This window comes from Lepidochelys olivacea (assembly GCF_965140295.1).
Source record: "Lepidochelys olivacea isolate rLepOli2 genome assembly, chromosome: 2".
Lineage (NCBI taxonomy): Eukaryota > Metazoa > Chordata > Testudines > Cheloniidae > Lepidochelys > Lepidochelys olivacea.
Genome location: NC_140412.1, coordinates 62,986,683 through 63,130,861, shown reverse-complemented (window position 1 = coordinate 63,130,861; position 144,179 = coordinate 62,986,683). Strand labels below are relative to the sequence as shown.

Here is a 144,179-nt window from a genome sequence, read left to right as displayed (position 1 = left end):
TTTTAAACATGAGAAAGCCCTAACATGGCTTGAATATGAACATTTAGACTCCTGGTAAGTATGTAGCACTGATTATATTGTATTTTTTATTAAACCAAGTAGTAACCTCTGTTTTTCAAAGCATTTTGTCTACTTCCTGAAAAACCTAGTAAAAGTTTTTTTTATTAAACAATAGATTAATTGATTATTATACAATGCATCTATGGATCTTTTTATTTAACCCAGTCCAGCAGGGGAACTTTTACTATATCGATATTGAGTACATATCAAATGTATTTATAACCCTAAAATAAACCAAATATTCAGCCTCTATTCAATATATAGCATTATCCAATCAAAATTGGAGAGACCAATCATTATTTTTTCCACCAGCCTTTCCTCCAAATTTATTAGCAGTTTTAACAAAAGGGAACATAGAATCAAAATAAATTATTCATCGTTAGGTATGTTCATTTAAGCAATAAAACTGTTCCTTTGTAGCATTTAACAAAATAAATGACTGATTAAACAATGAATCTAAAGATTTAATCAATAGCAAAAACTGGGGGGGGGTTGAATTAATATAGTACAGTGTTGCCAACTCGCATAATTTTAGCACAAGTCTCATATTTGATATTTTTGATTAGGCTCCACCTTCAGGAGTTAAGTGATTATGAGAGATGGCTTTCATTTTTAGAAAATAGCTGGTTGCAAAGGGCAGCTTATAACCCTGAGTAGAATAAGAACCCCAAATTGTTTTTGTTTAAAATTTCATTATTTTAAACCAATCTAATGAGCTTTTTAGGCCTGGCTCATTATTTTTGACAATGCTGAAATTATACAAATATCCAAAACATCATGATAGTAGCTGGATAAATGGTGCCCAGGTACGCAGTGCTCATGACAGGTGCCAAATTGCACAGTAGACAAGTTTTCTGTCAACACAAGATACAAAATGGGCCGCAGCTGTACAAGCGCCTTACAATTGGGAAGGTGTTGTCACTTTAACAATGCTTTCATAGATAAATCAGCCCCAGTTTCAAGTGTAGATGAGTCCCAAATAACTGTGTTTAGATAGATTTGAATCAATGACCTACAAAGTGGAAGGCTCTAAAATCTATTACCAAGCCTCTGAGCCATTCAGTTCCTTGCAACAAAATGTTTTAATAGATTTTAAGTGATTAGTAATAGACAACAATCCATAATATCTAACTGAAAAAGCTGTTTCTCTCTTTAGGTTAGTTTGAAAGTAGTCTGGTGCTAATAATGACCCATTTCTTGCACTAATTAGGTATGTATTTGACATGCAGCTAAATTCATTTGAGAAGGAGCAGAGTTAAATAAACTGAGATTTTCAAAGCTGACATGGGGATTTCACTAAACATTTAATTTAAACAGGAATTGTGTGGTTAAATATTTGAGTCAGCTTTGAAAATCTCAGTCACAATCATCAAGAGCAGAATTTTAAAGTGAATTCCCAGACAAAAATCTTCATCAAGCTAAAAGAGAAGGTTTTATATACAGATTGATAATGTAAGCATTAAAATAACTATTTAAAAGAGCAGCTTAAGTTAACAGCTGAATGCCAAAGGTTGCGATTAAACTTTTAAAAATTCCCATGTTTGGAAGTATGGAGATGCAGGCAGCAACAACCTTCCCATTTACATACAAAAGCCAAGTATTCAGACAACCAAATACAGTATTTGAAAATATAAAAGGCTATTTGTACAAACTCTGAATATTCTATTTTGGAGGCAGTATTTGATAATTTGGGCCATAATTTATACGGCATATCATATCCTCCATTATAAGAGACAAAGGAGGTTCTCCATCAGAGGCCATTTGTAGCTCATAATTTATAAAAAGCTTTAATACTCACAGAGCTACTGCTGACATCATCGCAATCTTTACCAGAATCGCACAACCGAGAAATAAACTTCATACTGAATTCAGACCACAATAGTTTGTCACTCATCTTAGTCCTGGAGATGGGAGATCATGATGTGATACAAATCTATTAAAAATCAAGATTTTACACGTGGAAAAAAATTACTTTGTTAGACAGCTATGGCTTGTTTTATTAGTATCGTTTACTTCTAAGTAGACTGAGAAGTGGAAAAAGAATTGTTTTTTGCTTTTAACATTTCCTTCTCCAGTTAGTACCCATTGTCAATTGCTGTGATCAATAATGTTTTGACACACCGTTTTTAATCTCAGGCAGGGGTTGTTTTACTTTTTTCCATGTTACTTTCTAGTCCAATACCAGTTTTGACAACCACATGTCCAGGTTTTTAGCAAAAGTTATGACCTGACCATTCTAAGCATTGCTTACTTAATACAAAGTTGACATATGGCCGCTATTGTGCTTTTAATCGTGTAATTTTGTTTGCGCTGTGTTGTTGCTATCTCATCTCCTAAATTTTCTTCAGGCAATTACTGTCAAAAGCATTTAATTTCTTCTGTTATGTATTAGCTAGTTGCCAACATTCACTTTCTTATAGTATATGGAGACTTTTTAATGAGGCTGGAGTAATATTATCATAACATGTTTTAGGTATATGCAGCTATGTGCAAAGTTACCGAAAAATATTCTGGTCATTCACTAAAGAGAGGTAAAGAAGCTGTGGAGATAATAAAGCTGTTCTTCCCCCCACCCTAAGATGTCACGTAGCCATAGAAAGCATGCTGGGTTGCTTTTCAGCTCTAATATGTTGAATATTTGCCTGTGGTTAATTACACTGCATCGTGGAAAGTGCCACAATCAGACATAGGATTAAACCAGTTGAAAGTGATGTGAGGAAACAGGGGGAAATAACTCAGGTATCCACACAAAGTGCTAAGCCACTAACCAAATGTGGTGTAACATCATATAATTAACCACTTTGGTGCTGTACAGACAGCAAATATCCAGGCAACAGACAACCATATGAGCTAGTGAATATGCATTGTTCATTCTTCTATTTATTCACTTCAATGTAGTAAACAATAGATTTGCCTTTAGCAAGCAGGACTGTAGAAACTCAATAGCCATATTACAATATGTATTTCAGTCCATTGTAATTTAGTCCAGCTATGACAGAACTGCAAATATAGAAAGGTAATGTCACCATAACATAACATGATATTGTGCTCTCATTTCTATTGCACGGTAAACATCTATTTTACATTTTCTCCATTTATAAAATGGAAATATGCCTTCCTTACCTCACAATGCTGTGAGAGTTCAGGTAAATTTTCAGGTAGCTGGTCTATCCTTTACAGGCATAATCTGTACCCACAAAATTTGCATCCACAAAATGGATTGCAGCCCCAAATCAGCTAGCTAGAAGTATAAGTATCCAGATTTGTTCCCACTGTTCATTTTGCAAACAAAGTCCAAATTTTCAAATTGCACCCACCACAGGCAGACAGGCAGGTCCCCAAACCTACAGAAAATATATCTTTTGATTTGTTAGGTTAGATATTTGAATAGAAAGCAGGAGAGAAATGTAATATATTGCTATATTTCAAAACCTGCCAAGTTTTGTGCTGAAATTTAGGGGGCCATTACTGAACCATAGCAGGACTCTGGATATTTACAGAAAATAAATGTTACTGCTGATTTCTTTCAGAAATGCCAATATTTTTCTTCAAAAATATCCAAAGGAATATTGACGTGTGAATATAGCGAGCATGGGTGGCAGTCAGATGGACACAACAGATATTGACAATATTATAAAAGCAGCAGTTATGCTTGAGCTGGGCAGTTATATGAAACGGTATCAATGTCCGCTAATCAGACAGCTGGGTACCAATTGATAAACCAGTTTATTCATAAAGCAAAATGTATCATTAAAAACAAACAGCTGTATGACTAGGATGTGATTATATTGGTTGAAGCAAATCCTACAATAAACCTGTTCTCAACGTGTATCAGAATTCAGCTATTCAATAATGGTTCAGTCAGCAACTGTCACTATTTTGCTCAGATATCGTTTGGACAAAATGACAGCCTGAACTAACTGGGACCTGTGAAAATTCACAGCTTGTTAAATGGTGATTAGACAGCTAACTCCATTTCCTGCTTCCACTCCTCTTTTCCCTCTTCTGCTCTCTGATAGCTTCTTTCTGCAGTGGTAGGATTGACTGAGGTAAACTGGCGACAAACAACAGTCCAGGGTAATACGCGGTATACAAGTTTTATTAGCACCCATTTGTGATGGTCTGCAGAACTACACCTGGTCAAACCTTGGGAAAGGTGCAGTTCTGTAGACTAAGGGTTGTCAACCCGTTTTTGTCTGAAATCCAACCCCCACCCCCACAACATACTATAACAAATCCATGGCCCACCTGTACCACAATAACTGGTTTTCTGAATAAAAAAGCCAGGGCCAGTGTTAGGGGTGAGCAATCAGGGCAATTGCGTGGGTTCCTATGAAGCTACATTGCTCAGGCTTTGGCTTCAGCCCTGGGCAGCAGGGCTCAGGGTCCCACGCTTCAACCCCATGCGGTGGGGCTTCAGCTTTCTGTCCCAGGTCCCAGAGAGTCTAACGTTGGACCTGCTTGGTGGACCCCCTGAAACCTGCTTGCCAGGGCCGGCTCCAGGCACCAGCATTCCAAGCAGGTGCTTGGGGCGGCAGTTAGAAAGGGGCAGCAGATCCTCCGGCCGCAGCGGCAATTCGGCGGCAGCTTCTTCCTTTTGTCATCCACGGCAGCAGTTTTTTCCACTGCTTGGGGCGGCAAAAACTGTAAAGCTGGCCCTGCTGCTTGCGGCCCCCCAGGGGGCCCCAGACCCCTGGTTGAGAAACGCTGCTGTAGACCATCACAAATGGGTTCCAACAAAACTTGTAAACCATGTGCTACCTAGTTTTTTATATATATATAATAAAAATGAAAATCAGGCCCTGTTATTTTATTCCAAGAGAAGAAAGCGCTGCCTTCGGCCTGGTTTCTACATTTGGATTTCTCACTGGCTAGAATACAAGGGTGTAACTGATTTAAACATTCTGTTTATACTCTGAAACCAAGTTTAAATGTAAATTAAAAACACAACATTTACCATAAATATGACTCTCTTCTACCACTGTCATATTCTTGTCTCCTAACTGAAATACTTGGTCTCATTTTTCTTGCCTCAGTGAGCCACTTTAAGTGATACTTCATTATAAGGAAAGATACCACAAATTTGCTGAAAATAAAGATTTTTTTTCATTAAGGTAAACATTCTAATTTCAAAAAGGGTCTAGAACAGTCATTTAATCACCTTTAACATCATCTGGTTAGTTTGAAAATTAATTTTTCCTCAACTTCCATATCCTATGTCATGAATACTCTGTTGCAGATTTTCCACTAAAGCTCCAAGAGTACTACTCATAACATGGCTCTTACTAAAAAAACAAGTCTCTACATTACTATTGTTAATATAACCTCAACAGATAAAAATTATGAAAAAAAAAGTCCATTTTCACTTTTTGAACAGAATCAACCAGAACTTCACCCACGGCTCTATTTTGAGCTACTAAATACAACAATACACATTACTATGGATCTGATCCAAAGCCCACTGAAGTCAACTCGGTCTCCAATAGGCTTTAGAGCAGGTCTCATTGTTCATAGGTTTCAGAGTAGTACAAACTCTGAAAGTAAACTGAAACTGTGGGCCAGACTGGTCAATTCAGTCCTCCCCACCCCAGCAAAAAAAGAAAACTTCAGAGATCCAAGTTGCAAAGCTGACTGTGGGGGAAAGGTAAGGAGAGTTCATGATAATAAACACCCAAACTGACACACAACATGGGGGTGCATTGGACTTAATTCTTTTGCATGGCCCGGTGTAGAAGAGAGGATATTACCAGTCTCTACAACATACTCCATACTTATATATGGCGCTCATATGCCCCCATCATAAGGAGTGCTTCAAAGAGGTCCACAGCTTCATTGCTGCTGTTCCCCGGCATATGATATTCTCTTTTGGGTGTTGGATCATATTAAAGAAGTTCTGTATTAAAATCACAAATGAGTTTGATTCCCCATAGTTTAAATTCCAGGGTATTACTAATTAAGAGGTCTCTTGGTTTTTGGTACTGTTTCTCTCCCTCTATGTGTGAAACTTGCAAGCTGCTAATTGTGTTAGTACATTCTAAGACAGAGTCTGTTCTCAAAGCAATTCTTTGTAATAACAACTGCTCACACAGAGAGAGACTCAAAGCAATACTCTGTAACAACAGAAACAGCACCCCGCCCTTTTGTTGTATTCATCTTGCTTTGTTAACAATTGTGATTAAAATAGAGATAGAGGATATGTGGATGGATGCTTGGTGTGAATAATAACTGAATGATCAGGGAGGTGCCAGCCTAAGAATCCAGTGTCCATCGGCTAAAGAAAGCGTCAAGTGGAAATAACCAGAGGACCCCCGGAGGGCAGACTGGAATCCACCCAATAGCCTCAAGAATGGGAGAACCAAAGAACAAGATAACATCTAGCAGCACGGAGCCGTCAGGAATGTGCCATCTGCTGATTGATTCAGCAACAGCATGATGAAGCAATTCCCATAAACTGGCATAGGAAGAAATTCCTATAAAAATGGGACTCTAGAAAGTGAAAACTTTGCAGTCTGATTCTGCAAACCAACTTCCAGGAGCATCAGATGTGCATCTGACGAGGCCCTGCTCCCTCCTCATGTCCAGGCCACCTGGCCAGTGGCTTGGCATGAGCAACTCTAAGGCTGGTAATTATAATAACAACCTTGCAGAACCTGTGTGTGTGTGTTTGTATGAATGAATATGTGAATAAATATGAGATTGAATGGAATGTTATAGCTATAACTAACTGCTTACTATGATTCTTTCTGTATTCACAATAAATGTAGTATTTTACCTTTTCCCCTTTAATAAGATCCTGCTGGTTTTTATTTTATTGGTATAACATGGGGGTGGGGGAAAGAGGAGTTTTCAGACTGCAAAGCGTCATTTTTAATCTCCCTGGATAACTTTTTTTAAAAGAACAGAAAAAGGAACTTGGGTCAAAAGCACTCTCTCATATTCAGGTAGTCAGAAAATTGCTAAGTGGATCCCTTAACACCACTCCAAAGAGCTAATTTATAGAAATCGGGCTGGTTGGCCCTGGAAATGGGGAGACTGCAGAATGTCTGATATGTTATTCTGGGCTATTTCATTACCCTTCAGAACTTTTCAGCTGCAAAGTCCAAGAAGTACACAGATGAATTTGGGCCGGCACAATAAAGAACTAGTCTACACTAGAAGTGCTATAGCAGTGCAACTGAGCCACTGTAGCACATCTGCTGAAGACACTCTGTGCCAACGGGAGAGAGCTCTCCCGTCAGCATAACAAAACCACCTCCACAAGAGATGGCAGCTATGTCAGCCGGAGAAGCTCTCCCGCCGACATAGCACTGTCCACACTGGAGCTTAGGTCAGTGTAACTTACGCCGCTTGAGGCAGTGGGCTTATTCACACCCGAGAGTGACATAAAATATACCAAAATAACCTGTAGTGTAAACAAGTCTGGATTACTGTCAGGAAGATTTCCTGACATGATTGAAGTCATTCCTTAGCTGCTAGAGGAGATGGAAAAGGGTCAGGCCAATAGAAAGAACCGTCACTGGGTTTAGCAGGAACAGCTCAGCCATCATGTTGAACAGCGGAAACAGTCAAATGGATATTCTAGGGAAACTTAGCAAAAAGAAAGGTTAAAAAAAAGAAAGTGAGAAACTCCATTTATGGGTTTTCTATTTTTTCAGGACATAATAAATATAAAGACTTAGTTATATCAATGAATTAGGACCTGGTTTCCATCAGCGTCTAGAATCCAATTTGAAATCATCATTCCATTTTCCAAGTAATAGATATAAAAGTTTACATAGGAGACAAAGCACCTGAACTTGAATCACATCATCAGTTTTGTGCTGATGAGACATTGGATGGATTTTCTATTACATATCTAAAGAGTGAACATCTGTCTTACCAGAGAGCTTATTCAACCTCAGCCAAAACCCTTCATACTCAGGAATACATGTCATAATTTGAGACTACTGAACTGAAGATACTCTGGAGAGGAGTCATGCCAGCAGCGTATATTTTAACACAGCTGAGATTAGTCTTACATGAAAAGGATTCTTGGAGTTTCTTTCTTTTTTTCTTTTTAACGTCAATTTTTATCCCGAGTTACTTCTCTCCCTTTCCATTTTTAGCAGGTGCTTTGGTGCCCATAGTAGCACTAACAGTGGCAACACTATCCTGCAGAACATATTTACAAAAAATTAAATGTAAGATCCATAAATTGGCATGTTGCAGTTTGGTGATTTGATGAATAGCATCAGGAAGAAGGCCATAAACCACCACAGAGTACTGCTAAAGCTAGAGCTACCTGCCAGTTAGCAGCAGCGAATGCCTGAAAAATGCCTACCTATTCATGGGCTGTATTTCTGTGGCATGCCTGAGATGCAACATGTCCATAAGGCAGGGCCTTCATGGAATGACATTATATTATAAGCCAACTAGCATTTCCAGCAGGGAAATTTCAAATGCAGAGATACATCTTCCAGGGCTAACATGTCCAGGAACAAAATAAACAAATATGGTGGCATCCAAAGTTTGAAAGTAGGGTAGAACATGAAACACTTAACTACTCCCAGCACAGTGTTGGATTGCCCCCTTCTCCCTGTGTTGAAAAGCCCAGTTCTCCAAAGCAGTAGGTCTCATTTCTGGCTGTGGTATGGGCTTGAAGTGGTAATTAATTCAGCTAGGCTTTTAAAAATTATTTTCTAAAACACAATGTTTTTTAAAAAAGCATTGTAACCAGCAAGTCAGTAGCACACACACACAATATCAAGTTCCAGGCCTGCAATCCCTTCCTCACATGAGTGGTCTCATTGATTTTAATGAGGGTACTTGTATGAGTAAGCGTGTTCAGACTGGTGTCTTTATTTCATACAGTGCCTTTCAAACAAATTGTACCCTAAAACGTTTTATGGAATTAAACGACACAGAGAGTGGACAGTATATGACATTAATTACAGAAAGCAATGTCATAAAGACTGTGTGGTGAATAAATTAAGCCATTCAGTCATAAGGCCAACAACCAAGGGAGAGAGAAATTAAGAGACATAGTCAAGGGGAAAAAAAGATATTTTTTAAGATGAGATTTGAAAAGAGAGTCAATGAGGCAGAGAGATACATTCCTGCAAGAAGATTGCATACCAAGAAAAAACTTTCAGATGTCCAGATAAACCAAGCATGGACAGGTTCGAGTAGATGCATGGTACATGGAGGCTATCCCTACACAAACAGCAATTCTCACATGTCACAAATTATTTACAGGGAGAAGCCTATTGCTTGATTGGTCTACTACAGGTGTGGCCAACCTGAGCCTAAGAAGAAGTCAGAATTTACCAATGTACATTGCAAAAGAGCCATAGTAATATGTCAGCAGCCCCCCATCAGCTCCCCCACCCCGCTCCCAGCACCTCCCACCCACCAGCAGCCCCACCAATCAGCACGTCCCCCTCCCTCCCCGCACCGCCCGATCAGCTGTTTCATGGTGTGCAGGAGGCTCGCGGAGGGAGACGGGGGAGTGGGGAGGAGCGAGGGCACGGCAGGCTCAGGGAAGGGGGCAGGAAGGGGTGGAGAGGGGGCAGGGCCTGTGGCAGAGCCAGGGCTTGAGCAGCGAGCACCCCCCGGCACACTGGAAAGTTGGCGCCTGTAGCTCCAGCCCCGGAGTCGGTGCCTGTACCAGGAGCCGCGTATTAACCTCTGAAGAGCCGCATGTGGCTCCGGAGCCGCAGGTTGGCCACCCCTGGTCTACAACTTGTAGTATATCTAGTTTTTCAGTTCACTGCTCTATAAAAGTCATTTATACTAGCCCCTAACCAGCAGAGATCAGAGGAACATCCACAAGTCATAAACCAGAGCCCATCCTCACGTTTCTCCAGACAAGGAACATTTGTGTTAGATTCATTACATCCCTATACAGATATTTACACAACTGGAAATCATTACACTTTAAAAACCTGAGCTAAACAGGACTATAAGTGGACAGTATTATTGTGCACACACGCACACACACAAACACACACACACCTACCTCAAAGCGCCGGGGTTCAATTCCCAGCTCTGCAACAAACTTTGTGTGTGACCTTGAGCAATTCACTAAATGTCTCTGTGTCTCAGCTCCCCAGCTGTAAAATGGAGATGTTCGTACTTCTCTATCTTACAGGGTGATGTGACACTGAAAAATGCAGAATGATTGTGAGGCATTTAGATACAACAGTGATGGGGGCTGTCTAAAAACCTATACAGGAATATCTGTCGTAACATGCACCTAATACATTCAAGATGGTAAAAAGAGAATGAAGAGACTAATAACCAAATGCCACAATTTGAGAAAGTCCCAAGACTAGAGTCAGACGACTGCAATGATTATGAGCTGAATCATGCACTTTAAGGATTAAGGAGATTGAAAATTTCTTCTAGATTTAAAGGAATCAGCTCTACTACTATAAAGCACCTTTATACTGGTATAATTGCATCCACACTAGAGGATCACATTGGTTTAACTAGATCTGTTTCTAAACTTGAGAAAACAAAACTGGTACAAAACCTGGGTGCAGACAAGTCCTTAGAAGCGTACACACCTGAGGCAGAACTTTTTGCTGATGCCACAACCTTTTCAGACTGACTCATATTCACATGGTACTTAAGTGAGGACTGATCAGTCACATGAAGGAAAAACACTTGGAGTCTTAGCACCACTTCAACCCTCCCTAAATTTCTGCTCTCATTTTCACTGTCTATTTTATTCCCAAGCCTCATGGTTTTTGTTCTCTTTTTGTTCCCTTCTCCCACCTGTGCTTGCCACACTCTTTGATTTCAACTGAATGTGCAGGTGCTCAGATCATCTGAAAACCAGGCCCTCAGCGTCTCAAGTTGATCGCGCAGAAATGGAGGCACACCAAATCAGTGACTACTTTTGAAGATTTGGACCTTAACCTCTTTGTTACTTGAAAAAACCACGCCCCTGACCGACATAACTTTTACCAACAAAAGCACAAGTATGGACAGCGCTATGTTGGTGGGAGTCACTCTCCTGCCAACATTGCTACTGCCACTCGTTGTGGGGTGCTTTAATTATGCCAGTGGGAGAGCTCTCTCCCATCGGCATAGGGCGGCTACATGGGAGAATTTACAGCAGCACAGCTGCAGCGGTACAACTGTGACGCTGTAAGGTCTGTAGTGTAGACGTACACTCAATTTCCTCATCTTTAAAATTAAGGTAATCGCTGTCTACCTCAGAGAGGTTTTATGAGGCTGAACTCATTAATGTCTGCAATTATGTTAAGGTCCTCAGATGAAGCTGCTACAGAGGTATTTTTATATAACAAGTTCTTCCTAGATGAAGAAACATAGACAAGACACATGCTACTTCTTGTTGAGACTGACTGTTGAAATGAAATCCTGAAGCTTGCACGGCATATGGAAATGTTATGCCTTCGTAAAATTGACACATTCTTAGAGTGTTCTTTAAGTAAGTCATATGGATGCTCTCACTAATTCTTCATTAACCTGCTGCTTCCTATGCATTAAAGGATGAAAAGGGCTAAAGATTTTCCCATATAGCCTGGGAACCACAAAGTCAGCCCTACTGAACGGAGTTATCGATAGAGTTAGAGTTCTAATTTATGTTGTGTGTTTTAACTAATAAGGCTGCTCCTGCTTTAATTAGTGTTCTAGGGTTAGGAGGTTATTCTTTTAAGTGAAGGAACTGAACTCACCTGCTGAGAGACAATCTAGAGCATTCCAATAAAACAATAATGGCTTCATGCCTCCTCTGTCGCACTTAAATCTATGTTAACTGTTTCCAAAAGCTAAGCAGCCAGGCCTATGCTCTACAGTGATCAATAGCCCCATGGTTAGATATTAGAGTATTGCACTCAGTAGGATAAATGTTCGGTCTTTGGTAGATTTAGTGGTGGGTGAAAATGACAGATGGAACGCAAGTCTTTTGTTCAAAAGCTTTGTTCTCTAGACTTTTTGGTATAAAGAATTTCTCTGTGATATTTCTCTCTCTTTTTAAGAAACAGGAAGCACCAAGCATTATGCTTTGTCCTCCTTAGAAAAGCCACTCTTGTTTGCCCAGGATAATTTATTAACAAAAGGAGTAGGTCAACTTAAAATAAAACAAGGCTCCACTCACTAACATTATTCTGAACCTTCAAAGTTGCCACTGTCTGAATAAAACAACTGAAATATGTGACAAATGACCAAAATATGGATGTGACCCACAGACCTCTTGGTGCCAATAGCAGAGGGCACAGGGTTTTAGATCCTCTGTATTGGATATACACCTAATAGTTCACGAGAGGGTGGCATGTGAGGTCTCTACTGAGAACTAGGAGCCCACTGATCATCAGAATCCTTGTGAAATGCATGTATGGATAATACTGAAGAAGTTAAGTATCTCTACTGAAAATTGCATTCTTAAGGTCTTGGAGTTAAAGCAGGTCACCAGGAGGTGACATGCCTCTGACCGGTTCCTTTCAGGCAGGAGTTAACAAATGCTTATCTCCCTGTCTGATCAGGTATGTGTTTGTCTGCCTCACAACGGAGGCCTATTTGCTGGCTGAGCCAGGTACCAGTGCAAAATCTACACAGGAGAAAATCTCCATAAAGAAACAAAACAGAAGGGGTACGTCCTTTTTATGAATGAAGACAAAGGATGGGACTTGTGTATCTTGGGAGGCAAAGGAACACACTGGATCCTTCCCTGAGGAGGCAAGGTAACAGCATGTTTGTCTTACCAAAGGAGGGTCACAGCCAGCCTGGCTGTAAAATGCTGCAAGGAGGAGCAACATTCTACAAGACATGAGAGTATCTTAATTAAGTCTGGGCTCTAGAAAGCATGTTATGATTTTGTTTTACATTTAAATCATTTGTTTCCAATGCTTCTACTTGCTATTACTTGAATCTCTATGCTTTGTTAAATAAACTTAGATATATTTATAGTGAAATCAGTATAAGTGTCATGTGATAAGAAAAGCAGCAATCTAAGATGAAACTGGTAAACTGGAGTGTACTGTTTCTTTTGGATGCACCAAATCTGTGAATACTGTGAGTGTCCAGTGGATTTGTGGGTTTGGACACTTGAGGGAGATGCTTGGAGGGCCCAGAGGTTAGAATCTACCTATTGTTAATCTGTAGAAAAACAGCAGGGCATCTGTAGGCCTAGAGGGCAGTGCTTGTGTTGCCCATGGCTGGTGGAGTTGGGGGCCTCCCCCTACCCCCCAGCCCATCAGGCACAGACAGGGCTTCCTCATGCTAAGGGCAGGTGGCAGTGATGTGCCTCATAACCCTGGGGACCCCTGGAAAGCATCACAATGGAGCACCTGTGTTTTGTTGCACATCACACCGTAACACACATAATGGCTTTTAACTATTAAAAACTGTTTTTAATGGTTTGTTTTCTCACTCTGTAGATCAAATAAACCCGTTGTTTAAAAGAAAAACTGGAAAAAGCGAAAATTCCATCATGTGCAACCACCTGAAGCCATGGTCAATAGAAAGGGGTGTGAAATGCACAGAAATATGAAAAGCAGTCAATGTGGAAGAGGTGAGCTAGGGACCCATGGCCTACTGGTTCCCATTACACTGCACTGTTCCCTTTAGATCGCCTCACCTGGCAGTATTGTGGAAAAGGAAGGCTAAACAACGCAAAAGGTACAACTTAAAGCAAAATCTGGAACACTCAGAAAGTATGCACACTAATTCAAGTTCTGGCCTTAACTTTTCCTAACATTATACTCATGCAGTCCTCACTGAAGGTTTCATGGCTGTATCTCATGGTAGAATTTTACCCCCAAGGCTTTGAAGAATAGACAGGACTTCAGATTCACAGGAAGGGTTCCTACTTACTGCAATGAGAGTGACACTAGTGCTTGAATTAGGTAGGTGGGAGATATAGATGGCTATTTAACTTCCTTACTTCTCACTACTACTATTTGAACACGGGTGGGGAAATATTGGCACATGATATTTTGTAGGAAGTGGCATATATTATCACTCACTTTTCCTTTTATTGGAACAATATATTTATGATTCATTTCCAGGCCAATCTCCAGATATTTTATTTTCAAAGACTACCAATTTTATAAGGTGAACTATATTACTTTTATTGGGAGGGAGTTTTTAAATTTGTTTTTATGAAACAGTATTAATACACATAGATGTGGAGAGAGGGGATTGACACTTTATAGGTGAGCAGTTTTGCAAGCAGCTTGTATTTTGTAAGATACTCACAGAAGTGGTAGGATATCTGCAGACTGGTGGTAGGTGTCAAAGGCCTTCACAAACATTAATAAATTAACCCTCCATCCTGCTGGGAGGTAGTTGTGATTTCCATTTTATTGATGAGGACTCTGAAGCACAGTGTGGTTAAGCAACTTGCAGAAGGTCACAAGGAAATTGCTAGCAAAGGTAGGTATAGGATCCAGGACTCTTCATTTCCAGTCCTGTACCACACATCCATCCATCCTTTACTGACTGACCCTGACTAGATTATAATTGGTGTCAGGGTTCCCTCTCCACTCTGAACTCTAGGGTACAGATGTGGGGACCCACATGAAAGACCCCCAAGCTTATTTTTACCAGCTTAGGTTAAAACTTTCCCAAGGTACAAATTTCGCCTTGTCCTTGAACAGTATGCTGCCACCACCAAGTGATTTAGACAAAGAACAGGGAAAGGACCACTCCTGTCCAGATTGGAAGCTGAGGAAAAACAGAAGGAACTCCAAGTGCCCTTTCCCTGTTCTTCGTCTAAATCACTTGGTGGTGGCAGCATACTGTTCAAGGACAAGGCGAAATTTGTACCTTGGGAAAGTTTTAACCTAAGCTGGTAAAAATAAGCTTGGGGGTCTTTCATGAGGGTCCCCATATCTGTACCCTAAAGTTCAGAGTGGGGAGGAAACCCTGACATGGTGGCAGAGCAGTGGGATCATTTTGAACCAGAGATCATTTTGAACCAAAAGCACAGACCTGAAGAGGTGTGGTTTTTTTAAGCTGAGAGCAGCTAGAGGGTTTTCTGTCTCTTTATCTGGAGGCAGAGGTGTTAGTTTTTTAACAAAAGGATTTTTCTGTAGGCTGAGAACAGCTATCAGAATCAAAGGTATCAGGTTACAGCACTGCAAATTGGGAATTCACAAGCAGGTTCTTTCTTTCTTTCTTTCTTTCTTTCTTTCTTTCTTTCTTTCTTTCTTTCTTTCTAACTCTTGGGTATAACTAGGTTAAAAACAAAGGGGCTAGGATGACAGAAAGCAATGTCCAACAGAAACTGGAATTTGCCAGAAACAGATCAAGGATGCAAGCCCTCCAACTCCTGTAAAGTTAGTAAGTAATCTAGCTAGAAAATGCGTTAGGTTTTCTTTGTTTTGGCTTGTGAAATTCGCTGTGCTGGAGGAAATGTGTATTCCTGTTTGTGTGTCTTTTTGCAACTTAAGGTTTTGCCTAGAGGGATTCTCTATGTTTTGAATCTGACTGCCTGTAAGGTTATCTTCCATTCTGATCTTACAGAGTTGTTCTCTTATCTTTTTTTTTTTGTTGTTCTTCTAATAAAGCTCTCTTTTTTAAGAATCTGATTGGGTTTTTTGGGTCTTAAAAATCCAAGGCTGGTTTGTGCTCATCTTGCTTATTCTCAAGCCTCCCCAGGAAAGGGGGTGTAAGGGCTTGGGGGGGATATTTTGGGGAAATAGGAACTCCAAACGGTCCTTTCCCTGTTTTTTGTCTAAATCACTTGGTGGTGGCAGCATACTGTTCAAGGACAAGGTGAAATTTGTGCCTTGGGAAAGTTTTTAAACTAAGCTAGCAAAAATAAGCTTAGGGGGTCTTTCATGCGGGTCCCCACATCTGTACCCTAGAGTTCAGAGTGGGGAGGGAACCCTGACAGTTGGCAACTGAAGGTTTTAAGAAACAGAATATACAGATATAAGTGCTGTTAAAATTCAGACAGAGCTTTACAGGATGAACCCATCATACAATGGAAGCTTGCATTGCTTGTAACCTATTGGCCAGTTACACCATAGTATTAAACTCCAGAGCATAATGAATCCTTTAAGCCACTGTTGACATAGGTAAGGAAGGTTGGGGACCATAGCAAGCAAAACTGGTAACCTAGAGTGAATTATCTAGCAGATATCCTACCAACCTACACAGAATGTGGTGTAAGCTCTATAAATGCCACTTTGGAAATGTGAAAGCCTCCTAGGCTGGATCAATAGACATGGGAGGTGGGGAGGCACCACATGAAAACAATAAAAGAAGGGGCAATAGGTTCTTAATTCCACAAGCAAATGAGCAGTCTAGCCACAGCAGACGGTGAGTGTGCTCCCTCAGGAAAAGTGGAAGACAGGCTGCATTCCGCAAATAAACATGTTATTAGTATAGATCATGCACTTACTATGATTTATTGGTATCCTATTTGCCACGTGCATATTGTTACATTTTTCAAATTACTTCTTGGGGGGAAAAAGGTGAGAAGAGTAGTTAACAGATTCTATATACATACTTCGTGAATGGGTTTGTAAATTCTCAATCCCATCAATACCTTTTACATGTGCAGATATAAATTCAGATCTCTCACATTTGGGGGAAGAGGAATACCAACTAACCACCACTAATCCAAAATTGACCTAATAGAATTTTGCAGTTTGCCTCCTGTCAAGAAATAAAAATATAAATTATGTTTTTCACAAGCAGGGCCTCAGGAAAGTCCATGGTGTCAGCAGTTTCCTGTTCAAGGTCTGACATATCTCACCACTAGCTCCTTCACAGTGATTGAAATTAAAGAAATCTCTTATTAAATCACTAAAGAGTATGTGGCTCTAGTTTCAGTATGTCTGTCTGAAATAATGCCAGTGTTGTATCCTGCCCATGTGATCTCCACTTTATTATTGGGAGCAAAGTATCCAGTTCTCAAGTTCTGCGCTCTTAACAGTACCACAAGATTGTAACTCAAACTGTTTTTACACACTGGCCTCTCATGACTGAGTCTTAAAGAGAAAGGAATTGTGTTCCTGCCACCACAGTACTCTGGGTTGCATGCTCTAAAGTGAGCCATTAAATAGAACTTTGAATATTTATAGGCATGTGGTATACAAGTCATCAGCAGTGGGCTCTACTTTATTGGGCCATCCATTCACGCAGAGTTTTGAAAGCTTTTTCAGGTGATTCCGAGTTTCCCAATAGCAGAGAAGTAGAAAAATTTACTAATACTGTACCAAGGAAAACATGACGAATTGTGAAGACAATTTAATCAGAGAAGGGTAATGATGTAAAATACAGTTTATGAGCTTTAATTTCAGTAAATGCAAACCTGTCAAAGATCCTAGAGGTAACAGAAAACAGGTGACCAGTTTTCAATGGCAAGAGAAAAAAAAAAGACAACAAATACAGTTCCAAGGAATTACTTGAAAATCTAAGGAAATTACAAGTCCCTTTAACAAGGCCACACGTGAAGTAATTTGTTCAGTGCACTGACCCCGAAGACAGAGGTTCAGGTTTAAAAGCAAGTATACCAAAGGGCAATGAGGCTCATTTAGGGAGCAAGGATTTCAACAGTGGAATAGGTTTGGTTCTGAGATAAGGTATCGAAGTGTGTGCAGTGCATCATTACAGTATTTCAAAACCAAAAGGAGGTCAAACAAGCATCTAAGGGATGCCGCATTTGACTCATCAGGAAGAGATGTCATGAGCAACATTTTAAAAATTGCTTTCTAATTTTGGGTGCCTCAGTGGGGAATGTGATCACTCAGCATCTTTGAAAATCATTCCCAAGCTGTCTAAAAACGGGCAGCCAAAATTAGAAAGCACTTGAAAATTTTGGCATACACGTGGCCGTAATTGGAAATTGATGAGAGACAAGCTTAGGGTAAACATTAGGAGGGTTTTATAGCTCAAGCTGATGCAAAACCAATGTGCAATAAGTGAATGATAAAGACTCACTAATCACCCTATTATATAGAGCATATGGGTATATCTCCCGTAAGTCAAAAATGAGAAGACACAAAGGGAGATGGCAAACCTAAGGAAGATGAATATTCTGCGAATGTATCTCTTTTACATTCAAGGCAAATTGAAGAACAATATTGTTAAATATTTACTTATCACCTACTAGCTTATTAAACACTGTTGCACCAAATACAGCTGACAATATAGTGTGGGAAGGGATATTCTTTACTAGTAAAATGTCAGGAGTGAGCCTCATAGGTGACAAATGCTGTAAGAAAAAGTGACTCAGCTGTATTACAAGCAGTCAAATACCCAAACATGGGCTGGCATTCCAGAAAATACTTATATTCTCTTGCCTTTTTGTTAATTTCCTTCATCCGGTTCCCAGTGTTGCCTTGTACTGAATGATGCTGAAACATCCCAGAATTTGTATTTATATAGCACCAACACTGTGCAAGCTCTTGCAATGCACTAAGTTCTTGCTCCAATATGAACTAAGTGACAGCAGACCGTCAGCTGATCAGAGCTCAAGCAGGCACTTTCCAGACTGATAGTAGAAAAAAAATGCATTAACTTTTATTCACCACTAAGTGTGGATTTCTACAGACCACCTAAGGGGCAGTTCCCCCATTGTAGCACTGATCAGCTGAGCAGTGCATTGCTGCACCCAGATATTCCACTTTGGAAGGGCAGGTGCTTATGTCAAGTCCGGTGTGCGCTGCTGCTGCCCACAGCCAGATCATCAAGCAGCATCAGGATGGATTCTGACCTCTGAAGTTACCGAGACAAGTTTGAATGTCAAAACTTCATTAAAAATACAGAAGTCTGGATAATATATGGCAAAACAAATGATACGTATATAGGGAGGAAAAAGAGTTTTGTATTTATAGCACAAGACAGCAAGTCAGAAGAACTGAATCTGTTACTCATTGGCTGAAATGCAACCTTCCTGCTCTGGGCTAGTCACTTGGGTGGGAAAATTTAGACCCAATTTTGGGTACCTCAGTTTTTGGATGCCTAAACTTGAGGCATCTAGGGCATGTTTGTCGGAAAGGGTGAGTACTCGCAGCTCCCAGTGAGGTCAACTGGACTTGTGAAAAATCTTGCTTCACTTTTTCATAACACTTTTATATGTTCAAAGCACTGTTCAGATAATAGCTAAGTGATGCTCACACACCTTTGTGAGATGGGCTGGAAATATTTGTATTCCTATTTTATAGAAGGGAAATGAGACAAAAGGTGAAGGGACGTGCTCAAGACCACAGAATGAATCAGGAAAGAACCAGGGTTAGAACCCAGGACCTCCTAGGAGTCTGGGTAACAAACAGGAGGAAAATTTAATCTAGTTGGTATTACTGAAACCAATGGTTATATTGAAATCAATGGTTATAACCTATTTAGGAAAAAAGTTGACAAAAGGGGTGGGGGAGTGGCACTCTATGTCAAAAATGGCATTACCTGTTTCCGAGTCACTGAAAACTCAGAAAAACGTGATCTTGAATGCTTATAAATCAACATCCTAACAGATAAAACACAATATGGGGTATTAGTTGGTGTCTGCAACAGACCGCCAAATCACACTAGGGAACAGAATGACTGGCTCCTTACATACCTATTGTCATAAATGTAAAGGGAAGGGTAAACCCCTCTAAAATCCCTCCTGGCCAGAGGAAAAATCCTCTCACCTGTAAAGGGTTAAGAAGCTAAAGGTAACCTCGCTGGCACCTGACCAAAATGACCAATGAGGAGACAAGATACTTTCAAAAGCTGGGAGGAGGGAGAGAAACAAAGGGTCTGTGTCTGTCTGTATGCTGCTTTTGCCGGGGATAGAACAGGAATGGAGTCTTAGAACTTTTAGTAAGTTATCTAGCTAGGTATGTGTTAGATTATGATTTCTTTAAATGGCTGAGAAAAGAACTCTGCTGAATAGAATGACTATTCCTGTCTGTGTGTCTTTTTTGTAACTTAAGGTTTTGCCTAGAGGGATTCTCTATGTTTTGAATCTAATTACCCTGTAAGGTATCTACCATCCTGATTTTACAGAGGTGATTCCTTTACTTCTATTAAAAGTCTTCTTGTAAGAAAACTGAATGCTTTTTCATTGTTCTCAGATCCAAGGGTTTGGGTCTGTGGTCACCTATGCAAATTGGTGAGGATTTTTACCAAACCTTCCCCAGGAAGTGGGGTGCAAGGGTTGGGAGGATTTTGGGGGGAAAGACGTGTCCAAACTACATTTCCCAGTAAACCCAGTTAGAGTTTGGTGGTGGCAGTGGAGATCCAGGGTCAAAGGATAAAATTAATTTGTACCTTGGGGAAGTTTTAATCTAAGCTGGTTAACCTAAGTTTTCATGCAGGTCCCCACATCTGTACCCTAGAGTTCAGAGTGGAGGAGGAACCTTGACACCTATCTATAATGTGTAGGGAAAAAAGCTCTATGATCATGGGGAACTTCAATGTGAGCGACATATGCTAGAGGTCTCATGCTGCCAGTACTGAAACATCTTGGAAGTTCTAAATGTTATAGATGACAATTTCTTAACTTGCATCCAACGTGGGAGAATTCTATTTTATACCTTGTCTTGACAAATAAAGAGGAACTGATCACAGAAGTAAAAATTAATGGTAGCTTAGGTACAAGTGATCATGACTTGACATGTTTATAATGAGCAATCAGAAGGAAGTCCAGACCTGTAATATATCCACTTGGTGCTTTTAAAAGGTTACTTTCACAAAGCTGAAAACAATTATAAGCCAAATCATCTAGGAAGAATTTAATCAGAAAAATGTGAATGATAATTAGGAATTGTTTAAGAACACTTTATTAGAAGCCATAATCCCACAATCGAGGAAGAAGGCTATATTGGTTAAAAACACCCAACCTGGTTTAGAGGAAAAGTGAAGGCGACTATAAAAAATATTAACAAATGTAAGAAAGAGGTGGTGGATAGTAATGAACCTAATCAGAAGCTAGGAATTGCAGAACACTAGTAAGGGAAGCAAAGGGACACAAGGAGAAATCTATAGCCAGCAAAGTTATGGACTATAAGGAAGAGTTTTTAAGTATATTAGGAACGAAAAGAATAACAATGGTATTGGCCCATCACTACATGGATATCGTAGAATTATCAGTAATAATGCAGAAAAGGCAGAAGCGTTCAATAAATATTTCTGTTCAGTATTTGGGAAAACAGATGATGTGGTCCTATCATAGATAACACTCTTCACATTTTGTTAGTATATCAGGAGGATGTTAAATAGCAGTTACTAAAGTTAGGCATTACTAAAATCAGCAGGTCTGGATAACTCACATCCAAGAGTTTTAAAAGAACTGTCTGAGAAACACGCTGGACCGTTAATGATTATTTTTAATAAGTCTTAATACACTGGAACATTCCAGAAGACTGCAAGAAAGCTAATGTGTCAATATTTTAAAAGGGTAAATGGGATCACCTGAGTAATTATAGACCTGTCAGTCTGTCTTTGATCCGGAGAGAGTGGGTGGAGTGGCTGATACAGGACTTGATTAATAGAGAATTAAAGAAGAATGATATAATTAATGCCAATCAACATGGGTTTATGCAAAATAGAGCCTGACAAAGTAATCTGATATCTCATTTCTTAAATGAGATTAAAAATTTAGTTGATAAAAGGTAATAGTGCTGATATAATGTGCTTAGACTTGTGTAAGGCTTTTGACTTGGTACCATACCTTTTTATTTGATTGTCTTATCTTTTCCAGACTTGGGTTTTCAGGGAACTTTTTGCTCAAAATTTACCTATATTACTAAATCATTCTTCAGTTACGCCAAGAAAGCCTGGCCAGCAATTTTGCCTGCATTTCTAAAAGTGCTTATTCAGATACCAGTTATTAGGCCTTAGTTGTTTAATTGTTCCCCAATGTTCCAAACCACACTGCCTTTCAGAATGAGTCCCTAGGTATCTAAAATTGGGTGTTCAGGAACCTAAACGACTGGGCATTTCAGAAAATTTGAATCTCCATTTGTGTTTTCTCTTTATTATATTGGGGTGTTGAAAGGAGAATATGAGAGAGAATGTTTGACTGTTGCCAGAGTAAAACCCTTTTTCACATCAGGAATGGCTGTAACTCAGTATAGCAGAGGAAAGCAAAGCGACAAATGAGTTATGCATGGTCATCCCTATGGAATGAAAATAAGAAGTATATTACATTGCCTACCATTACATATTATATTTAATGATACCATGGCCAAGAGGGGATTTCTCTACAGCAAATGTAGATGTAAAGTTTTTACTAATATGGTTGTAGAGATATTATAATTTATTGCATTCTTCCCATTGGTTAGGTTTAAATATATAAGAAATAAATTAATGTACATGTTTCTGAAGGAGAGAGACCCCGGGAAAATGCTTAGAAATAATCTGAAATGTGGCCACAGTATCTTTATTTTGTATCTAAGGCATCTTCCCAGTCAATGAACCTCTGTGAAAGATTAATGTAGTTTGAACTTTTATTGAGGAATATCATTCGTGTACTGTCACATTTAGCACAAATGGTGCTTCAGTCACAGTTCAGTAATATTCCAGCATATTATTTCCAAGGCATTTGAGAGTTTAGAGAATTATTGAAGGGCACACTGTACTCATTTGGTACTAAGGCAGAGTGCAGTTGCAGTCTCCATATGATTTCAGCAAATGGAATCATTGTTAATTTCATTGTACATAGCAAAATAGTGGTGATAATAACCCAGGTGAAATATCCCACTGGAGAAAATAGATGGAATATAGTGCTCTATGAGATCTCCACTAAGAATCCTAGAGGCAATATGGGAATGAGAAGAATTAGACTTCATTCCTATGCATTCTGTGAAAAGCTAAACTATTTTGTTTTACAAACACATATGTCTCAGAATATCTTCATTTCCATTTTCTGAATGTGCTGCAGATGAAAAAATTCAAGTCCTACAAAAATCACTTGTCAGAAGGTAGGTTCAGATATTTCAATTTAGGGATCATTATTTGTATTAAATACATCTAAGGCTGATCCTGAAAATAAAGACCAAAGCCAAGATTTATAGCAGATGTTGCCTTTATACCGGTAGTTGTGAGTTTACTCTGTCCTTATACATTGTAATAGAACTAGTCTAATTTTTCATTAAAATAAAACAAATGTAGTCCCTTTTCTAAATTGTTAAATCATTCACAAATTGAGTCTGATTTCTATGAATGTGTTATTTCCAAGTATTCACTGCATAGTTTAAGCAAACATATTTTAGCCTATCAGTTGTTTCCACCGGCTATTTACTATCTGTGGTGTGTGATTGGTCATCTAAATCACATGAGATTGCTTCTGCTTTCTGATTGGATGACAATCCTTTTAAACAGGAGAATAATGACAAACAATGAGCAGTGACTAATAAATACTCTTCTTTGTGCACAAATATCCATCTTGGTACTTGTATTGCTCGCATCACTACAGCATCTGAAAGCCTTTTTCACATGTAAATAAAGGTATTCATATGACAACAATAGCCATTCCCCAAATTTTCATGCAAACTAAAGTGAGTTGGTCTCAATTTACAGGCCACAAATACTGTTGAACCAAAAATCCATTGAGAATTCAGAGGAACCAAAAAGCCACTGAGAATTCAGACTAATGTTTTCAATTGTGGACCAGACATTATCTACATGAATATCTACATAGAATCATAGAATATCAGGGTTGGAAGGGACCTCAGGAGGTCATCTAGTCCAACCCCCTGCTCAAAGCAGGACCAATCCCCAGTTAAATCATCCCAGCCAGGGCTTTGTCAAGACTGACCTTAAAAACTTCTAAGGAAGGAGATTCTACCACCTCCCTAGGTAACGCATTCCAGTGTTTCACCACCCTCCTAGTGAAAAAGTTTTTCCTAATATCCAACCTAAACCTCCCCCACTGCAACTTGAGACCATTACTCCTTGTCCTGTCCTCTTCTACCACTGAGAATAGTCTAGAACCATCCTCTCTGGAACCACCTCTCAGGTAGTTGAAAGCAGCTATCAAATCCCCCCTCATTCGTCTTTTCTGCAGACTAAACAATCCCAGTTCCCTCAGCCTCTCCTCATAAGTCATGTGTTCCAGACCCCTAATCATTTTTGTTGCCCTTCGCTGGACTCTCTCCAATTTATCCATATCCTTCTTGTAGTGTGGGGCCCAAAACTGGACACAGTACTCCAGATGAGGCCTCACCAATGTCGAATAGAGGGGGGACGATCACGTCCCTCGATCTGCTCGCTATGCCCCTACTTATACATCCCAAAATGCCATTGGCCTTCTTGGCAACAAGGGCACACTGCTGACTCATATCCAGCTTCTCGTCCACTGTCACCCCTAGGTGCTTTTCCGCAGAACTGCTGCCTAGCCATTCGGTCCCTAGTCTGTAGCTGTGCATTGGGTTCTTCCGTCCTAAGTGCAGGACCCTGCACTTATCCTTATTGAACCTCATCAGATTTCTTTTGGCCCAATCCTCCAATTTGTCTAGGTCCCTCTGTATCCTATCCCTGCCCTCCAGCATATCTACCACTCCTCCCAGTTTAGTATCATCCGCAAATTTGCTGAGAGTGCAATCCAGACCATCCTCCAGATCATTACTGAAGATATTGAACAAAACCGGCCCCAGGACCGACCCCTGGGGCACTCCACTTGACACTGGCTGCCAACTAGTCATGGAGCCATTGATCACTACCCGTTGAGCCCGACAATCTAGCCAACTTTCTACCCACCTTATAGTGCATTCATCCAGCCCATACTTCTTTAACTTGCTGACAAGAATACTGTGGGAGACATTGTGTCAAAAGCTTTGCTAAAGTCAAGAAACAATACATCCACTGCTTTCCCTTCATCCACAGAACCAGTAATCTCATCATAGAAGGCGATTAGATTAGTCAGGCATGACCTTCCCTTGGTGAATCCATGCTGACTGTTCCTGATCACTTTCCTCTCCTCTAAGTGCTTCAGGATTGATTCTTTGAGGACCTGCTCCATGATTTTTCCAGGGACTGAGGTGAGGCTGACTGGCCTGTAGTTCCCAGGATCCTCCTTCTTCCCTTTTTTAAAGATTGGCACTACATTAGCCTTTTTCCAGTCATCTGGGACTTCCCCCGTTCGCCACGAGTTTTCAAAGATAATGGCCAACCGGCTCTGCAATCACAGCCGCCAATTCCTTTAGCACTTTCGGATGCAACTCGTCCGGCCCCATGGACTTGTGCACGTCCAGCTTTTCTAAATAGTTCCTAACCACCTCTTTCTCCACAGAGGGCTGGCCATCTATTCCCCATGTTGTGATGCCCAGTGCAGCAGTCTGTGAGCTGACCTTGTTAGTAAAGACAGAGGCAAAAAAAGCATTGAGTACATTAGCTTTTTCCACATCCTCTGTCACTAGGTTGCCTCCCTGATTCATTAAGGGGCCCACACTTTCCTTGGCTTTCTTCTTGTTGCCAACATACCTGAAGAAACCCTTCTTGTTACTCTTGACATCTCTCGCTAGCTGCAGCTCCAGGTGCGATTTGGCCCTCCTGATTTCATTCCTACATGCCCGACTACATTCCTACATGTAGTCACCTACTACAGGACAGGCCTAACAAGGAAAATAACAGAACACCATCGGCCATCACGTACAGCCCCCAGCTAAAACCTCTCCAGCGCATCATCAATGATCCCCCATTCTCACAGGCCTTGGGAGGCAGGCCAATCCTCACTTACAGACAGCCCCCCAACCTGATGCAAATATTCACCAGCAACTACACACCACACTACAGAAACACTAACCCAGGAACCAATCCCTGTAACAAACTGCACTGCCTTCTCTGTCCCCATATCTAGTGACACCATCATAGGACCCAAACACACCAGCCACACCATCAGAGGCTCATTCACCTGCACATCTACTAATGCGATATGTGCCAGCAATGCCCCTCTGCCATGTATGTTGGCCAAACTGGACAGTCTCTAAGTAAAAGAATGAATGGACACAAATCAGACATCAGGAACGGTAACATACAAAAGCCAGTAGGAGAACAATTAAATTTCCCTGGACACTCAACAGATTTAAATGTAGCCATTCTTCAACCAAAAAAAATTTCAAAAACAGACTTAAATGAGAAACTGCTGAGCTACAATTCATTTGCAAACTTCCAGCCATCAATTTGGGCTTGAATAGGGACTGGGAGTGGTTGGCTCACTATAAAAGCAATTTTCCCTCTCTTGGTATTGACAACTCCTCATCAATATTGGGAGTGGACCACATCCACCTTGACTAAATTGGCCTTCAACATTGGTTCTCCACTTGTAAGGTAACTCCCTTCCCTTCATGTGTCAATATATATTTATGCCTGTTTCTGTAATTTTTCACTCCATGCATCTAAAGAAGTGGGTTTTTTACCCATGAAAGCTTATGCCAAATAAATCTGTTAGTCTTTAAGGTGCCACTGGACTCCTCGTTGTTTCTGTGGATACAGACTAACATGGCTACCCCTCTTATACTAGGTATGGGTTTGTACTTGATGCTCTTTGATTGTGTAATATTTAGAAGCTTGTGAAATGTGCAGGTCTATTTGACTATCAAAGTTGGGGAACAGCCCCGGACTGGGTCCACCCACAGAGATGAGATTGGCCATCCACATGAGAAGGGGAGAGAGATGAAAGGTGCAGGACTGGCAGTTTTGAAGGCTAGAGTCTTTATGTATCCACAGAACAGAGAGCATTGCAGCCATGCAAGAACACACAAATGTCAAAAATCACTGTGTTTGATTCAGTCCTGCTATAGCTTCCAGCAGCATATCCCAGGGTTACAGGACAACATTTAAGGGCAGTTTTCTGGGAGGGATTGAAGGAGGCTGCAATGGAGCAAGATACCTCACTTCATCATCCCCCCCCCCCCCCCCCCGGGATGAGCGTATCACAGAAATTTAGTTTTGAACATAAAAATCAGAATCTATGAATCCAATGGCCACTGTGGTGTGGTAACCAAATCCACTTATACAAACATGTAGTCCCCTCCTGTGCCTGCATTACATCTTGGACTTTTTTGTGAGCCAAGTAAAAAGTTAAGCAATAAAATAATTACACATTGCTAGCACTCTTCCAATCCCAGTTCTCTACCTTGCATAGGGTGAGCAGCCTGCCCTCTGCTATCTATGGGAATAGATGAGTGTTCTGGAGAGAATACATACAAGCTTTGTGGGGCTAAATATGACAACAGGGCCATACTGGACAGAACTCAAGTTTATTATTCCACAGATACTGAAAGAAAAATCTTCTTACTGAAGATTGCAAACTATAAAACTATGTGAACAGAAACTAAAGACAGGAAAAAATCATTTGTTTTTAAAGTATAAAACAAATGTTTCCATTTGCCAGATCAAGTCATTTGTTATGATTTTATTTTTTGGAGCTCTTTCAACCTCATTCCCAAAGATGACCAGGACAAAGTCAGTGACTAAAAGCTTCTGTAAGGTCCAAAGCAACTTGAATTAAATGTCTGATCAAGCATATTATCAATAGGTCAAATCCCAAAGACCATAGTATTTAGTCAGACAACTGCCATTGAAGTCAATGGGATTTTTGCCTGAATAAAAATTGAATAAAGACATCAGGATTTAGCCCTATGAATGGCCAGGAGACTAGTGTAATATTCCAGCTAAGAAGGACAATACTAGACCTCTGAACTAAACAGTTTCCATAATAAAGATCCATTTTGTTATATGGATGTTCACAAAAAAATAATCCTCTCAGCCATAAGTAGGGCTGATATGTAGGTTTGGAAGTTTTCTACATATCTACTATTTTAGTCTTTAAATATGCAGTACTGGTGATGGGAAAGAGTTTTTGCCTTCATGCAGGTTTCAGATGGAAACTGTGAAAGTTTAATTTTGAGGATATTCATATTGCCTGCTATCCAGGCAGCAGGCTGGATTCAACTCATGTGATAATGACATGTATATGAGACCCTCCAACCAAGGAGCCCAAAGTGCTCCACAGACTACACCATATGCATATATCACTTTGAAGAACATGACAACAATATAACAATACACAATGATTCAGGGCAGGAGAGGAACACTATATTCATTTGAAACTACAGGTGAAGTTTTAAGATATACACAATGTAATTACACAAGCTGCACTGTCAACCAGGACATTAACTCCACTATTTCTGCTCTTGCAAAAGATAATATGGAAATTTCCTTGGTTGCAGGTAGTCAGAACTTCAGTTTTATACCATACCTAAACATCTTCATCTATTCCTACACAGTACCCCATACCTAACTTCATGCTGGGGTACCACCTACTAAGTGTCCCACACGATTTCCTTCACCATCTCCAGTTTTCCTTGAAGTTTTCCCACCCACATACTGTCCAAATCCAGCACTTCTTACTTCAGGAGACCTGAGGAGATTACATCCTGAGGGTTATAGACACACCCAATGTGATCAGTAGCTTTATTTGGACTCACAAAGGAGAAAGAATTGAAAGGAAGAGATTTCAAGCCCAATCTTGAAAGAGAAACTTTGAGAAAGTAACATAAATTGGTAAGGGTCAAAGTGAGGCACATTTCTTTGGTTCTCAACTAGTTTCTAAAGGTTTTCTTTGTGTTTTGTTGGGTGAAATAGGTGATAAGGTAATTGTGCATGGAGCGACCAGCACAGATTTTGTTTACATAGCCCTATTGTACTACACATCAAGTTTAAACTTCTTGTCCTTGGCTTTGGTAACATTTTGACACACTGTCAGGTTGTTTTGCTTGAAGAACCTATAGGCAATAGCTTTTTACCTAAGAAGTCATTTCAGGCAGAGAGAGATTTGAGGCAAAGAATCAGTGCTACTGGTGATATTATCAGCATCTAAACAGAACTGCATCAACAAAACAAATTTCTTGAAGATCTAAATGCCTCTTTATTTGTTACCCTGGATATGAGGGGTGTGTGTGCCCCCAAGCTAATTGCAACCATATTATGTGCTTCACCCACCATGAATAAATAAAAATAGAATACCACATAGTACATGAGTAATTTGAAAGTAGGCTTTTGAAAGTTAGGTCAAAAATAGCTGGGAATTTCTGCTAATCAGAATGGGAGGAGGGGAAAGAAAAGTCAACAATTGAGATTTCATCCACCAAGGTTTTCAAACCTTGGATTTAAGCACTTATGCTATAGAAGATTGTTAGGAATGTTTGTTGATAAATAGTTTATTGAACATTAGAAAAAGTGATGATTTAGTAGGGGTCACTATGACTTATGTGTTTTGTAGAAGTTATAAAAGACTAGCTAATATACTGTACTTTGAAGCAGTCCTCTGAAGCCATCTTGGGAGATGTTTTTCCTGACCCTTTTCTCCCTGGCGGGTGAGCAACTGGCCACTGCAAACCTGTTAATTACTCAATACCATTCCAGATTTTTGGTAAATATTTGGGATGTTTTAAACCTATTGCTTATGCCTGTGTGTGCTTAAATCTAACAAATTGCAGTTTTAGATAGAGCACGCTTACTTGCATTAATCTTTTATCAGACAGAATTGCTGTGTTCCCATTGATTTATTCCTGACACTTTCTGGAGTGAAACAGGTAAGTTACCACTGCTGTGGGTTCTGAAAACCCTGGGTAACACATTCAAAAACAAGTTTAAGCAAAAATTTGTTAGGACAATCTGGCAAATCCCAATATTATTATATTCAAGGCCCTACATCACGCAGCCCCGTCAACATCTCTGATCTGGTCTTCTTTGGCATTCCCTGGCCTTTTCTGTTCCACTAATTATGTCAGTCTTAATACCCTATTTATCATCTGTCAAGCATCTATATACCTTCTCCCAGGCTCACTTACGCTGAACTCATCAAAATCCCTCCTATAAACTCACTTATGTCATTGCATCTTGAAGCATAGGGATGAAAAAACAAGAAATGCAATGATGTGCACATGCCTCACTGAACTGAGTGATTATGTGATCTTACTGGTGTCATCCTGATCTCCCCTCTTTTTGCCTGTTCATTACTCTCCTCTGTTGTGTCCTGTCAATTGAGTCTGTCTGCTGCAGGAATTGCATTTTTATTTGCTCTTCTGAGGTATTAAACATTTTTGGGTGCTCAAAAAAATAAATGAAATAGTGTCTGATATAGAATGATCCTCAAATTCTAAAAAATGGAAAAGTAGATTAAGCTGGGCCTGATCCAATTATAAGGACTTTAGGAGAAAGGAAAGGCTACCTAACTCTAAACTAGCTAGCTAAGGTACTTATACGCCACTATTACTGTAGTGCTGAACTTCTTTAAATGTATTTACCCCTCCCCCCCAAACCTCTGCGACAGAGCAACATATTGTTATTCCCCTTTTACGGATGGACAACTGAGGCACAGAGGGACTTCAGCCCAGATCCTCAAACGTATTTAGTTACCTAACTCCCATTGACTTGCCTGAAGTCACACTGTATGAGCTGCTTCTATCATCTCTTCCTTTGCTTCTGGATGTAGTGAATGCCTGTGTTTCTGGAGACAAAGTGGATTGTGCTTGTACTCAGTTCTCATTGCTTCTTCTTGATCTTGCTATATTAACACAGAAAGGGTATGTTTTACATAGACACTCAGGATTTGCCAACCTTATATATTGTGCTTTGATTGCTGTCTAGTGTTGGGAGAGGGACTGTTATAGCTGGTGTGCGTACCACTTCTTTCCCTCCAATTCTGTATATGTGAAGTCATACACACAAAATCCAGTGGAACATATGGGGGGAGATTTTCCAAGTCATACACGGCATTGACTTTCAGTGGGATTTAGTAGCCTAATTGCCACTTGTGCCTTGGAAAATCTCCACCAGAGTGTATTTGACCCATATATTTCTGAAAGGACTGTTGGGAACAAGGCAATTTTCACTTTACTAATATATTCCTGTTCTAGTTAAATAAAGAAAATTGAACAAAAGCATAAACATTGGGCTGTATAACTTCACTTAAGTCTCTGGATCAGAGACTTCTCGACCTTTTGGTAACCACTTCTTGCCATTTGGGGCATTTTTTGAAGTTACGGTTTAATTCTCTTTTCACTCCGCCTCTTGGGAGAAGATGATTATCTCTTTTCGGTGATCCCTCAACTCAAAACGTGAGACCTGAATTTCCAACTTCTACATAATGTATAATGCTGTACCCAGCCTTCCTGGATCATGTTCTGCTATACATGCTGCTTTTCTGTTCTGCATCTGTTGTGGCACAAGCTCTTATCCTGACTTTCATTCTCTGACTCAATATTTGTACTTCTGTCTCATATGGTGATGAAAACATCTTTAGCTGCACTACACTGTAATTGGTATCAAAATATTTGGTAGTACAGTCAATAACAGCCACAACTTTCATTTATTGCTTCTGTTAGTATAGAATGATGGTGTCTTCAGACACTTTTTGGTGGTTTTAGCTTATTTTCTTCTAGGAAACAGGTACATCTTCCTCATTTTAATGGTGGAAATGCTATTTCTGAGTAAGGGAATCTTCTTTCTCTTAAGTTTCTTTTCCAAAGAAGTGCTTTGGAGGACCATGAAGAGCTCTGGATCCCAGTAAAAGCAACAGCAGCAGCAAGCGTACCTGCACGTTCATTGGTAATCTCGAACAGAGTCAATAGGTATGACATCAGTACCGAGTGGGAAAAGAGAGATCATGGTACAAAGACACTGTGGGTTCTAATATTGAATATTAAAGCCTTTGCAAGTGTGGCAATCTGATGACATACAAGAACCCTAAAATACCACATAAGATTGGAGTAGAATGTTGGACTTAATATTTTGGAGACAAAACAGGTACATAGTACTTTGCCAATCATGAAGAGCTCTCTGAAATCTCTCTCACACACGTCTGCACATGCACCCTGAGTAAAAGTTGCAGAACTGATCTTTCTGAAGCTCATTGTAAACGGGACCTGTACAGCCCTAATAGGTAAATGCATATAAATAAGGTGGGTTAATTTCTCTGTGCTGGAGAATTCATTGTTTGGCATAGAATTTGTATATTATATTTGTCATGCTGTCTGGAATGGCTCATGATTAAGTTCTTACCTCAGGGCAGACTGTCAAAAACAGGACAAGTTGGTGGGGTATGTTCTACTATTAGATTTCACCAAACCAGTAACAAATGTGAACTCCTGGATCACTATAACAGTCTTACCATTCACAGACAGTCCACTTAGACTCTCCAGTCTATCTTGCCACCCGGACAAACTGGACTTTAGTGACAAATGGTCATTTACACTAAAAAAAAAATAAATAAATCACACCACATTCAGGTTGCTTCCAGTCCCAAGAGACTGGTCACTTACCTAAGCTCAACTGGTGCCCTAGATCTTACGACAGAGACAACGCCTGCAGCCAATCCTGCAATAAACTATCTAAAGGTTTATTAACTAGGAAAAGGAAATCAGAGTTACATACAGGTTAAAGCTAGCAAACATATGCACACCAATGAGTTACAATCTACAAAGCTGTAGTGATCTGTACATTCAAATTGTCTTTCAGGGCAGATCCAGGAGGCAGTCCCTGGGGATCTCTGGCTACAGTCTAGTGTCTCTGGTCCTTCAGAGTTCAAACAGCCAAAAAGATGCAGTTTCTGCTTGTCAGGGATTTTTATTCCCTTCCCCCAGAATTCAAGATTATGGGACAAGTTCACATGCACACCTCCTCTTCACAAGTGGTGGGGAGCAATCAACAACGTCTTTTGTCCTCTGATGTTCCACAATGGTATGTCTGGTGTCAATTGGGCATTCTTTTGTTGGGCAGGCGAGAACACCTCCTGTTGCAAACTAGTATTTCACACTTGGTAATGTTTCTCTCCTGACTGTGGGGTTTATAGTTTCAGAGCAAACACTTAAATATTACCTTATGACATGAATATAGATATTACAGGTGAGATTAATACACACAGCAACACAGAAACATTTCACAGAATCTAAACATTAAATATAATTCTTTCAAGAATTATACCAATTTTGAGCAAAACTAACATAACAGGTGACCTGGTCTGGTCTCCATCTATGAGGTTGTCAGTTCTTAGCTAATGTCTGCAGCCTCGTTAAGAGCTGGCATCTGGCCTTCCAGCATCAAAATATTGACGAGCAGAAATCAGTTAATCTACTCTGGGTCTAGCTGATGCACTGCCAAAGCTAATTAAAATACCTTACTGACTGCTGCAACATGCACTGCCAAAGAAAAAGAAGAATTTGGTTTGTTCTGATTTCATAATTGAGGAACCCACTTTTCTTGAGTGCTGACGCAAAAGTGGTCAGAGAGAAGTAATCTTTTAACACCACATACACAGAAGTGCAATTTCGATCTTAGGGCTTGTCTATACAAAAACGTTGTATCACTTTAAATTATACTGGTGTAGCTAAAGCAGTAAGATTCTTCCTAGTGTGGACGCAGTTACACTGGTATAAAAGGTGCTTGTACTGCTACAGTTATCGCCACATAGGGAGGGGAGCAAGGTATACTAGTAGAAGCACGATTATACTGGTATAACTGCATCCACAGTAGGATACTTATATATAGCCAGGATACAAACCAGTATATAGGCAAGACCTCGGTTTGTTGTGTATTTTCACATGGCTTCATTTCCAGGTTCCTATCTGTACCGCACGAAGCGACAGAAAAAGAGAGAGAGAGATTCTTCTCATGGTATAATGTTTCCAGTCAACCAGAAGCAGGAAATTCCAGAAATAACATGAGATGGGCTATTACAAAAGACTTACAGCTCAATTTTGCACACCCAAGAGATATGGATAGGACAACCAGACTTGTGGATACTTACTTATATGAACAGAAACACCCTTGCAATCTTACTGGGCTTCACCAATCAAAGCTGTGATCTCAACACAAAGCATCACTCTAGGGCTCAAAAGATAAGGTACCATTGTCTTCATAATATCAAGATAATCCAGAACTTCAGTGTTTATTTACAAAGATCCTGGGCTAAATTCTGCTCTCAGTTACACCTATGTGAATCCAGAGGCACTCCATAATATCAGCTGAGTTACTCTACATTTAGTTTGGTGTAAATAAGATCAGATCAGATCTTCTGCCACTAAAAGTAGATGGAATTTACAGCATGGGGGGAAAACACACACACACACACACACACACAAGCTTCTTACATTTACAAGATGATTCAAAACTCAGGTTAAAGAAAGTTAGTTTGCTTATAACTACAAATACTACCTCTGTAATGAAAAACAGACACTCAAGTTAGATGAGGTTTGCCTCTGGCCCATGCAAGTTATCCATGTAAAAAGTAAAAAATAAGACTGAGATCTAACAGTGAAAAACAAAGGAATTGAATATTCAATCACAATCGCACCAAAATTTAGTAGCCAAGCAAATGCATCTATCAAAGAGAGTTAAAGATGGAAAGTAATCCACTACCTTATGTTAAAGATGAGAAAAATGGTCTAACAGTTCATAAAAACAACCCCTTCGCCACCCACACTTTTTTGGCATAACAAAATGCAAGGGAAAATTATACCGTTCTAGAGTCAAATTCCATATCCTCTAGTATTGTAACAGGGCTTGCAATAATATTTCTATGCTGCCATCTAGTGCACTGCTCAAAGAATACAGGCTTCTTGTCTCAGTGGCTAAAACTAATAGGGAGAAAAGCTCTCTCTATCCTCTTTTCCACATATAAATGACTTATTTTCAGTGCCCACCAAACAACACAACTTTACAAGTTCCCTGCTATAGCAATTATTATGAATACATTTCATCTGGCCAATAGTTATATTGAAGCCCATATTTTGCTACAACATTCATTAGGATTTCTTCATGCCCAGTTTGCAGAACAATTTAAAAAGATGCTGAAATTCTTTTCTGTAAGCGTGCATGATTATTAATTGATTAATACGAGGAACTGACTATATGTAATGATATTGTAAAGGTCCAGTCCTGCATCCCCTACTGAGTTCAACAGAACTATGCAAACAAGAAACAGCTATAGGATTGAACCAATACGTAGAGAAATACAAATCTGGAGAAGTAGAAAAACCTGAAACATGGTAGGCCCAATTAGAAATTAGAGTGTGTTTATACCCCATAGGAGATCAGCATAATCAGTCAGTCAATAAAAAGTCACCTTGAAATAAAGGCATTATATTAAACAGTTCAGAGCACAGAGGTCTCCATTATCACTGAGTGAAAGTACAACACTACAGTCAAACTACATTTAAGCTTTGCTAATTGGGAAACAAAGAACAAAAATGTCAGAAGGAATGGATGCGTGTAATATAACTTGAGGAATTTGAAGCTATACCTAGCTCCAGTTCACCTGCATCCTTTCACATAGGCTGCAGAACTATGGCATGGAAAGTAGCTGAGACACACAGATGTGGCCTCATGTTCACTCAATGCCACAATATCCAGAGGCACAACATAAGAGGAAATGATCCTTCTCCAACGTACAATCTGAAAACAGTCTCATCCTTTGGTAGAACCCCAGAATTAGCCTGTTCTTAAGAACTTTTTATATAGAAGTGGAAACATTTAAGTAACCTCTAAGAGTTTAGGGAACTAGGCAAATTCCACAGGATTTTTCAATAGTCAAAAGAATATAGCTACATCAACAGTAATACCAGTCACAGCTCTTCCCATCAAAACTAACAGTAATGTCTTTCTGAAAGGTCATGGTGCTAATACTTCCTTCCAAATATAGTTGAAAGAAACAAAGCAAGTCAGTCGTTCTCTCATATTAGACTCTCCAAGTTCTCGCCTTCAAAGAGTCCTGGCTCAATCAGGATGCCTAGTAAAGAACTGCAACCTCCACACAAAGTAACATAAAATTTTCAGTCTTACAAACCCTCTATAAGGGCCACATTCCACTCTTGTTGGGCATGCAGAACTCCCACTGATTTGGCACCCATGATCCCGGTCCTTTTTCTAATGGTCTCAAAGTAATCAAAAGTCTGTGTACCACAGCTAATTTTGGGGCTGGGAGCTCATAGTACTGGGATGAAAAAAAAAAAAAAGTATCTCCTGAAACTCTAGAGACCTCCACAATTTAGTTGCCCAATAAACACCTATGCCCACTCTCTAATATCCACATTTCAGAAATATTCTTCCAGTTTTGTAAGACTGTGTAGTGCAGGACTCTACACTGGACCCAAAAGAACATAAGAATGGCCCTACTGGGTCAGGTCAAAGGTCCATGTAACCCAGTGTCCTGTCTTCCAACAGTGGCCAGTGCTGGGTGCCCCAGAGGGAATGAACAGAACAGGTAATCATCAAGTGATCCTTCCCCTGTTGCTCATTCCCAGCTTCTGGCAAACAGAGGCTAGGGACACCATCCCTGCCGTTCCTGGCTAATTGCCATTGGTGGACCCCCACTCATGCAGGTCCTACAGAATTGGCCTGCTCATTCAGCATCTCTGATTTGATACAGGCACCCAGATGTGAACATACACAAATTGGAGAGAACAGGGAAGACTTTCTCTAATTGGTATCCTGCTCTGCTTGGAGCAAAAGACACACAGGGCCATATAAAGGAAAGGAGAGTGCCACATAGTAAAGAACTTCCCTCTCTGGCTCTTATATGCCCAACTGGGCAAGGAAGAGCACCACTGAGCAGGGAAGCAGAAAGGAGAGCTAAGATCAAAGCATGGAGCAGAAAACTAAACAGTGGAGGGTAGGAGGTGAACAAAATGGTGTTGGCAACTCTCACTATTTTATCACTGCTTTTGTGCTATTTGCTTGTTTTTCTTACAGTCCCCACTCTTAAGAAGTAATTTTATGGGAAACTCAACTTTCATTAGAATTTCTAACCCTCACCGTTGCAGAGAAAAGCTTGAAAACATGCCAAGTGCATCTCAATGGTTAAAAAATAACCCAAAATCCAACAAAAAAAATGGCAAATAAAAAGAACCCACATTTATTTATTAATGATCCCAGAATTTTAAACCATTCTTTTGAAGGGGGGCCAGGCTTGACTCATGATTTTTAATATTTGAGGTTGGAAATACTGAGTACTGGGAAAGAGGAAAGTAGAAGAGAGAGCAAGAGGGAGGAGTACAAAAAGCTAAAGACAGAGTATGCCTTGGAGGAAGCAAGTATTTACTTTACAGTAACTGATTTTTCTGAATGTTTTGTCTGGGTGGATCCCATTTGTAGTGTGTGTGCACCTCACACAAGACTGGAATCTCTGACCAGCCCAGCCTGTTGGGGCTGCACCTGCACTGTGTCTCTCCGCACGTGTCCCCACTCCAGAATACATAGGGCAGAATGGACCTGATGGACTCTCTGTTCCCAGCAGAATCCCAGCAGAGGTGGACTGTGAAGTAGCAGGGATGGTTGACTGGGCATAGGATCCACATAGGCTAAACATCTCAAAGAAGCACAGTTACCTCAAGGAAAGAAACTGTTCTCTTCTTCTTCACATCTTTGTAGATCCCGTATGTGGTGGCTGGCTGTCAGGGTCCCTAGCAATAGAAGTGGAGGAGACCTCTCTGTGGTTAACTAAATAAAGATTGCAGAACTGCAATGCTAAATTTGGCCAGATCCAGGATATAATGGTTTAAAAAGTATGAGCTGAGCTCCATGGAGCTGCTCTGAGAGAGCCAAGAGGCAGTGCTAATTTGTAATGAAAGAGGTGCTGGGGATCAAGCAATTTTTTACTTTCATAACTGACATGGCAAGCCCAGAGGTGCTGGGGCTATGAACTACCAAGCCTTGAGGACCCAGGGCTCAGCCCTGGCAAGCCTTGGCACAAGAGAGCACTGGAGTTGCCTTTGCTTCAGTCAGTGCTGAAGGATGCAAAGGGCCTGGCTCACTAACCAATGTGGATTGATCAGGTTTTTGGGGCTGAGATTTAAAACAGTCAGAAGATTCATGACTTTATTCCTCCTCTTTGGTTTCTCATGCTCTGGGAAAGAGGATCAATACTGACAGTCACCCATGATACAACCTACTGATCGGCTCAGTCTCAGTGAAGTGGAGGTGATACCAAGCTTCAGAGCTGAGATCCCAACTAGCGTAGAGCTTGATTTGGGAAAACAAACGCAGCTTGTTGAAGGGTTAGAGAGTCCCTTCTCAGCACTGACCAAAGGAGTTTTAGGGATAGAGTCCCTACTTACTGGGGTCCTGAAGGAATGGGATTTTTGAGAGGATAGTCCCTTTGGGGAATCAGAGGGACATCTTTCTGAATCTCCCCTTAGGAACTGCTCCAACAGAAAAACATTTTAGCCAGGTATCTCTGGAGTGAGGGGTTCTGTTGGAGGAAGACTGGCACAGGGAACAATGATCTGGAACATGTCCCTCACCCAAACACAAAAGGCAACAATTATGACCATCCAGTGAAGGAACAATATCATTGCAGGATGGGCAGGGCTTGATGCCCAAAGATTTGAGCTCATCCAGTTGGTGGGATGGCAGCTCAGTGCTAAAGTGAACCAGACTGTTTACATTTAAAACAAAACCAAATAAGAAGCTGCTGAGAGAAAGGAAAAAAAATTCTATCTGAAGCTACAAAGACAAGTTGTTTTGAGGTAGCGGTAGACGCTGCGGAGTTCTCTCTCTGCACCATGGGCAGGAAGACAGCACTGAGCCAAGGCTTCTCTGTCCTAGATGTTCTCAGGTGGGGAGATGAAGGCATGAAAGGCACAGGTGCAGCCCTAGAAACACAGATGGTCAAGAGAGTCGATCTCACAAGCATACATACCACACACAGAATCCCCATGGAGAAAGATTCCTAGAACTACAGAGACAGAAAGGCAAAATTAGAGGGGGACAGAAAGGAGGAGAAGGTGATAGCAGGAAAAACAGGGAGAGGGGGAAAAAAGAGGCAAAAGGAGAGGACAGAGCAAAAGGGAAATGCAGGGGGTGGGAACAAAGAGTAAACAGAAAGCAGGAGATGGAAATGGAATAAGAAAAGAGACCCTGAAGAATTCATTTTAACCCTACAATATTATATAGTACTATAGGAATCCTACAGTAGTTAGAACCTTTAATGTAGGATTCTGTAGTATTATTAGATAAGTGCAGGTAGGAGATAAGGGTAAAGACTAGAGGAAAGGAGAAAGTTAGAGAGACAAGAGAGGTTAACCAGGAGAAAAACTTGCCTGTTAAACTAAAAGTACAGAGCTCAATCTTCAGTAACTTGTTACTAAGGGGATAACAGGACCACTATAGTTATTTCAACACCAGTCATTCTGGTACACATATTTTCTATACTAGGCGTTGAGGGATGTGCCATGGTAAAAGAAAAGACAAAACTAGAGAAAAACATAAGAGGAGTTAAAAATATTTACTGTCTTGGAAGAATATGGTCTAGGAATTATTTTGGGGAAGTTCTATGGGTTGTATTATACAGGAGATCAGATTAGATGATCAAAATGGTTCCTTCTGGTCTTGCAATCTAGGACTCCATGAAAAGGCAATGCACCAAGCAGCCACTAATTACAAAATGGCGACTGAAGGGCTACAGCTGCTTTCCTCTGCAGGATTTAAAAGGCTAGTCCCAGAAAGGTATGTTGGGAAGAAGTTCCTACCAAAGAGCACTTCTGTGCTAGGGAGGGTTGATTACAGAAGGAGTGGCAATAAATGGTTGCTTTTATATGCTACTACATACTACTACTGCATTGCAAGGTGCTATTTTATTAACAATTAACATAAGAATGGATTATTGGAGTAAACTCTAAAAAGTGAAAAGGAACATTTATCAAGATGATCATGTTTATATTTTCTTATCTGTGTTACTGTTCAATTTTACATCATTAACATGAAAAGCATTTTTAAAACATAACTTGATATTCATCATGTACATTGCATTTGTTTGAGTATTTTACTCATATCAGATGGTGGAACTAGACCAGTCCGTTTTGCTTTCTGATTTTTATCAATTTGTAAGATGATGTTTCAGGTTTCCAGCAGTGCAAGCTAATTTTGTCTGTTTTCCCATCACTGTTTTTATTTCTTTCATAAGTATTTGTATTATATCATATGCCTAGTTACAGTCCCACATATTTAAATAGGAGTCACACCGGGCCCATTCTGAATAAAGCAATGGTCATTAAAACCAAATATGAAAAAATATAAAATTACTTAAATATCTCAGTTGAGACTTTGACACTTGAATATATGTAAGCTACCAAAGGATCACAGCAACTAATGTGCTGTATTTGAAACCTACTTCATAAATTAGCGTACAGGTCTAAATACCACAACATAATTCGCATGATCTATTAACCAAATACATACATCATTTTTACTAGTAGAACATCATTTATTTCTACAGCAGAAAGTGTTTCAGTGGCAATGGCCTTTTGTTTATATTACAGTGGAGCATACTGATAAATTAGCATACTTCTATTTCAACAATTATGCTAAGGGACAACACTGCTATTTCAACAGCATTATATGTGGACATTTTCATCGGCACTGACAATTTTTACACCATGCAAGTGTTAGTGTTTAATAAGGACATGCATTCTATACAGATGGAGGACTTATTTTGTAATAATGATGTAAAGGAAAAGTGGACTGGGTCTGTAGTTGATATCCAAACTGATGCTCGCTACCACTTCTATCTAGAAGTAGGTAGGTACTAGCAATGGACTCCAGTCACAATGCCTGGATTCAGATACAAATTAAATAAAGTTCACTGATGTTTAAACCCAGGGTTTTAGTTTGACTCTTTGTAGAAATAGGCTCAAACCATGAAGTTCAAAACCAGATCTTCATTTTCCCAAAGCTTTGGGCTGTTCATCTGTAGGACTTTGGCTGAGACACACCTCTCATACTTCACCTGGCAGCATATATATTTTTACATCAGCCATTGACAAGAGACTTTGACTCAGTCTGACTGGCCATGGTATGATATTGTTCTTTCACTAGAAATACAGTTATTGGTGCTTTGATATTGATTGCCCATATGGTGACTCATAAATGCTTATTTTCTGGACTATGGACTGTATATACCACCATGTTGACAACTAGAATATTAAAGTACAAATAGTTGCATTCCTAGTGGAAGTAACATCTGCAATGATCTGTCTAGCTTCCACCAATGCATTTTTCTTCATTCAATGGGAGTTGCATGTGAGTAAAGTCTACAGGATTAGGCCCATCCCCTCCTGTTTATGTTTTCTCCTCTCCAGTCACCCTGTGACAATTCTCTATCCCTTTGTATATATGACTCTGCAGCTTCTGGCAATGCACCTGTATGGGCCAGGAAATTAGGAGTAGAACTAAAGTACTGCTTTCCAAAAAAGAAATGCAGTTAGGGCCTCATTCTATGCCATGCTCATCTGATATCAGGGTTAGATAGGACTTTGGTCAGAAAATTGAGACAGCCACTCCAGCTTGCATCGGGAGGTTGTGTGTGAGAGACGGGGTCCCTAGAAGAGCAGGATCTGATGTAGTTACATCCATCATACAGACCTAAGGCAGTTCCTGTTGAATTATTTTCTTTGCTAATTTGATTTACTTAAATAATGCAGTTAACATTGCTTTGCACGTAAGATCTCTGTTCCTCTCCAATGATAATACTACCTAGTTCTTATATAACACTTTTCATCAGTAGACCTCAAAGTGCCTCACAGAAGTCCCAATCATTAGAATGTATGATTTCCCCAGTGTAGGTTTGTCGAAATAGCTCAATAAAACATATTTTAACATATTTATAGTCACATTTACCATTTTAAAAAATCTTAAGCTACTCGGTGTTCTCTCTGAGAACCACAGCTCACTTTTCATAGTTTATGAATGTCAAATTATATATATGATAATGGCTGTCTGATTTTCATCATTCGATTATACATAGGAATTGTTGCTCAATTCCTTATTGCCTATGAAATTACAGTACTGCAGCACTGATATCAGATTCAAAATTCATTTTACTCTATAGGTTGAGGGCGGCATTATTAACTACTCATTTTATCAACTGTATGTGTTGATGAAATGCAAAACTGCAATAAAAGAAGCACTCAGATCCCTATCCCCTCGCGCGCACACACGATAAGTTGAAAAAGATTAGAATAGCACAATATACTAGAATCTTGTTTGACTGACATTGGACACACCAATCTAAACTACAAACAATCGACTAAGGTCAGTACGTTTCCAGGAAATCCAGATTGGTGAACAGCCTGTGCCAGGTTTAAGCTACAATGCATGCACATCAGAACGGATAAAATGTACCATTCTGTATTTTGTAATAAATAATGCAAGGTCTCATCTTAAGAAAGAAGTTATTTGAAAATAACCTGTTATCTCACTGAAGATTTCTATGTACAAGCACCATTTAATCTATTGTTTTTTCTTAGAACAGAATTTTGCAGTAAGGCATGAGCCTTCATTATTGAAAGGCTACTAATAAAAGCGGTTTCAAATATATAGTCTTTATTAACTTTATCTTTGTTTACTAAATTGAAGGGTTTGGATAAACCTTCATTTCAATCAGCCAAAATAGCCCTGCAGCTCATGTAATTTACTGTTACAAACAGCAATGCATATTATGTACCAATACATCTAAACATATGCAGAAACAAAACTGATTACATTCACTTTAATAATGAGATTGCTTCTGTAGCATAAATGATAGTAAATGCTCAGCTATGTTAAATGACTGCTATTTTTCCCTCTTATAGTCAGTGATATGTCTTCATTGTTTCAGTAATGTAGCCAACAATTGAGAGTTAAGTAGTAGCCCCTATTCACTATCAGTAAGCTTTACAGTTACTTTATACACCAAGAAATAGACTTTTAAAAAAAGTCATTTTACTATGTCTCACTGAATTACAGTATATAAACAATAATGGTTATTTGCTAAAACATAATAGCATATATTTATTGTAATAAAAGAGATAACACCATGAAAATGTATATTTTTTTATTTTATAAGCATTGTAGAGAATTTTAAAGGGATTACTATGTCACTATTAATCATGGCATTTTCACATTTGCAGTACAAATTCGTAATCACTACAGTTCATGGAGGCTTTTATAAGCCAGTGTTTTGAGGTAGTTCATATTTTATTCGCAAAAATGAATCTTGTAATAATACCAATTAAACATCATCTCTATTCCATTCTTATGTAAGATTAAACTACCTCTGCTCCTGTGGCACAAAGCGTACTAAAAGGGTAAAGCTCATGTGGACAGGCAATGGAGCTTACTCTTAAATGCTGGTTCAAGAGTATACAACTTGCTCCTGCAAAAGCCAAGGACCATCACAAACGTTGGCGCTTTTCATTCCAAGATTTCAAGCTGACCTTAGTAAATAAAAATTCACATACAATTTTCCCCCTAGGAAGAATGAAGAAAGAACCACATTACATATGCTAGTCACATTGCCTAATGTATCACTGGAAAGTGTTTAGATACCATGGTGATGGGCACAGAATAAAAACCTTAATAGAAGAGAACAAAAGCCCTTTGAAATTTATATTTACTGCTGGAAAGGTAAATGTTGGTGTCCGTAGTGTCTGAAATACCCTAATTAGAGTATACAGAAAGGTACTGAGGGATCAGAATCACCATTTAGGGGAAATCATGGAGAGTGGAGTGGCTGTTGCCACAGATTCTTGCCTCCATAGAACTTTAACAGCACAAGTGTCTAATTTGAGAAGAAAACTAGCTTTCCAGCATGTCTGTTTTGAAATGCAGCATGCAGCATTCAGTAGTAAACATGTAGTCAGGCATACTAGTAAATGAATTTTTCTACCCTTGGCTTGAGTCTTCTGGGGAAAGTGAAGAAACCTAGGCCCTTTACATGGGAGACTGCCCAGTCTAGTAATTAAAGCACAGAATTGGGAGTCAGACTGGCTTAATCTTTGATAATATTTAAGATTCCTGTGTGATTGTGCGTGGACCCCTTCCCTATCCCAGATAATTATTGTATGTTTATGACTATGCTATCTGAGCACCTGGTTACGAGATCAGTCAAGATTGAGGTGACAGCTGAAGAAGGCAGTGACCCCATAGAAGTATTATGGAAGGTTTTTGCGGTATTGACTTCCGCTTTGTTTCATGTCCTGCATTTAAAAGAGCCTTTTGGGTAGCACGTGCACATTTTCACCATTTATTGCTCACATTAAAAATGCTTTCTATGTATTAAAATTGGTGCTAGACCCATTTTCACTATCACTTCCTGGAAATCCATAAGTATTGTATGTCATCCTAGCACAAGCACTGAGAGTTGGCTAGAGCCATGAGCATTAGCCCACTATTAAAATTAGGATAATGTTGTAAATTATTTAGATGTGGAGGCATTTATAACTCTCTAACAATTTGAAAACTATTCTGGGCAGGGACCATGTCCCTCCTTCTGTTCGTACACTGCTCTGCTCCAAACTGTATGTTTGGGAACTACCCCAATAAAACAACCTGTACCATTGCATTTTACAAAAAGAAATGTGGTACAAGTTGGATATCCATTCACAGCTGTTTTCAAGGTATATCTTCAACCATCCCCACTGACTAATTCAGCTGATCTCAGATTTATTTGGCAGAGAGGCTCAGCCCCACTTCTGCTCACTAAGGGCTTGTCTACACACAGAGAATTGCACTTGTTAACTTAAATCTGTTTAAAAATGGATTTAGTTTGTGAAACACAAACCCTTGTGTGGACACCTATATCAGTTTAAACGTGGCTTTTATAGGTATAACTTGCACCTTAAATGGATCTAAGGCAGATATAAACTGATACAAGTGTCAGCACACGAAGTTATACTTGTTTAAAATCACTCTTTTAATTAGATTGCTGCAAGTTTATGTTTAAATTAGACGTAACAATATCAATGGTGTTTGCTCTATGTAAACTGTAAGAAATAAGGACAGATATATTTGATTTTTGTTTTAACTTAATGGAAGGCTATTCCACTAAGTTTTAGAACATAGATTTAAACAGCAAGTTTCACCTCTCATCCTAGTCAGATGCTGAACCTCACTGAGACAGTGACCCTCCAACTAAATAATGTGTACTTAACTATTCCTGGAGAGTCACAGTCTTCATCTATGTGAAAGGGGTTGGGTGTATTTTCTTCTCCCTCATTTGTTTTCAATGCTTAGGTTTTAATAAATTGTTGCATTTGCATTTTTGGGCACTAAAAGGTAGTTAGAAATAGGGGAGGATGCACGATTCAGGCCTAAACAAGGGGAATACAGCAAAGGCTGCTGCTGCTGCTAATTTTTATTAAATGTATTTGTAAACTCCACTAGTTGACAGCTGGAGAGTTGTTCAGAGGCAAAAAGGAGAACCCACATTTTATTTTCCTGTGTACACAGTTATAGGAATACTTCACACCTGCCAGTTTATATCTGCCCAGGTATTCAATGTTCACTTTCGAGTTAGCCCCACACTCTACTCTCCTCCTCAGCTTACATACCCTATGGCAAAACTAAGCAACATCAGCTATTTTCGTATGAAACAAACCATAGGTGTTTGGAGAGTGGGGAAGGAACAGCGTATATTGTACTTCGTTGTGCTGTAAACATTCTACAGTATTTGACAGCTATTTACATGGAGTCACATTTAGGGGTCTTGATTTTGCCTCTACCTACCCTATCAGCACTTATTCTCATTATGAAAGAATATGGTAGCGATAAAGACACTACACTCTACACCTTGAGACAACCCAGGCTCTTTAACTAGTACAGAAGGTAGCAGCCTGCTTGGTAAGCAGTGCTTTCCAAGGGGAGTACATGACACGTGTTCTCCTTAATACTTCTTTCCCAAGTTGAATTCTTTTCTGAGGCCCCTGATTTTGCAAGCTTTTTATTTTTATTTTAACTCCTTAAACCAGCTTTGAAGGACTTTTTTATCCCTGATTTCGGTCCCAGGCAGTACAGACACCAACTCATGACTTCTAAAATTGTCAACCTTTACTAATTTCTTGCATTTTACCAAAACTAGGGATTGGTGAAGACTATCCAAACCTTCTATGAATTAAATGTGTTCTTTTCTGAATTCCTGTGTGCTCCTGAGCTTCCCCTCATTATCAAAATCCTGGTTTAAAACCAAAAATGAGTTCCTTGAGCCCATGTCCTTACACTAGCATGTGCCCGATTACTTTTTACAAAAATGAAGGTTACTTGTTATTGGAATCCTTCAAGATGACTCTACATATTCACACTTATGCATTTTGCACCACCTTGTGCAGCTCACAGAATGAACCTACTTCAAGTAGTACCCGTTAGAGCACATGTGCACCTACTCCTGTCCCCTCACATCTCCAAATGTTCTGAGGGCATGGCTACATTATGGGCACTGCATACTCTACTACCTCAGCTCCTTCCACTGCCAACCGAGAAAAAACACAATAGGACTTTGAGAAAGAGGGGAAGGTTGGTGGGAAGTGTGAATATGCAGTCATCTCGGAGAACTCTTGGTACTAGTAATGGTCATTTCTTCTTTGAGTGGCTCTGCACAGTCACACTTATGGGTAGTCCAGCAAGCAGTGCTGAAAACTCAGGAGGAGGGAGAGTCCTAATTAAATGACTGATGTCCCAGTTGACCAAATCTAGCAACCGCTCTTGAAGCTAAATCCAAAGCATAATGTTTAGTAAAGATATGTATTGACTTCCATGGTAGCAGCCTTACAGATTTCTCCAGTAGGAACATGCTGCTATTTGCTGAGACCGTACAAGAGTAGGCACAGGGACAGCTACTAAGTTGTTATATTCAGTGACATTGTTTAACCCATCTGGAAATAATCTCACCAGATACAGTATAGAGACAAAAAGAAAAGGAGTACTTGTGGCACCTTAGAGACTAACCAATTTATTTGAGCATGAGCTTTCGTGAGCTACAGCTCACTTCATCGGATGCATACTGTGGAAACTGCAGAAGACATTATATACACAGAGACCATAAAACAATACCTCCTCTCACCCCACTCTCCTGCTGGTAATAGCTTATCTAAAGTGATCATCAAGTTGGGCCATTTCCAGCACAAATCCAGGTTTTCTCACCCCTCCCCCCCCCCCAAACAAACTCACTCTCCTGCTGGTAATAGCCCATCCAAAGTGACCACTCTCTTTAAAATGTGTATGATAATCAAGGTGGGCCATTTCCAGCACAAATCCAGGTTTTCTCACCCCCCCCCACCCCCATACACACAAAAACTCACTCTCCTGCTGGTAATAGCTCATCCAAACTGACCACTCTCCTTACAATGTGCATGATAATCAAGGTGGGCCATTTCCAGCATAAATCCAAGTTTAACCAGAACGTCGGAAGGGGGGGGGGTAGGGGCGGGGGGGGTAGGGGCGGGAGGGGGGGGTAGAAAAAAGCAAGGGGAAATAGGCTACCTTGCATAATGACTTAGCCACTCCCAGTCTCTATTTAAGCCTAAATTAATAGTATCCAATTTGCAAATGAATTCCAATTCAGCAGTTTCTCGCTGGAGTCTGGATTTGAAGTTTTTTTGTTGTAAGATAGCGACCTTCATGTCTGTGATTGCGTGACCAGAGAGATTGAAGTGTTCTCTGACTGGTTTATGAAAGTTATAATTCTTGACATCTGTGTCCATTTATTCTTTTACGTAGAGACTGTCCAGTTTGACCAATGTACATGGCAGAGGGGCATTGCTGGCACATGATGGCATATATCACATTGGTGGATGTGCAGGTGAACGAGCCTCTGATAGTGTGGCTGATGTTATTAGGCCCTTTGATGGTGTCCCCTGAATAGATATGTGGGCACAGTTGGCAACGGGCTTTGTTGCAAGGATAGGTTCCTGGGTTAGTGGTTCTGTTGTGTGGTATGTGGTTGTTGGTGAGTATTTGCTTCAGGTTGGGGGGCTGTCTGTAGGCAAGGACTGGCCTGTCTCCCAAGATTTGTGAGAGTGCTGGATCATCCTTCAGGATAGGTTGTAGATCCTTAATAATGCGTTGGAGGGGTTTTAGTTGGGGGCTGAAGGTGACGGCTAGTAGCGTTCTGTTATTTTCTTTGTTAGGCCTGTCCTGTAGTAGGTGACTTCTGGGAACTCTTCTGGCTCTATCAATCTGTTTCTTCACTTCCGCAGGTGGGTATTGTAGTTGTAAGAATGCTTGATAGAGATCTTGTAGGTGTTTGTCTCTGTCTGAGGGGTTGGAGCAAATGCGGTTGTATCGCAGAGCTTGGCTGTAGACGATGGATCGTGTGGTGTGGTCAGGGTGAAAGCTGGAGGCATGTAGGTAGGAATAGCGGTCAGTAGGTTTCCGGTATAGGGTGGTGTTTATGTGACCATTGTTTATTAGCACTGTAGTGTCCAGGGAGTGGATCTCTTGTGTGGACTGGACCAGGCTGAGGTTGATGGTGGGATGGAAGTTGTTGAAATCATGGTGGAATTCCTCAAGGGCTTCTTTTCCATGGGTCCAGATGATGAAGATGTCATCAATATAGCGCAAGTAGAGTAGGGGCGTTAGGGGACGAGAGCTGAGGAAGCATTGTTCTAAGTCAGCCACAAAAATGTTGGCATACTGTGGGGCCATGCGGGTACCCATAGCAGTGCGCTGATCTGAAGGTATACATTGTCCCCAAATGTAAAATAGTTATGGGTAAGGACAAAGTCACAAAGTTCAGCCACCAGGTTAGCTGTGACATTATCGGGGATAGTGTTCTTGACGGCTTGTAGTCCATCTTTGCGTGGAATGTTGGTGGAGAGGGCTTCTACATCCATAGTGGCCAAGATGGTGTTATCAGGAAGATCACCGATGGATTGTAGTTTCCGCAGGAAGTCAGTGGTGTCTCGAAGGTAGCTGGGAGTGCTGGTAGCGTAGGGCCTGAGGAGGGTGTCTACATAGCCAGACAGTCCTGCTGTCAGGGTGCCAATGCCTGAGATGATGGGGCGCCCAGGATTTCCAGGTTTATGGATCTTGGGTAGTAGATAGAATATCCCAGGTCGCGGTTCCAGGGGTGTGTCTGTGCGGATTTGATCTTGTGCTTTTTCAGGAAGTTTCTTGAGCAAATGCTGTAGTTGCTTTTGGTAACTCTCAGTGGGATCATAGGGTAATGGCTTGTAGAAAGTGGTGTTGGAGAGCTGCTGAGCAGCCTCTTGTTCATATTCCGACCTATTCATGATGACAACAGCACCTCCTTTGTCAGCCTTTTTGATTATGATGTCAGAGTTGTTTCTGAGGCTGTGGATCGCATTGTGTTCTGCACGGCTGAGGTTATGGGGCAAGTGATGCTGCTTTTCCACAATTTCAGCCCGTGCACGTATAGAGACAAAGTGAGGGAGGCAATATCTTTTATTGGACCAATTTCTATTGGTGAAAGAGAAGCTTTCGAGCTCTTCTTCAGGTCAGGGAAAAGTACGCAGTGTCACAGCTAAATATCAGGTGGAACAAATTGGTTAGCATAACTAGTTAATACATATTCTAAGAGACCATTCAAAGTGAACTGGCCCTCTGCAGTTAACTCCTCTCCAGTCATATGACAAAAAAAAAAGGGGGGTTAGTGGATTACAGATTGTTGCAATAAACTATAAATCCATTGTCTTTGTTAAGATCATGATGTTTCGTGTCTAGCAAAATTATTAATTTAAGCTCCCAGGCTTGTCTTTTGATGGTGTTGTGCAGGTTTCCTTTGAGGAAGACAACTGAGAGGCTGGATATGGAGTGATCACTTTTCTGTGTGAGTTCATTCAAGAGCATAGTGATTGTCTAGTTTCATCCACATTGTTGTTACGGGGGCATTTAATGCACTGGATGAGGTACATCACATGTTGTGACAGGCATGTGTAGGACCCTCTTCAAAAGACAAGCCTGGGAGTTTAAATTCATAACTTTGCTAGACATTAAAAATCATGGTCTTAATAAAGACACTGGATTTATGGCTTATTATAACCATCTAACTCACTAACGCTCCAGAGGTGTTAACTGCAGAGGGCCACTTCACCTTGAATGGTCTCTTAAAATATATGTTAACTACTTATACTAAACAATCTGTTCTAACTTTTACTTGGCTGTGACAGTGAGTACCCTTCTCAGACCTGAAGAAGAGCTCTTTGTAGCTCAAAAGCATGTCTCTTTCACCAACTGAAGTTGGTCCCATAAAAGATATTACCTCACCCACCCTGTGTCTCTAATATCCTGGGACCAACACAGCTACAACAAGACTGCACCTGGATATACTATGATGCATATAATTCTTAGCATAAGAAACAACTTAGATGATTCCTTAGAATTCTAGCTTTATTTAGACAACATGCTAGAATCTTTCTAGCATCTAAAGTAAAAAAGATTCTCATTTATTAGTATGCAACTTTGGGAAAAATACCAGTAAATTAATAGTCTGATATGAAACTTGCACTATTTGTGATAAAAAAACCTGGGATCAGGTCTAAGAACCCCCTTGTTTATATGGAAAGTAGTAAATGGTAAATTAACCATCAAAGAATGCAATTTGCTCACCCTTCTGGCTGATGTTATAGCAGTAACAGTTTTAATAGGTAAGTTTAATAAAGAATGTTGCCTAGGGTTCAAAAAGTGGTTTCATAAGTATAGATAAAACCAAATTAAGATTCCACGTGGAACTGGATCCCTTAAAGGGGATCATGTTAGACAACCCCTTCATTAACCTTTGAACTATGTCGCATAAACAAAGATTAAAACATGAAAAACTAAAAGAGCAGCCCAATGAACTCGTAAGAAGAATTAGATCATCCTTCAGACTTTAAAAACATTAAATACTATAAAACATAGGAAGAGAAGCTGTAACTGGTTAATCAGATTTTCCTCGCATCCAAGAAACAAATTTAGTCCATTTCAAATAATACATCCTTACAGACTATTTTCTAGAACTGAGCAATAAATTTTGAACTAGCAAGGAACAGGCTTGTTCAAGATCAGGCAAAGTCTGATAGATCAAGCTGTCAGATGGAAAGACTATGGATCTGGATGAAGGATCCTGCTCACTGCTGGAATATCAGGTGTGGAGACAAAGGGAGACACTTGCAGACTCTGACATCTGAAGCAGGTCCACATACTCCTACTGTCAGACAACCTGGAGCAATCAGGATAATCCCTTCTCTGTCATGACTCATCTTCTTCACTGCTTTCTGAATTAATGGAAAAGGAGGGAAAAGATGCAGAAGGTCCCTTCCCCAATGCAGCAAGAAAGCACCTGAGATGGATTGATTGTCCCTTTCTGCTCTTGAACAGCACAGATGACACTTTGTATTGAACATGGTTGCAACTAAGTTTTCATTGGGCTGATCCCAGCTGGAAAAAACTTAATCCTTCAGGAACCACTCATGCATCTGAGAACTGTCCCTGCTGAAATGACGGCTAACACATTGCTGTCCTCTGCTAAATGCCGGGCTACCAGATAAAGACATTGTGAAGAATGCACCAGTGCCATAAATTGATTACCTCTGCACATAACAGGAAAGAATGAACTTGTTTACATAATACATAGCAGTTGTATTGTTCATTGCTATCTGAACACCCTTCCCCCTTTAAGAGAGGAAGAAAAGATCTGAGAGCCAAATAAATGGCTCCTAATTAAAAAAAATTATTATATGTAAGTACTTTCCTTGAGAAATCCAGTGGCCTCGAACTGTAAAATGATGTGGCTGCGTTCCCCCATCCCTTGCTGGATACATTGGAAGTTATTGTGACAGATGGCAAAGAGGGATTGAAAAGACACTTCTGAGAACATTTGATCTGTCTGTCCACCATATCAACAAATTTAGAACATCTGAGACATGGGCGATAAACATCCGAAGCCTGTTCATATGGGGTCTGGAAAAGTGTGACATCCAAATGCTGCATTAATCTCATTCTGAGGCATGCAAATGGAGTAATGTAAGTGGTCGCTGGCATAAGATCTATTAGACCTAAAAAGAAAATAATCTTCTGGGTGCAACACACTGAATCTTTGAAACAGGCTGTTTTATCTTCCAAAAAATCTTTGTTCCCAAAGGAAAACTCTTCCAGCTAGTGAGTCCAGCATACAGCCTTTTCACTGAATTCTCTCAGTCAAGTAGAGATTTGACTTTTGACATTCAGAAACAGTTCCAAAGCCATAAGACGGGATGTTGTAGATTTGATGTGAAATAGGAGATCCTCCTGTGAAGATGACGTTAGCAGCCAATCATCCAAATATGGGTAAACAAAGATACTCTGTTTTCTTAAATGTGCTGCTGCTACTACAGAAAGGCACTATGTAAAGACTCAGTGCTGTAGAAAGGTAAAATAGTAGGTCTTTATACTGAAAATATCTTTGCGTCATTACAAAACACAAAGTACTTCTGACAATTTGGTTGGACAGAAATATGCATCCTTTAAATTGAGAGTTATAAACCAATCCATAACTGGACAGCGAGGGAATTATGGAGGCTAGAGTTAGCATTCAAAACCAGAACTTCTGAACAAACCTGTTCAATTTTTTTAAATCTAAAATTGGATGGAACCCACCCCATCTTTCTTCTCTACCAGGCAGTTGACTAAAACCGTTGACTCAACAGATGTTTGAGTACCTCTCAACAGCACCTATCAGGAGCAATTTCTGAAATTCTGATAGAAGAATAACCTCATGAGAAGGTTCCCTGAAAAGGGAAGGATAGGGGAAATTGAAAGGGGGTAACTTTTCAAATTGTATTGCATTGCCCTTTTCTATAACTTCTAGGATCCTTGTGTCTGATGCAGTAAGCATGTATCAATAAAATGAGCTGACATGTCTCCAAATGAAGAAAGGGATGCATTCTCACCAATTGGTTAACAACTGTTGATCCTCACATCAAATTTGAGGCCTTGTATTCAGTAAAGATGAAGAGGAAGGAACAGATTGTTTTGATTTAGGTCTGGTTTGGATTTATTTCTTTTTATGCTGAGACTGTGATGAAGATGTTGTGTGTAGATGTTGTCCCTCCATCAATAATGCATTTGCCAAGCTTCTCTTATCATCTGAGAGTTCCTGTGCAAATAGAGCTAGCTTCTCCCACAGATGGACTTGGTAATGGGCTATCACCCTTCTGGTAATAAGGCACACTAATTCGAGGAGATGAGGAAGAACAAAAATCTCTCTCCCTGCCCCAGGGCATCAATATTCTTTTCTTCCCTTCTGTGTCCACAGTTGAATGGGCCTCACCAGACTGAAGCCTATTATTGGCAGCAGCAACCACTAGAGAGTCCGGCACAGGGTGAGAGTGAAAATACAACAACCCTTATAAGGTGTCTGATAAAACTTTTCAGCTTTCTTAGATACAGGCTGACAAGAAGCATGGGTAGCCCAAATAGTCTCAGCAGGCTACAAGAGACCATCCAGCACAGATGGTAACACTAATCACCTGAAAATAGCACCAAAAACATTGAATACCAGATGTAATGTCTTCGCACAACAATGAAGGTAAGTTCAAAGTGGATGCCATAGAATCCACCAGGTCACAGAATTGCAAAATGTTCTCAAAAGGAGATGACACAGAAGCAATACCCATATGTTCATCAGGTGCCAAATCAGGATCAAAGTCTCTATCTATCTGATAGCTCCTCTTGTTGAACAGTATCTCCTCATCCCCCTCTTCAGGCAGAGAATCAGGCACTATTGCTGAGCTGCACGTGCACTCTAATGGGCACTGCTGGGAGAAGGTCCTACCATTTGGCTGCACCAGATAGCACAAAACCTATGTTAATATGCACAGTCACTCGAAGAATACTGTTTAAATAAAAGCACATTCTAAAAATATTTGCAGCATGCAGGACATAACACACTAAAGAAATGGTTGAGCATGGGTCATTTGATATTATGATGAGGTATTTGTGTTTCTCTCTCTTGAAATCCAAAAATAAAGAGCATGAGCTTTTAGAAGTAGAAAACCCAAGAACATAACAGAAGTCAATTGTCATTACTATACCCCAAAAACCACAGGATGCAGGAGTATGTTTAGTTTAGTTATATTACCCTTTATTATTTTACAATATATTTCAAAAACTTGTACAGATGCCTTAACTGTTTTACAAGACCTGCAATACTGTCAAAAAATAGCATACCTAAAGACTGAATGCACAAACTGTAATACCTACTTGTATTGAACCATTAATATCCAAAGGGGTATAGTAATTTAGTAAGTAGATGTGCAGTAATACAAAATGCAAACAAATGTTAACAGAGAAAAGTAAACTTTGCATTCATGGCTATAGAACAGAGGGCTTTTCAAACACATTTGGTACTGTAACATTCTAGACCGCAAAATGAGTAATATTACATATTTAAAGCAATACATGCCCTGGAAAGCTTGTATTTTCAATCTGTGCGTATAAACCTGAATCAAAATGAGCTAGCTACATTAAAAAACAGAGACATCTAGTCTGAAAGTAACCTTTTTCGTCCCCGAATGACACTGAATTTGAGTGGGTCAACTCTGACTTTTGTTACTGTTGTTATTTTACACTATTCTTTCCTGTACACTGTTGCATTAATATGAAAGCCTGTGAATGATTTTACTCCCTGCCCATAACACTGGGGAGTAACTTTTATGGAGCAAACATTTGTCTCAGTCTCCAAATTGAAAATGTAGCCAATGTTATAGCATGGATGTCATCACAAAAAACATTTTTTTTGGTCAGTTTTATAATAGCATTACAGTTTTTTAGCTGTATTCCTGTGAAGCAACAAAGCAGTACTGTAGTTTTCAGAACACTGAAAATGCTTACTAATATTTCAATATCTACTTTCATAGATTCTACCTACTTTTGTTATCTTTTCTGGTCACAAAACAGAGAGAAGATGTTAATCACCAAGACATCTTTAAACTTACACTGTCTGCAAACAACAAGACAAAACCAATTGTTCAGGTATGGTTTTTGTCTTATCCACGTTGATGTGCTTTCATGGGAAAATAATGAAGGCAATAAGAGGAAACAACTACAGTACTACCGATCAGATTTCTGCCAAGCAATAAAAGTTTAAAGTCAAAATTTATGAGAGTGGCACTGTGGCGGAACAGGCATTCAATTTGTTTTATTTTTCAAGTTTATGAAGTTTCAGTTACCATTATAGTCACTTATAGTGGGCACTATCTGATAACGGAGTAAGGCCAACAACCCACCTTCTATCTCAGAAGAAACTGCAATAAGCAGTTGAGCAGATCACAGCTGGATCTTGGAGTATGATCTTCTTAACCAGCCTACATGGCAGTCAGTAGTATCTGGTACTATATACACAAAGTCACTCACACCCATCATTGAAATGATTTTCCTACAGCAGTTTATTTACTGTATAACATATACATACATACATACATACTTCTTTCTGCTCATTTAATCCCTTATATGTTAATCTCATAGCTCACCAGTGGTTTAAGGGCTGAAAAATATTTCAACAAACATAAGGGGTTATAAAGTTCAAGTGTGTAGCAATTTTATTTTCATACAGAAATTTAATATGAAATGCTGGTTCTGAACATGGTTGGCAAAAATAAAAGGCAAAACAAAGGCAGGGTATATTTTCATCTGGAGTCAATGTCTAGAAAACCAAAAGAAATAAATCTGAAATAAGGCAAAACAAAAAAGGCATTTTGATTCATGCACAACTAGAACTAATAAGAATTTCCTTTCAGAGGTCCTGAGACTTGAGTTGAATGGGTTCTCCCTATCGCTTGCTTCGTGTGAAGTCAAACTTAAAGCTCCATAAGCATAAATGTTTGGTTTTTAATAATGGACCCATTTAAAAAAGGAGACAATAAAATGTACGTGAAAACAAACAAAAGCGACTTGATCTGAGGCCTCTGTCCTTTGACCTGCCTAACAGGCTAAATGGCCAATAAAATGTAAAATGCAGCATACATTTGTGTAATCTAAAATCTTTTCGTGATAATTTATTGCAAATTGCACTTGGCAGTTCACCACACCAATGGAAAACTGGCCACCCTGTTGGTTGTTCATGCAGTCCTTTAACCACAACGCAAGTCACCAGTAGAAAGACCTGGACAGAAAGTTTGCCGCTGTGCTGAGCCAGCTGGCTGCACCTTCTGGGTGTGACCCAACCCGGGATACTGCTTTGTCTTGTTCCTTTGTAGGGCTTTCATCCTCTGGCAAATAGTCAGGTAGATCTGTATTTTGCTCTACTTCTACAGGAGTATCTTGGAATGGAACCAGCACCTAATGAATAGAAGAGTTCAAGAAATTGTCAAATGCTGTGAATCAAAATGAATACAAAAAAAGACAAGGGCCTCATCCTGAGAGGCAATGAACACTTCCCTAAATAACTGCCATGGTAGATATTAGGCACTGTCAATCCATTTTATTTAGACCATATGCAAGAAAAGTACAGGTTTAAGGTAAAAACATACCACCAAAAAGTCAGACTATCTTTCTCTACAGCTGTGAAATAAAACCACATCATTGAGATTTGCCTTCTTGACAGAAACCAAATCTCAGTTTCCAGACTCATCTCTCCAGGTCAGGAGAGTCTAGTGTCAGGAGATGGCTGTCCTGTACGGTTACACCTCTTGCTAACAGTTCAACAGTAATTTCTAGGAATACTATTATATGGATTCACATCTTTGGACAGTATACACTTTATCCTCTTTATGTTGTGTATGAATCTCTGACAAGTACAACAATGTACAGTTCCTTAAGAATAGAAGTGATGGGCATTGTAGTACAGGTACCAAAGATCCAAGCCAGATCCACCTCTAGTTAGAATGAACTGTATCTCACCTCCTCTCCACTTTCACTTTTCACAACTTGCTGTGCTTTCATAACTTTGGTTGATGCTATTGCTGTTGCCAAAGCCTACAAGAGGGAGAAAACACAAGGAAAATAAAGGAAAATAGTGTTATAGAACTGCAACAGATGCACAGGCCTTAAAGCAAGCACAGTTGCAAGTACTTACTTCTGCTTTTAAGTCTGAGCGAATTCGGACCACACATCTTTGAACCGCCATTTGAAATGTAAAGCTAATAACTCCTTTAATTTTCAACAAGGCTTCTTCACAAAGATTCCTTCGAGACTAAAAAAAAATAAAGTATTAACATGCAAAGGCCATACAAAAGTATTAACCGTGGATGTTATGACAAACTCCTGCATCTTTTAAGACAGTTGGTAAATAAGGTAATTTTGCAGAAGAAAATAAATAGTGCTGGTTACAATTATTTTTAATACACATACACTGACATTTCATATTGCTACAAACCTTGTCATAACAAAATTTACAACATTTTTGCTTATATTTTAAAAGTCAGACAAGGATGGAATCAACTGTAAATAATCAGGAAAAAGTGCTGAAAAGCAAAGAATGTTTTTCTCCGTATGATCAGCTAAACAGTCCCCTGAGGTTAAGTCCGGATTGAGTGGAGCGCTCATTGATGTGTAGTTAGTGTTTAAGTTGCTATTTATCAGACACCTTGTATCCATACTGACTGAATGCATCAAAGCAGCTGTTGTATCCTTCAGCTACCTCATCTGTGGCAGCTCATGGACATCAAAGCACAGCATAATCTTAACTCTGATTTCAAGGGAAAAAATGTTTGGTTAAAAAACCAACTGCATGTTATGTTTAAAGCAAGTGACAATGCCTACTGTGCAATAACATTACATTGACCTATACTGGTTGCATCTAGTCTACATTACCTTAAAATGTTTTCTTACTTTTTCAGTATTTAGAAAACAAGATGGTTACTACAAAGAGAGTAAAATATCTATTTGGGAGACTGTTACCACAAACAAAAAAGCTACATTGTAGTGGGTTACCAGAGATAGATACATATATACACACCTTGACAGTCTTATAGACTCAAGTGTTAGTCAAGTTTCATCCATCTGCTAACTAACTGGTTCAGCTAAACTATACAGAGGCAAAACTCAGCTTACTTCCATGCACATATGAATGTCATTTTGGACTGTATTAAAGAACATTAATAATTAGAATTGTGGCAATATAGTAGGCCTGGGCTAAATATCTTTACACAAAAGTGTGGGGGGGGGAGGGGGCAAACTGCATTGTACAAGTGAAAGACAAATAAAACCACTTCTGGCCACGAGGAGGGAAGGCACAAAAGGGTGAGAGGCAACATGGTTTAGTAGACTAAACAAGGGGTGATTGCATGGATACATATATCAACTGACAGAGTCTCTCCTTCTGAGAGCTTGGTCAAATCATATAATCTGTGCCTCTGTTTCCCTAAATGGAGTAATACCTATTCCACAGAAAGTTTACTACTTTAAGTTGTAAAACACTACATGAATGCTAAGCCTCAGCAGAGTGTGTACAAATCCCTTCACTAGCTGGAGACTTGGCAACCTCCAGCTATTTGGACAACTGTCCTTTCCATTGATAACTATGAACAAATCCCAGCTGGGCAATCCTTCTACCAAAGCATGGAATTTAGGGTTGGGGAAAACAAAACCTAAAGGTAACTCAGGTATCCATGTTTTATATAATGAGTCAGTTAAGTCTGAGATGCATATCAAAGACTCATCTTGCCAACTGTTCCCAAAACCATCAGGCCAACTCTGTGTACTGTGAAGTATCATAGAATATCAGGGTTGGAAGGGACCTCAGGAAGTCATCTAGTCCAACCTCCTGCTCAAAGCCGGACCAATCCCCAATTTTTGCCCCATATCCCTAAAGGCCCCCTCAAGGATTGAACTCACAACTCTGGGTTTAGCAGGCCAAAGCTCAAACCACTGAGCTATCCCTCCCCCCCTACCAATAATTATGGTAGACAAGTCATTTGCAGTTCATGGGGGAGTGGGAAGGATAACAAAAAGTGGGCCCAAAAGTGCTAAGGCTGCCTCTCGTGTAGTGTTCTTAAAAATTAATAAAAGATTCTGATTATTTGGGGCTGACAAAAAATCCTGCCAACTCCGGCTAAAATTATACAGACTACCCATTTGTTACCACTATGAAGTCTTATTGGGAAGATTAGACGGCAGTAGATCAATCAACAGACTTCTGTTGTACTACATTTTTTGTTTTTTGACTGAGATCATTATCAAACTCTACAGAATGTAGCTTTATTTTGAATGAACTGATCAAGAACTATTTGAGGTCTCCAACAAGTCAAGATAGATTTACAGGATTTCCAATCACTCTTACAAAACATGAACTGGTAAAAAGCCTTAAGTAGGTCAACTCTGACATATGAATTTCCAGGCCCAAAAAATCAGACAAGTCTATTCAAAACTTCGAATTCCTGCAGATGTGTTTGATACATTGAAATAGTTCTTAAGTTTAAAAAGAAAAATAATTTAATAAAAACAGACTCTGCTCTTTATTCACATGAATACACAGAGGAAGGTAATGGGTCATCGCTGGAGCCAAGAGTCAATTATGGGGGCAGGGAAGAAGCATTGCAGACAGAAACTGGTTTTTTTGCTTTAATTTTGGCAGGGATGAAGTTAGTTATTTGACAGTAAGAATGTTTCACAGACCTGGCAAAAAATGCTAAGGCCAGCCATGCATATGCATACACATAGATGAAGTTACACACATACCTCAGACCGAATCTTCTTTGTCAAGTGCTATATAAAGCTAAATTATTGTTATTGTTCACATCCTCTACCATTGTATAGTTCCCAACTTATTCTAACACTTAAAACTGCTTTGTAGGGATGTTTTACTGCTGCTGTGTTATTCCAGGCACCTCGAATATCAGTAGGGTTTCTTTGATAGGCTCATGAAACTCAGAACTATGTACATTAGCTAATCCAGCCAGCACACAGCCAGATTCTTCTTTTCCTTTAATAATGAGCTGAGAAAACATGCTGGTGTATTCCAGGCAACCGGAGAAGCCCGAAGTTCTGCTCTCTGGATCCAAACATCTAAATACCTTGTTATACACTTTTTACTAGGATAGCAATGAATATCTTTGCCACAACGCTTAAAAAGTGAAATTGCAAAGAGCTGCATTAGCTCCATTTGTCAGGGAACACAAATAAGAGGTCTTCAGACCTGCTGGCCTCAGTCCATTTACGGGATTATATGTACTTGAATTGGCAGACAAAGGAGAAGTGGATAGAGTTTATCTGTGTTTTAGAGAAGCTTTAGAGACTCTGATGCACAAATGATCTACAATGTTAGTAAACATAATAGGAGCATACTATTGGAATGTATTAAAAACTGGTTTGAAGATACAAAAGCAAGTGATGCTGATAAACGAACAAGTGAAGGGTTCCAAGGTAAGTACTTATTTCTTTACTACGCATACAAATGACTTGGAGTACAATCTAATTTCAAAAGGAGCTAAATGTACTCACAAGAAAATATGAGGAAGGGAATGTTATTGATAAACTGGGTTCCCAGACATGCTTACTTGGAAAAACGTAAAGTAACAAAACAAAGGATCAGGTCTGATCATTTAAAATGGGTACAAAGCTGAAGATACAGAGACCTGAGGGCATTTGTGAAGAACATGCTTAAAAAATCTACATGCTATTTGGCAGCCGTAAAAAAGCAAACATAGCTCTGGGGTGTTGTACACAGGGTATGGTGGATAAATCTGTAGAAGTTATTTTGACATTACATAAAGACTCAGTGAGATCTCACTATCTCAAGTGCCAGTCTGGTCACTATAGTAGAAAACATCTCACAGACTACAAGATGATGTAGCAAAAGGACGCTAACAAAATTCAACGTTCCTTAGAGTTATAATAGAAGATTAGTCAGTGGCTAGAATCTCTCATGCTGTACAGGCAATTGTGAAAAACAAGGAATGGTTTTGATTCCAGTGCTCTGACCACAGAGAAATATCATGAATCGAGATTGATAAAAGGCAGTACCTCAATTATTCTAAAGGTGACTGAAACAGGAAACAAAATTGGCAAAGATGGAAATGGAATTATTTAAAAATACAAAGTTACAAAGCAACTAGCCATAAATATTTCTTGCATTAAATGTCTTTAAATTATATATCAGTATTTCAAAATATGACTCACAGGAGTTGCTGGCATACATGAAAATAATAAAAGCATTCTTTGAATGCCCTTCTTTTTTGGTGCAAAGTATGTTTGAATATAACATGCATGTACATTATCACAGTATTTCCCTATCATTTCCAGTCTGATTCCTAATGATAAGTACTTAGGATTTACTTACTGAATCATCAAGGCCATCTATATGTAAAACCACTGTTTTAGCACGTTTATTTGTACTGCCCAGGAAAAACTGAGCTTTCCGCCGGCAAGAATTCATTTCATTCACACCATCCATGTCTGACATGTTGGAAGCTTGAAGGATGTCATAGACTTCAGAGGCTAAAAGTTTAGTCTCCCCTGGTGTAGTAGTCCTTAAAGAAAAAATAATACATTGAGATTTATAAGGATCTATTTTCACAGTTTTATTTCAATTAGCTGCCCCATTTATGACTCAGTATCTTGAATGATCAGCACACTACGGAAGCATTTTATATAGCTAATATGCAGTTAGAAGAAAATATTCCTTAATTTAAAAAAAATAAAATAAAAGAGAGGGTCTACCCAACCCACTTCCATCATCCATATGCCAGTGCTATTACCAGCCTGAAACTGAAGCCAGAATGTTTATGTTAATTTTATACCTGTGAGCTTCTTTTGCACCATTATTTTTAATGATATATCAAGAACACTTTTAGTTTTTATTTCTCTCTCTGCTATGTGTCATATCTATTTAGAAACTTGCAAACACAATAATTAAACTGATTGACAAACTTTGATAACCCCCCCTCCCCACAACATGTTGATTAGGATACACAATGCAACCATGTTGTGTTCTATTTGCTTAATAGCATCTTTGATTAATCTCAGTTCCCAGAACTATGTTGACATAGCTGGTGCTACAAAAAGAAAGCAAATGCAGCTGTAGATATAACATAAATAGTTGCCTCTGTACGAGAGGATATCAAACTGCCTTAGAGATAAGTATTCCATCTCTTACCTACCTTGTGGGGTACCATTCCCATTTTACCTGGAATTTTACATTTTAAATAGAGTCACAGAGATTAAGTAACAAGTCAAAAGTTCTGCAGAAAGTCAACAGCAGAGCAGGGTCTAAAACCCACAAGTTCAGACTCCCAGGTCCCTGCTCTAACCACCATTCCACACCCTTCTCGACTGTGGATCTTTAAAAATAGCATTGTGGAGATATTCCGTATTAAATAAGTTAAAAGTAGGTTAAAATTGGTGGCATAAGCTATATGGGAAGCTTTAAAGGAAATGAATTTAGATATTAGACTGGACATCTTTCATTATTTTCTTATGCTTAATCACAACTGAATTTAATGGGCCAAATTCATCACTGAATTAATTTCACTGATTTCAATGGAGGGCAGGATTTGACCCATCATTAATAAACTATAATATTTTGAATGAATAAAAACAACACTACAGCAACATCGTACAATGCATCTTACTGTGGCCAATCATAGGCATAAATATATTGTAGTAAATAGCTAAGTTTTTCCTTTGAAGCTTTCTTCCTTACTATTTCATCCCAATAACTAGCCCGGGTCAAACATTACCTCCATCCCAATTTCATATCACAGAAGAATAATGTTGGAGCAAAATCTTAGTCAATTCCCTCCCTCTAGGTCTCCTACTGAGTCTTGTCTTCTCTTCCCTGTGACTGTCTTTTAGATTGTAAACTCTTTAGGGAAGAACTATCTTATTTGAGTATCAGTACAATGTTCACCATGCCTGCACTTAAATTAAAGTGATACTGTGAGGTTTGTCCTAAAGATGATAAAAAACAAGACACTGGGGCCTGAACCAGTACAGCATTTAAACAGTCACTTAAAATTAGGCACATGCTTAAGTTCATCCCTCTACAAGGAAAAACATACTTAAGTAAATCGAGGTCAGATAAAAAATGCATGCTTTTTTTTCATGATACTCAGATTCACTGGACAAAATGCGTACATGTCGTCCACGGCTTGAAGTTGAAGGATGGCGTCTATATTTAGGTGCTAAAATTTGACAGCAGTGCCATGTGAGCTGATGCCTCAAGGAACGATAAGTTAACTTTCAAGAAAATGACAGCTTAACAGGGCACCATAACACTAAACAGCCGTTTGTTATGTTAAATTGTGTCCAACAAAATTAAAAGACACAGAAGCAAAGTCTTCTGTAATATCTATTCCCTTTCAAATATAATTTGTTTTTCCATTAAACTTAACTGGCCAGTTCACAATCAGTATAACTTTTTCCCAAAAGCTTTTTTCTAAATACAGTAACTCCTCACTTAACGTCATCCTAGTTAATGTTGTTTTGTTGTTATGTCATTGATCTATTAGAGAACATACTCATTTAATGTTGCACAATGTTTGCTTATAACATTGTTTGGCTGTGGGGGCTTGGACCCAGGATGGGCTGACAGCTCCCCTCCACCCTCCCAGTGCCTCCTGCCTGCTGGTGGCCCCGTAGATCAGCAACTCCCCCCTCTCTCCCTGCACCTCCTGCCTGCAGCAATCAGATGTTTCGCAGCATTTAGGAGGCTCTGGGGGGGACGCGGTGCGCAGCCTTCCTCCTCCCCCCTAGAGCCTCCTGAACACCCCGAAACAGCTGATAGCTGCAGGCGGGAGGCACAGGGAGGAGCGAGGACATGGGGCACTCGGGAGGAGGAGGTGGAGCAGGGGTAGGAAAAGGCAGGGTGGGAGGGCAGCGAGGGCTGGAAGAGCCAGGGGTTGAGCACCCCCCAGCACTTTGGAAAGAACAGCAAGAGGAGCAGCTGGATGATCCACCCTCTTTCAACCTCTGACTCCACCACCTCAACCAAGCTTCACTATCATTGTTGCTGAGTACAGTATTAAATTGTTGGTTTAAAATTTATACCTATATTACATTGTTTGTTTAAAACTGTTTAAAATGTATCCTGTATATCTATATAATGTCTTTTGTCTGGCTGAAAAAATTTCCCTGGAATCTTACCCCCACAATTTACATTAATTCTTATGTGGAAATTGGATTAGCTTAACATCGTTTCGCTTAAAATTGCATTTTTCAAGAACATAACTACAATGTTAAGCGAGGAGTTACTGAACAAGTTTCTTATCTTAGCCTTAGAGTACATCATGGAACACAAAATAATCAGTTCAGAAAAGACAGAGACTACGATAATAAAAGTTCCTTAAAAAAAAATCGCACTAAAAACATTAGCCATAAAAAGGCACAGAAACTTAAAATTCGAAGTTGAATGGTATGCTATCTAATAATGAAATGGGACTTAATGTATAATGTAACAGTAAGCTGCATATATTTAGTGCTCCAATATCACAGCTGGCAGGAATTCTTATATAATTCCAGCTATCTTCATATAACTTAATTATTAAAATAACCTGCTAATTTGACAGCACAAAAAGCAAAATCTGCTATTTTTTACAGACACATTAAAAAAGTATTCTCTAGGTTGTCCCCAAAACAATCCTTTTTTTTTAAAAGTAAGGAAACTGCTATGGAAAAATCACTGAACAAATGTATTATCATTAACAACTTCTACTCATCAGTCTGCAGGGGAACACAAACTATCTTCCCATTCAAGTTAATGGGAGTTGGGATTGGGTACCAGAATCTCTGTTCACACAAAGATGATAAAACGTAAGAGTTACTATTTTTCAGAAAAGGTTTAGACACTATTTGAATACTGAACTGTAAATCAATGCATTAAGAAAGCTTAACAGTATAAATTGCAGATAACTAATTTTCTAAAAATGTAAAGGGTTTGTAGCAGGTTGCCCACAAACATAAGTATTACTTGACGGAGTGAGTTACTCAACAAGATTCAGCTCACATCGCATACGTACTATAACAATAGCAGTAAAATGAAACTAAATAAATGAACAGTCAGAGAGAGGCAAGCTGAAGTGATACCACCACAGTATAAAATCAGAGATACAAACCAGAAATAGGAATATCAGTCAAAGTAAAGTTATATGAAGTATCCATCTACATAATGCAATACTGCCTATAATTCCAATAACTAAGTTACAAACAAAAAAATAGCATTATGCCAAATACATTACAGTTTCTAATGTGCTGGTAAAATAGAGTAAAATCTAAGTCTTGCACCAACCTGTTCCTGTTTCAGTTAAAGGGACTAACAATATAACATCACCACATGATTAATTAAGGATGAAATTATGAAAAACTAATACAATCATTACAAAATTGAACACTTTTTGGCAGAAAAATAAGTTGATCATGACCAGGGAAATACACTATGTATTGTAAAACCAATACCATATTTAAAACTTCTATGTTCTTTTGTGTTTGTATGGCACCTGAAACACTATGGGTGCTACTGGAAAAATAAAAATAAAAAACAAAAATGTAAACCACTAATGCACAGTATAAATACAGTAAAATGTGAACAGGCAAGACAGTCTAGCAAAGACTAAAATACAATGAAGTTAAATCAAAGCTCTAGCAGTACTGTCAACACTGGATCAAAGTAGTATGTGATATGTCAGGAGAGGATGTGTGAGATAGATCCTGTTTAAAAAAATAAAATAACTTAATTGCAAACACAGTAAACTCTGAAGCAATGGTGTGTGCGCTCAACTAAATGTGTACAGTTCATCACAGGGTTCTTATCTTTCACATTGTGATGGGGTGTATCTATTTCACCCAGATTTTTCGAAGCCATTCATCCTACAGACGGATGCCTCAGAAGTGGGGTTTGGGGCCGTACTGTCACGGGAGCTGGATGGGGAGGAACGCCCCATGCTCTACCTGAGCCGGAAGCTACACCCCAGGGAGACTAAATATTCCACCATCAAGGAGGGCTCAGCAGTGAAGTGGGCGATTGAGGCCCGAAGGTATTACCTATGAGGGGGCCCCTTCCGCCTCATCACGGACCATGCACCTTTCCGTTGGATCAACACCATGAAGGACTCGAATGCCCAGATTATGTGGTGGTACCTCTCCCTCCAAGACTACAAGTTCAGTGTGCTACACCATATAGGTAGGGATCATGCTAATGCGGACTTCTTTTCCTCAATGGGAGGGGAGGACAAAGGAGAAGGACCCTCGCTGGGTCCTTGCTTGAGGGATAGAGTGTGTGGCAGGGTGTAACTACCCTGCACTGACCCCGCTCAAGTTAACCGCACACTGTGGGCCAAAGAGGCCACCCCCCTTGCCTCTGCCGGGCATGCTCAACCAGGAGACAGGATATAAAAGGGAGTGGTCTAGCTCAGTCTGGGCTGGCTGAGGAGGAGAGCAGATGCATACTAGAGGCTCCTGCCAGGGAGCTGCAGGGGCTACAGACCATGGAGGTCAACCCACTGGGATCAACGGCAGAACCACCAGACCTTGGAGGAAGAGTGAATTGGAATGCTGACGCCCCCAGGAAAACTCACAGAGCAGGAACCAAGGGTAGGAAGCAACCCAGGGAACACAACTCTCAAAATAGGAAACTGAGCCAAACTGCAGACTCCTGATTTTACAGAGGCCTGGGTCAGGACCTGGTGGAGAAGGGTTGGCCAGGGTCCCCCTGCCCTGCCCCATACCTACCTCAGGGTGCAGGCACTACTCAAGGGCTCCAGCTCCGTGGCCCAGGGCAGCCCCACGGGGCCCTGTGGGGCTCCGGCCACGGTGCCCTGCTTTATAGGCTAGGGCATTAGTATCTATTCTAGCCACTTGAGCTGTAACCCATTATTTGTTGCATGCGACCTGACACCTTGTGTTGGGGTGTATCTACCCCATGACACAAATATTTAAGAGGTCAAAAATAGTGAGTAAATTTTATAAAGAGCAAATAACTGATCCTACTAATACTGTTGTCAATGGGATAACTTATGGTAATCAAAGCTATTCCAAATGGAAAGTGTCTGGAGAATTGGATCCTAACATTTTAAAGTTAAGTTTCATTTAATGTAATTTATATATTCATGGAAAACAGCACCTGTTATGAGTCCCAGGGAAGCTGTTTATGTTCATAGTACTGAACCGAGTGAATTTCTGTCTTAACCCTAAAATGAGAGCTAACCAGTGTGGTTTCTGCACAGGTCGATTTACATTCTGTGTTACATATGGTCTGAGGAATCTTACTGAAAAGTCTGAAGCACTGATATAAAAACCTCACATTTAAACTGCCCTTTTATCATTGAATGTTTCCACTGAAATCAGTAAAGAAATATATAATATGAAAGGACTCAGTAAAGTATTCTCTCTAAAGACATCTATTTGGAGAAACCCATTCTTACAATGAACCTCAATTGTCTTTCCAAACAACGTTTGGGAAAGTGTATGTTTTGTTAGAAGTCAGCATTTCCAGAGGGCCACAATGCATATTTTTAATACTGAAATACAGTAATTAGAGACCTCAGGAATGGAGGTTGTTCATAATTCAGAAAAAGTTATGGTTCTTTCAGAAGCTTACAACTGAATATTGACATAATACAGCTTTCAAACTTTACTACGCAGAAGAATGCTGCTGCTTTCCTTTTTTTTTAATAGTGTACATTTTAACACAGTACTGTATTTGCTTCCTGGCCTCCTGCAGAGGCCCCTGACTGCGTACTTCTGGTTCCAAATGAGGTGTGTGGTTGGTCAGTTCGTAAATCTAGTGCTCATAACTCTGAGGTTCTACTGTATAAATGTGCTTGACAGAGGCACTCTCCAGTTAAATATAGGTTCACGAAAAATCAGCTGATTTTTTGCCATAACTGATAAATTATTGCATTTCCAATCACCATAGTGCACCAATTAAATGTCAGAGAGACTTTATCCTACACGATATTGAAAGTACATGGAAGGAAGCTCTAAGTTATCCATTACAAATTTAACACACTGTGGGCAGGTGTTAAGAATTTTTCAAGAGTTAAATGTATAAACTAACGCTTCAAATAAGGGTTATAATTTTGTTTTATTAAAATTATAATAGGATAACAAATCTTTCTATATACACTTTAACTATATGCTTTTATCAAATATACCAAACTGTCCCTCAATCTATTCATTTTCAATGGCCAATTTCTCATAAGCTTCACTATTCTTATGTTCAAGATAGTTTCAGTCAGTTGGGATAGTTTTGATCGGCACTAAGGTGCACAAGATTGGATACTCAACGGCATGTTGATGGCAATCAGCTAAATAGGGAAAAGTTGCCAACACTTGTTTCCAGAAATGGATCTGTCACTAACACTAGCTTGCTGAAAATTTACAGCACAGATGAAAATCCAAAAGGCAGAGCACAATATTGAAGAAGACTTGCAAGACAAAACCATAGGGATTACTTCTGCTTGGGGATTATGTAAAAAGTAGACAAGCATTTTGGAGGCTAAAATATTATTTGGTATAATTGCTAAGGACATTGAGTTGGTGCTCTAAGATAGGATAATCGTTTTGAGATCTCTTTTCGATCAACAAAATTGATCAGGATTCTGAGAGTTGCTCAACATTGCCTCTATTGCTGAACAGGTATTGAATAATCTCTTTAATACCCTAGATTTCTTCTCCAGACTACAAGAAGCAGGACAGCAAGGAAAGAAGCAGGAAGTAACTGCTTTTGACAAATGATCCAACTCTTCTGTCTTAAGTGTTGAAAGCAAAGAAGCCCCTCTAGTCAAAAGGATGTTGTGAAGGCCAAGACCATAACAGGGTTCAAAAAGAACTAAATAAATTCATGGAGGATAGGTCCATCAATGGTTATTAGCCAGGATGGGCAGGGATGGTGTCCCTAGCCTCTGTCTGGCAGAAGCTCGCAATGGGCGACAGAGAATGGATTACTTGATGTTCATTCCCTCTGGGGCACCTGGCATTGGCCATTGTTGGAAGACCGGATACTGGGCTAAATGGACCTTTGGTCTGATCCACTATGGCTGTTTTCATGTTCTTATGACTTTTGATAGAACTGGAGATGGACACTGCCACCACAAGCAGTACCACAGACCTGACAAGAACAGGAGCTTCTTATTCTTTCTGGTATATCAAATGAAGAGGTATACCTGAAGTCTGGCTGGGCATAAAAATTAGAACTGGAAATGAAAGCTTCCAACTTTTCCTGTGTGATAGGCACATTATTCACCTTTTTATTTTCTTCGAGTCCTAGTCTAAAGGTTCCCTGAACATCTGGCTGTCAGTATACGGCAGGGCCACGATGTCAAATTTAGCACAACTGATGAATGACCCGTTATAACTTCAGTAACGATGGTGGGCTATCATGTGCCCAGCAATAAATCAGGTGAATAAATGGATGCAATCCTGCAAGCCATCAGGGTCCTCTACAAAGGGAAAGAACCTCTTAGGACTGTAAAGAGCAGCTCTTCAAGAGGGTTGATCTCAGCAATGTGGTCAATTAGAGTCTAAGAAGTGTAGAGGGAGTAAATCAAAAGGAGTAAGTTATGAGGGGAAAATGAAAATAAAAAAAGCTTATACAATTCTTGTCCTAAGACTAAGATTTCAGTGGGTAAAGAATTGGTCAGCCTTTTCATCAGGAAGCCTGTTTAGAGAATTAGCAAGTGGAATAGGTATGCTGGGCTGCACAGAATTTATTTATTTCTGGACCACTTGTTGAAGACAAATTACATAACTCAAAAGTTAATAATGTTTGAGATTCCCTATAGGAGACAATCAATATTATTCTTGCACAGAATCAGTAGGCTCGCCAAGAAAATAAAATTGTGATTTGTCTGGAACCGCTGCCATGAGACAGTTATCACTTGAGAAATCTGGTCATTCAAATCCAGCCAGGGCCTGGCGACAAATCTGGAGTAGCGGACAGTTGAATCTAATGCTCTTGTACCCTTCTGAACCCAGTTCCTCAAAAGGTAAGTAACTTCTTAGAAGATATGTATCAGTAGGAATTTTTGAGTATTAACTAACTTGAAATTGACTAGCATGTCAGAGGGAGATTTTACAATAGCTTATTTCCCAGCTGGCTCTCTGGATTTTCACCACAGTGGGTAAAGGATCCTCCAATTAGTACTGGGAAGAAGAGAGGTCTGAATTAAAGGATGGAAATGGAAGATAATATCCCATATGGTAACCAGACCCCCTTTGTATCTCACATTACGTGCTAGGTTGACCCTTGGCCTTTTGAACATGCTGTTACTGATGTGAAAGCTCCAGCCTCTTCCAAAGTCATGACTAGCAGCAGATGATCTAGAGAGGTTTGACACATTAGGCAGAGAGATCTGGAGGGCCCAGATTGCATTGCTTCAGCAAGAGAAGAGCATTTGTTTTCCTCTTCACCTTCATCCGTCTGTCAGTAACTGCACAGCTGCCTAGGTTTGTTCAGCTCCATATGCTCATTAGATAGCTTTAACAAAATGAGATATCTGCATATAACCAAAAACTCCAGCTTTAACAATATGAGTGCCCATACAGCCCTACTGAAAAAAGCCCTCTGCTTATCTATTGGGCAGCAGCAGAGCAACACACTGCCCAGCCATCATACCTCAACCTTTAGCTGGAGGAATTACCTTTAGAAGTAACAGGTGGGACTTATTCCATGGCCCATGAAATTCTTGGCCTCTCTGCTGAGTCTGCCAATCAAAGCAAAGTGTGGTAGTTACTTTGTGACCATATGGGAGCTGGAACTGAGACCGAAACTCATCTCATAAAGAGGGCTACCACGCATCCATTAGAAAAGAACAACTGTTAATCCCTAACTGAATTGGGCTGGTGTAAGGAAGGAAGGAAAATATATATTTTGTAGTTTAACTAAAACAAAGGAGTTTTTAGCAGCCATGAAAATGCTTTGAAAACAGAGGGGTTGGAGGTGAATGTAACAGGGCCTTGAAAATAATACGTTTAAAAGACAAGTTTTGGGAAGAATGCGGACATTAAAAGGTAACTGGTAAGATAGGAGGAAAAGTCCTTGAAAAACACTCTAAATTATAGAAGATGGTCATAAATTGATTAAAAGTGTTCAGTAATGTACTGGTAGTGTCCTTTAACATATCAATATTATCTTGAAGAAAGCAACCCAGTTATAATTCTTGTCTAGTCCAGGTCTAAGAAAAGAGTCCAACCCCAGAGTGCCCAAATCTGTTTCTTAGCTAAAGTCAGCAATTGCAATGACATCACTTGTTTGTTAAAGAATGAACTCTTGAAGGGTTTAAGCACCCAGGTCTTGCCCTTTCGTGAGTATCTTGATCAAATGCTTATGAATGATTTCTACTGAACAGAGGTAGGAATTGCTTATTGTGTAGGATTTTTAGACATGTTTAGAGCAATTGTACAGATATCATTTAGCCTTTGGATTTAATAAAGCAATTTATGGTTGAACTAGTGTTTGATATTGATTGTTTGACGGTATTGGTAATATTAATTCCAGTGTCTGGTTTCATATTGGTGACCTATAGGCAAAAGTCTCTGAAGCTCATTAGCAATGCCCAGAGGCATCCAGTGCCCTAATAAGTGCTACTATTACACCTTCAAGGGTGAAGTTTTCTGGAAAGAATATTTATTAAATCAAGATCTGACCTTTCCAGAGCTTACACGGGCAGGGTCTTCCCACTTTCTGCACACACAACCACCATCTCACATATACTGCTCTCAGTCTTCTTCAAACATACCCTAATACGTGCCCCCCACCCTGTTCTTAAAAGCACTGCACTCATTAACCAAAATACACTAAACTATTAACTCAACATTCAAATATGTTCTGCAATGCAAAATCCTCTCAAACTATACCAAAATCCTAATACTAACATATACATTTTTCCCGACATGATTCATTATCCAAATTTGAACTTACAACCTTCAGATGCACAGCTCAGAGCTCTTCACTTCAGTTATAGGAGTAAGTGGTAGTGGAGGCATGTTGTTATTCTCTATGAGGAGCATCCCAAAGACGATGACAACTATTTGTGAATTAGCACTAGAATGTTGGCTATAAGTATTCCAGGTTTCTATTCCTGACTCTGGGGGCAGAGTATGGACCAGTGGTTTAAACACAGACAAGTGCAGTCAGCTGCTGAACCTGGGATCTCTACAGCTAAAACATGTACTCCTATCACTTCAGCAAAAGGACCATTTTCACTAGCATGGGGGCAGTAATAGACTCAAACATCTCTAATTTTGAGGGCTACTAGAGACGGAAGAGAGCCACATTGTGTTATCTCCTTGAGGAACCTAGCCTAATTTAGCCTATTTCACCTAAAAGGAAGCATGGCAACATGAATGAGACTTGGGTCTGTCACAGAGATCTGAGTTCTATTCCCAGCTCTGCCTAACGATTAACCTGCATCTTAAACACATATGGTCTGAAGAACTTCAGCCTTGCAATCTGAAATCAGTTTAAGCCCTAACCCATTTTCCTCTGCCTCTTCACACGCCACACTCATTTTGTGTTGGCGCGGAACGTATAGCCTTAAGCTGATGCTAAATAATTTGTTTGTGCATGGGATGTGGGGGTGGTCTTTTGAAATTAAAAGCTTGCTAGTGTGAAATTTTAGATTTGAACCTGCGGCCCTCATCTGTGTATGGCAGTGTGATGTTCGAGCTGGCCTCACACCAAAATTATCGCTGCTCTGTCTGCTTAGGTGAAAAACTTGGGTAATCTGGTGGTGGACATGTTACAGATCTTATGCAAAGATAAGCCAAACTTGTATTGGTCAGTCTAGCAGGTGTGCTACTGCTGCTTAAACTGGCAGTTTTAAAGTAAATCCTAAACATATCTCGGGGTCTTTTAAGACCCATGGATCCTTCTTCTAATCCAGCCATGCTGTGCTCATGGTATTGAGAGAATTTGCACTGCAAATTTGGAAGATTTGTCTTTCCAGTAGCTCCACAACGTAAGAGTTATAACAAGGTCCCAGCACAACCTACCTGTAGGCAGTCCTCGCCAGGGATGGGGACAGCATTGAGTGCTACCAGGGCCTGAGTGCAACATGTGTTGCCAAGCCTTTTGGGGTGAGCAGTAGTAGAGCTTTCAAGAACAACTCTTGGCTATAGCATTTCTTACTATAAATGCCAATCAATACAATTGCCAGTTAAAGCAATAAATCCGTGTGTGCAAGTTTGTTAAATATTTTTGGACAATCTATATGAATCTGTTTTACACATTAAAAGGAGAGTAACACTTTGTACGGTTCTTATTTGTACATAATGACGTTCTGTCTTAAATATATCTTAAAAAAAATAAATAACCTTGCCAAACTTCTGTTACATTAGCTGTACAATGTGGGACTGGTAGTTATACCTCCCCTAAGTTAGAGGCATGAAGTCTTGGCTAGTAAGGGTTGCAAAGTATAAAGACAGGTTTCAGAGTAACAGCCGTGTTAGTCTGTATTCGCAAAAAGAAAAGGAGTACTTGTGGCACCTTAGAGACTAACCAATTTATTTGAGCATAAGCTTTCGTGAGCTACAGCTCACTTCATCGGATGCAGTGAGCTGTAGCTCACGAAAGCTTATGCAAATAAATTGGTTAGTCTCTAAGGTGCAACAAGTACTCCTTTTCTTTTTTAAAGTATAAAGAAATATTAAAAGCAGTCAGTAGAAGAGCTAGAATTAATGTGCCTTCCCCAAGGCTACAGGGTATTGAAAAAGAGAATTTTACTGGTCATGAAGGAAAGGTATGACAGACCTGCAAGATGAATTACAAGCAGCAGATCTGTTATCTCCTTAGCATACTAACTTTACAAATTACCTGTGATATACTAAGCTAGGGAAAGTTTCAATAAGAGTGAGCTCTGCATTTAGACTGTCCATTTTATGCAAGACAAAGACAGTGTGCTCAAATATTTTATGACATTTACATAATCACTCTAAATTTCTCCAGTTTCCTTGATCATCTGTTCCCATTCTATTATGACATGAATATTAAATTGTGGGATGAACCTGTACTCTCGAAGAACCAAATGTAGGTTTTTGTATGCTATATCTATAGTCTCACAAATGCTCTTGAAAGCAATAAAATAATTCCCCTTCGTGTATAGTGTTAATAGTGCAAAACCACTAATCTCTTGTTATTGCAATGTAATTATTTTATTATTTAATAAAAATACACAATGCTAACTAGGCATCGAGTGTTCACTAGTTCAGCCTATTATCCGTTTATCACCAGAAAAGAATACAAACTTTAAACCATAGTGTAACAATAGATTTAAACAGATGTCATATGTTTATCCCAGCTATTTGTCCAATTTCATTTAACTCTTGCTATATACACACAAACACTAAAAGGGAGGTCAGTATTTAAACTTCCACAGCTTGGTATCTACCAGATGGACACATTCCATCAAAATCAGGCCCTATTACTCAATGAAATTTCAGGCTTTTAGCATTTGCTAGATAAAATTGGGCCTAATAGACATAGAACTTCAGTGTTGTAGCTATGTCAGTCCCAGGATATTGAAGGGAGGTGGGTGAGATAATATCTTTTATTGGACCAACTTCTGTTGGTGAGAGAGACAAGCTTTCAAAAAATATTACTTCACCTACCTTGTCTCTCTAATAGAACTTCATGCTGAGTTTCACAGTATTTAGTTGAAACAGCTTGTCCCAGTAGTGAACAGCGATCACTTAATCTAATATATTTTTATGGCAAGAATCATTTTCATGGTACTTCTGCTATAATGATTTAATGGTAACATGAGGAGCACCTCCTCTACCTATCCCTCCCCACTGTATGACATTAATGATGTATATAAAGTCATTCCTGCCCTTCCTCAGTGACCATCCTGAAAGAGCAAGATTAACAGTAGTGCTGATAGCATTGAGGGAGAACTCTACTTCTGGCTAACATTTTTTAATAAAAATAAAATAAGTACCTTTCCAGGAAAATTTTACGGGATTACTTATTCTTGGTTTTCAATGGTAAATTTCAGATGGTTTTACTTTTCTGAAACCTACCAATAAAAAGCAAAACCATGCCTTGGAAAGGTTAAGAATTAACCTAATCCCAGTCATAACATGAATGAACAGGAAAAGCCTGATACCAACATGCAGTCATAATAGCAAAGAGCTGTTGGCTTTCAAAATCCTGAAGAGTCAAGTTGTGGTACTACTACCAAGCATCAGTATGATGAACTATTTCTATTCATTCATGATGAAAGTGTCCAGTTGGCTAGCTGTCACTGAAAAGAAAGGGCTTGTTATCTGCAGAAATATATTTTAAAAAAAAACAACACTGAATTCAATTACTTCATTTCATACATGTATGTTGTAACTTTTGCTTATGTTGGGAGTTATGAGGCTAAATACTGTAGCTAGGATTTATTCAAAAGACTTTCAGTGTAGAAAACTCTGGAAAGAGTTAAATGCAGAAACAGATTCCGCATTAAAGTTTTCATGCTCCTGGAACGCTGAATTGGAGCTCAGTTCCCATAAAATAAAGTCTTGCTCTCATAGAATTTAAAATTACCAGAAGAAGAAACTTGTGGTAAGGCAAGAGAGACAAATAGCTTTACAATCTAGAAAATTTTCAAAGGGGTAGACGATTAACACGGCTAATGCTAATCAATGCAATATAGATAATGTACTTGAAAATGAAGATTGTTTAGGTAATAATATTATTTCCTGTTTCAGTGCTCCTAAAACTACTTCCACGTTGATATCACAATGTGTACTTTTATGAGAAACCTCACATTACTGAGGCCAGGAGCGAAGTACCCAGCACAGGCCAGCAGCCAGGACCCAGGAAGGGGGGCTAGGAGCAGAGCCCCACTGAAAATCTAGGGGTGCTGCAGCACCCCCGAAAACCCTTAGGTCCCAGCGCCCCCTCAAACCCTCCCACAGACCCACTCTCCCACTCCCCATGGCACTCATCAGCCCCTGATGGCAGGAGCACTGGTGCAGGCTGCAAGACGGTGTCTTGCCCCCTAAGCTAGCACCGCTCCCTGCCAGACCAGAGAGGCAAATTTTGAATTTTTTTTAAGCACATAGCTGTGAGCTAAATAAGCTGCATGTGACCCATGGGTTGAGAACCAGTGATATAGAGAATGGAACATATGTCAAAACTTCAAAAACCTTCTGTACCCCTCTCGGTGGACTGGAATGAATGGTAATGGAACAATTTACCAAAAGTTATGGAGGAATCTCCATCACTGGCAATTTTAAACTTCAGATTGGATGTTTTTCTAAAAGCTAGGCTGTAGGAATTATTTTCAGGAAGTTCCATGGCCTGTGCTATACAGGAGGTTAGACTAAATCAGAATGTTCCCTTTTGGCCCTAACGCATGAAAATAGGTCACCATTGTAATTTGTCCAAAGTTGTTACTTAGGACTTCTCTACATGGGGAAATTGATTGGAATAAGTATTGCAGAATATTTCACTGTGAGTACTCATTATTCAGGAATAAAAGTGTGTTCTTTCTGGAATAATTACTTCACTATAAACGCTCTATTCCAGCATAAAAATCATTATATTCTGGAATAATTTGAGTGTCCACATAGGGAGCTATTCGAGAATAACCCAAGAGCTATGCTAGTTTGTTTCCTCACGTAGACAAGCCCTTACACAACATTTCTATCATTTGCTGGGTTGTGTACAATAAATTAGTGATCTCAGTCCACTTCCTAGTAGACCCGCACCTGCTTCATAAAAACCAACATGACAACTGGCATTTTTGTTGACACTCAACAAAAGGGGCCAAGGACTAATGGGGCATGTAGATTGGCATCACATGTGGAGATGCTCCCCACAAGCTCAGGTTGGAGGCCCTATACTGGCAAGGAAGGGTGGGGAAATTTGTACTGCCAACTGCCTGTGTTGTTCCTTTTTCACAGATAAGTGACTTTGGTCTCCAACACTATCAATCTGGCACCTTTCCTGGGTACTAAATTCACTAAAAAAGAATCTGCAGCCCCTTTTAAAAAAAGTATTTTGGCAATTTTTGCTCTTTATTCCAGAGAGCTGTCAGAGTCAGCATATCACAGAAGCAGTGTCGTCCACTCATGATTCTGTCATGAGTCTCATGATAATTATTTCAGAGTGATAGCCGTGTTAGTCTGTATCAGCAAAAACAACGAGGAGTCCTTGTGGCACCTTAGAGACTAACAAATTTATCCGGGCACAAGCTTTCGTGGGCTAAAACCCACTTTATCAGATGCATGGAGTGAAAAATACAGTAAGCAGAATATATATTATAGCACATGAAAAGATGGGAGTTGCCTTACCAAGTGGGGGGTCAGTTCTAATGAGCCAATTCAATTAAGGTGGAAGTGGCCTATTCTCAACAGTTGACAGGAAGGGGTAAATACTAAGGGAAGGAAAATTACTTTTGTAGTGCTAACGAGGCCAATGTAATCAAGGTGGTCCATTTCCAACAGCTGCCAAGAAGGTGTGAGTATCAGCAGAGGGAAAATTACTTTTTGTAGTGACCCATCCGCTCTCAGTCTTGATTAAGGCCTAATTTGACGGTGTCAAGTTTACAAATTAATTCCAGTTCTGCAGTTTCTCGTTAGTCTGTTTTTGAAGCTTTTTTGTTGAAGAATTGCCACTTTTAAGTCTGTTATTGAGTGTCCAGGGAGACTGAAGTGTTCTCCTAATGGTTTTTGAATGTTACAGTTCTTGATGTCTGATTTGTGTCCATTTATTCTTTTGCATAGAGACTGTTTGGCCAATGTATATGGCAGAGGGGCATTGCTGGCACACATATATCTATATATTCTGCTTACTGTATTTTTCACTCCATGCATTTAATGAAGTGGTTTTAGCTCATGAAAGATTATGCCCAAATAAATATGTTAGTCTCTAAGGTGCCACAAGGACTCCTTGTTGTTTTTGATGATAATTATTGTTTTTCTTAAAGCCCTAGCTCCTTGAGTCAAGTGGATATGTGATGATTTCAGCCTTCATTCTTAAAGAAAAAGTAAGTTTCTATCCCTTGCGACTGTGAAAAAAGTTTCAAAATGTGATCCTATTACACCCTAAAGGCTCAGAAAGCTGAAGGCAAATAAAAAGAACTAAAAAATCATGAGATTATGTAAAAATAATAGATTTTGTGAACATTTCGGGTTGGCAATTCTGCAGAAGAACCTGCCTCAGCATTTTGTCTTGTAAACTGAACAGCTACCAAGGAAGGACACCGTATTTCTAGAATGTATTTGACATTGGCTGACTGCAAGGTTTAATTAGTGTTAAAGACACTCTGTGTTCCTGTTATTAAACCTTCCTCTCTGCTAATTTACATGAGTCCTCCTTTCTCTTCCACATTCCAATCTTGAGTGTGCAACCCTTCATTCCCCCATACAGACAGACAGAATGGTTGCAGGTTTTAGAGATGCAAATAGGTCTTTCCCCTGGAATGCCTTTTAAAGTTAATCTTGAAACATTAAATTCAGCAAATTAGCAAGATGTTTTTTATACGATCAGCAATTAAAACAGTTGATATTTAAATTGTTCGGTATCAGCTTTTACACTATAGAGATGAAATTTAGGGATTAATAACAAGAATTTTAGTTATAAGCTAGGGACGCATCAACTAGAAGTAACGGAGGAGGAAAAGGACCTTGGAGTATTGGTTGATCATAGGATGACTATGAGCTGCCAATGTGATATGGCTGTGAAAAAAGCTAATGTCATCTTGGGATGCATCAGGAGAGGTATTTCCAGTAGGGATAAGGAGGTTTTAGTACCGTTATATAAGGCACTGGTGAGACCTCACCTGGAATACTGTGTGCAGTTCTGGTCTCCCATGTTTAAGAAGGATGAATTCAAACTGGAACAGGTACAGAGAAGGGCTACTAGGATGATCCGAGGAATGGAAAACTTGTCTTATGAAAGGAGACTCAGGGAGCTTGGCTTGTTTAGCCTAACTAAAAGAAGGTTGAGGGGAGATATGATTGCTCTCTATAAATATATCAGAGGGATAAATACCAGAGAGGGAGAGGAATTATTTAAACTCAGTACCAATGTGGACACAAGAACAAATGGATATAAACTGGCCACTAGGAAATTTAGATTAGAAATTAGACGAAGGTTTCTAACCATCAGAGGAGTGAAGTTTTGGAATAGCCTTCCGAGGGAAGTAGTGGGGGCAAAAGATCTATCTTGCTTTAAGATTAAACTCGATAAGTTTATGGAGGAGATGGTATGATAGGATAACATGGTTTTGGTAATTAAATATTCATGGTAAATAGGCCCAATGGCCTGTGATGGGTTTTTAGATGGGGTAAGATACAAGTTACCGGGAAAGAATTTTCTGTAGTATCTGGCTGATGAATCTTGCCCATATGCTCAGGGTTTAGCTGATCGCCATATTTGGGGTCGGGAAGGAATTTTCCTCCAGGGCAGATTGGAAGGCCCTGGAGATTTTTCGCCTTCCTCTGTAGCATGGGGCACGGGTCACTTGCTGGAGGATTCTCTGCTCCTTGAGGTCTTCAAACTACAATTTGAGGACTTCAATAGCACAGATATAGGTGTGAGGTCTTTTTTAGGAGTGGTGGGTGAAATTCTGTGGCCTGCATTGTGCAGGAGGTCAGACTAGATGATCATAATGGTCCCTTCTGGCCTAAATATCTATGAATCTATGAATGGATTGTTCATATACATCAAAACTATTGCTTCAGTCTGTCCCTGAAGACCAGGGGAAACAGTATTGCACTGATTACATGTAGAAAGAAAACTTCACAGATAGAAGGGGCAGACACTTGTTGTGATGTAAAATGAAACATTAAATGCTGAAGAACACATTGAAAATTCCAAATTACATGGAGATCCCCCAAAACTAATGCTATTGGTTGACCCTTGTCATCAGAGTTTCTAAAACAGCAGACTGAAAACATCTGTATTCAATGTGCTTGCCAAACAAGTTTATTTCTCAAAAAGAAAAGGAGTACTTGTGGCACCTTAGAGACTAACAAGTTTATTTCTATTATACCAGTTCACACGTAGTATGTTCTCGCAATAAGTTTCAAATCTCACTTTTCTATTTTGAGATTACATTTAACCGCTTCACAAAATTCCTCGGTTGTGACCAAGGATTATGTTTAAATTGCTAGTGCATTTTGCAGTTTTATAGTCCTCTTCGCATTTAACCATGAAGGCACAGAGCTCAAACTAAACAATGATTATGAGCCTCTCTCTGCCAATAAGATAATACAAGAATAACGTCCACTTTCTTCAGTAACCAGCACAGAAAAAGTCTTTATCCATTTAGCATCATACAGTTTGATAAAATAGTTGAGCAACATCTGTTTTGAACATAGGCAGCGGATCCTTACAAACTGTTCCATTTTCAGATTTTGCCCAGCGATCACCTCTCATTTTCAAACCTTGCTAATTTTTCGTTTATTTTGAGATGCATAAGGACAATAATGAAGGCAACTCAGATCTGTCATAATAATCCTTGCAAATACAAATAAACCTTATTTTAATCTTTATAAAGTTTGGACTGAAATTTCAAGTCTATCATTTTAATGGGATTGCTCTTGCAGTCTACTTTTATGCATCCATCTTTTTCTTTTTCAAATCCCTCCTCAAAAACCACACTCCCGTCATGAAACCTACTAGAGTTGGCTATCAAACCCTGAACTGTTAGGTTTCAGAGTTGTAGCCATGTTAGTCTGCATCAGCAAAAACAACGAGGAATACTTCGTTAGTCTCTAAGGTGCCACAAGGATTCCTTGTTGTTTCTGAACGGTTAGGATTAACATAACACCTGTTGCACTACCAGGAATCTCCACTGCTTGGCTATTTAGTGCTTTACATATATAATTTTAGTTCTGGCATGTGTCTGCTTGAATTGTAAATGTCCTAGGGCAGAGTGATTTTTTGTATGTTTTGCAGGAGCACTGAACGCACAGACATAGCACACTGACAAGAAATATTACACAAACAACACTCCCTATATCTCCAAGGAGAGATACTGAACAAACTGATGCCACATATACTGCATGATATTTCACTGAGCTTTGATCACAGAGAACGTGTGATTTTGCAAATGAACTTTAGCTTTGCAAAACTGTTATTATTTACCAGCCCAGCTATAAAATCTACTCTACAATGCTGACAAAAACAAAAGTATTTGATTCACTCTTCAAAACAGTCGTTCACTTCAAGTCTTATGAGGTTGCTCTGCTTATGGTCAGACTCAGACTAGTAATAGGAGCAGCCTAGGAATACTTGATCAGACATTAAGTAAATGCATCTTAGGTATACCCCTGGATGACAAGAGCCTTACCCACATTGATTTTGCCAATGATGTAGTGCTAGTTGTTGAATCAATGGACAAGCTGGTTGTGGCACTTTGCCATGTGAAAAATCCATGGGCAAAAGTCAGCCTGAAAATTAATTAGGGCAAAACCACAATTCTTTTGGTCAGCGATTCTGAACATGCGATCACACAGTTGAGTGTGCCGGTAATTTCACCTATCTCAGCTCTGTTAATTGGATAATCTGGGTGGCACTGAGAAAATTGAAACCTGCACTGCAGAAGCCTTGTTAATAGGACACTTCATCAACAGCATCTTTGAAAACTAAAGATCTTGATAAGCAGAGCACAAAACTGAGGATAATACAAGGCTTTGGTGGTCAAGATTGAAAAGAAGTTGGACACTATTCAGTTGAAGCATCTCTGAGTGATTTAAAATATTCAGTGGTTCAAATTTAAGCCACATGAAGAGATCTATCTTCTAACTAAACAGGTCCAGCTCTCAGTCGCCCAAGGCTCTCTAACGTGGTAAGGTCATTTGCTCGGAAAGTCTACCAACTTCCCTGCAAGAATCATCTTTGAATTTGACCCAATGAAAGCATGATGGAAAAGACATGCCGGAAGACCTAAAACATCATGGTTGGATGACATCACCACACACCTGTTCCCTGCAAACAATCTATAAGTACAATCTCGTAATGAGCCAGTTTATAAGATAGATCATCATAGAAATACATAACGTTTGCTGTCCTCTACGCTGTCCAGAAAGCCTGAGAGCCAACTATCTTGGAACACCACTAAATTTTAAGTCTTGAAAAACACTCTTTTTAATCTAATACCTGCTGTAACCAGTAGACCTAAAATTTGACTTACTAGAGCAGGTTCCAAACAGAGACCAAACGAGTATACAGAGTGTCTTTCCAGCTCCTTGCTGTGACCATCTATTAACAGTTATGTTGCGACAATACCTAAAGGCCTACTCGACAGGGTCTCCCATTGTGGAAAATGATAATCTCTGGTCCAAAGAGTTTACCATCTAGAAAACAAAACCGTGGATGAGACAAACAAACAGGTTAGGGTGTGGGCCAAGAAAGTCCGAGTAATACAAATAGGGTTTGCACATCTACATTATGCTTGTACAAGATGATATGTTGTAATTACCAAACTTCAGCTTCAAGCATTTCAGAGAGCAGTTGCTCCATCAGTTTCTATGTTAACAAGAATACTGAAGATGGAGATTTACAAACATGCAAGCTCCCACACAGAAAATGCAACAATTTGTTAGTATATGCCCACAACCACTGCATAGTTTATCCTCCCCTCACAGAAGATATCACACAACAGCATAAGGTTTTTCATCACTCCCACCCTCCTTTTCTTGCGGGTATACATAACACAGAGAACAAATTGTTGCAACTTTTAAGGACCCTATTGACCCTCCTTTAGACATGCAAGTTTAAATATTTAAACTAACATATTTAAAGTATACAGCAGATATGTGACAAGTACATGAAATATTTGTACACTGATTTGCATGAAATTAAAAGGACAATTCTCCAACCAACATTTTCCCCTCCTATTACCCCTCTAATATTCAGATTTGCTTTATTTGGACTTTACTCTTTTTTCCCCCCAAGTGTTCTCCCCGTTTCACAAAATCAAAAGGAAGACATTATACAATGAACATAAATAAAACCAATGTGATTCTGCATCTCTTACTGTATCAGTTTCTCAGTTTCAGCAAATATTACTTGAATTACTTTGATTTTTTTTAAGCTAAACATAATACATCTGAGCTTTGCCAGTTCCAGGGAGTAATTAAATTTTCAAAAACTATAGGTAATTAAGACTACCCAAAATTAAAATTGAATAAGAAGTCAGGAATTACAGAAGTGCATGCATTTCACCATATCTGCAAAGGACTCTGTGTAATTAAACACATATTAATTGCCCTAATCTTCTTAGGCAAGTAATAAATTGGAAGAGCTGATTAATACGCTGGCTTTAGTTCAGCTTGTTAAACATGACACCCTGACAAAGGAAGACTATCTTGAAAAGCTCTTTTAGCTAAGTAATTGGAATTTTACTCTCAGCAATTTGCCATTCTGCAATAAGAGCTATTTGGTATATTGATTACTCATCAGTATTTTTTTTAATACGTCAGTTATATTGAAAGAGTACCATTATGATGCTCAAAGATTATGAAATGATTGTGAGCTTTAATCTTTACTGTCCATCAAGAGTCACTTTCATTCTGAACACAACATGAGTATTTTCTTGTAGGCTACAAATCCTAATTAATTCTAGAAGTTGCTAATAATATTTTATAAAGTCCAAGCAGACACATTAAGTTCCCCACACCAGGAAACCAATGACTACATCAGTATGTAACATTAAAGAGCTGCTGATGCCTCCTGGAAAACTCTGAAACACTTAGTTTTGAGAGAATTCTCCATTCCCTCCCTTTTTAATTATTATTATTTTAAACACAAACACATACACACACACTCACACTCTCTCTCTCACTGGTAAAGTTTACCAGGACAGGAATCATGTCTTCCTAATGCACTACAGAAGGGGGCCCTGGTCCTCATGAGGACACTACCACAACAAAGAATAAACTGAATGGAAACAAGATTTTCATTTAAAAGTGTTTACTCCAGCTGCTTATTCATCACCTGAAAATACCTCAATTTCCAATTATAACACAACTGGTTGCTGAGGAAAGAATAACATTACAAAGAATTAGGGCTACAAGGGCTGGACTCTCATCTCACTATGATAATTTAAGTCCATTAAAATGAAGTTACTCTTGATTTAGTAAGCATAAGGGAGAGGAAAATCAAGCCACAGTGAAGAACAATCGGCAGGAATAGAAGAACTACTGAGAAGCTAAAATATTGTTTTCATACAAATCTTACTAATACAGAAGAATGTAGAAAATATGGGATATGTAGATAGAAGTGTTTCTAAATAAAATGGCTCTTCAAAGTTTTCTATGAAAACATGCAGTTTTAACCTGGATTTCCCATATGCTATTGCAACAAGCAGCATTTTATAACAACCTTCTTATGAAATATCCACAAAGCTTTATAAAACATATTCCAAATCAAAGTAAGTCTGAAAGAACCTAGAAAACCCCAAAACATGTCTTTAAACTCAACTTTACCATTTCACTGAGTTGACATTTTGTGTTTCTCCTGACACAGGACTCGAGAGCTGAATGACTCTGGCCCCCAATATTTACTATTATTTCTATGCTAGCAAGAGACTAGCAATTATGTACAGGGCAAAACAAAATAGTGAACCTAGAACTGCTTTTCGGTTCCTTAATTGTGATGTAATATTAATGGTGAATCAGTACACTAGCCAGTTTAAGTAGTGGAATAACCTCAACAATTGAGATATAACGCCAATTAAAAAAAAAACCAAAACCTTCAAAATCTGAACAGAGAATTCTACAGGCCCAGTAATTTGTGAAGTGAGGCATAAAACAGACCTATAAGCAGAGAATGACAGTAAGCAAACTTGGATGTGTCACAAGCACACATGGGTGCACACATGCAAAAATATTTTCTACCCATTTTCTGTGATCCACTGATACTAATGTAGACTGTACAATCCTAATTAAGATTTCTCTTGCCGTCTGGGGGTTCCTAGGAGTTAGATTTCCTGTTTCTCTTCATATGAGCACTTCTCTAGCTTCAAACGAATCATTATGTAGATTGTCAATTCTTTAGGACAAATGATCATCTTTTTTGTTCCATGTTTGCACCTAGCACAAGGTGGCTCCTAGGCGCTACCACTATACAAATAAATAACCAACCACGAACTCAGAAATGTTTAACCATTGAAATTAATGATTTAGAAGTTTGCAGAACACACTAATTTGCTGAGTTGCGGAGGGATCGCAGAACGGAAGGTGATGAGAAAATGTGTTTCTGTGGTCTGGATGTCTCTGATGCTAATTTCAGAGTAGTAGTCACTCAGACAACCAAAAAACCCATATGCACCTGAGTGTCAATTCGTCTGAACGCAGAAGAGAGCAGCAAGTCTGATTACATCCTTGTATTGGTCAGAGTAATAGATTGGACACGGGTCACTGAACAAACATCACATCCAACAAGACCTGGATATAATTTATCATTGTAGAATGAGTGTGCAGCCTCCTGGCTGCTTTTAAATAAACAACAAAACAAAAGAAAACACAAACCTGGCTCCCTTGCTCTGCCAATGATGCAATCTGGTAGAAAGGGAAATTGAAAGTGGAGGGTTGGGAGTTATTTAGGGGAAAGGAAAAAGTACAAAGGCAGTAGGTGAGAAATTACAAATCTTTTTTTAGATGAAAAAAGAATTAGGTTTAGGCTTCCAAGACTGAGGGTCTAACCTTATGTCAGTGGTGAGAAGCCAGAGGGGCACTGCCCACAAATGCCTGAACCTGAAGGATATTGATATCAAAGCTTTCATTCAGTCCTACCTGCAGGAATTCCAGAATAGTTGGGATAGCACCATTATTGTTCTCAGTTGCTGTAACATGACATGAATTCTGTCAAAATTGTATTGCAAGATACAAAAGTCTGAGAACAGGACTTTGAAAGCTTAACTTGTTAGCTGATTTTTTCCATCCTTTACAGAAAAGTCCTTCTTGAAATTCACACACATATAACACACACACACACACATATACACACATATTTAATTAATTCTAGAGCTGAAGATCATCCAATTTTGGAAATGGTATGAGCCTTATACAGCATCTACCCCATGCTGTGAAACTACCAAAAACACTACCACTACAAGAACATGGAAGTTGTCATAATGGATCAGACCTGTAATTCATCCAGTCCAGTATCCTGTGTCCAGCGCCAGATACTTCAGAGAAAGGTGCAAATACCCCACCGTAGGCAGATGTGACATAATCTGCCCCGCTAAAAGGTCTATCTCATCCTAATCCCTAACAGCTCAAGTCTGGTTTAAACCCTAAATAATTCCTTTCACTATTTTACCAGTTGAGTATTAATGACAGACTTCCAATGATTTATATGGAAGAAACTGGGTGGTTTCAGCTAACCATTATCCAACCTTGCGAGTCGCTCATTTTACTGAAATTTAGATTTAGAATATTCTCAAACAAATGCAACCAGTTGGCTCAAATATTCTTCTCCAAGAGTTTCTGGAAATGTTTCACTAGCTCTTTCTGAATGATCCCTGTTGACAACTTCAACATTTATATTAATATTTCTAGCTTTGATATTACACAAAAGTATCACATTAAGGTGTCCTGCTCAACTATGTCATTCTGACCAACTAAGACAGCACCATGTTTTCCGAGGCAAATAAAAATGGTATGTGTCAATATGAGGGACTACTCGCTTACTACACTGATCACTAATGTAGTCCTGAAATAGGTGGATGACTACTATGAGATTTAGTAACTAGATAGCAGTATTCTTGTTAGTAATAAAAGAATCCTCCTTCCCCCCGCAAAAAAGAGATTTGACACCTGGTACAATTTAAAGGTTATTCTGATTTCTTTTCTTTTTAAATAAGGACTGTTCAAATTCTGCAGCACATATTAACTTTCCATGGGTCCAGCATATCTAACAGATTCTCTAAAGTTCCAGGATGAATAGTGTGGTCAACAACTCTTCTCCTGAGGCACAATGGAACTTTCTGCCATAAAGGTAAAGCTTAATCTGTGCAGGAGACACAGCAATCCCACAGGTTGATCCAAGACCACAAACTAACTCCCACAGAAACTAAGGACGATCACAAATCTCACCATCTTCCGCTTCAAGTGCAAGGCACATTTCAACCTTGCTTTCTCAAGGACACAGCAGCAGGTACACAAAAACCCACTCAAACAAAACATGATACTGCACACACTAGTCTCCCTCTGGGGAGATTACGAGCGAAAGAATGAACCACAAGTGACATGTTAGTCAAGTCACTTAATTCATTACTGGAAGGCACTTGGATACTACAGTGATGAAGGCGATATAAGAACCTATAGTATATGGAACAGAACTCTGAGCAGCTGAAACCTCCCTCAGTAGGCAAGCTCCTTTCAACTGGGCACTTGTAGTGTAATAACATTTAATTGATCTGTTATACTGAATAAAATTCAAACTAGTAATAGCTTTAAACCATAAGATCCAAAGAGGAACAAATGCATGCTATACGGTCATGAAATTCATTACATAAATTCAGGCGGTAGAGTTTTATTTGATACTAACTTGTTATTACACAAAACAACGTGGCCTGTCTGTTTTCAGATCTGGCAGCCCCTATGGACTTACCTTTGTATTACAGTTTGTAAGCTCAGCATCATACCCAGTTCACTTTTCATCTTTTCTCTGTTGGCCCGGCATTCTGCCAAATACCGGAGAGCCTAAAAGAAAAGAAGGATAATAACCATCAGAAGCTGCTTCTGTTATTTCATCATTATTTTCTATTTCTGATATTTCAAATAATGAACTATTTAACAATTCATAGTTTCTAAAATAAAAAAAGGTGTTGGATAGTTAGAATATGCAATTTCAGTGCACCAGCTCCACCTCAGAGACATTTGCCACATCGTGCTAGGTGCAAAAAAGAAGCAGCAATTACAGGCATAAGATGCCTCTTTAGAATATTCAGACAGAACCTGGAACAGAAGACTGCCACCGCTACCCCCCTCTTTTGTGAATATTAGGGAAAGTCTGAACATTGTTAATAGATACAAAGAAATAGTTGAAATGTACCCTTTCTGAGATTCACAAATGCAATACAATACACATTCTGGAGGCAGGGTCCCAAGAAAAGAAAATCTTTCTGAAACACTCAAAGTTTGCATTCAAGAGTTCTTATACTGATGATTTCCATGGGTCTCCTCTTCCATGGAATACAGAAACAGTTGGCTGAACTCATGAAAACCTTACGCATAACTCAATGGCAGCTCTCTGTTTGTATGTATTTTTGAACACCAGATCCAATCAATTCCAAACATGATCATCTGTTTAGCACAGCTACAGCTTTAAAGCACCTCTGAAATTGTCTACAGATCTATCAACTAGTTGACAGCAGCCATTAAAACCTTCAGGTATAACAATACCCCATCTCATTTCTGCCTACCCCCAATAGAGTTTAACACGCTGATGTCCTGAATGATTTCTCTCTCAGACAAATAATAATAGCAGGGAGAGGAAGGGGAATGTGAACGTGTGCACAGACTCTAGCATGGGGGAGAGGAAGAATGGGGTGGGCGGGCACACAGAACCCCTGGCAGTGGGAGGGGAAGTTAGGGTACCCTGGTATGTGGGGAGGGTGGCACACAGAGTCCCTAGCATACAGGTGAATAGGGAAATGGGGGGGCACACAGAGATCCTGCCATGTAGAGAGACGTAGGAATGGGGGGCACAGAGACCCTCCCATTGGGGCAGAATGGAAAACCATAATATGGAAGGAGAGAGGAAGCGGGGGAAGGGATGCACATAGAAACCCTGGTTTGACAGGGAAAATGGGAGACCCAGGGTGCTCCTCATGCTTTGGAAAAGCTCCCCATATACATTTTCAAAATTAACTCATTATTCTCCTTCAAAACCCTCCTATAAACTCCAGTTTGCTCAGAGGCCTACATAAACTTTGACCACCAGTGATCACACTGACCAATACTGTCTCATTGCTTTGTCGTATTCTCCAATCTGGCTGTACCCAGCTGTTATCTCTTTTTAAGCTCTCTGGGGTAGAGACTGTCTTTTTGTTCTGTATTTGTATAGCGTCGGTATTATGGGGTTGTCATAAATATAAAGGGAAGGGTAAACCCCTTTGAAATCCCTCCTGGCCAGGGGAAAGCTCCTCTCACCTGTAAAGGGTTAAGAAGCTAAAGGTAACCTCGCTGGCATCTGACCAAAATGACCAATGAGGAGACAAGATACTTTCAAAAGCTGGGAGGAGGGAGAGAAACAAAGGGTCTGTGTGTCTGTCTATAGTCTGTCTTTGTCGGGGATAGACCAGGAATGGAGTCTTAGAACTTTTAGTAAATAATCTAGCTAGGTACGTGTTAGATTATGATTTCTTTAAATGGCTGAGAAAAGAATTGTGCTGAATAGAATAACTATTTCTGTCTGTGTATCTTTTTTGTAACTTAAGGTTTTGCCTAGAGGGGTTCTCTATGTTTTGAATCTAATTACCCTGTAAGGTATCTACCATCCTGATTTTACAGGGGAGATTTCTTTATTTCTATTTACTTCTATTTTTATTAAAAGTCTTCTTGTAAGAAAACTGAATGCTTTTTCATTGTTCTCAGATCCAAGGGTTTGGGTCTGTGGTCACCTATGCAAATTGGTGAGGCTTTTTATCCAACATTTCCCAGGAAAGGGGGGGTGCAAGTGTTGGGAGGATTGTTCATTGTTCTTAAGATCCAAGGGTCTGGGTCTGTAGTCACCTAGGCAAATTGGTGAGGCTTTTTTACCAAACCTTGTCCAGGGAGTGGGGTGCAAGGTTTTGGGAAGTATTTGGGGGGGGGGGGAAGACACGTCCAAACAGCTCTTCCCCAGTAACCAGTATTAGTTTGGGGGCGGTAGCGGCCAATCCAAGGACAACGGGTGGAATATTTTGTACCTTGGGGAAGTTTTGACCTAAGCTGGTAAAGATAAGCTTAGGAGGTTTTTCATGCAGGTCCCAACATCTGTACCCTAGAGTTCAGAGTGGGGGAGGAACCTTGACAGGGGTCCTAGTCCATGCCTGGGACTCCTGGCTGCTATGATAATACAAATGATAAATAACTGTAATAACGGCAGAGTGGTGAAATGATGGACACAGACTCCATGGTGGGAGGAAATTGGGGGACCTTGGTACAGGTGGAAGGGAGGAATGGGGGCACACAGAACCCCTACTACTAGAGAGATATGGAGAAGTTTCAGGGAACCCCTGAAATGAAGGGGGATGGAAGGGTGGCACACAAGGAGCTTATGGGGGCACGGAGGAATACAATGAGCCCCTGGTGTATGCTATAAGCTCCCCGCTCAAGAAGTGTGTGACCCTCTTAGTAGATCTATTGGAAAAATGTGCCTGTTGATGCAGGGGACTAGGAATCAAGGCACCCAGGTTCTATGGAAGAAACACTGGTAAAGTCACTTGCTTTCTCTGTCCTTATTTCCATTTTATAAATGACAACACAGCTTAAGTATTATTTCACAGGGGTGCTGAACAGCTTGTTGTAAGACTGCATGTGCAACACCTTCTTAACGCAGGCAAACTTACCCACAGAACCGTATTTTGATTAAAATCTGTTAGGGATATGCTACAGTATTTATGGCATTCCTTAGATTTGTTATTTTCTCTTTAAAAAAAAAAAGGATAATCTGGAATTGTTTGGCAAGGGGGATCCCCACCTTGTTTAATGTGTCCCTTGAACAGCAAGATACAGGTGCCTGTGGAACCCTTCTTGGGAACCTACATCTCGTGCCATTGCAAATGTCATGTAAAAAACAAAATTTTCAGTGTTGTAGAAATATGGATGAGACACACCACCTCCAGTTTTCAGCTGTGCAAGTCAAAACACTTTGAACAAGGCAGGGCACCAGAGGATCTCTGCCTTATTCGACGTGAAAGGTTCAACTAACTTGAACTTTTAGTAGACAACCAAATTAACTACAATATATGCACAAGGCATCCTATCTTCCACACTGGAGAACTGCTGTAAGAAATATTACTAGCATGTTAATTTACTGCCCAAGTGCAATGTGCAATTTTTAAAGGCTCAAAACTCAATGAAAACAAAACCAATTTTCACCAGAACACTCAAAGGGGCTTCTTCTAAGACGCTTCTGCCCTCAGTCACTTCACCATTACAGCCATAAAAAAGCCATATTTAATAAAAAATTCTTAATGAGAGAAAGTAGTTTATGTATCTACTTTCTGAATACTCAACAGCAGCTCTACTGTTTATACTCATACTTCAAAAATAGAACCAACATTTCAGATAATAGTCTGACTCTAAACATAGATTTATAAAGGAAACCCTTGAGTAGCCTTAATCATTGCTATTGCTAGGGCTCCACTTCTAATAAAGAGTGATTTTTTAAGATTTTGGGCATGCCACAAAGAGGATGTTGTAGCCTCAAACCGAAGAAATAAATAAAAAGAAGAGCAGTAGAATGTGCCACAATGTACAGAATAGATACTGCTCTTTTATCAAAAAGCTGTTGAAACAAAAAGAGGAGTACTGAAGTGGGACAGAAATACCAGGCGAAAGAACTCAAAGATTTTTCAGCCTCAAAGTCTCAATTTATTTGTATTACATAGTTTCTCCATTTTTTTGATCAACAGCTAGAAAGTGAAAAATGTATCTCGTTCATGGGATTCCTGGATATTATATGTAACGTTCATCTGATGTGTTTGGAATCATTGTTCACGATGCCATAACTTTAACAGAAATTTCATTTTATTAAACTACCTCAAGGGCAGACTGCTAATTACTCTCCTATGACAAGAAAAAAAGAAAAATCTGAAAAAGGTTTTTATGACGACGACTGTGGCAAAGCTTCAGAGGCACCTTACAGCTAATGATTTGATAGCTTTAATCTATTTCGTATCCAGGTAGAACTTTGATTGCTCCTCCCCAAGCCTGTGATATGGACTTATTTGCTGCCCAAGGTTTTGTTTTCTTGTCTTTACAGATGAACTTTTCTGCAAAATTTGATACTGCTGACTAGAGGTTTCCAGCAATTGATTATTGGCACTGCTTTGTTTGCAACACCACTTTCTTGGTTAAAATCTCAAATTTCTCAGCTGATGAGATGTATTGTATTTCCAGTGTTACCTTTTTGTGGGGGGAAAGGGAGGTGGCTCCCAAGGTCAATATAGTATTGTGCTTGAAGGGTTTCCTCGAAACACTAGCTTATCTACCTGCATTCCAGGACCACACATGACAGACTCATACCTGAGATATACCCAGATAGCTGAGGACTTTGCACAAGTACTCAGTGTGTTACATAATTGCTTTTGTGATAATAAATTGTGAAAGTTGACTCATTCCCTAAATGGAATCATACAGCAGGTCTGTTGCTCAATGAACACCTCACAACAGTGTGCCTAGTCCCTTACTTATTTTATGGTAGCTATATATTGTTCTTTCCAAAGATGTATTTCTAACATTTATTCTCAAATCCTACCTCTATTTTTGGCATGTTTTATAGTTAGAATGCAAGGCCATTTTATTTCCATCTGAGTAATCTGAAGTCCTTTAAAGTCTCTGGTTCTACATTTATGACAGTTTAATTACAACCTTTGCTATCCTGCCAAGATGTGGAGACTCATATACTTCTATCAAACTCTACTAATCATTTCCACTTATAGTCTGAGTTTCCCTGCACCGCTATTCAAACACTTCTAGAAGTCTGTCTAAACAGTCATCGGAATTAAAGACCTGAGCACAGTATTTCCATGTTGAGACAAACAGCTGTCTATTCGCAAAGCAATAGATTAATTGTTTTGCTTATATTAACTTCTCCTTTGGCTCACTATTCAATATCAAAGATTTTTAGCTCAAATCACACCTTCTGTAACACTACATAATTTGATACAAATGGGAGCTGCTAGATGCTCAGTCAGCATTTTCAAAAATGAGGTCATTTAGGGCCTGATCCAAAGCCTACTCAAGTCAGATGAAAGACTCAGGCTGAATTTCACAGATCAGGCCCAATTCAGCATACTTAAGGATCTGACAAACATTAAGCACATCAGTAGCCTCACTGATGATAAGCATAGGTTTAAGTAACCTTCCTGATTTAGGACTTTGCTTAGTCACCTCAATGTGGATTTAATTTTTGAAAATCTTAGTTCAAGTTTTAAAAAAAGGATTAGATACACCTAGTTAACCATAAAGTTTCTGATTTTTTTAATGTAGAATCAAGTAGGGACTCAAGATAATCGCTCATTTTAAGCTCTTCACTCTTGGGTTGCTGGATTTCAATGACATCCACATTTATACAGGTTCTTCCATCTGAGGATATCAAGTCACTTTACAGATATTAACACATTAATAGGCACAATGCTCCTATGAAGTAACTATAATCCTCTCCTTTTGGCAGTGTTTGCAATATCAGGCACTAAGATGGTATTTGTATTAAAAACTTAGTGGCATAAAATCTTTGTAACTTCAAATAGAAATTGCTTCAGTGTTAAAAGTCTAAAGAACTTCTCATTGTTAATACATACAGTTAGAGTGATTTTTTTAAATACATGCAGGCCAAATTTTTGACGAAACAGGAACCCAAACTTATTCTCCAAAGACAATATTATGGCACCTGCAGGTGGAATTTTCAAAAGCACTCAATGGGACTTGTGGTCCTAAGTCACCTGACTTCAAATTGCAAACCTTGATGGAGAAGCATAGCAGGTGGAAGCATTTCAGGTTTCTTGATTTGTGGAAATTCACTGTATTTGAGGGTGAAGTTTGTTGCAAATATAGCACAGGCTATATTTATCTCTGTTTATCAATTTTGTGTTTAAGTTTGTGTCATTTTTACAATAAGGATGTTAATGAGGCCATGGACTTCTCCTTATCAGAACAGATGAGCTTTTAAAGTGTGGAACTTCTTAGTAGGAAAAGAAATCTATGTAAAATCTGAAACTCTACTAACAATTAGGAAAACTAAAGAAACAAGTAAAACAAACCCATCCATTTTAGGAATTTAAAACTATGAAATGGGAAGACAGGAAAACACTAGCACTATATACATAATACAACATGAAGTAAAATTTAAAAATCTATTTAAATAAAAAAATTATGATTTTTTTAAAAAAATTGATTTTTATTCACCCACTTCCAATCAAGAGAAAAGGCATTATGTCAGTGCAGTACTTAGATTTTAAGAGTCACACTATTCACATTCATCAGGTACAAGCAAAGTCTGAAGAGAAGCATGCATACAGTTACATGTGACAAGCTACATTATAGCTTTTCCCTCTGCATACCCAAAGTTAGAGGGTTACCTTCTAAAACACACACACACACACACACACACAGTAAATTAATCTATAACAACTTGTTCTCCAATTTCAGAATGATTTTGTCACTCATTAATTGTTGAAATGGGGGTGGCAGAAAATTAAGCACGACAATGACAATAATTTGACACAAGGTACAAGCAGCAAACAAAGCAAATAAAAAGCCCACTGATCTAAAAAAAAAAAAAAATCGATTACTTACTAGTAACGCTGAGTGAACAACTGGAGGGCTAGGGTGATCCAAAAACAAAATAAGGCCTGGCAGACATCCCTGATCCTGAACGATGGCTCGTCTATTTAAAGGGTCAGCTGCTAGGTCTCGCAGCTGGTTAACTACTGCTAGCGCATCAGGCTCCTCACTCATAGTGGAGTTCATTTTCCTGTGCCAACACCTGTTGAATAAATTCTGTATTAGTAACAGTTTATTATTAATGAATCTCTGATTAAACTGTAGTCAATATAGAATGCAACACTCTGTCTTGTTCTTAGGGGCATACAGACAAATGGAACTCACAATATGCAGACTCTATACCACGGAAACTGGAAATTTAAGAGTTCATATACAGAGAACGACAATTTTTGTTAATTGTCTACTAGTTCAATCTTCATGTATAATTTTTAGGCCTGACAATCTTTACAGAAGATACATAGGCAATAATTGATAAAAGTATTGTCAAATACTGCTTAGACCAATTATGGTCATGGATGAAGAACCAACAGTTTATTAACGATGACACTGTCTATGGAAACCTAAAACATATCATCCCAATTCTGTATTATATCTAAAGTAAATCTGTAAAGAAACATACAATCCATGTTTCCCTAATAAATGTTTAAACTGCAAGTTTCAGCTTTCATATTAATCTCTTACACATAACAAACGTGTACCAAAAAGGCAAATCAAAATTTGTATCCATGTCATCAGGCACTTCTAACGTTTTACTTCATTCTGGAATTACATATCAAATATGTATAACCCAGCACAAATTCAAGCCCCTTACAAAGTACCTTTGGTATTCTCTCTCTACTGAATACTTTTGGTATTCTCCGTCTTAAAATAAATAAATAAGGCATGGCCTTCATCTTGCTCCTACCAAAGACAAGGGGAACCAGTTTGATTTTGAATGAAGGAGATGTTGGGTGGACAGCACTGGACTCTAAAGCTGCCTAAACAGAGAACAGTTACATCCTGGATAGCAACAGCACAAATTTTCCTATGGGATGCCCCTCAGTAGTGGAGGAACCATATCTTGAGTTGAAAAGTTAGTTAAGATCAAAGGACGGATCCTCAGTTGTTCTGAGACTGACAAGTAGAGTACAGACTACGGACCTGTTCTTGACAGCACTAACTCAAGTACTTAACTTTAATACTCATGAGTATGATTAAAGCAACATTGTCAGCTTGACTTTTCTTTTTAAATGGATTGATTTTTTATTAAAAAAAAAATCCAAGTTTCTAACAGATCACTCTTTAAACAGTATGCCCTGTTTTTTTTAAAAAATGTTGAAGAAAAATTGTATACAGTTTCTTCTGCTCTCATCTTGAAGTTTATAAAGACCTTTTCAGAAAAAAAGAAACACTCTGTGGAGGAAACAGTGACACTCATCAGGGTGGATTTAAATCACAAGTCAAGATGACTCAATTTAATCATGGATTTCTACATAAAAGTGCATTCTTGTGGGTTGTTATAACCTTAATACATATTCTTCACAACTCAGGGACAAATGTAGGTTTCATTTTTGGAAGGTACATACTATACATTTTTAAAGTAATTTATTTTGAAAACTTTTCAGATTAGTTTTATAACTATATCAGAAAATGAATGATTGTTTGGTTATTTCATTTACCAAAGGTAACTGAAGCAAATATTTATGAAGTCACTGGGAGATGAACTATCTCCAGTTCAACAGGATAATCACTAATATTTGGAGGATTTTCTTGCCATGCTGTATTAGGAGGAGAACATCACCAGACAGACATTTAAATGGTTTTAATTAAAACAACATTATGTATTCTATGTATTTGAATTTAGTTAAACATTCAAGCTTTTTAAAATCAGGTTTGTTTTTGTTAAAATTTTTTTTAACTAAAATAGTTAAATGAAATATTTTAGATCTATTCCATCCCCAACAATCTTCTATTCATTGAACTTTTTGAAACTTTGCACTTTTAGAGAAAGGTAAGGGTTTGACTCTGTGTACACAAATTTGCAGAGGGGCAATAGGGTTGAGGTCTGTTATTTCTCACCTCTATACATTATTTATTTAAAAACATTTTTTGCTGTTAACAAGCATGATATCTCTGGAGACACAAATCCACAGTTTGAGAATAGCAAAACTAGGCATCTCTGATGGTATCTTCTCGACTGAGCACTGAGTCCCATTGGGTAGATGGAAAGATTAACTTAAATAATCTATACAGAAGCCCCTGGAGCCCCATAAGATTGAGTCCCTAATCCATTCAATACAAAATGGAATTCAATATAAAACTTTCTTAAATATTACATGAATATATTGTCTCATACTGTAGAATTAGAATTTCTAATCCCTATTCCATGATGAGATATCTTTGAGCTATAATGTATCTATCTTTAGATGGATTTTTTTTGATAAAATGCTTTTTGAGGAAAAAACCTGATTTAAATAAAAAAATCAGATTTTTTTTAAAATCATTGATTTTTATCCACCTGGAAAGTCATTAAATACTCAAAATAAACACACACACAAAAAGAAAGAAAAAAAATCTTAGGCTTTACTTGTAACTATAGTAGGTTCAAAAGTTAAGAACATAAGAACAGTCATACTGGGTCAGAGCAAAGGTCCATCTAGCCCAATATCCTGTCTTCTGACAGTGGCCAATGCCAGGTGCCCCAGAGGGAATGAACAGAACACATAATCATCAAGTAATCCATCCCCTGTCACTCAATCCCAGCTTCAGGCAAACACAGGCTAGGGCAGGGGAGGCCAACCTGAGCCTGAGAAGGAACCAGAATTTACCAATGTACATTGCCAAAGAGCCACAGCCATACGTCAGCAGCCCCCCCATCAGCTCCCCGTACCTCCCGCCCACCAGCAGCCCCTCCCCCCTTCCTCACACCTCCTAATCAGCTGTTTTGTGGCGTGCAGGAGGCTCGGGGGGAGCGACAGCATTCCAGGCTCACGGGAAGGGGTGGGAATGGGTGGAGTGGGGGCAGGGCCTGTGGCAGAGCAGTGAGCAACCCCCTCCCCCCCGACACATTGAAAAGTTGACACCTGTAGCTCCAGCCCCGGAGTCTGTGCCTATATAAGGATCCGCATATTAACTTCTGAAGAGCCGCATGTGGCAACTCCTGGGCTAGGTACACCATCCCAGCCCATCCTAGCTAATAACCATTGATGGACCTATCCTCCATGAATTTACCTAGTTCTTTTTTGAACTCCGTTATAGACTTGGCCTTCACAACATCCTCTGCCAAAGAGTTCCACAGGTTGACTGTGTGTTGTGTGAAGCAATACTTCCTTTTATATGTTTTAACCTTCCCTTTTATCCAATGACTGCTTACTTTGGTTAAGACAGTGTTTCTCAACCAGGGCTCCCTGGGGGGCTGCAAGCTGGTTTCGGGGGGTCCACCAAACAGGGCCGGACTTAGACTTGCTGGAGCTCAGGGCAGAAAGCCGAAGCCCCACTGCCTGGGAAACATAGCTTCATGGGGCGCCAGGCAACTGCTGTGCTTGCTACCCCCTAACGCTGGCCCTGGCTTTTATATGCAGAAAAGCCGCTGTTGTGGCACAGATGGGCCGTGGAGTTTTTGTAAATGTTGGGGAGGCCTCAGAAAGAAAAAGGTTGAGAACCTTTAGTGAGGGACCTTGTCAAAGGCTTTCTGAAAATCTAAGTACACTATGTCTACTGGATCCCCCTTGTCCACATGTTTGTTGACCCCCTCAAAGAATTCTAGTAGATTGGTGAAGCATGATTTCCCTTTACAAAAAGCATGTTGACTCTTCCCCAACAAATCATGTTCACCTATGTGTATGAGAATTCTGTTCTTTCCTATAGTTTCAACTAGTTTGCCTGGTACTAAAGTTTTCAGACCAATGTGAGGTTCAGGTGTGATGGTGTCCGTTTATGTTACTAGTATTTCCTTCACACAGAATGTTGAAGTGAAGAACTGGTGCAAATGACCAGCTTCAAGGTTAATTTTTAAGGAGTTAACACCATAAGATCTGTACAGATCAAATAAGAAGCTACCATTTCACATAATAATTAGCATTTTACATTTGCAAAGCATTCTGCACACAATTTTCACAAAATCCCTGTAAACCAGGTAACTATTATCATTCCCACTTTATAGATGGCAAAACAGGCACAGATACTTTAAGTAATTTACTTAAAACCAGACATCAAGTCAATTACAGAGCTAAGATTGTAACCAGAGTGCTTTATTTCCAGTCCCATGCTCAATGCATCAGATCATTCATACCCTTTTATTATATACTACAAACAATTATTTTATTGGACCAACTTCTGTTGATGAGAGAGACAAGGTTTTGAGCTTACACAGAGCTCTTCTTTCAGGTCTAAGAAATTAACTCAGGCCTGAAGAAGAGCTTTGTGTAAGCTGAAAAGTTTGTTTCTCTCACCAACAGAAGCTAGTCCAATAAAAGACATTACCTCACCCACCTTGTCTTTCTAACTTACTGGGACCAACAAGGCTACAACAACACTGCATACAAATAATTCTGCTATTTTTATACAATATTTTTAATTTAAAAAAGGCAAAGCCATGTTTCTAATCCCCCCCTCCCTCCAAAAAAAATAGCAAGAATTTTTGTCTGGACATCATAACTCCTAAATTATTTTCACATCTTTTACACGGATTTTCTATGTGATCTCAGAAAATAACAATCTCACTCTGCTTTAGTTTCCTTATCATCTGTACACTGGAGATATTTACTGACCTCACATGAGTTTTGTGAGAATACATTAGTATTTGTAAGTGTTTTGAAATCCTTGGTTAGGGCGTCGCAGAATGTAGCGTTATTACTCATACTCATGGAAAAACATCAGTTTCAGGAACCCATCCCCTACACTTTTTAAAAAATAATCCAAACCTTCCTAACTGCAGTAATATGGAAACTAGTAAGGTTGTTGCATATAAGCACTCAATTTGCAAAAGCAGCAACAGATGGTTGAGTCCAGAATAACCCAGTTACTTTCTTCCCTCTTCGCTAGTGGGAAAAACTGTTGCTCCAAGGAGCAAAAAACCGCTAGGACTTGTTTAGATCTTGCCACTGGACCTAGTCCGCTAACGCAGCTGCCCGCACCCAAACCTTAGCAACTACAGATTCCGCGCCCCCGACCGTACCACGCTGCACAGAGGCCAACCCAACCCCTGTGGCCATCACTCTCCTCACACCCCTTCCAGCCTGAAAAGTGTGTGCCCGGGGTCGCAGCCTTTAAACCCCACTGCTCCCGCCTCACCGTCTCCAGCTGCCTCCTCAGCCGACCCGCTCCTTGGGCAAGTCCATTTCCCCTTACTCCTGCCCCCCGTCCCCTCCAGCGGCTTCACCCTCTTCTCAGGACCCGACCCAAGGTCCTGCCTTGCACCGCCGGGACAAGGCGCCTTCCCCAGCCCACTTACCGCTGCAGGAAGGTTTCACAGGCCCGGGCGCCTCAGCATCGTGCCCGGGCCGGGCTTTGCGTCGCTGAGGCCTGGTAACGGGCGTCAGTGGGGGACAATAGCGGGGGAAGGGAATTCAGATCCTCTACACACAGGGCACCCACCGGGACCACCTACCGCACCCCGATTGGCTGAAGCGAACAGCGCCCCTCCGCCATTCACAGCAAACGTTGTTACACCACAGTCTGATTGGCTGCTCCTAGGGCATTGTGGGTACAGTAGGGTCAGCCCAGGGAAACTACACGTTCCAGTGCCTGTGCCTGGCGCGCCCGGGCTCCCGCTGGAGAAATGCATGCTGGGATATGTACTCTCGGTGGGGCTATGGCTCTACCAGGAGCACTGCATGCTCCACAGTGTAGTTTGTTGCCCATTCTGGTCCAGCGGTGCCTTGCGTTTTGCTACCTGTTGTCTACTGATGTGCCGCTGGAACATTGCATGCTGGGATCCGCAGTCTCTGTGAACCCTCAGGAACATTGCATGCTGGTACCTGTAGTCTCCGCATGCGCAAACGCCTGAAGTTTGGCAGCGTTGTATAAATTGATTTAATCTAGGCAGTAGTGGGCTACTGTGGATAACCCTGATATGCACGGGAGGTTACTACTTTTACTGAAAATATAATGCAAGGCAATCTGTGGTACAAAAGGCTTCAATACAGTCAACCTTTCCATATATGGCAGGGGATATTCTCCCATTAAAGTGCCTTAATTGTGATCACAGCACAGCTTCCAAGTAGGGGAAAGTATTCAGTGTTCCCTTATTCAGTTCTACAGAAGGTGAAACGAAATCCCTGGTTTCATAGAACCAGTCCTGACACAAAGAGTGCACTGCAAAACTAGAACAGATCCGGTCATCTAGAATCCTGTCACTTTACGGATCTAAGGCAAAATAATTTGATTGAAATGCCTCTTTAAAGACCACTGTCAACTAAACAAACAAAACTTTGCAGACGAATATCTTTACCTGTGTTTCTATTATCAATTTAGATTAGATTTTAAAGTTAAATAATATTACAAATCCCGTTTACACTATTTATGCATTTTGTTTACTTCTGCACTTCTCTCAGCTTGTACAATGAAAAGTTGCAAATTTGAAACTGACAAACAATCAGCCCCTTTTTCTGCTATAACCATTGCAGGTGAATGTTAATTTTTTTAAACAAAAGTTTTCATTTTTGTTTGATTTTTTTTTTATTTGTGGAAACATTTGTAATTTTTTTAGGTTTTATAAAAGCTTCTTTTATCAGCATTTAAATTTGAAGCTAAATTTAAATTGACTGTTTAATCCAATGTTACTGTGTTCCAAAATTTGGAAAGCTGAACCTCTCTACCCTTTTCGGAAAATGAAACCAATTATGCCCCTCTTGCAACCTTGGTTTGTGATGATAGAGGCCTACCCATCTTAATGTATACATCTTCTGCACCCTCACAGCTAGCTAGTCCTTCATGGAAAAACTTATGTAGATTTTCATAATAATATACTTCTTTCCTTTCTTACGTGCTTTCTTGAGCAGTGAAATTGTTAGCAATATTGACATATAAAGTATCACTGGCATTTCAGTTAGCACCCATTGAAAAGAATGGAGCAGTGCACACCTTAAGACTCTCTGCAAGATTATATGGATATCCACTTAAAATTTTGAAAATTTTCCTTCCAAACCCCGATAGCTAGAGACCATTCTTTTTAATGAAAGTTGAGACTCTGAACAAGTAAGGGATCTGCGTGTGCACCTCCTGCACCTACTAGTCCTCTCTCCCTCTCTCTAGTGGTAAGTCTTACACTTTGAAAAACATTGCTTTACTCACAGCTCAGTGTGTTGGGTTTAAGAATTCCAGCAATACTATTAAATTGCCGTATGAGTGGTGTCTGAACAGAGTAACATACACAATAATCTATGAAAAGGCCAATTTGAAGAGACGAATAGGGATGCATTTTTCAATTCAATTAAAATAAAGCAGACCAAGAGAGCTGTCACAGTTTCACGGTGAACTGCACCTTTGATTCCTACCCCTGCTCCCCTCCAGGGCGCCTACTTAAGGTTTCAGGCTCCAGCCATCACCTCTCTCAGGCAGAGACCCATATCTCTCTCCCTTGGACCAGGGCTTTAGGCTTGTAGTGCCTCTGTACCTCACTGTGATTTCCCCAGCAGTTCTGACCAAGTCCCAGCACCTGTAGTTAACCTTTCTTCAGGGCCTACAACAGTGTATGTACACCATTACCAGCCAACCTTCACAAAGCACAATACATTTATTCTTATGGTCAAACCATTACAGAGAAAACATACAAAAAAACCAGTAAACTGATTTAAACACACTAAATGTACCAGGAGTTATCAACCAGTCTTATGGGACTCAGTAGACCACAGTCTTTCCAATCCTTCCCCTGTTCCCCTAGAGTTGCTCCCCTCCCTTGGAAAGAACATTCTGTCTATGCTGGGTCAAGCTCACCTTTTCATGCCAAAAAAGCCCTTTGTCTGCTGGAAAACCCAGTCTGAAACACTATATGGTGGTATCTCTCTGGAGGCATTTACAACCTGAGTGACTCAAGCACTTGAGTGAAGCACTTGGAGGAGAGGAAGGTGATCAGGAACAGTCAACATGGATTCACCAAGGGCAAGTCATACCTGACCAACCTGATTGCCTTCTATGATGACATAACTGGCTCTGTGGATATGGGGTAAGCGGTAGATGTGATATATCTTGACTTTAGCAAAGCTTTTTATACGGTCTCCCACAGTATTCTTGCCAGCAAGTTAAAGAAGTATGGATTGGATGAATGGTCTATAAAGTGGATAGAAAGCTGGCTAGATTGTCGGGCTCAATGGGTAGTGATCAACGGCTTGATGTCTAGTTGGCAGCCAGTATCAAGCGGAGTGCCCCAGGGGTCAGTCCTGGGGCCAGTTCTGTTCAACATCTTTATTAATGATCTGGATGATGGGATGAATTGCACCCTCAGCAAGTTTGCAGATGACACTAAGCTGGGGGAGAGGTAGATACGCTGGAGGGTAGGGATTGGGTCCAGAGTGACCTAGACAAATTGGAGGATTGGGCCAAAAGAAATCTGATGAGGTTCAACAAGGACAAGTGCAGAGTCCTGCACTTAGGAAGGAAGAATCACAGACACCACTACAGGCTGGGGACCGACTGGCTAAGTGGCAATTCTGCAGAAAAGGACTTGAGGATTACAGTGGATGAGAAGCTGGATATGAGTCAGCAGTGTGCCCTTGTTGCCAAGAAGGCCAATGGCATATTGGGCTAGTATTAGTAGGAGCACTGCCGGCAGATAGAGGGAAGTAATTACTCCCCTCCATTCGGCACTGGTGAGGCCACACCTGGAGTACTGTATCCACTTTTGATCCCCCCCACTACAGAAGGGATGTGGACAAATTGGAGAGAGTCCAGTGGAGGGAAATGAAAATGATTAGAGGGCTGGGGCACATGACTTATGAGGAGAGGCTGAGGGAACTGGGGTTATTTAGTCTGCAGAAGAAAAGAGTGAGAGGAGATTTGATAGCAGCCTTCAACTACCTGATGGGGGGTTCCAAAGAGGGTGGAGCTAGGCTGTTCTCAGTGATGGCAGATGACAGAACAAGAAGCAATGGTCTCAAGTTGCGGTGGGGGAGGTCGAGGTTGGATATTAGGAAATACTATTTCTCTAGAAAGAATAGGAGTACTTGTGGCACCTTAGAGACTAACAAATTTATTTGAGCATAAGCTTTCGTGAGCTACAGCTCACTTCATCGGATGCTCACGAAAGCTTATGCTCAAATAAATTTGTTAGTCTCTAAGGTGCCACAAGTACTCCTGTTCTTTTTGTGAATACAGACTAACACAGCTGCTACTCTGAAAACTATTTCTCTAGGAGGGTGGTGAAGCACTGGAATGGGTTACCTAGGGAGGTGGTGGAGTCTCCATCCTTAGAGGTTTTTAAGGCCCGGCTTGACAAAGCCCTGGCTGGGATGATTTTGTTGGTATTGGTCCTGCTTTGAGGAGGGGCTTGGACTAGATGACCTCCTGAGGTCTCTTCCAACCCCTAATATTCTATGATTCTATGACTCGATTTAATCGCTCCCCCCTGTTTTTATTTCTTAGAGGAGCTGTGGTCACCCTCCTGCCCTGCAGTTGCATATAATGTCCACAGTGATACATACATAAAAAACATGGTCCCTAAAGATATTACATGCAGTTAAATATCTGTCACAAGAGCTTTTAGAAGGGTCAAGAATAGATTTTTTTTTGATACACATATAGATGCTATTAGCCGCCTTTATAACAAACATGCATGCCCTTTCTCACCAACTAAAAGTAAGAACTTCATTCTTCAGGAATGCTTTAATGGATATATAAATCATCTCCAGCAGGGATGTATTCAATAGTATTCAGAAAAAAGGATGAGCTCAGCCAGGCTTCCTGTGGTACAAACCCAGTGTCACATCATGCCAATGAGCCAGACAAGTGCAGAGCGGACAAAGTGCTTTGCTTTTCTGTGCACCGAAACCATGAATAGTAAAAGCGAGGGATTAATTTTAGCCCCACATTAGTCTTTTGTTAAAATAATAGTAACACAAAGAGAAATATTTTATGGGTTTAAAATAAACCATTCACTAACTTTTTAAAAAATAATAATTCTTGTGCCGTGCTGGAAACCCAAACACAACAGCACCCAGCGCTGGAGGAGACCAAACCGCAGCACCATCCAGGGAAGGGAGAACCAGTCCCAGAGCGCAGCTGATCGGACAGGCGGAGACAGGATCACGCAGGGAACAAGGTCCGGGTGCCCGCAGGGAGCTGGGGCGTGGTGTCACCCCCCTATCGGGTTTTGTCCTTGACTCTTCCACCGGGGCCAGCAGCATGCCACCACTGCGCGCAGGATCCCGGGCCCGCGCGCGCACGCTGAACGGCCAATCAGGGCTTGCTGGGCCGCCCAGGAGGCGACGTCACGGGATTGACTCTCGGCAGGCGCCCTTCAATCACGGGCGTGGGCGGGTGGCCCGGCCCCTGGGCGGGGAAAGCGGCAACTTGTCACTCCCAGACCGGAGCCCGGCGGCTGCCATTGCGGTCGCGGCGCTCTGGCCCGCGAATGAGCTGTAGGTTAGGTCCCGCCTCTCGCAGGCGCGGCGGCGATTGGTCAGTCCCGTGCAGCTCGCGATTGGCTGCGCGGGGAGGGCTGAGCTCCAAGCGGAGCCCGAGCCTCCGGAGCCGAAGAGCCGGTGACCGGCGAGTGAGCGCGGAGGCCCTGGCGGGGCAGCGGGTGAGTCTGGGCGGGGTTGCGTTGGGCGCTGCCAGGCGGCCGGCAGTGCCGGGACCTCTCGGGGCCCGTGTGGGGCTCCCTCTGCCGTGAGTCCGCGCACGCTGTTGGGGCCGGGAGCCTGATGGGGTCCGGGGGGCGCGGCGCCTTCGCTGGAAACCGCCGCGGGGCATCGTGGCCCGGAGCCACGGAGGTGGTGGGGACGCGGTAGAGCCGCGTCCTGGGGCGAGGGCGGGCAGCTCGGTTCAGAGCTCAGTCTGACGTGCCGATCCCCTCCCCACAGACTCTCCCTCCTGCTGGGCAGCGGGGGGGGGGCCGGGGTCCCTACCTCCTGCCCCGCTCCCCTACCACACGCTCCTTGGCCTGCCTGGGTCCGAGCAGGCCTTCCGCCCCAAGCCCCTCTCCCTGCCCCCGGGCGGGCGGGTCCTTCAGGGCGGGCGAAACACGGGAAGGGTAAACTGCGAGTCGAGGGGCCCTCGGAGGATGTGCGCGGGGGTCCCCCACTTCCGTTGGCCGAGGCGCGCTCCCTGGGTGACGGCACTTACAGGGGACCCCGCCCTTACCGGTGACTATTAGCTCTGGGAGCGTCTGTGGTTTCCGCCCTCCCGTAGTGCGACCCTGTGTGAGCCGTAGCAGAGCCATCGGTGCTAGTAACAGCCACGTGTAGCCTCCGTCAGCTCACTGGAGGGAGCCTGCCTGATGATTGGTTTCAGAGTAGCAGCCCTGTTAGTCTGTATTCGCAAAAAGAACAGGAGGACTTGTGGCACCTTAGCGACTAACTAATTTATTTGAGCATAAGCTTTAGTGAGCTACAGCTCGCTTCATCGGATGCATTCAGTGGAATGCCTTTCTGAACAGCTTTCTGATGGCCTTTCTGATCAGCTGGTCCCGACGGCACAGTAGAAACCAACTTTATATGCAGCTCCAGGGAGCCCCTGCTTCAAGCATGGCTGTTGCTGTTACAGCTCCAGCCTTAGGATGAATGGGACCTAAAGGTGATCCTGGATGAACAGTGTTTAGTACAGGCATACACACCAATTGGCTTACTAAATTCCTATTGCTTCTTCACTTACTAGCGTTACAGATCTTTTCCTTCCCACTTTGCTGATCTCCTGAGTGTTGACAGAGAGATCTGTGTCACTGTGTAGGCAGAGCGGGGTGATGTGGTCGCTGCCAGAGACTTTGCAATCTAAATCAGATACAAGTCCAAGATTGTAGGTAACTGTTAATATTAAAAAAAATCAAACAAACCTTGAGTTAACATCCACAAGTTCTAAGGAGGGCTTTGAAGGGAGGAAGGGAGATATGTGAAAGAAAGCATAGAATCAAATGAACTAAAAATCGTAAATGAATCAAACTGTACCATAGAATCTCTAGGGATAGACATTCCATGCTCTAATAATAAGAATATAGCAGTAGGGATGATGATAGTGACTGCGAAATGCTCAGGGAGATTAGAGACGCTATTAAAAATAAAAAAAACTCAATAATAATAATTAATAATGTGGGATTTCAGTTATCCGCATGGTGACTGGATACATGTCACCTCAGGACAGGATGCAGAGATAAAGTTTCTTGACACCTTAAATGACTGTTTCTTGGAGCAGCTGGTCCTGGAACCCACCAGAGGAGAGGCAATTCTTGATTTAGTCCTAAGTGGAGCACAGGAGCTGGTCCAAGAGGTGAATATAGCTGGACCACTTGGTAATAGTGACCATAATATTAAGTTATATATTATATCCCTGTGACAGGAAAAACACCACAGTGGCCCAACACTGTAGTATTTAATTTCAGAAAGGAGAACTACACTAGTTAAACAGAAATTAAAGGGTACAGTGCCAAAAGTGAAATCTCTGCAAGCTGCATGGAAACTTTTTAAAGACACCATAATAGAGGATTAACTTAAATGTATACCCCAAATTAAAAAAACATAGTAAGAGAACCAAAAAAGAGCCACCGTGGCTAAACAATAAAGTAAAAGAAGCAGTGAGAGGCAAAAAGGCATCCTTAAAAAGTGAAGCTAAATCCTAGTGAGGAAACTAGAAAGGAGCATAAACACTGGCAAATGAAGTGTAAAAATGCAGTTAGGAAGGCCAAAAAAGAATTTGAGGAAGAGTTAGCCAAAGACTCAGAAAGTAAGTTCATCAGAGGCAGGAAGCCTACTAAACGTCCATTGACCCCACTGGACAATTGAGGTGCTAAAGGATCACTCAAGGACAATAAGGCCATTGCGGAGAAACTAAATGAATTCTTTGCATTGGTCTTCACAGGCTGAGGATGTGAGGGAGATTCCCAAACCTGAGTCATTCTTTTTAGGTGACAGATCTGAGGAACTGTTCCAGATTGAGGTATCATTAGAAGAGGTTTTGGAACAAATTGATAAATTAAACAGCAATAAGTCACCAGGACCAGATGGTATTCACCCCAGAGTTCTGAAAGAACTCAAATGTAAAATTGCGAAACTACTAACTGTAGCCTGTAACCTATCATTTAAATCAGCTTCTGTACCAGATGACTGGACAATAGCTAATGGGACGCCAATTTTTAAAAATGGCTCCAGAGGTGATCACTGCAATTACAGGCCTGTAAACCTGACTTCAGTATCGGGCAAACTGGCTGAAACTATAATAAAGAACAATATTGTCAGACAGATAGATAAACATAATTTGTTGAGGAAGAGTCAACATGGTTTTTGTAAAGGGAAATGATGCCTCACTACTAGAATTCTTCGAGGGGGTCAACAAGCAAGTGGACCAAGGGGATCCAGTGGATATAGTGTACTTAAATTTTTAGAAAGCCTTTGACAAGGTCCCTCACCAAAGGCTCTTATGCAGAGTAAACTGCCATGGGGTAAGAGGGAAGGTGCTCTCATGGATTGGTAAAAGATAGAAAACAAAGGGGAGGTATAAATGGTCAGTTTTCAGAACGGAGAGAGGTAAATAGTGGTGTCCCCTAGGGGTCTGCTCTGGGACCAGTCCTATTCAACATATTCATAAATGATCTGGAAAAAGGGGTAAACAGTGAGGTGGCAAAATTTGCATATGATACAAAATTACTAAAGATAATTAAGACCCAGGCAGACTGCAAAGAGCCTCAAAAGGATCTCTCAAAACTGGGTGACTGGGCAACAAAATGGCAGATGAAATTTAATGTTGATAAGTGCAAAGTGATGCACATTGGAAGGCATAATCCCACCTATACATATAAAATGATGGGGTCTAAATTAGCTTTTACCACTCAAAAAGATCTTGGAATAATTGTGGATAGTTCTCTGAAAATATCCACTCAGTATGCAGCGGCAGTCAAAAAAGCAAACAGATAATAGGACAGAAAATATCATGTTGCCTCTATAAATCCATGGTACGCCCATATCTTGAATACGGTGTGCAGATGTGGTCGCCCCATCGCAAAAAAATATATTGGAATTGGAAAGGGTTCAGAAAAGGGCAACAGAAATGATTAGGGGTATAGAATGGCTTCTGTATGAGGAGAGATTAATAAAACTGGGACTTTTCAGCTTGGAAAAGAGATAGCTAAGGGGAGATAGGATTGAGGTCTATAAAATCATGACTGGTGTAGAGAAAATAAATAAGGAAGCGTTGTTTACTTCTTCTCATAACACAAGAACTAGGGGTTACCAAATGAAATTAGTAGACAGCAGATTTAAAACAAATAAGAGGATGTATTTCTTCACACAACACACAGTCAACTCCTTGTGCAACTCCTTGCCAGAGGATGTTGTGAAGGCTAATACCATAACAGGTTTCAAAAAAGAACTAGGTAAATTTATGGAGGATAGGTCCATCAATGGCTATTAGCTAGGATAGGCTAGGGACATCATTCCTGTCCCTGTTTGCCAGAAGCTGGGAATGAGCGACGGGATGGATCACTTGATGATTACCTGTTCTGTTCATTCCCTCAGGGGCACCTGGCACTGGGCACTGTCGGAAGACAGGATACTGGGGTAGATGGACCTTTGGTCTGACCCATTAGGGCTGTTCTTGTGTTATAAGAGCATTTCAAAGTGGGAGGTTGCAGGCTCAGTCATTTTTCCTGTCTGAGGACATCTGGTACCGTGTATGGAGATAGCAGTGTTTTATTTCAGTTTGCCATATGTAGGCACTACATGTGACTGCATCTAGCACAATTCAGATATGGAAGCTAGGTGACTTGAGATTCGTAACAGGATATGATGGCTTACAGTAGCTTGATTCCAGTCCAGTTCATTTCGACGTCAAAGTAATTACTAAAGTCATTCCAAGTGGAAAATGATCGTGGAATGTTTTTTATGATCTCACAACATGGTGTGATGGTAATTTATAAATTAGTAGTTAACTGCAGAAATTGAATTGTAGTTCTGTTGTCTCTGAAAAAACAGATGCACTTGAGTGCAAAAGCAAGAGGAGGAGCCTCTGTTTATGAACATCAGATAGCGAAGTTTAGATCTGTGATGAACAGATACTTCTGAAGACAAGTAGTCAAACCTCCAAATTCATGTGGGTTTTTCTTTAAATTACTCTTTAGTAGCTGGCAAGATATGACACTGTCATTCTTCTATACTATGACTTTGTTATGCTTCTGTTTTATAAAACTTAAATATAAATCTTACTGTTTAGAATATATTGTAGCACTTGTTTTTATTTGTTGGAATCTCTGGAAACTGGAGCATAGACAAGCACTAAGACTGTTACTCTGGTGCTCAGAAATAAGTAGCTCCTAGTAGTGACTGTGCAATCTTTGCTTACTAGTCATGTCACCCTTTATAAATATCTAGTCTGCACTAGTTTGGGAAATGGATAGTCTTCAAGCTGGTCCTACATTAAAAGATTCTTGATGGCTCTTCAGTATACTGCTGCAGTGGTTTTTTGTCTGAAATCTTGTTCTTTCTTTGACACTCAGGCCTGGTTTATGCTTAAAATTTAGGTAAATGTAGCTATGGTGCTATGAGTGTGGAAAAATCCATACCCCCTGAGCGCCGTAGCTATGCAGACCTAACTCCTAGTGTAGACACGGCTAAGTGCGTGGAAGCATTCTTCTGTTGACCCAGCTATTGTCTCTCGCGGAGGTGATGTTTCTACAGCAGCAGAAAAACATCATCTGGTGCTGTAGTCAGTGTCTACACTATGGGGTTATGGTGGCATAGCTACAGAGCTTAGGTAAGCTGCTACAGTTCCCGAGGTAGACATGACCTCGGTATACTCGCTTTTATAGGTGCCATTTCATCAGATGATGTTGGGGCATGTGCCAGCATTAACAACTGCAGACATGCATCCCTGATAAAGTGGGTAAACCTGATTTTAAGGTGTCTGCTTTAAAGGGAAACTACCTACTTCAAGATTATATTTCTCTTAATCTTGTACCTGCAAGTAACACCTCCGTTCTCTGTAAGGGATTAGAGAGGTTTTCCTTTATATTTTTTCTTTTTGTTTAGTTTGTGCATTTTACAACACTTCATACAAATACAGTAAATTGATTATATGCAGTCAGTTTCTTCTTTTGCCTGCATAGGTTTCACATAAATGGGTGGGAAGGGGAGATTTTTAGGAAGGAAAATGTGACTATTTCACTTTAAAAGGTGGAAAATGACAACTGTGGACAGAGATTCAGACAGATAAAGGACTTGAAGCTACGTTTTTCATAAATGTGTCTACGTCGAGGTGGTGTCTGTTTTAATTTTTTTTCTTCTCTCCATTTCTGTGTAGCGCTATAAGCCTTGGTTGAGTGTTTCATTATAACTTTTCTCCACAGTACATTGTTTTCTGTTTTGAATCTGAAAAGTGCTTTTAGATTTACTCTGCTAACTCATTATTAAATAATCAGTATTATTTCCTTAATTTATAAATCAATGTCTGATATAAAAATGTTGGGTAATGTATACAAGACAGGCAAATGTGAAAAATGGGGGAAGCAGAGCATAGCAAGGCTCATGTTAGAAATACAGCACTCTCTGGGGAGAAGAAGTGTGTCTGGAATTCCTTCCAGATTAGGGTCACTGAACATTGTGTCAGTTTTTGGGTAAGCAGGTGTCTATAAAGGAGGACTTCTTGCTGTTGGGGGGAAGAGGGGGAGAGTTTTCCTCTCTTTCCTTCCAAATTTACCTAGTTGGAGTGGGATATTAATCTTCACTGCTTTTCTCCCAGATTCTGTTGGGAGTCTTCCTTCTCTGAGACAAGCTGCTTATAGCCTTCACAACCTGAATTAATAACTACCAATGAAGTGCTGCATCTTACAGCAGGGGCATTGCAGTATTCTGAATTACTGTAAATATAAAGACAGGTTTCAGAGTAGTAGCAGTGTTAGTCTGTATGCACAAAAGGAACAGGAGTACTTGTGGCACCTTAGAGACTAACAAATTTATTAGAGCATAAGCTTTCGTGAGCTACAGCTCACTTCATTGGATGTATAGAATGGAACATATAGATATAGATGAAGTGAGCTGTAGCTCACAAAAGCTTATGCTCTAATAAATTTGTTAGTCTCTAAGATGCCACAAGTACTCCTGTTCTTTTTGTAAATATAAAGGAGAAATTGACATGACTCTTGTCAGTTTATCTGCAGTCCCCAAGGTTGCGAGTGCCCTTTGTCAGACTGACCAGTCTCTCTTCACTTGTTTGAGAAAGCTATGAGCAGCAGCAATTACTGAATCATTTTGTTTGTTAACTTAATACTTAGAGGGTTATTTTGCAAACATAAAAGCTAGAAACTTTTTAAATGAACACCCAAAGTCTGCAAAAACGGGTCAATTGAGTTTCTCCTCTCAGGAAGGGTAAGTTGAATAGACTATTTTGGGCATTACTTTTATTTCTTAAGTTTCAGAGTGGTAGCTGTGTTAGTCTGTATCAGCAAAAAGAATGAGGAGTACTTGTGGCACCTTAGAGACTAACAAACTGATTTGAGCATAAGCTTTCGTGGGCTAAAACCTACTTCGTCGGATTCATGCAGTGGCCACAAAAGCTTATGCTCAAATCAGTTTGTTAGTCTCTAAGGTGCCACAAGTACTCCTCGTTCTTTTTATTTCTTAGGCACTTGGCAGCAGGAATTTCCAAACTATAACCTACATTTAGGAGGCGACCGTCACTTGGTCATGCTGATGAGTATGCCAACATTAAATATTATCCATGTCTGTAGTTTCAAGAGAAAAGATAAAAAACTGTGCCAAGTAACTTTTGTTCTTTAGGATAACATCTTGCTGCTACTTAAAGTAGTTCAAATGAAGGTTTTTGCTAGGGATGGTAAAATGAATAAATGTTGAATTTCTCCTTCTCAAATTTGGCAGCTACGTAAAGTACAGGCGAGACACGTTCTAGAAATTGCTGTTATTGCTGTCTAGCAATTTCATTGAGTATGAAATCTTTGCATTCTTGGGGATATAAGTAGATTGTGGAAGAGTTGTAATTTATGAAGAAAGGTAGAGTGCAGTAGAATATAGGTAAAACAAATGTCTAGGGTGGTTGTGATAACTCTAGAAAATGAATGGATCTCATAAAAACATCAAGGTGAAATATTGTTTGAGTATTTTGTTTTCTTTTAGATGACATCTTAATTGGAGATTATAAAAACATTAAGACTATTTGTTCTGGGTTAATGTAGCGTTCTAGAGGGTTACTCAGTGTTAGCATGCAGTAGATCTGAAACAGATTTTCATGCTTTAATGGTTCTGATTCTATTGATGTAAATGGTACAACTTGCATTAACTTCTGTGAGAGCCAGATCAAGACCACCTTCAGCAAGGAATCAAATGATGTAAAATTGGTGCCCTGAACCCTAGAATGCCTTAAGTATCTAAACCAGTGATACTCAGACTGAGGCTTGAGAGCTGCAAGTGGCTCTTTAATGTGTCTCCTGTGGTTATTTGTAACATGTCATATTAAAACATTGTGTGATTTTAATTATTAATCAGCATGCGTTTACTATGTTATTAACCAATTGCAGTTGATAAAATAAAACTTGATCAGTCATTTTGCTGTGAGAATTATGAATGTTAAAATAGTAAATAAAACAATGAATTCACACTACTGTGGTTCTTTTGAGTAACATTGAGTGCTAATTTGATTCCTGAACCACTGAGGTCTGAGTATCGCTGGTCTAAACATTGCTTAAAATTGAAGTGGTTTACACCCTGAATTATAAATAGTCAACTTCTCTAAATACCTCTGCTGTAGAATAGTTGTTCTATCAAACTTAATCTCTTGCCAAGTGCAAAAAAATCTTAAACATCTACACTACTTGTGGTAGTGGTGAGGAACTCAGTCAAACCAGCTTTTTTAACCTCACCTTAAAAAAAAAAAAAAAAAAAACCTTTAGAGCTGAGTTCTTGGTAATAACTACATATGGAAACTTGGCATAGGAGTTGTAAACAGTTGGGGAAAAACATGTTTGTAATGGAAACACTGGCAGTCCTAACTATTACGCTTGCAGGCATTCTCATGTCTCTTCTAATCCTCTGGCTTGAGAATATTTCCTGCATATCATTTCTTTCCCAGTACTTTAGCATTTTTTGTTTTAATGGTGACTAAGGGTATGTCTACACTACAAAATTAAGTCGACTTTATAGAAGTTGATTTTTAGAAATGGACTTTATACAGTCAATTGTGTATGTCCCCACTAAGCGCATTAAGTCGGAGTGTGTCGTCAATACCGTGTCTAGGATCGATTTACGGAGTGGTGCACTGTAGGTAGCTATCCCACAGTTCCCGCAGTCTCTGCCGCCCATTGGAATTCTGTGTTAAGCTCCCAATGCCTGAGGGGGCAAAAAACATTGTTGCGGGTGGTTTTGGGTACATGTCGTCAGTTGCCCCTCCCTCCCTCTGTGAAAGCCAGGGCAGACAATCGCTTTGCACCTTTTTTCCTGGGCTACCCGTGCAGATGCCATACTATGGCAAGCATGGAGCCTGGTGCTCACCAGCTCACCGGTGCTTTTGTGAGCATTGTAAACACCTTGCACGTTATCCTGTAGTATGTGCAGAACCTGGCTAAGAGACACCAGCACGAGGATGATTGTGAGGAGGACATGGACACAGACATTCCTGAAAGCACAGGCTGTGGCAATTGGGACGACATGGTGGCAGTGGGGCTGGTTGATACAGTGGAATGCCGATTCTGGGCCCGGAGAACAAGCACAGACTGGTGGGACTGCATAGCGTTGCAGGTATGGGATGATTCACAGTGGCTGCGAAACTTTTGCATGCATAAGGCCACTTTCCTTGAACTTCGTGAGTTGCTTTCCCCTGCCCTGAAGGGCAGGCATACCAAGGTGAGAGCTGCCCTGACAGTTGAGAAGTGAGTGGCAATAGCCCTGTGGAAGCTTTCAACGCCTGATTGCTACAGGTCAGTTGGCAATCAATTTGGAGTGGGCAAATCTATTGTGGGAAAGCAGGCAGTGCAGTCATTGACATTCTGTTATCAAGGGTAGTGACTCTGGGAAATGTGTAGGCCATACTGAATGGCTTTGTTGCAATGGGGTTCCCTAACTGTGGTGGGGTGATAGGTGGAACACACATCCCTATCTTGGCACCGGACCACCTTGCCAACCAGTATGTAAACCATAAGGGGTACTTCTCAATGGTGCTGCAAGCACTGGTGGATCACAAGGGACGTTTCATCGACATCAACGTGGGATGGCCAGGAAAGGTGCATGACGCTCACATCTTTAGGAACTCAAGGCTGTTTGAGCAGTTGCAAGCAGGGACTTACTTCCCAGACCAGAAAATTACTGTTGGGGATGTTGAAATGCCAGTAGTTATCCTTGGGGACCCAGCCTCCCCCTTGCTCCCATGGCTCATGAATCTGTACACAGATAGCCTGGACAGTAGTAAGGAGCAGTTCAGCTATAGGCTGAGCAAGTACAGAATGGTGGTAGAAAGTGCCTTTGGACATTTAAAAGGTCACTGACACTGTTTCCTGACCAAGTTAGACCTCAGCACAACCAACATTCCCATTGTTATTGCTGCTTGCTGTGTGCTCCATAATATCCGTGAGAGTAAGGGGGAGACGTTTATGGCGGGGTGGGAGGTTGAGGCAAATCGCCTGGTGGCCAGTTTTGAGCAGCCAGACACCAGGGCGATTAGAAGAGCACAGCTAGGTGCGCTGCGCATCAGAGAGGTTTTGAAAACCAGTTTCATGACTGGCAGTGTGACAGTTGTGTGTTTTTCCTTGATGCAAACCCACCCACTTCGTTGATTTTAATTTCCTGTAAGCCAACCACCCTCCCCCCTTCAATCACAGCTGGCAAAGGAAATAAAGTCACTATTGTTTTGAAACCATGCATTCTTTCTTTCTTAATTAAAAAAAAAAAAAAAGTGAGATAACTGACAAGGTAGCCCAGGTGGGGTGGGGAAGGACAAGGCCACATTGTTTATTGTAGCCACACTACAAATCAAAACTGTTCGAATGACAGGCTTCTGTTGCTTGGGCCATCCTCTGGAGTGGCTGGGTGCCCGGAGCCTCCCCAGCCCGCGTTCTTGGATGTCTGGCTGAGGAGGATATGGAACTTGGGGAGGAGGTCAGGCGGTTATACAATGGATGTGGGGGGGGGAAGGGGTGTCTGTGCTCTTGTGGGCTTTCCTGTAGCTCCAACAGATGCTTCATTGTGTCTGTTTGCTCCTCCATTAGCCTTAGCATTGCCTCCTGCCTTTACTCTTCGCGCTCACTTAATGCTTTCCTGGCCTCTGCAACTGAATGCCTCCGTATATTAAGTTGTGCCCTATCAGTGCGGGAGGACTGCATGAGCTCAGAAAACATGTCATCGCGAGTACGTTTTTTTCGCCTTCTAATCTGTGATAACCTCAGGGATGGAGATGATAGGGGGAGCATAGAAATATTTACACCTGGGGGAAGATAAAAAGGGAGAGTAAAATTAAGATGATACATTTCTGAGAACAAAAGGGAGACTCTTTCGCAGTGAATCAAGCAATTCACAGTAGACAGCAAATGTGCTTTAGGTACAAGGTCGCATTTTGCCTTTTATATTGAGCACCTGCCGGTATGGTGACACATCACAAACGGCTGGGCAACAGATTTGGTTTCCAGGCAGCCATGGTAAGCCTTTTGGTATGTGGGGTTGGCTTCTTACGCCTTCATAATATGTGGGAAATGTTTCAAACTGCAGCGCCCTCCTTTCCCATAGCAAGCAAAGCTGGTTGGGTTTCACATTTTAAAAGGAGGGGCTGAAGTTTTCAGGTGGATGTGCAGCACACACCTCCCCCCACCCCACTGCGTGGCTATTCCCTGAGATGATGCCTTTTAGCCAAGTGCAAACAACCCAGCATGAATGGGGTCCTTTTACTGTTCCCTTACAAAAATTCCCCTATTTCAACCAGGTGACCTTGAATGATATCCCTCTCCTGAGGCTAACACAGAAAGATATAGACCGAATGTTGCTTGAATGTGACCAAAACCCAGGACCATTCGCTGCCATGCTTTGTGCTGCAATGATTCCAGACTACTTGCTACTGGCTTGGCATGGTAAAGTGTCCTACCATGGAGGACGAAATAAGGCAGCCCTCCCCAGAAACCTTCTGCAAAGGCTTTCAGAGTACCTCCAGGAGATGTCCCTGGAGGATTCCCGCTTCATCCCCAGACACATTAACAGACTTTTCCAGTAGCTGTACTGGCCACGAATCATCCTAATTCTTCAGGGCAAATCAAACATTAAACACTATTGCTTTTAAGCCCTGTACTGTAGTTACAAATGTGCACTCACCAGAGCTGCCTTCTCTGGCTTCAGGATCAGGGATCCTGCCTTGAGAGGGTATTGGCTCCAGGGTGATGAAAAGGTCCTGGCTTCTGGGGAAAACTGATTCACCGCTTGCCTGCTGCGCATTCTCCTCCTCCTCCTCCTCTTCCACAAAATCCTCCTCCCTGTTGCGTGAGACTCCCCCATTGCAGGTGTCCGCAGACAGTGGTGGGGTAGTGGTAGGGTCCCCCCACCCCCAGAATGCCATGCAGCTGATCATAGAAGCGGTATGTATGGGGCTCTGACCCAAAGCAACTGTTTACCTCCTTTGTCTTTTGGTAGGCTTGCCTGAGCTCCTTAACTTTCACACGGCACTGCTGTGTGTCCCCATTGTAGCCTCTCTCCACCATGCCCTGTGCGATTTTGGCATATATATTAGCATTTCTTCTTTTTGATCGGAGTTCGGCCTGCACAGATTCTTCTCCCCATATGGCAATCAGATCCAATGTCTCCCATGCTGGAGCTCATTTGCGATTCTGGGGGGACTGCATGGTCACCTGTGCGGCTGAGCTTGCCACACTGACCAAACAGGAAGTGAAATTCAAAATTTCCTGGGGCTCTTCCTGTGTACCTGGCTAATGCATCGGAGTTCAAAGTGCTGTCCAGAGCAGTCACATTGGAGCACTCTGGGATAGCTCTCAGAGGCCAATACCGTCAAATTGTCTGCACTACCCCAACTTCAATCCAGCAAGGTTGATTTTAGCACTACTCCCCTCGCTGGGGAGAAGTACAGAAGTCAAATTTAAGAGCCCCTTAGGTCGACGGAACGGGATTGGTTGTGTAGACGCATTCATTTTAAAATCTACCTAACATGGCTAAATTCGACTGAACCCCGCAGTGTAGACCAGGGCTAAGGAATTTTACTAGCTTCCAACAAATCAATATATATAGTTCATACTACAATATTCCTGTTGTTCAGAATGATTCAGTGACTTAGACTCTGCATATAAACTGTCAGATGAAGCCAAAAATGATCCAGAATCTATAGTAGTAACTAATTGTTATTGAGTGGCAGCACAAACACTTTTGTGATAAAAGAATGAGGCTTGGGTTGGACTTTTATTCATCTGCTGCTCTGGCATTTGAAGCCAACTTAAAACAACACAGAGTAACACAGTAAACAAGATTGTGAGGAGAACTCCTTGTTTCTCTAATCTATTTACAGTAATCTTAGTTGTAACAATTACTAGGGAAGGGATTTGACAGAAGCTACTTGTAAGCTGATGGTGTCCAAAATGCCATTCGCTGTTTACAGATGTTCCAAGTGACCCTTGCTCACTTACTATCAGATAATTATGTTTAGGACCTTCTCCTGCTTATTGCTGAAGTAAAGCCATTATGCCATGGAAACCATTACTGACTGCATTCTGCAACAGCAGTTTTAGTGCCTTAAATGTGACATATTTTTGTTTTAAAATCTAGAGCCTATTTAGAATACGTGGCTATTGTGAAAGTACTGGGAAGAGCTGTTGCTGAAAAATTCTGCATTCAGAGTCCGTTTCTACTGATCATTGTTGGAATGTGTGTAATTTTGTCGGACTTCAAGAAAGCCTTTTTACAATGTTTGCCTTTTATTTCAGAGGGACTATGGAACCTCAGCAGCCCTGTAGGTTTGGAAGGTTTAAATACCAGTTTGTGAAGACTTTTTGCCACTCCAGATGATCTGCTGGATTAAACGTGTAATTAGGATGGTTTTTGCACAAGTTGGACTAAACATGGAATCAGTAAGTGTTCCAGTTTCATTGAAATTCTATTGAGTGCAAATATTTCAAATGTAATCCACTTAAATATATAGTTCACAGTGAGAGCACATGGGACTGCATTTTAAATTTTATGCAGTGTTGGTATAATTCTTACATTAATTAATTTAACTTGATTGACATAAGGTTATGAAACCTAGTGCTTCGGTATATGATCGTAGTTGCTATATTAAAAGCTAAAACAGGCTGTTGTGTTCCTGCTGGCTTTAATGACAAAACATATAACTTATAGTGGAACGCTGCCATTCAGGGTGCACAAAGAAGGGGTTTTCTAAACACTTTGAAATTGAAAGGACACTTACTTGTTTTTTCTCAAAGGGGGAATTAATTTCCATATAAACTAGTATGATGCAATAGGTTCACCTCCCATACAGTCTCTTGGCTATTCTAGTACCAGTTCAGGTTCCTGAAATGCTTGTAAAACACAGTGGTACTTCGCAAGTCTTTGCGGGTATGTCTACATGGCAAAAAAAAATACCTGCAGTGATGAGTCTGAGCTCTGGACTACAAACTCGGGCTCTTACTAAGGTCATGTCTTCACTGGCAACATTAAAGTGCTGCCGTGGCAGCGCTTTAACGTGGCTTGTGTAGTCGCAGCGTACTGCTGGGAGAGCTCTCAGCACTCTTAAAAAAACCCACCCCCATGAGGGGAATAGCTGGTGCACTGTCTACAGGGGCACTTTACAGCACTGAAACTTTCAGTGCTCAGCAGGATGTTTTTCACACCCCTGAGCGGGAAAGTTGAAGCGCTGTAAAGTGCCAGTGTAGACAAGCCCCAAGAAGCTAAAAATAGCCATGAAGATGTTCAGGCTCTGAAGCCCAGGAAAGTGGATGCGTTTCAGAGTGCAAGCCTGAGCCAGAATGTCTGCATGATTATGGTTGTTGTTGTTGTTTTAGTGCTGTAGCATGAGCCTGAGTCTGTATACCTGAGCTCAGACTCACTATTGCTGTGTAGACATACCTTGTAGTCTGTTCAGTAACACCCCTTTCTCCCATTCTAGTAGGTCTGAGAGCTGCAGAAGTGGTACTCTTCTGGCTTCACCTATCCCAAAACCTTTCCCCACCTCAAGGGAGGGGCAATGGTGATAGAGACCATTCTTGACCTTGTTTTGCACATGTTGTCAATCAGCCAGCCAACCACACCATGTTCTTTCCCCTTTGCCTCTTCTCCACACCCCATAAAATTTCCTGTTTCACTGTAATCTTTCTCTTCTTTCCCTCCTTCCCAGGAGCCCATAACATATTCTTATTCCTGCCATAATTTCCAAGCCCCCAGCAAAGTACCACAAAACTAATTGTGATCCTAATTGTGTTGTCTGTGCTTCTCTCTTTGAAGGCTGTGCTATGTGCAAGAGCAGAAGAGCTGCATTCTCTGAGGGGAAGCAGAAAGGAGTGTGTACACTTCTTGACTCCCTGCCTCATGCAGCACTGTAGCCCTTTCTTTCACTGCTCAGCAGAAGCAGCAGATCAAAACTAAAACAGTTGCACAGCAACCATTTTCCTGCTGACACGGTTGGGAGCCACTCTGAACAGAAGAAGTAGCTTAGGTGCAGTCCTCTGCTGTGAGACCTCCTACATATTCTTCCTCTTAAATGCGCAGGGAGGGTGGGAAAGGAAGATTTACAATTGTGTTATATTTAAATTTATATTTTGCCAGATTATTGTAGATTGATGACCTTTTTGTCAGGAGAGCTGGCAAGCTGAAATTATAAAACTCAGTTTACATAAGACCTAATTAGTGCCTTATGATGATCTAAAATAGAGGTTAGAGAATAGGAACACAAATTCATACCAGACACCAGTTCTTTGAACACAAAACTGAGATCTACAACCGTAGAAATCCTGAGCAACCTCGCTGGATCCTCTTCACAACCAATTCAGATCATCCAAACAATCTGTATTGACATAGTCATTGTCCTATATCTTTGGGTCCAGTTTTTAAAAAATATTCTTAATATGGGAAAGAACAGCTCCAGTTTCTTCTTTCTTTCTTTTTTTTTCTTCTTTTTTTCCCCCTCCTCCTGCCCTTTCTCTTCCATAGCAGGCTTGTGGTAACAATTAAATTTCCAAACACCAAGTGGTGTAGATTTTTATAACATTTCTCATTTGTGGGATTGAGGCAGTTAAGAGGAAGCAAGTAAGCTAGGTGATTTATCAGCTGCTGATTCTCCTCCTCTCCCCACTATACACTATGTTCAGGTACATTCTCAAATCCAGTTTTGAGTGATTTCCACTGGTTATGTAGCCTGTAGTCTAGATTTCACTGTTAGGGGAAAAAATGATAAACTTCCTCTCATTATTCAGTACTGTACTGCCTAAACAATTCCTCTCTCTGATACTGAGGTCAGATTTCTTATTTTCAGAATCCTGAATTTGTGCTGATATGCTATTTGCCAGAGCCCCAGTCTCAGTGTGCTAGAGACCTTTCTGATTTGAGTTGATACCCTTAGTCATTATTAGTGTGGTATTGACATAAGAATAGCTATACTATGTTACCTCGATGATCCCTGGCCTAAATTTAACAAAGACTGGACAGGTCTGCATATCAATTCTAAGACAATATTAACGTTTCATCTTAAGCAGGTAGACAGTGTAATTATTGAGTCCATAAGAGTATGTAGTGTTTGCAGGGGCACAGTTCAAGTGTTAAGATGCATAGCATACATTACAGTATGTTTAATAGAACATGCAAACTTTCACAATAAACTATCAAGGAATCCCATAACTGCTTGGCCAGCCTGCGCTAGTTGGTAGCGATACTAGCAGCATCAGTGTGCCTTGTGCTGTGTGATACATAAGTAAAGGCAGTCCCTGACCCAAAGAGCTTTCATTCTAAGGTGAGAAAGAGAATGTGCTGGGAAACAGAGCTAGGGATAACTTATTAGGGTTTTTTATAATTATTAAACTCTGCTTTTGTCCATGTCTTGGAAGGAGGTATTTGACCTACTTCAAATTCCTTTTCCTCCCCCAACTTAACATGCTTCATCTATTTAAAGAAAAAAAAAAAAGTTAGCTCTGTGCTGAGTGTCTCAATGTGTTGTGACTTGAGGTCTGTCACATAGAATGTGAATTCCTTAGGGCAGAAGACTGTCTTTGAATAGCATTGAACATGCTGCAAATACTTAAATTATTTGTGCTGATGCAAGCAAGTTAAAGTATGACTGTCAAAATAGTGTGGGTCACCAGTATGAATTTGAGTCCATTGTCTTCCATGCTGCAGGGGAATATGTAGTTTTGGTATGTGTACATTTAAACATTAGACAGTACAAATATTGCTGGATGGAGCAAATAACTTTATTGTATCTTAATTGTATATTGGGTAAATGATCTAACAAGTACTGTAACGGTTCACCAAATTTTTTCCCTCAGGTGCTCTGGTCAGGAAAGCCTTATGGTTCATCTCGAAGTATTGTAAGGAAAATTGGTACTAATCTCTCTCTTATCCAGTGCCCAAGAGTTCAGTTTCAGGTAGGAATTCTCCACAGTTTAAAAACCTTCTTAAAATACTTTTCCATTTTTCTCTATGGTGTTTGTTTTGTGTTAGAGAACTTTAAAGTTGATCTGCAGGTGCATTTAAAAGAAAATGTGTAGGTTAAGTCTTGGATGCTTCAAATAAGCAGAGTAGAAGAGGCCCCTTGTTCATACCAAAGTTAGTTTTCCTCCCTCCTCCTCCCTGTCCACCACCATGTCTTGCCAAAGTCTAGTCTCTTCAGTTTCTACTCTGATACCCCCAGCAAATGTGACATTGGTGTTTATACCATGACACTTCCAACACGCTTCATTGAACCTCTAAGAATGTTAATTTGTAAAATAGCACTGTGTGGCTCTAGTAGAGCTTTGTCTGTAAAATAGTCCCTGCTTTTAAAAATAAGCAGTATTTCAAAGAGCTCTACTTCAATTGGCCTGCTCCAATCTGTAGTGGAGCTGTGGTAAACGTTGCTACTGCAGCGTATGCTAGCTCCTCACAAAAGTGAGAGTCCTCTGGGTTGACTTCTAAGGATGTAAGAGGCAAGTTTATAATCTCCTGAATGCCTTTATTGTCTGGGGGCATTCACCACAGAATTTATTGTATGTTTCTCTTTTAAAAAAAAAACAAAACAAAAAAACCTCTTCAGGAAAACTTAGCAGCTTGCCGTTCTTGACTGCTTTCTTCCAAGGCAAGAGACTTTTTTGGCTACAAAAGTAAAAAAGCAATCTCCGTTGTGGCCAAAAAATAAGTATCATCAGACATCACTTCCAAAGCTGTATTTAACTGATAAATTGGGTTTATAAACCTGGGTAATGGAAAGGCAAACAATGTTACTTAAGAATGAGTGAAAAGTAAATACATGTTGCTTATGCACATGATATAAATTCTCTGAAGGTGAACATGGTAAACAAGATAGTGTGAGCTCACTATTTGTTCAGTCTTTAAATGTAGACTTGAACTGTGTAGGTGAAAGAATGTCAAATTCTGTGCTGCACTCTGAATTGTGCACTCCTAATGTGAACAGACTAGGAAGTTGGGTGGGGGGGATGGTAATGATATAAACAAGAGGTGGTTATTTTGTCCTCCTTGTGTTGCAACAAGAAGTCTTTCTGGAACAGATGGCAAATACAGAAACTGCAACACGTGCTTTCTAAAACTCTGTTTTGGATAGCAAAGAAAAGTTTCCAAATAGGATAATTTGGAGGGGCTGAAATTCTTGAGCTGAGAAAGAAACCGCATCAGTCTTTTTGAGATGTGGGGAGAGGAGAAGGCGGCTTTGTGTAGAAAGTTTCGTGGTTGGGAAATGTCCATTTTAAGGCTTAGTAATTCAAACAAATGTAGGCTTTTCACTGCTTAAAATATATTTGTTTCTCTTAATTTTCTTTAATAGCATAGGTGATGTTGATAGGAAGACCTCCCTCTGCTATTAAAGAGAAATTAAGTTCCTTACCATTTTATTAGCCAGATAACTTCATTTCTTGTAGAATAAGAGGAAACCCTGTGTCTTGTATTGTCTTCTTACAAGAACACTGTGCCTGTAGGAGCCCTAACTTGACTTTCCTGCTTCTTATATGAATCAAATATTAATATTTCAATCTAAACTTTGCATTATTATTAATGAAGTATTTGGCATTTCCCAGACATTTTGAAGAATAAACTGCTTCAGGAATAAAGTCACTTTAAGTTTAAAATTTGTTTAAAATTTGCCTTTAGTATATAAATCTGATTGTGATAATACAGTGGATGAAAGATGATGATCTGAAGAAGTAGAAGCACAGCTGTTCTAGTGAACTGACTTTGAAATCTTGTAAATATCTGAGCTTTAGTCAACAAATTAAACCTTCAAATCCCATTAAAGTTGTTTGTTTAAAGCACTGTATACAAGTCTTTTGGTCTTGTCCAACATGTTAGAGATACATAAGCCTGGTTTCTGTGTGTTTGACTCAGAAGATGTAATTCTGAGTGTTCTTTTCAGCACCTGTCTTGACTGTTCTCCTTTTAGACTGTTGCTATGCTGAAACTTTCCTATAGATATCTCTTTTCCTTTTTTCTTTCCTGCTAGCTTTAGCTATAGTATGAAAGGACCATGCACTGAACCTGCTGTAAGTTAATTTCTTTTAAATTACTTGCTTCAGCCATTAGTGCATGCCTATAATCAGTGTGTCTTAACTCCAGCTAAGAACCATAACCCATATTCTCTACAAGTCTTCATTTCACCATGAACTTCTGATAAACGGGTTGGAGATATGTATCTGTTACTACCATGTTCATATGTGCTTTACAACATGGCAAGCCTTCATTCCACCAATCTTAAAACAATAGAGACTGACATAGCCTAAAGTTTTATTTGAGGGTTTAATGTCTTAGGGGCTAGCTATTGCAGTAGCTTTCCTTTCTATTGGTCTCTGAGGATTTCATTGGAATTAAAAACAAACAAACAAACATGTAATGGCAGATGCAGTTGACTTTCCATATTGTATGCGAGGCTCTTAGTATTCAGTAACCTATAATGTAGCAGCTTAATGCATGTACTATATAAACTACACCTGACACTGTAAATCACTTGCTGTAAGGGGAAATATGGAAGAGTAAAAGTGAGAGTGTCTAGCTCACTCAGTCTATCCTGATTCATGAGTGTAGTTGAGGAACTAGTACAAGTTAGGGCCAGGCTTAATACAGAGGAGCTGCACAAGCTACCTCATCCAGCTCAGCCAATACCCTTAAATCCACTATTGTTCAATTGTAACATTCTAGTCCTATGTCTCTTTTCTGTGCACTAATGATTCCCAGTTGTATTGTATTGTCTGCCTTTGTCAGACAAGCATCCGCTAGGGAAATAAGTTGAATTTGTCAAACTTTTTTGACCTTAGTATTCATCTGAGGCTTTCCAAGTGAAAGGCTAATGCACTAACCCAACAAACGTGGCCGTGGATGTAGTTAACTTGCTCAAAGAGAAGTTATTCCCAGTGTTTGTTTAAAATATCCCAAGGTGTTGATTCCAGACTAGTAAGTCTTTATTCAGAACTTTCTAAGCTTCAGAAGCTTTAGATGGTATTTCTCCAGTGCCTTCAGCCATACCTTGAGTGAAGGCAAAAAGTGGTTGGGAGTGTGCTGTGACAACACCCAGAGCAGAACAGTTGTACTTAATTTCTATGGGGAGGGAGGGGAGGTAGCTTTGAGAGGTGTCTGTGAGCAGGGGGGTGGGAACTCAAGTAATTCCAGTAGATATGTTCACATATTATGCACTTAGGCTACGTCTACACTTGGCACGAGGGGTATGATTCCCAGCTGGCGTAGACATACTCATGCTAGCTCTCGTTGAGCTAGTGTGCTAAAAAAATAGCAGTGTAACATGGGCTAGTCACCCCAAGTAGTAGCATGGGCAGCAGTGACATGGGCTAGCCATCCCCAAGTACATACTCGGGGTCCAGGAGAGTCTGTACTCCGGGCAGCTAGCCTGTGCTGCCACGGCCTGTGCTACTGCAGCTACACGACTATATTTAGCTCACTAGCTTGAGGAGAACTCACGTGAGTATGTGTACGCAAGCTGGGAATCCCACCCTAACTCCAAGTGTAGACCTAGCCTTGGATGGGCTGAGAGCTGGGGAGAAAAACCTGAGACCGCTGGTCAAAGCTGGGTGCTTTCTCTCTGGCACTAGCAGCATGCTGCCCTCCCTGGCTCAACTCCTGCTACCTAGTGTGTCCTGTAGAAGAGATCAGTTGGCATGGGCCTCTTGCTGTCTCTCCTAGCTGGATCATACATCATAGCACCTGCAGGGAGATGCCTGTCAGCTCCCTGGTTCCCCACTGCTCATGATGTTAAAGCAGTGATCCAGACGCTGTCTTTAGTCAGGAAGCCACAGAGGGGAGGGGGCTGGTGAAGTAGTATATGACTTGAAAATGTATTGAAATCTGATGTAATAGAGGATAAAATAAAGATTCTTGGAGGTGGATTATGCATTATTTTAAATCTTTCATTTAAAGACTTGCTCACGCTTCATACAAAGCTTTTTGGAAAACTTCAATTATAGAGAGCAAGCTCATGTTGCAGTTTTTTTTTTTCTTTTCTAGACATCCAAATCATCTATGATGTTGCAGTTAGCTATTATGGAGATCTTAAGGTGGTCAGAAATAAGATATATATATATATATATATATATATATATGAATGAGAGAGAGAGAGAGAGAGAGAGCACACAAGCAGCAAAGATTCTGTTTTCATACAAACCTCCTTAGAGTTTAAAAAAATAAAGGTGGGGGGCAAGTACAAAAAACTCTCAGTATACCAGCAAAACTTGTTTCTAAATATGTGGGATTCAGCTTTCAATCACCACTGATGTTTAGGTAACTTGACTACGTAAATGTGATTTGTAGAATTTAATCTCTTTTGTAAAGCACAGTTCCTGAGGTAAGAGTAAATTGTCTCTGTTATTTGAATCTTAACTATTAATCCTGTCATGGTGATAGCTCCTGGTGTGTCCAATATCACAAGAAAAATCCGTGTTGACAACACGGATTAAATGGCTAGAAGTATTTTAATTGTGATATTCTATTTATCACCCTTAATGTGAATACAGGTGTCATATCTGGTCATAACTTCTTTTGGTTCTTTTAATCAAAAGACACCTCCAATGGAGCAGTGAGAGTTGTAATGCAGTACTCTATGCTAGTGTTTCCCAATCGTTAAATCCCGACCCTCTGATGGGTTGTGGGGCCCTAGGCAAGCACACTGCTCCTGGCCGGGTGCAGAAAAGAAGCCCCAGGGGAGGGGTTGGAGAGCGAGTTCTCCCAACGCTTACCCCTCAGCGGTGGTTCTTGTGCCATGGGGCTGGGCCTGGGTCCAGGTCCTTGCTCCACCCATTGCAACCAGGTACATACGGTTGTGGCAACACGTATTCAAATTTGGCCTGTTCACCCTGTCTGCTACCTACAAAGCAGACGAAGCAATGTTAATAGAGTTGTAAGTAGGATTACTAGCCTTGTCTACTGAACTCCATCATCATCAGCTACAGGTGCAGCGTCTCCAGTACTACTGATAACGTAAGTGGTAGTTTGTATGCAGAGTTGTAGCTGTGTCGGTTTCAGGATATTAGGGCTTGTCTACACTTGCGAGTTACAGCGCAGTAATGGAGCCCCGGGCGCCCTAGCTCACTCCACGTCCACACTGGCAAGGCATGTAGAGCACGCTGACTCTGCGGCTATGGCGCTGCCGGTACTCCTCCTCAGCGAGTGGAATAACGATTGCTGCGCCCTCGCTGGAGCGCCACAGTGCTAGTGTGAACGAGGTGCTGCATTACTGCGCTCTGATCAGCCTCCGGAAACGTCCCATAATCCCCTTAAGTCAAGTGGCCACTCTTGTCATTGTTGTGAAATCGGCTGTAGGAATGCAGAAATGCCCTTTCAAAGCTCCGTTTCAGAGAAGCTGGCTGCTTACAGCTCGGAGAAAAAGCAAACATTTACTGTTTGCTTGAGTGAGTGAGAGAGAGGCGGGGGAGTCTGAACTTACAAGATAGCATGCTGACACACACTCAGCACCCCCAAAACCCACTCTCTTCCCCCACATACACACAACACGCTCCCTGTCACACTCCATCCCACCCCACTCCCCATTTGAAAAGCATGTTGCAGTCACTTGCATGCTGGGATAGCTGCCCATAATGCACCACTTCCAATGCCGCTGCAAGTGCTGCAAATGTAACCACGCCAGTGCGTTATCAGCTGTCGGTATGGACAGACTGCAGCACTTTCCATACTGTGCTCTGCGAAGCACTCTACATCTGCAAGTGTAGCCATGCCCCTAGAGAGACAAGGTGGGTGAGGTGATGTCTTTTATTGGACCAACTTCTGTTAGCGAGGGAGACAAGCTTTCCAGAATATATAGAGCTGCTCTATATAGTCTGGGAAATGTACCCAGTGTCACAGCTAAATACAAGATGAGACAGATTGATCCCCTGAGATGTGTTTACTTATGCTAAACATTCAAGGTGAAGTGGCCTGTTAACACTCCTCCAGTCATAGGGAGGAAAGGGATGTACCCCTGGGGGAATTCTGCGCCAAAAAATTTCAAAAACTGCAAAATTCTGCAGATTTTATTTGTCAACATACCTGTTCATAAGTATGTCTGTAACAATACAGATAACAAAAAAGATTCCCCCAGTAGTAGAGAGTTAAAGTAACCTCTACAACAACCCAGTTCCTGTTTCTCTGTTATGCTTTGTTTGGGCACCTCAGTCTGGGTTTGTCATACGTGTCAGCTTGGCACATCTTGGGGGGGAAAACTCTACCCTTCGGGTCTCAGACACCAGCACACCCTCGTCCCAGAGCCCAGCCACAGGGTGTGTCCCCCCACCCCCAAGCTCAGACACCCACACTCCCTTGTCCCAGAGCCCAGGGCTCCAGAGAAAGAAACAGTCTTATGCTGGATCCTGGGCTTGTATAGAGTTTCCTGAACTCTACCTCCTTCCTTCAGGATATGTTGGTAACCACAGCTGCCCAGAACCCTCCAGCTCCCCCTCCTCTGCCCCTCCAGTAGTGTCCTGTATTTTATTTACTGGGCCCAGTGGTCTCAAGTGGGGGCCAGCAGCTCTGCAGCACCAATTCTGTGGGGGGGCAATGAAATTTGTGCAGAACATTAATTCAGCGCAAATTCTGCATTGAGCAGTGGCACAGAAGTCTCCCAGAAGTAAGGAAGGAGGGGGAAGGCAGCTGTGGTGGTTAGTGTAGTATAGATTGTTGTAATAAGCCATAAATCTCCTGTCTCTATTGAGTCCATGAGTTTTAGTATATAGCAAACTTATGAGCTCCCAGGCTCATGTCTTGAAAGTGTTGTGCAGGTTTCCTTGGAGGATGAGGACTGAAGTCAGATACAGAGTGATTGCTTTGTGAAAAGTGTTCACCCACAGCTGATACGGTGTGCTACTTCGGCAGGTAGTAAAAGCACCCCATCTATGCTGCAGCTTCTCCTGGTGTTAGCAATGGTAGAGCTGCAGTGGGGTGAGTTACAGGTATGAAGTTCAGAAGTATAGACACAGCCAGCCCGCTTTCTGAAATATGAACAGGTTTTACCTGGCCTAGATAACACTGAAACCATTTTTCATTGTTGGTTCGGTCAGGATGAACTGTTGCTGAAAACCACTTTCAACTTTATTTCAGTTTGCTAGTGTACTGAGGGTAATAGTAATCACCTGGGGTGGGTATACAGGTTCAAACTACGTGGCTGTGCTTTCACTGGGGAAACTCTTCCAGCCTTTCAAACTGGTCTTAAAGCCAGTCTGAACTGCTGCTGTAGACTGTTTTGGTGGCCAAAATAATTCTCATCTATTAGTTAAACCCTGTGAAAGCAGGTTTAAATCAGTTGTACAAACAGTTCCAGTCTCTGGAGCTTTGTCTGCCCCATGACTGCAAAGTTTTTAAACAAATACAACAGATCCCATTTTAAAAGCAGTTTGAGTTTGTTTGGTACGGGGCTCACAGGGACAGACAATTTGTTAAAACCTTAGTGTCGTGTCCCCATTCCCTCCCATCTCTTCCCTCCCTCTTGCACATGAAAAGACTTGTAATGGTTGGACGGGGAAGTTTCAATAACTCACTTGTGTCAGTTTTTTTCAGTTTTCTAATTTCTGCAGTGGTCATGTAAATACTAACTTCTTTCAAGCCCTGACATTTGCAGAGAGCACATCAGTTTTGAAGGAGGGAAGGGTCAAGTACCACCTAAAATATTTCACTTTCAAAATAAATGACATTAAATAAATCTGATCAAAATAGGAAGTTCTAGTGACCCTATTAAATTGACTATTAAAACGTTTGATTTAATATAATATAATTGAGTGGTGACTGTTTGTAGACTTGGAATACTTTGCCTGCCTGTGCCAGTGAAGTACTTTGTGGCTTATCTCCTATATAACAAATAACTTGCATTGGCTTTATAGTGCTAAATAAGCTGGTATAGCCTAGGAAACTTGTCATGACCTTTTTAAATAGCAAAAATAATCTCAGTAAAAACAAGGGGCCCGATCCAATGCTTATGGAAGTCCTTAACTTTAGTGGGCTTTGGATACTATCTTAGTGCCAAGTATGCTAAGATCCCTGGTGTCTTGTGTGTATCTTGATAGCTACATACAGTATCAAGCTCTTGTACTCCTTCAAATGCAACTATAAAATGGTTTGGAGAGTGCTTTCAAAAGGAACAATCCCTTATTAACTTTAAAAAAATAACTTTTGTCTTGAAAATTCTAGGTTACCTCTCACTCTACAGAAATAAACCACTCTAAACAGCTCAGAGAAGACACGGTAGCCTCTTTTGCAGATGTGGGATGGATTGTGCAAGAAGAAGGTGAAGTCTCCACAAGGCTCAGGTATGTTTGTTAAATCTCCTCAATTTCATCATAGGTTCCCTTCAAATCGTAGCACTTGCTGTCTAGTGTACTTAACACTATAGGTGTGCAAGCATTTCAGTATTGTGGGGAGCAAGGAGGGAAGAAACTGAAGTCAGGTTTATGAATGGAAGAACCACAACTTGAGCGGACATGGGGCTTTGATCCAGGAAAGACAGGCTATGCACTAGATAATTCTAGCATTGAAGGCACCCATATCACTATTGTGTCCCCACACAAATGCTCTCTATGATATGAGACCATCGTCAACGCTCTCTTGTTTTTGTTGTTGCTGCACTTGCTTTGAGCAGGGGTTATTGCTGCTGGTCCTGAATCTTGCTTCTGTGGGATTGCAGTGCTAAACAAGCAATGGGGATTCAGCTACACTTGTGCAATTGGTCTTTCTGGTAGTGTCCCACAATATCTGACCTGCCTCTACTGACCTCTCTGGTTAAGTCTCTGCAGTGCAGAGCAGAGACACTTGTGCTTGTAAAAACACACACACACTTGCATTTTGTACTTAATTTTTATAAGCATGAAAATGGGCAGGCAGTGACTAGGGAGCCTCGCCCATAGCTGTAGGACAGGTACTACTGCAATGGGCAGGGAGTGTTTTTATGGGTATAGTGCTCTGTATACACATGGAATGAGATGGCTCTTGTGGACACTGTATTATTACAGGTTTCACTGGTTCAGTCATGCTGGTGCAGGCTTCAGTGGCATAGGCTTTCTAGAATAGACCAGGTTTCTGTTTACTTTAAATAAGAAGCATCTGAGGGCCCTGATTGATGGCTTTGGTATTCACAGATGTAGTAGCTTCCTCCAAAGGACACCTGTTTTAAAAGCATGCATTTAGTGATGACCTCAGTGCCCTCCAACACAACGTGCTATAGTGAAATATTGCATAATAGGAATATGGCTGCAAGCCACTGTTAATGTCAATAACTCCAAAGGGAATAGCAGAAATCCATCAACTTGACTTTTCAGAGATAAATCCCTTTGATAGGTACATTTCAGCACAAGGAATGGCTGTTCAACTCCTGGGCTCTTGTGTAAGAGCTGAGTTGTACAGTCATTCAGCTTTATAGTATCAATGGGAAGAGCAGCTCTTTGCTTCAAGGAAGCACCTACAGATTGTTGTGGAACTTGGGTATTGTTAGTTGAAATTGCTATTTGGGGAGAACTCACTAAGGAACATTGTGTAAAGTGATCTCATCCTTGAACTCAAAAGTTGACAGCTGGACGGCAAATGGTGAGTTACAGGGTAGCTCTAAAAATTACTTCGTTAGGCAGGGTCTTAAATTTGGCTTGTTACTTGTACATGTGAAATATTTAACATTAATTACAGTAATGTTCAGTAGGTTGCTTTCAAACACTCTCTAGAAGGGCAATCCCTGGTCCAAGAAGCCCACATAAATATAAAGATATTTATTTGCAATATCTACTTCCCATAAAATGCTTAACAAGTAGTTCACTATGCATGCTTATGTCCCTATGTCAATATATATACCTGCTTACAGAGGATGAGATCCACTTTCTCTACACTGTCAAAAACAGATCTATTAACAGCCTTGCTGAACTAAACTGCACATCATTTTGTCCCCCTGTACACTGAATGCTATAGTCACATTTCAGACATGTATTTTTCAAGTGGTAAATTCCAAATGTTCTACTGAAACAAATATATTTCAATAAACTTACTGTGCATCAAAGTACCTTATTATATAAAGTCCCTTTACTACAGTATTTAAATAAGCTTTTTAAAAAATCAAATCAATTTGAAGTATTATTGAATGTCTTTCATTTAATCTGTGTGAATAAAGTGCTGTTAATTCAAAAATTCAGTGGCATGATTTAAGTCAGCACTGAAGGAAGTAAAAATAACTTGGCAATAATAGCCCCAGGCCAGACAATGAAATTCATCACCTACGCACACTGAAATGTTGACTCTTAAGCAGATATTTTATCGGTATGGATTAATTATGTTGAATAAATACTTCACATTCCAGTTGTACATAGCTAGTGTTCAGCTGTTCTTTTTCAATACAAAATGAAGCTTTAAAAGCTGTCGGGGGAACCAAGGGGACAAGGTCCTCTGGAGTAAATCCAAGATGCTACCTAGGATTTATGGTTCCAGGAACCCTATGAAAACCCTGAATTCTGTCCTGGGAGGATACAACATTTATTTTATTTTAATTTTGCATTACCTTAAAAATAAGGACAGTCCTAAAACTATTAGAGATAAATGTGCAATCTATGAAGTAGTGGTCCCCAGTTCAAAAGTCAAAGTAATAATATTAAATAGGCAGGACCTGGGTGTTGCAGATAGCTGGTAATAGGATTTGAAACCTCCCACCTCTAGGTCACCAGTTCAGATGTTGAGTGAAAGGAGGAGTGTTTTGTCTTAGTACAGCTCTGGGTGGACAGACATCCAAGAATCCAAAAAAACTATACCTGCTCCTGTCTAGGCAGTATGTATTCTGTGGATATTGTTTCCATTGCTGTCAATTCAGCACTTCTCAACAGTGATAAACATACAAATAGAGTATGAATTACAGATACTGCAATAAACAGCAATTGGGAATTCTTTTGTCTGCAGTTAATTTACTTTTCTATGAAGGATGGACTAGCTGCAAAGCCTGCAACGTCCACCTTACTTGTTTGTCTGTTATCCCTGGGTTAAGTTCTATGGCACGTGTTAGGCAGGAAGTAAGATCCTAATGGGTCCCTTTTAGCCTTAAAAGACCCTATGAATCTCATGTATGGGCTCTCTCCATTTAAATAGGAACAAGCGCTACAAATATATTGGCCGGGCAGCCAATACTACTATAAGAGTACAACTGAAACTCTGATTAAACCAGGGCCATGAACTGTGTAACTTAAAGCACATTCTGCAGATGAGCACTTGTGGCACCTTAGAGACTAACACATTTATTTGAGCATAAGCTGTCACTTCATCGGATGCATCCAATGAAGTGAGCTGTAGCTCACACAAGCTTATGCTCAAATAAATGTGTTAGTCTCTAGGGTGCCACAAGTCCTCCTTTTCTTATTGCGAATACAGACTAACATGGCTGCTACTCTGAAATCTGCAGATGAGGTATTTCAAAAAGTCCTATTTCTATTCAGAATTCTTTCCCCAGTGTTTGACCAAGCAGTGCCACTGAAACCCAAGATCCTGATATGCTTGAGGAATTGTAAGAATTCAAGTGGGAGTTAATTAAATATATGGGCTTTTCTTCTGCAGCTACAGTATCTTAGTTCATTCTTGTAATCCTCTATCTCAGTAATGAGCATTAGTTGTACTATTGCCTTGAACAGTATTTCTGGTACCTTGGTATCTAGCTTTCAAGATCTGAAGTTATCAAATAAGCAGGAAACTTCCTATATTTTAATATCATAGTGTTAAAATATTCTGGGGTTTTTTTTGACAGGTATAAGAAGGGAAGTAGCAAACACAGCCTGTGTTTTCATTCCTTTACTGGTTACATACCATGAAGGCAGGGGCTCGTAAAAAGAATTTTTTAGTGCATGAGGCTTCTCTTCTCCCCTGTTCTTCTTACGATGCATTATTCTCCTACTAAACAGCTTTTGTAACATTAAACTTTGCCACAAAGCTTCATGCCCCTTGACAATTCTGAGAACAAGAATCTGAAGAATCCTATCAAACTAGGGTTGTCTATGCAGTGGGACAGTATAGGTGGAAAGTGGACTTTGTAGAACATGGAAAGCTATTCCATCTCAAAAGGAACAAATTGCATACAAAAAAATTCTCAGAGGTGGAAAAAATCTAAAATTGTCAGTGATGGGCAAGTTTTTAAAGAAGCTTCATTCCAACAGCAAAGCAAACAAATGTGAAAACTTAGAAGTAACTGTTCGCACAAGGCATTCAGAGGAAAAACAGATTGGAGCTAGAAAAAATAGTATTTATACTTAGAGTTTGATTGCCCTGCCAAGAGCTGAGTAATAGACTAGATGAGACTATTTTATTCACTGAATGTCAAAAACCCTATTATCTCTAACTTTTTAGTGTAACCCATGGGGCTGCTAAAATTTATTGTCTTGCTTTTAATTTAACACTTCAAATTTAACTGAAAGTATTCCAAGTATGCTTTTTCATCTTGGGCAATGAAATGACACTTAAGTTATTGTGCAGTACATTAGTGCTGCAATATCAGGTTGTGAACACTGCAGGGGAACGTGTAAATTCCACTGGAAAGCTTTTTAATCACAAAAAGCTTTTATAAACAGGTCTCTTCATTTATTAATAAAGTTTACTTTTACCAAACCTTAATTTTGGGCCTAACTTAACTTGATAGTGTCCCTTTTATTAGTAGTATTTACTATTTTGTTAGGCCGATTCATATACTAATTACTTTTGATTATAAGCCCTTCCTGATATCTAGCCTGAATCTTGCCTTAGCTTAAATTTGTGTTCTCTTATTCACACTATTAGAACAAAGGTGGAATGTGTTCATATCAAGATCTTTGTTGCTTATATAACTTGTATATCATAATTACTAGTAAATGTCTGTAGCACTACCAGGCTCTCAGTGTTTCTGAGGCAGCATTCCATCCTCTCTTCCCCCCCCGTTCCGCCCCCCCAAAAAAACACACACAAACAAACAACAAAAACTTAAAACCAATGCCACTTCAACTTTAGTTTTTAGGGATCTATGAGTCAGATTCTGCCAGACGTTACTTGCAAATATTTCATTGTAGAAAGAGGGATATAAAAACTTCTGAAGCAGGTGAGAAGATGTTTACCTGAGGGTTTTTTGGTTCCTCCTTAAAAGGCCAAAAGTAAGTAGTTTGGTTTGAAGGTCCAATCTTAATGTTTGGCTCAGTGCTTACACTTAACTGTTTTGCTCTCTCCTCTTAGCAGCTTGGTAGAAGCACTTACTACAGACCAGCCCCGTGTGACAATTGTTGCTTTGTTACAGATCAGAAGTCTGGTCAAAATCTGCTCCACCTCTTCCACATGAACCATATTGCTCTGGAAGACCACCAGGTAGACAAGTATCCTTACCAAACCTATTACAAGAAGAGCCAGCCCCCAAGGGTGTGGTGACCAAGAACGATGAAGCTCTGCAGAAGATTAGTGCTCTAGAAAATGAACTTGCCAGTTTAAGGGCACAAATAGCCAAAATTGTAATCTTGCAAGAACAGCAGAATCTGCCAGCAGGTATTAAACTCTGTCTCACTTTCATATCAAATTAGCTAAAAAGGAATCTGCTCTTTTAAAACTGATTGACCGATACGTGTAAGTATAATGAAATCATTTTTGTGAGATATTGCAGGATTGATGGTGAAGTTTGTAGGGTTGTAAGAAGTGCTAGCACCAAATTTCATTTACAGTGGTTGTACAGAGCCTCACTGAGGCTTGATTCCAGGATATCTGTGCTGTCTTACTGTGAAACTACAGTACAAAGTAAACTTGCAGGTGATGGGTAAAAGGCTCTTTTTTTTAAAATTCCATCTGGAGTTGTGGGATGGAAATTGAAACCTGTGAGAGGAAAACAGTGTGTGCCCTTTACTAGCCTAGTTGTACATGAATGGGTTTATTCATATGCAGTAGTGAACTACCGTGGAAACCTAAAACTTGATTGACCGTGAGCCGTAGTCATGTTATCTGATTTCCATTGTAAAGAGCAAATGGTGTTTTTCACCACCAAGTCGTAGCTGATAGACGTGCGTGTAGTGGTGTGATGGCAACTCCCAAAAACCTGCCTGACTGGTGGTCAAAATTTATCTATTAAATATCAAATAGATGAGACTTCAGATATTCACTATCCTAACCTTCTGCAGATCAGGTTTAGTATTAACTCCTCCTTCTGCCTGGACTTCACGTTATTTTCACTTAACACGTTCAAGAGAGTGGGTACAGTATACTAACAGGGACCACACAGATGTTTCTCCAATGGTAGAGGGGGACCAACACCTCCAGATTCTTATATTTCCTACTTTTAAAAATCATTTCTTCAAATATTTGTGCAGAGTGTCTTGAGTTCTGAATTCTGCAGATAATTAGCATTTAATAGGATTTCTAGAACAAAGCTTGGCGCAAATATGAATGAAACCAAAGGCATAATATATCTGTTAAGTATTATAAGGATACTTAAGTCCCAGAGTATCAATAATATGTCATGAGGTCTAGTGTCACTGAGATACTAAATATGCTTTTGGAATATAATACATATTTCAAATGGCTTACGAAACAGTGACATGTTGCTAGAAATGTTCAAGGACAGCAGAAATCTCTAACGAACTTCAGTGCTTATTACATGACTAAGAATAAGTAAGCACGGTACCTGTGATATCTTCTCACAGCTTATAACAGACCTAGTACTCTTCAGAGAATTGTAACTTGTTACAATGGCTGCTTATTTTTTAGTATTGGTTTCTAATATCATTGACTCACTTGTCTCTGGGGCAGAAGTTCACAAGTTAAATCCTCCCCATGAAAATGGGCTCATATAAGTCAGTTCAATAACACACAAGGGCTTTGGGGCAGGAGGAAAGGGTTGAATTGCTACAGGAGCCATTCTTGGGATCAGATGTTGGTCTGAGGGCTCTTGAGTGCCAATTTCTGTTCAGATGGAAGCTAAAAATCATACAGGGCCCCTGATATGAATGTCCTAACCTCAGTCCCATAGTCAGCATCCCTCCGAACCCCAACAATACTTTATATTATATAGCACCTTCCACTGAGATACTTGGCGTGCTTTACAAACTTGAATTGTTGCAGCTCACAAGGATAGTAGGGCCTATTTTGTATTCTGTATCCATTACAGATAGGAATGAAGGGTGAGAAACTGCGTTAGAGGTTAAGTGACTTTGGCCACAGTCACCTAGCAGGTGTGTGGGAAAGCTGGGAATAAAGGTATACTGATTCTTTCCTGGGCTTTAGCCATTAGATCATGAATGCTGGCTCTCCTGACAAGGTTGAGTTCAGTATCCAAATCTGGGAGCGAATAGGGAAATAATGTGACCACTGTATGTGCAATTGACTCATTGCACTGAAATAGTTTGAAAGATAATTCAGTTCCATTCCTCCTTTTGACAGCAACAGTAGCTTGAAATTAACACACTTCTAAACATACCAAATTGCTAAAATGCTAATAATCACCTAAATGACACATGCCCTTGGTTAATATTTTTTCTAGGTGTGATTTTTTTCCTTCTGTTCAGTAGAAGGCTTTCATCTAGATTTTAATTTAAATAACATTTTCCTTTACCTCCCTCTTCTGGTAGAATATGGTAACTGCTTTAAATATGTTAACATTATACATCTGTCTGTCCAAGATAGTTGGTTTGGTTCACTTTTAAGATTAATTAAGGGTGGGTGGGGTGAAGATTTTTGTTAAATAAAAATAAGGTCCCAATTTGCATGAGCAGAGTCAGCGACTTAAATTCCATAGACGTCTTTTAGAAACAAAACACTTGGGAAGTTCTCACTCTCTGCCAAGACCTGTGTAATATCTTTGGTGACTTCTGTAACACTGACTTAATATTCACCTAAAGTGGTGCAAGAAGCTTTAATTTTAGATTTTTGTTACAACCTAATTGGTTCAGTCAGTTGCCGAATCTCTCCTCTTGAGTCTTAAGAAGACATTCAAAAAACTTAAAGAAAAACATGGGCGGTAACAGAAACAAGGTGAAGACTTTTTAACTGGGCTTCACACAACTTTCTGACCTCTGCCATTCAGGGTTAAGAATCTCACAAGAGAAGTCCTTTCTGAAAATAATTAGCACGAATAACTACTGCTTATCTAGGGATTGTGATTACAGTCAATAAGCAATTTCATTTAGAATCTTGTCTTGGCAAATGACAAGTATAATTGGAATTTTTACTTGGGATGCATTCATTGCTGTTGTCCGGCCAAACTGTTATTAATGTGTAAAATTATTTCTAAACGGTGATTTCTTCCAGACACAGTGGCTGCCTTAAGAATATAACTTTGCATTGCCTTTCAAACTCTCTCCAAGCATCATTAAATACTGATAGACCCCAACAAGGGGCAGAGTTGGTGGAAACAGGTCCTGGTGTTGAACAAGTTTTGTAGGTCTGACATGGATGTGCATCTACTGTTAGTATCTGAACTGGGAACTGAACATCCTTTTGGAACAGTAATTAGCTGAGGTGATTGTTTTAATGCTGTCATTTTTAGGCGGTTTAGGACTTAAACTGGGCCAGTGGTCTTGTGACAAGACAACCTTTTGAGGAAAAAATAAATTGATATGCAGCAAATCTGTTCCTTTTCAAAATACTTAATGTATCAAGCTTTCTTTAAAAGGGCATTTAGTTCTTACGGGGAATGAATGTCTTGGTGTGTTTTAGCTGGATTAAGTCCTACTGCATCAGCTCCTGCACCACCACCACCTCCTCCTCCTCCACCGCCTCTTCCACCTCCTGGGGTACATCGGAGTATGTCTGCTGTTGATCTCATTAAAGAGCGGAAAGGCAAGAAAATAAACGCGGGACAGACTTTGATAGATAATGGTCCAAAGAAGCCTGAAATACCAAATATGTTAGAGATCCTCAAAGACATGAACAGTGTCAAACTGCGTGCAGTGAAAAGGTGAGTACACAATAACTTGTGTTATTTTATTAATGCAAAGTCTTACTCAATAGTTTTCATGGAGAAACATTTGAATTTTGGACTGTTGCTGATCTAACATTTGAAAGGCAGCAGGGGAATGCAAAGATGCTCTAACTACATTCTAAAGACTTGCTGTGACTGTTAATTTCCCTTTCCCTTTGAAGACCAGCAGAAGGCGCAACATGCAAATCACCTGACCCGACTGATCCTGTAGCACTAATAGCTGAAGCTCTCAAAAAGAAATTTGCTTATCGATACAGAAGTGATAACCAAAGTGAAACAGAAAAACAGATTCCAGAGTCTGAAACAAAGGCAAAGTCTGAAATGATGCTGGTGAGTATTGAGATTCTGGACACATCCTGGGATTCGGTCCTACATACATTAAAGCTGAGGTAAATCTCTCTTCAGAAACCTTAGCTGGCTCTCAGACCAGCTCCACAGAACCCCAGTGAGAATCCAGAAAGCTTGGCTTGTGCATCAGCAGTGCTGGGGAGTGGAGAGACGGTCATTCAAAGCACTGTAGGGGGCAACTTTATCTCGGGCTTCTGCTGACCAGGTAAACCATGAGCAGGCTAGAGAGGTTTTATTGTATCACTAAGACCTTAAAAGACAGCTGGGTTCCATTTTAAAAATACATTAATCATGGTGCTGGGAAAACTCATTAAATTGTGTTTTAAAAAGATTGAAATTGAAGTGAAACTCCAATGGTAAGTGTTCAGAAATTCTTTCAAGTAGTGCCTGCAATGCATCTCTCTGCATTTCTAGTGAAATCCAGTTTTGCTGGGCAGTAAACTTTGCCTGCAGTCTGATAAGCAGTCATTGAGCATTGTGGGCTAGAAAGGGAGAACAAATAAATGATCAGATTAATCTCTTGCACTTCACTCAGCTTGGAAAACAAAAGTGAAAGCAAACAACAAAAGAGGTGGAAAGCCTAATAACCTTACTCATACAGCTAGTTGTGTTCTGGGCCTGATTGAGGAAGAACTAGATTACCAACCATAAGCACTCAAAAATCAGGAGACTTAAAATAATAAAGGTTGGGTTTTCTGGTGTACATTCAGGTCACATTTCTTCTCTACAACCATGAGGGCTATAATTTTTTGTAACAAGGGCTATTATTACTTGATTACTTGCCTCCAGGAGCTGGGAATTTTAAGAGCACAAATGTCACAAGACTTGAGAGAACATGGAATTAATATTTGACTTGTGGCATGGAATGTTCATTACTATTTCCACTCTGAGACTGTGATCCATCTTTTGTTGGGGCAAGGGATTGGATGGTAAACATCAGAGGCTAATGGAACCGGCTGGAAGCCTTTGACAGAGAATATTGTGGTGGTGACCAACACTAGTTGTGGTCTAGTAACATTTTTAACCTTATCAGTTACTGGGAGTGGCCCTTAGGCAGCCTTCTCCTCCCTCCCCCCCGTCTGGTCCTCACATTTCATTATACGTGATTTACAGAGGACTTGCAACAGGTGCAGGAAAAAATCTGTCAACAGGCTTGTTCTGGGAGCGGAGTCATCTGGTTGATCTGAGTAACTTCACTTGGTTCCTGATATGCATTTCCCCTGTGAGACAATTTCTAGTTAACTTTGTGGGTAAAATGCATCTAAATCTAATCCCATTTGCATCCATGGCAGCAAGGCAAAGTGGACAAATGATGGGTGGCCTCTGCTTGAGTTCTAGGGTCACTTATGAATTTGGATTATAAAATGATGCTACAATTTCCAGGATCTGTACATATTGTAATGTACTTGTTTTTCCCTTTTCAGTTTGGACCACACATGCTGAAGCCTACAGGAAAAATGAAGACTTTAATTGAAAAATCTTAACTACTTTTATATCACTACAAGAGACTATTCAGCTGCTTTTATTAGAAATCAGTGTTATGTAGTAAGTGTCTTTTGGTATTTAGTGCCCTCCTACAAAACAAACCAAAAAAAAATACTGATATAAAATTATAAAAACGTAGTGCCTTTGTTTTACATTCTGAGGTCTAGAGGTACTTGTCCTTATGTGACTTTTAACAAGAGGGTTGAGTTGAGAGACAGTACAAGTTTTTAAACCTATAAAGTAAACTTTAAAATCTAGCTTTCAATACCTAAAATACTAAGACTTTTTTCTGTGGTGGTTTTAACACTAATTTATCTGTACAAATGTTTTTATATACGTGACTGACAGTCTTCAGACAGTTCGTGTAAATGATAATAATGGGAATGAAGTACCGTCAGTCATTTTCTCTCTCATGTAATAGCTGATGTAACAAGTTTCTTTCGCTGCAGAATTTAGTTTGAGACTAGCAACTTCTGTTCCAAATGAGATCTCATTAGTTTAACACAGCTTTTGCTGGTTTTAGCCTAAAAAGCATAAACAGTTCATGCAAGGGTATGAAACTATTCAGTTAATAATGGAGAAACAGATAATCTCTGATAAGCTTCATTGATTTTACTTGTTACAAAGCTGAGTGGTATGGAATAGAGCATTTCAAAAATAGCAAGATTTCTCAAATGAGATTGCCCTTCTCTCAATGCAGAATGTTCTGTTTTTTCCCTCCAATACATATAGTGCCTTAAAGGTGAATTTGATCTTGAGCAACTGGCCACAGCTAGCTTCAGGTTCAGTCCTCTGTCAAAAGGTAGACCAATGTGTGTGAAATAGGGTAGAATAGCAGTGTAGATTAAGATACTTCAGACAGAATGTCAGGGTATGTGTCTGAGTGAGCAAATGTGGAAGTCACAAAGTAGTAGAGATGAGAAGAAATGGAGTGCTTATAAAATGAACTATAGGGTGTTTGTCAGTAAAATCTTACTGCTTTCAGAGGCTCTGATCTCTGTTGCAGCTGGGGAGTGCCTGACACACAGGAGAGATGTTTTTACCCTCTACACAGTTAATGGGGCGGTCTTGTGCTGGGTCAGTCCCTTAGCATAAAACAGAAGAGACTGAAGGCTACCCTTATTTGTGATAACTGCCCATGGCCCCACGATAATATTTCAGCAGTCAGGGATATTTTGACTACAATCCCTGCACTAGTTCCAGGAAAGCATTGGTGTGGGTCACCTGAGGACCACCTGGGGAAATCCTCTAGGTACCTGCTGTATGGCAGCTTTGTTCTCCTGATCAGCACCGAGCTTGGATCATCAGGGGAAAACAATCTGAGGCTTTTTGTACACAAATGCAATCCAGTTTTCTCAAGTATTGAAAAATTGGGTAGAAAACATTCTGGCATTCACAGGACTAACAAGCAGGAACACAACAGATCTAGCTTGGCTATATATCAAGTAAACTGACAGCAAGTTTCTTTTGAATGTGGATAAATACAGATAGAGAAGGTGAGTCAGCAATCTCGTTCTAAAGGAACAGCTGGCTACTGGAGTTGTGATGTGAGTGCTTGTTCTTGAAACTTTTTTTCCCCCCTCTCCCTCCAACTACTGGAAAAGTGCAGCATTTTCCATCCACCTACATGCTAGTCAGTATTAACAAATTGAGATGTAAAGAGTATGATCAACAAGGGCTTTATTTCTGATGTAATACTTCAAAGTGTTTGTATTTACAAAACTGTTTAAAAGTAAAAAAAAAAAAGTTAACTAAAAATTCCTCTTACTTTGAAAAAAATATTGTTCAAAGCATTTAGAAGAGCAAAGTCCTATTACTTGGTCTCCAAAGAGTGTTTTGTATTTAGTGCTACACTGAGATGTACAAAATAGAAAAAACAAAATGCTGACTTGACTTTGGCACTGTCTGTCTTGATCATATGTGCATTAGTTGGCTGGCTTTGCGGGGAGAAATGGTCAGTCTGAAAACAAATTCAGAAGTGGTAGAGCTCTGAAGGGAGTCTAGTTGCATCCTCCTAAGATATTAAAAGTATCCAGCTCCAGTATGGCACTTTACTCCTATGTCACCGGATTATGAAAACCTGCTACTCCTGCACAGCAGCATGGTGGAAACAGGCTGGGAAAAGCAGTGTGGGTATTTGAATTTAAATTGCAGCTGCTTGTTCTATGGAGGCAAGTGAGCAAAGGCCGCTTCATTTTTACTTTTGGTGCCTAAGTATGGATTCTTCCAGACTTCCTTCCTCTTAGTTATGTAGAGGAGTTCAGAGATCCATTCCTCAATAACATTGATTAGCATTTCCTTCCCCTCCTCCACAAGACTTTTTTTCTCCCAGACCCCTCAGTAACCATGCTTTCAGGTGGGTTAGCCTGTTTCCTTGGCTTGACACACGTAGAGGTTTGCAAATCAGCAGGTTCCACCCAATGCTATACAATCCAAGGCACCTTTTCAGTGGATCATTCTAAGTGCCCCTGGCACTCAGAAAACACCTGTGTTGTTTCCTCCTACCTCTGTAGGCACCTAAAATCAGTGCTTAAGTTTTTGTCTCTGGGCATGTACACGGCTGCCTCATTCTAGGCAGCCAGACATTTGTGCCCTGGCACGATACACAAAGCAGGGGAAGATAAGCATCCATCTGCAGGGCCCAATCCAGTTGGCAGGAGCTGAGGCCACCTAGCAGTTCAGGGCCCATTCAAACTCTGTAAGGAGGTGCTTATGAGCCCAGTAGTTGGATCACTCCCGCAGGACTATATAGCTCCAGGTTTAATTTCCCCCTCTGCCTGATTGGTGGGGACTATGGTGAAAAGGAGGATTTGAACAGTCATCTCCAACCGCTCCAGAAAGTGTGCAAATGATTGGGGCTATTCTGATACAGGTCTTTCTCATGCTCTCCTGTTGAAACTATCCAGGGTGTATAAAGTCATAGGGCCAGAGAGAGGAGAATGAGTAATGCTGGTGGTTAGGACACTCCCAGGTAGGAGACCCAGGAGCCAGTTCCCCTGTTCCAGTGAGTATGTATTTATATACAGTGGAACAGCTTCAAACAGAGATTAGAGGAAGACCCACTGCAGAATAGGTCATTCTCAAATGGTTAGAGCACTGAGAGGTGAAAGACACCTGCTCAAATTTTTTCTCCCCCTGCAGGCAGAAATCAACCCAGGTCTTGCACATACAGAGGGAGTGCTTTGACAACTAGGTTAAATTAAGGTGGACAGCAATCCTCATTTCTGCCCCCCCTCCAAAAAAAAAAAAAAAGTGCCTGATTTGAGGAGAGGGGCAGGGTTTAGGAAACATGGCTCTAGTCAGCATCTCCCGTTGATTAGTTTAGGCAGGCAGCTGCCTATTGTGGTGGCTTACCTAGACTTTAGGAATCCGAGTGTTTTTCTAGGTGCCTACAAGTTAGGCATTGTAATGCCTATATCTCATTATGAAGCTAGTCCATATTGTTAACCTTGCATTTTGCTTCCTCACACCCTCCAAAATCAGGTTAATATTTACCTTCATATTGCACTGCCTATAGAAACAGTATCTTAAGGTTTGTAACATGGTCCCAACCTTACTAATTTCATAGCCCATGAGTCAAATTGTCAAATGAGATATTTCAATTGTAATCCTAATTTATCAGACCTGTAGCACATGTAATT

At 40.3% G+C, this 144,179-nt stretch overlaps 2 protein-coding genes across 4 annotated transcripts; one reads left to right on the top strand and one right to left on the bottom strand.

Moving 5' to 3' along the window:
- Positions 1–53,827: 53,827 nt before the first annotated feature.
- On the bottom strand, positions 53,828–99,643 carry ARMC1 (armadillo repeat containing 1). The gene is made up of 7 exons (XM_084620547.1): positions 99,482–99,643; positions 94,063–94,252; positions 87,167–87,258; positions 60,953–61,142; positions 56,750–56,866; positions 56,575–56,649; positions 53,828–56,013 (listed from the first exon to the last, which is right to left on the bottom strand). The coding sequence occupies exons 2-7, from the start codon at positions 94,234–94,236 to the stop codon at positions 55,822–55,824; spliced, it is 840 nt and encodes a 279-aa protein (XP_084476673.1). The 5' UTR covers positions 94,237–94,252; positions 99,482–99,643; the 3' UTR covers positions 53,828–55,821.
- Positions 99,644–104,531: 4,888 nt separating this feature from the next.
- On the top strand, positions 104,532–142,301 carry MTFR1 (mitochondrial fission regulator 1). Of its 3 annotated transcripts, none has more exons than XM_084621296.1 (8): positions 104,532–104,767; positions 118,079–118,222; positions 121,628–121,726; positions 129,963–130,081; positions 135,043–135,284; positions 138,441–138,681; positions 138,867–139,035; positions 140,478–142,299. In XM_084621296.1, exons 2-8 carry the CDS (start codon positions 118,157–118,159, stop codon positions 140,535–140,537), a joined length of 996 nt encoding a protein of 331 aa, XP_084477422.1. In that variant the 5' UTR covers positions 104,532–104,767; positions 118,079–118,156; the 3' UTR covers positions 140,538–142,299. The 3 variants fall into 3 exon arrangements, with proteins under 3 accessions (XP_084477422.1, XP_084477423.1, XP_084477424.1); XM_084621297.1 differs by lacking the exon at positions 104,532–104,767 and adding an exon at positions 104,834–104,853 and having other exon boundaries at positions 140,478–142,300; XM_084621298.1 differs by lacking the exons at positions 104,532–104,767; positions 118,079–118,222 and adding an exon at positions 123,790–123,829 and having other exon boundaries at positions 140,478–142,301.
- Positions 142,302–144,179: the final 1,878 nt, after the last annotated feature.

Excerpts from the sequence above, each read along its gene's own strand:
- ARMC1 (XM_084620547.1), bottom strand. The coding sequence starts at position 94,236 with ATGAACTCCACTATGAGTGAGGAGCCTGATGCGCTAGCAGTAGTTAAC. Across the intron at positions 56,867-60,952 it reads TAGATGGCCTTGATGATTCA|TCTCGAAGGAATCTTTGTGA; the intron begins GTAAGTAAATCC and ends ATTTTTTTTTAG. Across the intron at positions 56,650-56,749 it reads GCTCAGACTTAAAAGCAGAA|GCTTTGGCAACAGCAATAGC; the intron begins GTAAGTACTTGC and ends TCCCTCTTGTAG.
- MTFR1 (XM_084621297.1), top strand. The coding sequence starts at position 118,157 with ATGATCTGCTGGATTAAACGTGTAATTAGGATGGTTTTTGCACAAGTT. Across the intron at positions 118,223-121,627 it reads TTGGACTAAACATGGAATCA|GTGCTCTGGTCAGGAAAGCC; the intron begins GTAAGTGTTCCA and ends TTTTTCCCTCAG. Across the intron at positions 139,036-140,477 it reads CAAAGTCTGAAATGATGCTG|TTTGGACCACACATGCTGAA; the intron begins GTGAGTATTGAG and ends TTCCCTTTTCAG.